Source organism: Platalea leucorodia (assembly GCF_965183815.1).
Source record: "Platalea leucorodia genome assembly, chromosome: 1".
NCBI classification, from domain to species: domain Eukaryota; kingdom Metazoa; phylum Chordata; class Aves; order Pelecaniformes; family Threskiornithidae; genus Platalea; species Platalea leucorodia.
Window position 1 is genome coordinate 162,567,739 of NC_138823.1, and position 128,693 is coordinate 162,696,431.

General features: G+C 38.0%; 2 protein-coding genes across 2 annotated transcripts; both read right to left on the reverse strand.

Moving 5' to 3' along the window:
- Positions 1 to 2,956: 2,956 nt before the first annotated feature.
- Positions 2,957 to 38,203, reverse strand: LOC309598807 (sodium channel protein type 5 subunit alpha-like; the record flags this gene model as incomplete). The annotated part of the gene is made up of 26 exons (XM_082329751.1): positions 2,957 to 4,155; positions 5,592 to 5,862; positions 6,283 to 6,383; positions 6,999 to 7,140; positions 10,091 to 10,144; positions 10,773 to 11,051; positions 12,751 to 12,848; positions 13,090 to 13,279; positions 13,941 to 14,095; positions 17,149 to 17,269; positions 19,454 to 19,891; positions 21,569 to 21,922; positions 22,719 to 22,919; positions 23,266 to 23,504; positions 24,708 to 24,837; positions 25,569 to 25,970; positions 26,505 to 26,681; positions 27,655 to 27,852; positions 28,361 to 28,502; positions 29,176 to 29,233; positions 31,528 to 31,737; positions 32,594 to 32,685; positions 33,436 to 33,564; positions 35,114 to 35,221; positions 36,814 to 36,932; positions 37,949 to 38,203. The coding sequence occupies 26 exons, from the start codon at positions 38,201 to 38,203 to the stop codon at positions 2,957 to 2,959; spliced, it is 5,862 nt and encodes a 1,953-aa protein (XP_082185877.1).
- A 26,520-nt stretch (positions 38,204 to 64,723) lies between these two features.
- Positions 64,724 to 111,340, reverse strand: LOC309598817 (sodium channel protein type 5 subunit alpha-like; the record flags this gene model as incomplete). Its single annotated transcript, XM_082329762.1, has 25 exons — positions 64,724 to 65,874; positions 67,235 to 67,499; positions 68,289 to 68,389; positions 70,863 to 71,004; positions 71,967 to 72,020; positions 72,933 to 73,187; positions 76,200 to 76,337; positions 77,764 to 77,937; positions 79,982 to 80,136; positions 81,243 to 81,354; positions 85,734 to 86,186; positions 86,962 to 87,315; positions 88,464 to 88,616; positions 88,739 to 88,977; positions 90,686 to 90,788; positions 95,538 to 95,729; positions 97,251 to 97,445; positions 98,779 to 98,923; positions 99,550 to 99,613; positions 100,232 to 100,438; positions 102,163 to 102,254; positions 106,451 to 106,579; positions 107,505 to 107,593; positions 109,505 to 109,624; positions 111,068 to 111,340. 25 exons carry the CDS (start codon positions 111,338 to 111,340, stop codon positions 64,724 to 64,726), a joined length of 5,355 nt encoding a protein of 1,784 aa, XP_082185888.1.
- Between the last annotated feature and the right edge of the window lie 17,353 nt (positions 111,341 to 128,693).

Sequence of the window (128,693 nt, forward strand, 5' to 3'; positions counted from 1 at the left end):
GCGAAATCAAGCCCACTACAGAGAGGTACAGTTGTTCTGGTATTCTCATGTCCTTCATTGCTATATTTGTTGTGCTACATCACTACCAAAGGAATAAACAAAAACATCATGTTATTGAGCTGGTGTTTCTCATGGGCTGTCAAAGACAAGAGCTCTCAGTCCTCATGTTTCTGTTGTGTCTATCAATAACCTCTTTAAAATGCAATAATTTGGGGTAAAATTTGTAAGTGATACATAGATTGTGGAAGAGGTAACTGTTGAAGAGGCCAGGCTGTTAATACAATGCTCTCAGAATAGTGGCTAAAAGGGGGCAAGCACATAAAACATTGTTCAGTATGACTAAAAAGGATGGCAATCCATCTGGAAATAAGACTGTATGCCACACAGCCATCACAAGAAACTAGGATTTTAGCATGGATGTCAGTAGGATCCAAAAATTAACAGGGTTCAGAAGAGAACCAGAAGGATTAAAAAACATGGCAAGGGGCTTGCCTTCCCCAAAACAATATCACACCTTTACTCAGAAGAGTTTCTGCAGAAAGTAAAATTCACCCTAGAGGGTACTTGTCATTTCTTGCACCAATAAACAATTCACTTAGGGCACCAAATGATCTTTGCATCTGATCTCCTACATCACGGGAAGCAGACATCGAACAGGCTGGAGCTGGGAAATACCATCTCGCAAGTGCCGTATAGGCAACTCCTGAACTATGGTGGGTCACAAACTGGGTAAGTGTTTTAAAAATCATTTTAGCCAACTAAAACCATTTCACTTTATTAATTATTTTTAACTGTTAGTTTTATTTCTTAGTTTGAAGGAATGGAGTCCTCTAGGCTCCAGTGGCACAGAGCTGTTGATTTCCTGGTATTAAGCAGATTCACTGTGCACCTATCTTAAAATTTGAGGGAGTATTAGTCAAAACTAATTAAAAATGCTATAAGGTCTAGTAGAAGCTAAGGGAATACCACAGAGGAAATTAAAATTAAAAGCTATTATAAATATTATTTATTTGCAATCAGTGTTCAGACAGTATTAACTGAAAACAGGGTCTCATTATTAGGTATAATTTACCATTCATAGCAAAAGAGAATTTCTGTCCAAAAAGCTCACAATCTGAAGAGGTGAAAAAGACAGGAGAAGAAGAAAGCAACACAAGACAGGACATATAATTGTCACCGTAGAGAAGGGATGTTGAAGACAGTAGGCAACTTGCTGCAGGTTGCAAGCAAAGTGTACAGCAGGTCCCACTCAGTCACAAAACCCGGTTTTCTTGCTGGCTTAAATCAGTGTGGAGAGAAAAGCTCACCCAAGCCTGGCCAGAACCTGCCAAACCCAGTAGTGACCACACAGCTACAACCTTGCAACTAAGAAAAATAAAAAACCTCATACGTTAGCTTGTGTGTAATATGTTTGAAGTTTAAATAAGAAATAAAAATGTCGAGGGTAATTTATGACTATGTCTAGTGCATGACAAAGGTTAACACAACAATCATTAGACAGCAAAGTGCATCAGCTGGAAGTGTCTCCAAAGTATATGTACAAAGGACAAAAGACAGAGTACTGTTTGGGCATGTGTGCTTCTGAAATGCCCAAGCTAGTAAGGACAAGAAGAAAGATGAAGAACTTTATAAGGAAATGCCGTGAGGATCATGAGACACCATGTGCACACGTAGTTTCACAAGAAGTAGAATTTATGATTACATCCTTAGTCTTACATTAACTACAGACCCAAATGCTTCAACCCAGATCTCCTAATTGTCCACATTACTCATACTTTGGTTTCTTCTAATCTTTGCAGGAGAGAGAAAACTGGTCCTCCCATAAAAGAAGCACAGGCAGAAGGGTGAAAGGCTCCTACCACCAACGGGACACATCTACCTTAGGTCAAGGCCTCACTCCATGTCCATGGATGATGCTCACCACCATGACCAAGGGCAGCTCAGATGGAGCCCATGTGGTGCTCCCCAGCCTGGGTTTCTGATGTCATCTGAAGCGATGCTGCCAGTTTCCCCCCAAGTGGAAATGCTTGTTTGTGTCTCTCTTCTCTACCACATTGGCGGGAATTAACTTGAGCATGAAACTTAACCATTCTGTGAAGTCTGAGGAAAGTATGTAGCAAACACAATGTGTTATGGAGTAACTGATAGGCACCCAGCATGCCTGCCTTCTCCTCACTGCCAGAGGAAAGTTGGTTAAAAAAATAATCCTCACAGACAAAATATAAAGCAAGGTTTTACTCAGCTCAGTACAACTTCTGTAATACTGAGAGTTGTATTATTTCATCAAGCTGCAGTAGCACAATTACAATAGCATACATGCCATGACTTATTCTGTAAATCGATCGTATTGGAAGAAGTCCAGTACACTGTGGCATACCTGTGGGTCATGCAGTGGCTGTTTGTGGTACATCAGTCCCCAAACATTAAAAAAAAAAAAAAAAAAAGAAATCAGCAGCCATTTGCTTAACAAGTTTGTTATGGGAGTATCAATTAGGAATGGACTAAGGGTAAATTTTAGCTCCTTTCCCTTCAGCAATTTATCTTAACACTGACATTCTTTTCCTGTTCTCCAGTAGATACGTTGCTGCTCGGGCTTTTCTCTTGCTGACGTTATCAGGGATAATGTCAGCAGATGTTATCTGTCACTGCTGTGAATGCGCCGCAGCACTCAGGTACTGTGGGACCTGCTTTGCAGTGGGGTGCCCTTGGTCAAACATATCCAAAACTTTTCACAGCTTTTGTCTCTGCATATGTAAGTATTGAACAAAGCTGAACATAGCAGAGCCAAAGGCTAGGATTTAGCAGATACCACAGTTAAGTGATCATACCTAACTGGTTAACTGATCATGATCAACAGGCTTTGTTTAATAAGGAGGCTGCCTCAACTGACGTGTATTTACAGTATCAGCTTCTGTGAACATTTTAAAATATTCTTAACAACATTGTCATTGATGAACTATTTAATGTTTGGAGACTGTTGATTACCTATAATTTCTCCATTCTCAACCATGAGATTGCCACTACTGGCTCTCGTGACACTGTCATATGATGGAGGAAAGGATGCTGAGGACAAAGTTTCAGACTTCTCAGGACTCCTACCATAGTTTTCACCCATCATAGATGCAATAAGTCCTTCTTTTTCTGGAGCAGCACCTCCAAGAGCATCACCACTGCAAGTTCTGTGGTGGTACAGGTAAGAAGCCTGCTTTATGGAGCGCAGGAGCAAATGACTCCTGTAAGCACGCTGGATGACAGTGGCAGAAGCTTCTTCTTGTCTGTGTCTGAGAGTAGTGGAAATTGGCTCATAGGATTTTTTGGATGGATTGGCAGCCATGAACTTCTCTTCCATTTGTACTTTAAGAGTATCCAGCACCCCAGAATCTCCTAACACTCTTTTGGTAAAAGCAAACAGGATATCTAAGCAGTGGATCCTATCTCCACTGACCATAGGCAGGTCCATTGCTATGAGTTCAACTTTGTTTGGTTTTGGTACACGTAAAGGTTCAGCCAGAGCATCTGCAAAGTCTGAAAGTGCAGAGAAAGTTATAAACTGAGTTGCCTCAGGATCAAACTTCTCCCAGATTTCATAAAAGATGTCAAAGTCATCTTCCCCTAAAGGCTCTGTACTTTCCTCCGTAGCAGCATTGAAGTTCTCCAGAATAACAGCTATATACATGTTTACAACAATGAGAAATGATATAATGATGTAACTTACAAAATAAATAATACCTATGGCAGGTTTACCGCATTCACCTATAGTACCATTTATGTTTGGATCACAGTATGGTGGCCCAGTGTTTAAAATAGGACTGAGAAGACCATCCCAGCCAGCTGATGTGGTGATTTGGAAGAGACAGAGCATGCTGTTAGCAAAGGTTTGGAAGTTGAATATATCGTCAATGCCATCTTCCATCTTCACATAGGCAAAGTTAGCCATGCCAAAAATAGCATAAATGAACATGACCAGAAAAAGCAAGAGGCCAATGTTAAATAGAGCAGGTAAGGACATCATTAATGCAAAAAGCAGTGTTCGAATTCCTTTGGCAGCACGGATGAGTCTCAGTATTCGTCCAATCCGAGCCAAGCGAATGACCCTGAAGAGTGTAGGTGGTAAGAACTGTTCAAATGCTTTACCAATGCCAGAAAGCAGTGAGGCTAAAATAGAAAAGATAACAACTGGTTAGAATATCACATTTCTGCTTAACCAATAAGTAGGATGAAATGATAATACCTGTACAGTTGAAAAATATCTGATGTGTGCGTGCCAAGACCCTATCAGAACAACCTTTAACAGAAGTTAGAGTTGAAAAAATAGCTGTAGAAATCAGCAATAATGAACTACATTCTTCAGCCACCAGAAGATAGTACCTGTTGCACTAAGGATGGCAAGAACCTTTCTATGCACAACTTCAAATACCCGTATCAGTCGACACTTGTTGACTGATGGTTTTCTTTGACACTGGTTGCATGAATACTTCATCAGGTGCAGGTTATGTATTTACCTTCTAAATTTGACTTCAAATACTGACACTACAAAGCTAAAGTAAGAAAACAAGATATAATAACAATGTCATAGTCATCATTTAGATCATATAGTCAAGATACGTACAAGCAAACCCAGCGATGAACATAGAAGTTGTGGTCTACAATGACTTTTAGTTAATTCAGGGGCATAGCTACACATGGGTGTTATTTTATCTTTAGTTTGCATGAAAAAATGACAGTTCTCGTAGCACTAGAAAAGGTTTGGCTTTTCTAGGTTTAGATGTTTTGGATACATTTTTCTGAATTTCCACTCCAGGAACCTAATTTCTCAAGGAAGATCCATATTCTTACTGGAATCTTACTTACCCAAAACATAAGTCATACTAAAGAAACAAAGTATTTTTCTTCCCCTGAAAGCCTTCTGCTATTTTGGCAGTACTGGCCCTAGGAATAGTTAAATTGACAGAAAGCTCAAATTGGCAGAAGAGCTCTTTACCCCATTCTTCCATTGCAATTCCTTCAAATAAAAGCTAAATATATTTGTGTTGTTCTTTTCTATCCTGTTACACAGTGTGAACTCTTATTCTCGTTCGGCTATGCCCGAGTTTCCAGAAACTGAATTCTACAATCTGTAATCTAATTCCAGTATTCATATTCTTTATATATTTCAATTCTCTGTTACAAACTCAGATGACAAAACCCAGCAATTTTTATCTGATTGAAGATTTCTTAGTTGGCATTAAATCTGTAACAATGGAAATTTTCACATCATCACATAATGTGGTACTGGTATGATGGGTTATTCATTCTGTCTTTCAGACTAGGAAAAAAACAATCTAATCATTATGAAAGATTTTACATAACACAGCCACCTTTTTTTTAATACTTGTATTAAAAGAAAGTAGCAGAAATTTTTAAAAAATCTTATTTCATATTATTTTAATAAAATCATGGTGGGTTTTTTTTAGTTCTTTTTCCCCAAGACCTAACAGTATTATGATTTCCGTTTCAACATCCATTTTCAGTTGAGAAATTTTAACTATTTTTTTTTCTGAAAAGAATAATAATTGATTTAGTAAAGAATTTGCCAAACCAATTTTACTTACCAGTAAGTGACATGATCACAACAACTAAATCAAATATGTTCCAGGCATTTGAGAAATAGTACTGCCTCAGAGCCACCAATTTCAGTGCACATTCTGCAGTAAAGATGGCAACAAAGAGTATATTGATTTTGTTAAGGATGTTAGTCTTCGTGTTACTTTGCTCATAGGTTTCCACCATCATGGTGATCATGTTAAGGCAGATGAGAATCATGATTACAATGTCAAAGGCCTGGCATGTTACAATGTCAAAAAGGAACCCTTGGTATCTGTTCTAGAAGAAAAAAAATACATTTGGCATCAGTTATGAAAGTAGGGAGTACTTATCCATACACATTTCCAACAGCTCCAATTTTTATGTTGCAGTCAGTCAACTATAGTGAAGTCAGAGAAACTTGAGAAAGGCAGAATGTAAAAATGACATTAGAAATCCCTTCCAATCCTGAAGTTTAATCAATTCCAAGGTGAATGTAAAACCCAACAATATTTATGCAGAGAACTTAATAAATATTTAACCTGTAAAATCTTTCAGTGCAACTTTTTGGTATGGAATTGACTTTAGAGCACTGTTTGAGTATCAATGTAAAAACAGTATAAATAATTTATATGCAATATATAAACATATGCACTTTTCAGTGAATTAAATTGCACTTTTGCAATGCATTTTCCTTTTGAAGAATTCAGACAATCTTACCAGTGGTCTTGGAATGGGTTTTTGAGGTTTCTTGGATCCCAACTTTTTCATTGCATTGTAATATTTTTTCTGTTCTTCTGTCATAAAGATATCTTCCCCGCCTAAGTATATAAAGAAATGTCACTGTTATTTGGTGAGAAAGGAGCACTACTGTAGTTACAAAGTCTAAAATGCTGGAAACTAACATTCCTTCCTTTTTCACATGTTGCTGGTACTAGCCCTTTTCATAATGCATAACCGTGTCCAAAAAACCAGAGTTGCACAAACCATACATTCACAGAGCAGAAACCCAGTCAGCTCAGAAAGCATGAAAACAAAGGACCTACTGAAAATCTGGACAAGAACAAATCTTTCCCAGGCTTCCCACATTCTGGTCTTGTTGAATATCCAAAATACTTCTCAGAGCGTCTGTACCAGACGACTTTCTAAATAATGAGTCTCCCGTCATGCTCAGTTCCCAAAAAGGAGAAGATTTTAAGGGGCTGCAGAGAAGATGTCATTTTCTTCAGCATGTGGGGAAAGAGCTGGGTGTTCAGGTTACAGGGGAAAAGAAAGGAGGAAGAAACTCACCCTGGGTGTTAATTCTGCTAACTTAATTACTAATGGTCTTGTAAATGCCAATAGAAGTTTTAAATTCTATGTATAGCAAGACCCTTGATCTCTAAAAATAACATTGCTCGAGTTAGAGTAGGTGCCTGGGAGCACAACCAATATACTTATCTTTTTCTTTTGTTGGTTGAAGTTGTCAATAATAACACCAACAAAGAGATTCAGGGTAAAGAAAGATCCAAAGATGATGAAATTCACAAAGTAGAGATACATAAATAGACTGTGCTCCATTTGCGGCTGCTCATTTTTCTGCAAGAATGAGAAGCAACATGAAAAATGGCCAATAACAACATGGGCTCAATTCAGAATAATCTTCATATTGCAGATCCTCTCACAAATTGATTCCAGGAGGAACTAAGATTTACAGCCCTACAGCTAATTCTGAAGAAAAATTGGTATAGTTTAAAACTACCAATAGTGCATAACACAAAATATTATATACATACACGACATTTTTGGAAGGGGAACAAAATGCTGCAAGAAAGTAACATTCATACTGTGACCACTAGATGCATCAGAATTCTAGGACCTTGTAGCGATGTTATTGCTCAGATGCTGACTACTATCTAACTATTACTATTTTAAATTAAAACAAGAACCTTATGAAATGATACACCAAGCACAACGCCTGAGAGATAACTAACCAGAAAATATAGCTCAAAATAATAGTACCGCAAGGTGTTTATACCATGAAAACTTGTTAATTTGATGTCTTTTTTTACAATGTTTGTTTATGTAGTTTATGGCTAAATCATTGCAGAACAGGATAATTTAATTCATACTGATATTGAATATATTTGCACTGAAAAACTGGTAGAGCTAAACTTAGTCTTTGGCTAATGGTGAATGAGGTTTACTTTTATTTTAATTTCTTTTTTTCACAAAACCTGATTGTTGTGGGGGTTTTTTCTTTTCAAATCTGACTTAAAATCCTACCATAGACTCATAGAATGTCCTGAGTTGGAAGGGACCCACGAGGATCATCGAGTCCAACTCCTGTCCCTGCATAGCACGACCCCCAAATTCACATCATATGTCTGAGGGCGTTGTCCAAATGCTTCTTGAATATTGTCAGGCTTGGTGCCATGACTGCCTCCCTGGGGAGCCTGTTCCAGTCTCCACCACCTTCTGGGTGAAGAACTTTTTCCTAATGTCCAACATAAACCTCCCCCGGCATAGCTTCCTGCCGTTCCCTCGGGTCTTATCATTGGGCGTCAGGGAGAAGAGATCAGTGCCTGCCCGTCCTCTTCCCCTGTTGAGGAAGCTGTAGACCGTGATGAGGTCTCCCCTCAGTCTCCTCTTCTCCAGGCTGAACGGACCAAGCGACTTCATCCACTCCTCGTACGGCTTCCCCTCTAAACCCTTCACCATCTTTGTGGCTCTCCTCTGGACACTCTCTAGTAGCTTTGTATCCTTTTTGCACTGCGGTGCCCAAAACTGCACACAGTGCTCAAGGTGAGGCCGCACCAGTGCAGAGTAGAGCGGGACAATCACCTCCCTTGACTGGCTAGCAATACAGTGCTTGATGCACCCCAGGACACGGTTGGCCCTCTTGGCTGCCAGGGCACACTGTTGGCTCATGTTCAAGTTGCCATCAACCAGAACCCCCAGATCCCTCTCCGCGGGGCTGCTCTCCAGCCTCTTGTTCCCCACTCCGTATGTACATCCAGGGCTGCCATGTCCCAGGTGCAAAATCTGGCACTTGCCCTTGTTAAACTTCATACAGTTGGTGATTGCCCAGCTCTCTAATTTGTCTAGATCTCTCTGCAGGGCCTCTCTGCCCTCGAGAGTGTCAACAGCTCCTCCCAATTTTGTGTCATTGGCAAACTTAAATAGTAATCCTTCAAGTCCTGCATCCAAGTCATTTATGAAGACATTAAAGAGCACGGGCCCTAAGATGGATCCCTGCGGAACCCTGCTAGTGACTGGTTGCCAGCCCGATGTAACCCCATTTACTATAACCCTTTGAGCTTGACCCATCAGCCAATTGCTCACCCATCGCATTACGTGTTTATCCAGCTGTATGCTGGACATTTTGTCCAGGAGGATACTGTGAGACCATTTGCAATTCGCAATACAGACCATTTGCAATTGATTGAGGCTCTACTAAAGTCAACAGAAACAGAAACAGTTACTGAATTGGACACTCTTGACATGATTTTCACAAGCGTTTCAGAAGCATCAGTTCAGCTTTTTCCAATAAGAACAGGAGCTGTAAATTGCTCAGTACTTGAAAAATCAAGCCAACTATTTAGAAGTCTAATTCCAAGCTCTTGCCATTAAAAATCTTGCTAGAAGTAAAAAACTTCTTCTATGGCTATTATGGATAAAAACAAAACCAGAACAAGAAAAAAAGTTTTTCAAATTGAAACACACAAAAAACCATTGAAACACCAAAAAAAAAAACCAAAACCATTTTCATATATGCTTACTTTTAAAATTATTTAATTCCTTTGAACTCATGATCGAATTCAGATAGCCTCTTCATTTCAAATTCTTTGCCTCCAAAGACATACCACTTTGTTCTGTATAACATTGATTGGATGATACTTCCGATACGAGAGCAAACGTGACTGGCAATATAAACAGTAGGCAAAATAGTACAAGGGATGCCTGACAATGTATTTTAAATGGTTGCTTAGCTACAATAGCTCGATTCTTGATGAAGTTTGGTTTTATGTTTTGAAGTGGACCTTAAACTATGTTGCTGTAAAACATTCAGGTTTACTCCAGGCTTGATTTTATAAAAGAAGATATGTGAAGGTAGGTGCCTCCATGTGAGTGGGAACTCTCAACTTCCCTGCTAGCTGATGGACAACCAGTTATTAGTGGAGTCAATGTAGTATAAAGAGGTGCTCTGGTGAACAATATAGATACCCAGGGTGAGCTGAAATGCTCCCTAGATCCCTCTGAGCATATTGACTAGGTCTCCATTAACCATAGAGGGCACTTGGAGGTGAACTCACATGGAGACCTCATACTGTAGGAAACTGCATTTAGGTGGGTGAATGTGGAGTTGAATCCCACTCCCCATTACAATGGATTAGCTTTAGGATACTATGAGTCATTCACAGATGAAATGTTTGCATCAGCTGATAAAAATAATTACTGGAAAGATTTAGCACAGTGCAAAAATCATAACGCTTTTGCAGAAAGCGGTAGCATTAACAAAAAATATAGTTTGAATATAGTGACTGACCTCTCGTGAATCTACTGCCGCATACATGATGTCCATCCAACCTTTAAATGTTGCCTAGAATGAGAGATTATGGAAAACTTGTTGAACGTTCAGGGTAAAAGTCTTCACATCATTTACAATATCCAAATCACACTGAGTGGAGCAAGAGCCTTTGGTATGGTCACACACACAAAGCACCAAGCTCTGACTTAAGGGAAACTTGCCCCTGCTGTATGTGTGGCATTCTCAGCCTTATCAGGATGTGACAGCTTGCTAGGGTGGGACAGAACATGTTGTCCTAGGATGCTGACAGAGCAAACCTTCATTAGCATGGTCTACTAAAGGCCTTACAACCCTCATGGCTGAATGAATCTGTATTTTGGCAGATTAGGTCAGTATTTGCCCCAGATTTCCTTCTGAGATTGACTCCAGCTCTCAGACTCAGGAACCTGCTGGAGGCTGAAACAGCACTTGTCCACCAGGTCCTTACTTTATCACCTGGAAAATCACAGCAGAGTCTAATTTGTTCCCCTTTTTCCATTTGTGTGGATGAACAGCACGGGTGTTTGAACCGCCAGCTACAAGGGAAGAGCAGGCTGTATGGTACCACTCTTATCCATCACCCACAGAAATGAGTTAGGAGTTGACAGGAGGCCAAGCCCATCTGACACAATGCTGGCTAGTAAAGGCAAGAAGCACTTACCACCTGAAGAAGAGCCAGGTAGCCAGAGCCAACATTATCAAAATTGACTTTAACATTGACCCAGAATATTTTTCCTGTGTTATTATACATTCTACAGTCTGTTATGTCATTGATTGATTTATTTAACTCTGCATCTTCTTCTGTCAGATTGACACATTTCCCAAACTTCCCAGCAAAGAGGTTCACTCCCATGATACTAAAGATGAGCCAGAAGATGAGGCAGACGAGCAGAACATTCATGATGGAAGGGATGGCTCCCACAAGGGCATTGACAACCACCTTGGATGAAATGGGAGAGGAAAAATACACTTAAACAAAGATGGTCTCCAGTATTTGCTCAGTGCAATAAGCAGTCACTTAGTCATCTCAGCAAGCAGAAACCTAATGTTTTCCATGTAGATACTAGTCACAGCTGGCATGGGTACCTTGAACAAAGATTCAAAGGTCCATAGTGTCTCCTAGGCTTTCAAAGGAATAGTTGATATTTTTGGGGCTGCTGTGAGCCACTACCACATAAGTATACTACAATGTAAATCCATCCTCTTTTGATGACTTTCCCTTGGCTTTGGAGTGGGGGATGTTTTGTTTGTTTTAAACTTTTATAACGTAAAATTTCTGAAGTATTCTTCCATAAGCACTAGTGGAGAGGACTGTGTTATTAAGACTGTAGAAAGCAATTTTTAAAAGGACCAATAATAACTCTCCACTAGTATTTTGCTAGATTTTTAGTGGATTATGATTGTGTTTGGGGTCTACAACCATGAGCTAGGTAGTATTTTTGTGCTAGGCGCTGTATAACCACAGAAAATGTCCAAGTAGGTTTTAAGTGCATGCTAAGACATAATAGATTGCTTCATAAAATGGGGCAGTGTAAGGAAACAATGACAACATATCTTTGAGTTTCACAGTGAAGGCAATGAACTCAGCAGTCAGGTAGCAAAGAAGAACTTGATGGACCAGCAGAAAAATGAAAAAGCTTTGTGAAGGTTTTTGGAAACTATGTCACACACATTCTGCATAGCAAGACAGAAAGTATGATGGTACCCGTTCCAAAATTGACTCCAGACATGAAAATTTTGATACATTCTGTTAATTAATTTAATTCAATTTCTCTCTGCCTTCACAGTGACACAATTGCAATCAGAGAGCTTTCAGTCTCACTTCCAGAAGATATCCAAAAGCAATCTGTATCTCTGCATTGAGGCTGCATTCCCCTGTAAAGATGCGGCAGTGATGCGATACGTATTTCTATCATTCGTTTTCACAGGCCAGAGCATATTCCATAGACCAGACTTTTGCCCAAATACCACTGTGGTTATCATGTTGTTTCACATTGCAGTATACGGATGTGTTTTGCTTATGGCTGAGGAAATATTTCTCTGCATTTGCAGAATGGTAGATTTGTAATTAAATGTAATTAATGTCCAGCAGCTTCACATTGTTCCAGGTGCTCCTTTGATGGAAAAAAGCAGCAAATATTCTAGAGACAAACACTCCTGCTTTTTGAAAGAATAAGTCTATTTGGAACAATAATTTGAGCAAAGTACCTCTTAACAGTCTAAAGTTTTTTTAAATCAATCCAGTAAAAACTTGCAGAACAGACGTGATTCTTTCCTCTGAATTAGCTTGCCATCAGACTTCAAAAAATGAGAATGGTGCTCGTAGTTCTAATTCTCTATTTTATTTTTGGCTATCTCAGTAAGACAGGGACACAAGAATGACTGAGCAGCAATGGAACAAAGTTCTGCCTAGTCTAGTTTTATTTTCAACGGCACTTAGGATTAATCACTCAAGGAAAGTCCCTAAGGAGCAGCCAAGTACAGAGGAGGGCAGCAAAGGTGCCTTTTAAAAACTCATTTAATAGCTCCTTAACTGAACTTAGGGTAGATATGTGAACTTCATAAAGACACAGTCATGAGCCACAAACCTATTATGTGGTAATTAGTACTGACAGGGTTTAATTCGTATTCAGTCTTACCCTCATCCCCTCAAATCGTGACAATGCTCTTAAGGGTCTCAGAGCTCGGAGAGTCCGAAGAGATTTCATGGGGCCAAATGAACTGCCTAAGAGGTTTACTAAAGAGACCTGAATGGGAAGACAAAAGAAAGTATTAGCAATGTGCTGGAATCTGTTTCCTTTATTCCTGTTTAAAAAAAAATAAAACAAAACAACAAATCTCCCCATATTTTCAGTGCCCAGAGTGCAGTATCCTGAAACCGTCATTAAAGGAGGTAAGATTACTGTCTTAGCTTCTCATCCAGAAAAGAGTCAGTGATTCTGCTACAGCATCCTGCGTCAGGACGCACGTAGAAATACCAAAGGCAGAACTTACGTCTACAATAAGGAAGTCCAGCCAGCACCAGGCATTGGTGAAATACCTCTTGAAGCCGTAAGCCACCCATTTCAGGAGCATCTCCAGAACAAAGATGAAAGTGAACATTTTGTCAAGAAACGCCAACATAATTTTAATGCTTTGTCTCTCATGTATATGGATGTCTTCAAACGCCTGAAATCATAATATATAGGTAAATGGCAAAAGTCAGAGATGAGTTTATAATATGAAAGTCTGGAATCGTTAAGACCCCTTCGTCATTCAATATGTGTTTTACATGGATCTAAACCCCATCTTTTACTGAAATCTATGTCAACTGATAAACTTGTAATTCTCCCTATCCCTTCTCTTTCTTTTTCTCTAAATAGTACACCTTGTGGACACACACATCATGCACACTGGGATCCTAGGAGGAAAGTCTAAACTTCTTGAAATGAATTTCTAAAAATATACTTTCAAGAGAACCAAGTACTATTTTTTTTCAAATATTAAGAGTAATTTATTTGTTTTAATGACATAAAAAAGTATTTCGTAACTGTGAAATAACTTCCAGAGAAAGCTAGAAAAATCCAGTATACAGCCAGAATAGAAACAGCTTCTGAGAGCTATATATTTTTAGCATTGCTCACTCTATCTCATAATTTTTAATAATATAAATAATAAATTTGCAGTAATTGCAATAGTGAATAAATGGCTGCTATGTGAAGCCTCTTCTTTTTTTCTCCTGATGAGTTCAAAGGTATTAGCTGTGTTTTCTGTTAAAAACAACTTCTCTGGGTGCAAAGTAGAACTAAAAATGCTTCTAAATAAATACATGAAATTGTGCTACACTAACCAGGGCTCCACTGCTCAGAAGAATCATGAATATGATAAAGGATTCAAACCAGGAGTGTTCAACAATCTGGTAGCAAGTTTTTCTCAGGTTCCACCATGTTTCTCCTCCAAACTTTATGGCACTACCCATATAACAACGAAAGTACCGAACACAACCTGAAAGCGAGAGACAGCAATGAATGTATGTAATGAATGTACATGCATGCGCAGGGTTGCTCAAGAAACTTCTGGTAGCAGGGGAAAATCCATGGTCACATTAACTGCATCGTTATTGGGGTTTTTTCATGTTTTGCTGTGAGGGGGGAAAAAAAAATGGAAATATCTAATTTAGTGTGCCTTTTAACTCCTCTTTATATACGCATAAAGAAGGTGGAGTGCCTTTGGACAATTTTCCATTGTTTCAAGATATTTCTGAGATGCTGGCAACGCTGTTTGGGCACACAAAACTTCAGGGCCATGGGAAGAGTCTTTATGTTACAAAAGCCTTTCTCAGTTTCTGCGCACTGTTTGGAAATCAGAGATGAGATACCCTGGAACAGAAAGGCTGGGAGACAGAGAAGGTAAGCAGTTGTCTTCAATATTGCAGCATTATACTCTGCCTTGCAAGGTCAATTGATTTATTTATTTGCTTCTGAATGTATAGAGTGACTAATTTTATATCATATAACCTGCAAGAATATGTCATATTCTAGCTGACATATAGGCTCCCTAGAAGGAGACATCTCCTTTCAAGCTCACCAGATTACATCTTATAACAGACGATGATGTCAGGGCCACCTAATGTTTCCTGACCACCATTACAAAATCCTGAATTTGATTACTTATTAATTTTGCTAAGAATTAACTGACTTAGGCTAACATTTTCTTTGTTGTGGATTCTAAGCTAATTCATGTTTTCATTATTGTGAAAAATGTCAGTCAGAAGGCTTTTGTCAATTCCAAGCATAAAAACCCTCCAACTTATATATGTCATATATATATATGATATTTTATACACATATAGTATCATACATAGCACTCATATATATAATAGGATATAATATACGCAAAAATTTCTGATCATCTTTCTTTCAATAATCCAAGTTTCACCGGTAATGTGGATCTGGGATTTGAGATGAAGCAGGGAATGGCACTTGCACAAGATAGAGACTTTTTTTTATTCAGAGACCTGTGTTAGGTACAGATTTGCTGTACCTTCAGTTGAGTTCTCTGATGGTTTGGCCACAGCAGGCACACTCCAGTCTGGGACTACAGAGCACGAAAAAAGACATTTCACATTTCTTCTTTAGAGCAGGGAAAGAAAATCCTTTATTTCTTTTGTTCTAACTGGCAAAGAATGCCATTGATAAAGTAGTTTTGAAAAAAAAAAAAAAAAACAAACATAGCTCAAAAATCTGACATATGTATTATTAATGCAGTATTTGTGTTTTTTTTCTGGAGAAAGCAAACTGCAATGTAGGTACAGTGGATCTCTCTCAGGATTTGTGATGTATAACATAATAGTAAAATATATATATTTATTATTACTACACAAAGAATACTTTGCATTCAGGTACAACACATCTGTAGCTTCGAATAATTTCTACATGCTTCAATGTTACTGATTCAATCCTAAAACTGTGCATTAGAAGTTTCATTGGCCCAAAAAGGATACAGAAAAAAAAAAAAAGGCCAGCTCTGCAGAACAGGGCAATGAGGGGATGGGAGTAATTACAGCCAGATTTGATTTATCTGTGCTCTCATCAGATAAAATATCATAGAATCATAGAATCATTAAGGTTGGAAAAGACCCTTAAGATCATCGAGTCCAACCGTTAACCCAGCACTGCCAAGCTCACCACTAAACCATGGCCCTAAGCACCACGTCTGTCCGTTCTTTAAATACCTCCAGGGGTGGGGACTCAACCACTCCCCTGGGCAGCCTCTTCCAGGGCCTGACAGCCCTTTCCGTGAAGAAGTTTTTCCTAATATCCAACCTAAACCTGCCCTGGCGCAGCTTGGGGCCGTTTCCTCTCATCCTATCACTTGTTACTGGGGAGAAGAGACCGACCCCCACCTGGCTACAGCCTCCTTTCAGGCAGTTGTAGAGAGCGATGAGGGCTCCCCTCAGCCTCCTCTTCTCCAAACTAAACAAGGAAGCGGTGCTTGAATGGGAAGGTGGTGATGAGAGAAAGGCTCTGCCTTTGGAAGCAGAGGAGGAAAGCAATCTCACAAAGCTGTGGGACCTGCTGCTGGGCTCCGCGTATGCAAGGCTGGAGAAGTCCCTCCTGATCATTTTGTGGTGCAGGGAAGCTTCAATGGGCAGAAAACAGCAGCATCAAAGAAAATTCAAGGAATGGGTGGGAATGGTGGTGGTCGAGCAGGCTGACTGGGTGAGCAAAGAGCAAGTTGGAGCACCAGGAAGAATTTTGCCACAGTTATAATTCGTTTAATATAACACACTCGAGCCTATAAACTGACTTGATGTAGTTTGTTCTCTCACAACTAACACTGAAAGCACAGTGATTACCCCTGGCTGTCAGTAGTGACACTTATTTGAGAAAAATCTCAAGAGCTCTTTCTTTGCATCTTATGAAAAGCACATGTTGTTACACATGTTAGGGTAGGAAGAATTCATAAAAGTACTCAACACATCCCATAACAACCTGAAAAGCTAGATGTTGTATGATGATTTGAGAAGGAATTCCCAGATTATCACCCTATAGAAACTCAACTTCATCCTAGCAGCTTCTCTTTGCTTATTTCCCTCCTCTGTTTGTTACAAAGATTGTTCATGAAATGTTATTCAAGGAACAAACATTTATGCTGTTGCAAAATATTAACAAATCTGATGTACCAAGTGCCTTGTTCCAGTGATCATTGTCAGGTGAGATCTGATCACATACACTTCCCTTACGTTAAACTCCAATGGACTTTGATGTTGTCCAACAGACTGAAATTCATCTCACTTCACTATAATCATCTCATTTTTTGGGACTGGGTCTATATCATTGCCCAGGTCCCAGTTAGGAGCAATTGGCTTTAATGGAGAGGGGGTTTATTTCTCAGGTGTTGACTAGACAGAGACAATGATTTGGACTATTTATCTGATTTCCAGATAACTAAAATTAACTGAAAATAATCTCATCCTATTGGCTCAGCATCACTAGAAAAACAAGTCTGGTTTTGACTCTTTTCACTTCCCAGTAGTGAAACCCTGAGAGCCTTACCTTCTGGAAAACATTTTTCTGGAGTCTTGAAGTCTTCAGCAAACTCTGGAATTTGCCTCAAAAGATCTTCAGGATTTGTCAGATCCACTGTGCTGCCTTCAGAAGAGCTGACACTGTCAAACTGCCAAGCAAAATAAGATCAGGTATTGATTCTTTCTACATTCAGATCCAAATGAAGAAGTTCATCCATGAACAAGTAATATTCAAAATTAAAACTTGGCTATGTACTAATATTTCAAGTACTGTGTTAATGGAACAAACTTTGTGATTTTAAAAGTATATGAGTTTAGAAGTACCAATAGGTGCATTCAAATAGGGACCAAAGCTATATAATTACAATATCTATCTACATGAACCAGACTTAACTGCTTAATAAGCTGGGAAATTGAAGAGCTTTTAAATTGCTTATCAGTATAGGTAGTCCTCAAAGCAGGATAAACTATTTGTGTTAAAACCATGAAATCATAGGAAAATGTATTAAAGCAAGAGAACCAGATAAATATATCTGGTATTGTAGCAGGAACTGAAACACCCATGACAGTACTTATGAAGTAGAAATTGGAATCGTATCATATATTCTCCAGTCACAAAGATTTCACTATCCCATCACACCATATATAATGTATGATGAGTCAGCAGTTTATTACAAATTACTTTATGTTTTTGTTCTTTTATGTTTGCGCAGTGCTTTGTTACTTTTTTAGTGTATTCTTTATTCAAAATCATTCTAAAAATATTTTTATGAATAACTACTGTCTTTAACGTCATAGTGAGAAACTCATTTAAATTATTATGTTTCTTGAAACTGAGATACTTAGGACACGGGCAGACTTGCTGGAATTTCCCACTTGGAAACATCTCTCTCTTTTAATGACTTTTTTTTCCTCCTCTCCTTTTTTTGTGGACTCAGATTTCAATAAATGGAAAGTAGCAGAGAGAATTTTATAAATTATGTATTTGAATCAAATTATTTTGTAGTTTTTCCATTTCTAAACACTCTCTTTCCTTTACATACATTTTTCTTAAAAATCAATACCTAGAAAGCATGACTTCAATTTCATTCACATAATTCTGGCTCCGTTATTAACCAGCCAGACTGGCTACTGCAAGCTCAGAGCTGCTGCTGCCACTAAATTCCACTCCAGCAAATCCTTGAACAGAAATGTACCCGTGCTTGACTAGTATTGGAAAGTCAATGCCACAGAAAAAAAATCATTACCTCTTTTTGTTCTGGTGATGATGGTTCAAGCTTCCTATCCTTTCCTAGGTTTAGCACACTGAATTCTTCAGAGGAAAATCCCGATCCTTTACTCCAGCTGCCTGAATTTTTCCCTCTTTCTCCCCTTTGCCTCAGGTGATTTTCATCCTGAAAATAATCTGTGGATTAGAGGGTGTTTCTTTTCCCTTTTAGGGGGTGGACAAGTTGGAAGGGAAAGAAAGATATGATATGCATTTCATTTAAAGTGGGACTCTCCAGAGAAAAGTCATAAGATGTGATCATTTTCAGTCTCTGATTTTACCTAAGGATACAGAAAGGGAAATTTTCCCCAGCGGATATGCAGCAAACTAAGGAATTAGTATTTCAGTGAACTAGGCAAAAGTTAAGTGAGAATATTTCCATAGGAATTAAGACAGAAACTTAAGGTGGGAAATCTTGAGACCAAAACAGCAGTCTTCTATGGTCAAAATAAAACTGAAAAATTCGGAGAAAACAATAAAATAGGATAATATATGTTATCATAGAAGAAACATGACCTTAATAGAGCTACTCTTATCTTGTTCTAATAATTAGTCTACACAACACACAACAAGGGCAAATATAAAGAATGGACTAGAGCTATAAATTCATATTATGAGTCCATGATAATGTTCTTTAGGCAGAACATATATTTTTTTTCTCTCTCATGTAAATAATGCCAAAATAGTTGGCATTATTTACATAAATTTTCACATAATAAATTGAAGTTCACAAAGGACTGCCACAATTATCTATGGACAATCTATGGGCTATGTAATTAGCTGTGTATAACACAATGTGTCAGCTAGGAATTCCTTAACAAACCCAACAATTTATGGTCTTTCTTTTAAGACCATGAAAGACTCCTGATTTTTAAAAGGCTCCAAGTGATAATTTAACTTCATTCCAAACATTCATACTTTTGTTTCTAGTTCAAAATTTGGTAACTCTCTGGAAATGGATCAACATATGCCACCCTGTTCTGTTAGAGAGAGTCTTCTACCATATATGCATCCCTCAATATATATATGATTCTCGTCTTCCAACAAAAATAAAGAAATTTATTACCTGTTTGCTGTATTCTACGTCTGTATATGTGCTCAGCTTATCATCATCTTCAAAACCCTCACTTGTATTCTCTGCCTCAGCAATAGGGACACAAACAAATACATTGGGATTGGTAATAAAATCTTCAAGACCTGAGCATTTGTCCCCATTTTTCTCAGCCCATTCATTATTGTAATTCTCTTTACAATTTTTTATTTCTTCACGCTTGAACCTGAGTGAGTTCTGTGCAGTCAGTTTGATTTTCTTCCTGTCTGCTTTCTTTATATGCCTGAGCTTTCCACAACAGGTATCCCATGTAACACTCTTCACAAAGTGAAATCCCTTACGAATCCGAGCAAAGGCAATCCGAAGATTGTTCATCTCTCCATCATCCTCTGCTGTCTGGAGACAGTCGGTACTGAAGGAATTCAGCAGTAGTGCAATGAAAAGGTTGAGAACCTGGAAGTCATTGAAATAATAATAAAATTAAAAGTCAGGAGAGTAACATTCAGAAATCTAAATTCTAACTTTGAAGAACATAGATACTACCAAAGTTCAGTCTTACTGAGCAAACCAAAACAAGGTAATAATGAAATGACTATGACTGATCACATTATGATTGATAAACTTCTCTCTCAGAAAGTCCAATGTTCCCATGACCTTCTTCCCCCAACAAGTTATTTAAAATAGTAGCTAAAACAGATCTGTGCATGCCAAATGCATTATTTAGCCCAAAACCACTTTTCAAAGGCTATAGTAGTAGCAAAGGCTATGGTTATGGTTTGTCAGTTTAATAATGCCTCTTCCTTCTTCAAACTAGAATTAAATCAGGCCTCTGTGGTGCTACATCCAAAATCCTGTGAGAATCAGATTCAGGCCCAGCAATTCCATCAAATCTGCAACACTGTCACAAAAATCAAAATCAAGTGAAGCTCAAAGTGAGGTTTCCTCCCTGCTTTTGAGTACATTTAAATAGAAGAATTTATAAACCCCACCTTTTTTTTAAGGGAATGGGAGAATTTTTTTTTTTTTTCATGATGTTTTCAGTTTGGGATAGAATCTATGTATCTTGATTTTTATCGTGTCAGAACTGGGCAGATAGTACCCCTGAGTCATCCAGGGACCACAGTCAGTGGAGAACCTTAGCCCTGCAGAGACCAATTCATCCTGTCTTAGTTACTGACCTGAGGTTGGAACAAATCTCACTCTCGGATACCTGTCTGTTTCCTTTGATAATAAGAAAGCCTAAACAAGGAGTGCAGGCTAAGTGCTTAATTGTTTGATACTTAACATTATGTGATATGAATACCACTCACAGCATTTCATCACTGAAAACAATCACTGTGGTGTAGAACAGGCGGGACTTTAAACCCAGGGATTTGGGATTCAGCCACAGAACAGATATTTCCCATGAAAGACTGCCTAAACTTAATTCTTTTCAGCAGTTTCTTAAATTAAGGGAAGATTGGTATATGAATGATACTAAGAATAACATGAGAAAAGAAGCTACTAAAAAAAGATTTTTGAGATTTGGGGAGAAATGATGGAACAGGACCAGCAAGGCAGCCTGCCCCCTTACACCCCAGCATGGGTGTGTCAGGCTGTGTAGGGTGTGCAATAGCAGGATCTAGGTCTTGGGTATAAACGTACTTAGACACGATTAAAGAAAATCCTGATTTCAGTGAGAAGAGTGTAGATTCTGCCATTCGCTGATAAAGAATTCAATACTTGCATGAGAACTTGAAAAAAAAAAATTAAAAAGAAATTGATTTACAGAGGGACTTAAGCACTCAGCTCCATTAATTCAAGCAGGTAAACCATAAGCCTTACTGATTATTTACATCCAAATCCCAAGGCGTGAAGAAACATAGTTGCCTATATTATATTTACTGTAAAGATATTCCTTGTCACATTGCCACATGAAAAGGTCAAGTGATGCTGCGTGCAAAGGACACGAAATGTGAAAATATGGATAGCGGCTCAAAGGTGAAAGGCAAAAGAGGCTTTTGCAGACTCTAACACACACAGGTAACTCTTCCACCTGTGTTTAGGGAAACGACCATTTGTTGGCAAAATGGCAATTAAGTAGATTCTACCATTCACAGGATAAAGAGAAGAAAATATTGGAAAACTCACCACTAGATTTCCTATCACCATGACCAGCAGAAAGACAAGAAGGCACAGTGGTTGTTCAGCGACCACCATGCAGTCCCACATGGTCTCAATCCACTCTCCACACAGAATTCGGAAAACAACAAGGAACGAATGGAAAAAGTCCATCATGTGCCAGCGTGGGTTGCCATTTTTATTTATTTTATGGCTGTTCTCCGCATAGCTTCTCCCAAAAAGTTGCACCCCTACTATAGCAAAAATGAAAACGATGATTGCCAGGACGAGGGTCAGATTACTCAGTGCACCCAGTGAGTTACCAATTATTTTAATTAGAGTGTTTAAGGTTGGCCAGGACTTTGCCAGTTTGAAGACCCTCAGCTGTGTAGAAACATAAAACTTAGCGTTAGACATCAATAGAGAGAACCCATCTTTGCGTCATTCAAATCCTGCAAAAAACATTTTACAGATCTTCTAAACTATTCCAGCAATGTAATATTTGCAGTGCTGTGACAATAATACTTTTAATAAAACATTTATAGATTTTTTTTTTTTTTAACTGGGCAATATTGCAAACATAAACTAACTGCCTTGTAGAGGACCAGGCTAACGAGTCCCTGGTAAGCATTTGGCCGACACAGGGAGGTATCCATACAATGCACTTGATGTAGATTACGGGGCCTAACTTACATGTAACACAAAGGACCAAAGTTGGGAGACTGGTTGCTATATTACTATAAAAACAGTCTATCTTTTGGTAAAGCAACTTAAATCATTCCATAGTATATGATATGAATACCTTAACATCATTTTGTGTCTGTTTTTAAATATTGTTTTTTCTGTATTTGTACTCTGACACTTTTTTCCTAAGTTTCCTGTGCTAGCTTTTCATTTTTGACACCAGTTTCATAACATGTCTACTCTGGAATATTTTTTCCTCTGAATATTTTTTACTATATTCAAAAGAAATATATATGTTATTAAACCCTGACTCTAACATCACAAGGGGTTTAAGGGTGTGTTTCTTAGTCTTAGTGACAAGAGGAGGAAAAAAATTAAAAACAAAAAACAAAAAACCAAAAAACTTTTCCTGCATCCTAACTGCAGACAACAGAAGTATTCGCTCTTATATTCACAACATAATGTTTTATACAACTGAGTAAATGTGAGGCATTACCAGTCTGAAGGATCGTAAAACTGACAGGGTTCCTCCTTTTCGCCTTTCTTTCTTGCTTTTGTGTTTGGGTAAACTCAGTTCAATTAAACTCAATGTTACAATTATACTGTCAAAAATATTCCAGTGTTGCTGAAAATAATAATAGGGATCTAGAGCGATGATTTTTAAGATCATTTCTGCAGTGAAGATTCCTGTAAAAACCTGTGACAAAGAAACAGTAGCATCAGCCTAAAAGTAGACATGATTTATCTTATCTTTAGATCATGTTCCCACAAATAACATTCATGGACAGGTCAACAAAACCCAATTTTATGAACTTCTAATGCACTTTCAATCAAAATGGGAAGATTGTTTTCTGCATTCTCAGGAGTGTGTTAGAAGTGAGTGTATCAATAAAATATGGGAATTGTCTATATTAGAAATTTAGAGTTTATAAATGCCGAGTTTGCTAATCTTTAATTTTTACAGTCACTCTTTATGTCTCAAGTGCAAACACTCATCAATCAATCCTTGGCATAAAATGTCACATAGATGAGAATTTGCTTACCAAGTTGCCTACATTAAGCATCAATTTAAAATTATCTGACATATTATTGTGCTCCAGTGCCATGAACAAAGTGTTCATCACAATGCAAACAGTGATGGTGAGATCAATAAAAGGATCCTTTATGAAAGCAGCCACTTTTTTCTTGATTCTCAACCAAAGCGGACAACAGTCCCAAATTAGATACTTTAAAGCAAAATCATTCAGGCACGGCGGGCATCTCCGCTGAGATTCTTCCAGTTCTAAATGCAAAAGAAAACCCCACTATAATTAAATAGTTATCACTGAGCAAGATGGTGAAATAACAACTTCAAGCATTCAAAAGACCAGAGAAGAAAAAGGAAACCTCACATCTCATACGGAGCCCAAAAGCTTTCCTGCACTTTCTACCATTGATGTAGGGTCTATATCAGCTAACAAACATGACAATAAAATTTAGAGGAAATTGGATTCAAAATTCATTCATGTGAATTTACTTCAAAAGCCTTTGGATCAGGTTCTATTTGTTTTAGAACCAGACTTGTACTACAATCATTTGACTAAATACGGATGTTTATGACGCAGAGGCCACAACACAGCCTCTCATGCTAGAAGCTCATGGGATAGAAGGTGTTCTGGCTTTGTCATTTACATCCTGCTGGTCAAATATAATTCTCATAGCCTTTCTTTCTTCACCATCAATATTAATGAGTCCTCAAAAATACTTCTGACCCTGCTGAAGTCCTGTGCAAATTCGTTGACAAACTGGAGCTTACTTTAAGCTGAATAAAAGCACACTAAGAATTATTAATAATCTAGTTTTCAGGGACCTGAAAAATTTGCAAAGATCAGATGACCTGATGAAAAAAAAAAAAAGAAAACAAAATTCTTCCTCATCCTGGTCTCCTGGTCCAGAAAACAACTAAACAATTTGGGCTGAAATTTTTCAGAAATTGCAACAAAGCTATCAGTCAGCATAATAACAGTCAGTGATAAACCCACTAAAAAATTCACATGGAAAGGTAAGTTAAAGGAATAAAATAGCGAGGTTAAGTATTCAAAACCCAGAAATTGCCACAACTGATCTTGCTTGCATAATCTTACTGTTAGATTGTGCATGCCTATGTCTCTGCCAGTGACACATCACCGATCACAGGGTCAGGACGAGGACACAGTATCCCAGTCCTGCACCTCAGATGTTAGAAAACTCCTTCCACCCACCCTCACTCCAATCGCTTTCCTTGTCTGTCCTACAAAACAAGATCTTACAATAGGCAAAGGATGCATTCCAGTACACAAAGACTGTGTGATAATATTTTTTTTTTAAAAAAGAGCCAAATTAACAATGAAATTCCTAACTACACACATACAAATCTCTGTTAACCTTTAAGAAATGTATTGACGATTTGATCTTTCATGCTAGTATTACCTTAGGATTGAAATAAGCATAATGAGGAACCACTTACCCTCCAAGACACTGGTAATTATGCTGACTACACTTGCTGCCCTTTGTCTCTGAAGTGCCTCGTTAAAGTACTCCACTGACAGATGAGGAGGCAAATGCATCATGCTGCTCTCATCATTTACAGCTAGCTGCTTAAAGAAGTAAACACAATTAGGGAGATACCACAGGAATAAAATGAAGTAGGGTGTGATGATGGGTAACTACAAAAGTTAATAGGAACAATGACACACAGCCAAATAAATGTACCTTTTTACAAGATATAATAGATGTTGAGAACAAAGGTCCTACTTTTCAGTAATAATGCTGCAGTAAATGGATCCTGCAAGCATGTAATAGCAACAGGGCAAGGACAAACCTTGGAAATAAGTATATTAGGGGAAACAGACCTAGGAAATATTCCAGAGACTAATGGAAAACGAGCGAGATGAGGGATAAACTGGTAGAAAAGCATCTCTACCCACTTGGGAAACGTACAGACAAAGCTTCTGCATGATGCTAAAGGTGCTGTGAAGGAGAAAGAAGTTACAGGTACTGCTCAAAATTACCCCCCTGGACAGGGCATGGGATAAAAAGACTCTTTGGTGACTTGTAACTAGGAACCTTCAAAAGTATGTTAGTACAAGTTATGCGTAGCAGAAAAATAGGGTTTATAAGATAAATGCTGAAGCAGTGAACTCTAGTTCTTGGGAACTCATCAGAGTATTAAAAACCACTTTGTACTGACAACTTGAGAACTCCCCACCTTAGTAGACTTCATTTCACATCACTGTTTGCCATTTCACTGAAACGCTTAAGACAAGAAAAACCTGCCACTTATAGAGAAACCATAATATGAATTATATACTTAATATCTTTTACTTACCAGGTCATCCTTTCCCGGGTTTTCCATTACCGGTGGAAGCATTACTCCTTCAGAAGACACTGGATCTAGACTGTGCACCCTGCTGCTTCCTCCTCCCATCACCGAAATCACCCCGTTGCAGTCATCCGCATTAGCCCACTTGCTGCTCTGAATGCAGTTTGGGGTAGCGGGGCGAGAGCTGTGGCTCATTTGACTTTGCACACTGGAGCGTCTTCCCATCTGCGTAACCAACAGCGACCGATACTGGTTTTCGTGTTCCCCAGCACTGCGGGTCTCCTCATCACCAAAATCCGTTCTGGAATCAACTTCCAAAGCAGGTATTTGGAAATTGAACACGCTCCCATGGCTAAGTCTGCGTTTCATCTGATTTGCATTGGGACCGTACACCAGGCCAAGGAAAGACTAAAAGCCCAGGAAAAGGAATAAAGAGAGAATGGCATAATATCACAGAGAAGATTTTGGGAAGCCATAAATGTTTAGAGTTTCATAACATTTCCCATCAACCATACCAAGTCCAAAACTCTTATTTAATTTAGATTTTTCAGGAAGGATTTTGCTCAGAGTTTAAAAGGCAGATAATAAAATCCTCGCAACTGTAGCAGCTCTGTTTGTGATAAGCTTTATATTTATATTTTAAGTAAGATTTTTTTTTAACAGAGAATGATGGCACAAAAGTTAAATTCTGATAGTCATTTACTTTTTTTCTATTCCTCAGTGTTACAGAAAATGTGTTTTAATTGTTATTATAACTTCCCTTCCATCCTTTGTTTATATTTCCTTTTCAAATGAAATTTTACATATAATTCTTCCTCATCCCAAAAGGATTTTAAAATAAAGACTTAAGAGTGATCAGTGCTTGTAATAGGATTTGGTTCGTGCTTTCAGTTATTAAAATCAGAAAAGCTGTAAGGATCTCAGATTCAGACAATAGATTACCAACTTTCGTTGACTGTCTGTGGACTGTGACTTGGGGAATTGTTCTTCATTATCTTCTATCCCCAAGGACTTATTTCTCTTTTTCCTGTTGCTTCTTTCTTTGATTTCTTTGGTAGACAGAGAAGAGGCTTCAAAGGAGCTAATTGACAGGATATCAATTCCTTTAAGAGCCAATGACTGAAATTAAAACAGAAACATGGATGATACTTTTGCTGGGTACTTTGAATATAAGCAGGAAAAAAAAAACCAAACAACAAACAATAACCTTCTGTGCTCTGTATTATTTCCTCTTAACAATTTGCGTTTTACAAAACTCATTAAAAATCTTCCAATATGTGATAACACTAAAAGAAAGAGGAGAGAATTTCCCCAACATATGGAGCACTGAACAATTTGCTATTTGCAGTATGTTACATGATCGCATGTATTGGGCCTGCCAGGGGCAAAATAATCACATTATAGCTCCTATTCCTCCATATGGCAGATTTGCTGACAATAAAAATACTCAGTTTGAAACTAATGCTGTAGAATATATCCATTTCCCCAAATAAATGCTCAAATAGGATTAAAATTCTGTCTTTTCATTGGGGATCCTTGGGACTGTATTCACACTGTGGCTGACTTTCCTTCCCATTCTGAATTTAGGACAACGTTTTCAAAACACAGGAGTATTTTGTTCCAGAAGCTTCTAAGCCATTTAAGTTACCAAGAGACTTTTCATTCAACTACAACAGGTTTTGGCTCAGTTGTTAATGCAGTTGATCAATGAAACTACTGTATATTTCTCTGCTCAGCAGTCCACAATGATAAAATAGAAGAAAAATTAAAAAACAACTACATTTTCTTTGGAAACTGCTAGTTGATCGAACTTTACATTTTCCAGATTTTAAAATACTATTTTTCTTACAGTAACAACAGCATTTAATGCTCATTATCCACAACAAAATTCATTGTTTCACAGGAGAAATACACAGCTGAACAAGGAATTGCTCCTGTAGCTCTAGGAATCACTACTTTCAATAAGTTATCACTTGCTCCTGTTCCCATGAGTGACTATTACATACAGCTGTATACAAGGAGTGATGCTTTTTCTTGTGTGACTGACAATAGAGCAATGAGACTAATGTTTGCAAGGGAAAAATTTATGTACCTCCTGCTCCTTCTGTAATAATTCCATGGCTTCTCGAAATTTCCTTTCCTTTGCCTCTGTTTCAGCAATGGTGGCCTTGTTCTGGTCTTCGTATGCCATTGTAACTACAGCCAGAATCAAGTTGACTAGATAAAATGAGCCCAGAAAGATGACCAGCATGAAGAAGAGTATGTACACCTTCCCAGAAGCTCTGAGGGTCTGTAAGCAACACACCCCAGAGATAAAAATTACCATAAAAAACATCAAATAGGCATTCAATGTCTCTCTGAAATCTTTAGAAGCATTCAGCTTCCTAGACACAATGCTTTAGGAAGCTTGAATGAAAAGATATCCTCCTTGGCCCTTCTTCCCCCTCTTTCTCCCTCTTCCTATACCATTGCCTATGAACCACTGATCATACACCCCATGAGGACAATGGAGGAGGCATTTTTGTATTTTTGAAGGACAATACAGGTCCCTTTTAGCACTTTTATTTTTTTTTTTTTTAAGTCCATAAACCAGTAGAGTAATAGGGATATTGCTAGGAAGTGCTTCATCGTCCCTTTTCAAGGAGTCACAGCTTGCTGGAAGGGAGAAGGGAGGATCTGGGCTCAATGACTTGCAGCTATTGCTTTTAGTTGAGGTTTCTTTTCCTCTCTACGCATTTTCTGCTTCAGCTACTGCTCTCCCTGGAAGATCAGTTCTGAACTATGAACAGAGCTGGTACCTGCTGGTACAGACGCTCCCAGTAGTCCTGGGTCATCAGGCGGAATAAGGAAAGAAAAGCCCAGCCAAACGTATCAAAACTAGTGAAACCGTAATCAGGATTTGGCCCAATTTTCAAGCACGTATAGTCTGGAGGACAGATCCTAGAAGTAATAATAAAAAGTGGAGCTCTTTTAACTGTGCAGATTTCAAGGAAAACTTCAGCTTATGTGACAGTTCTGATTATTATTCAGCTCTGTGTTTTATTACATTGCAAGCCAATTTTCTACTCCATGTAGTATTGGCTGGAAAGTGGGATGGAAAAAGCAACACCCACAACATAGCAACAAAGGAAGAAGACAGGCTGGAGTAGACCACCAGCCCAGGGCAACTCCCACATCACCAATCCTCATCCCCTATCCATCAGTGCAAAGCAGCCACATCTCCCTCCTTACCCAAACCTGCCCTCCAAAATCCATGTTTTGTTTTCCAGATTAACACTCATCAACCTTTACAGAGAGGAGTGTGTCTGTCCTGTGCTACATCTGAGATCCTTCATGTTTTCAGTTCTCTCATACATCCATGGGGAAGAGAAAGACGGCACTTCTGGAAAGGCTCAAAGGAATTTAGACCTGAATAAGCCAGCTGCAGGTTCATGCTTCATTCCCTACAAGTATTAAATTATCTGACTGTTTACTATATTTTGTTGTCTGTGTTCCTGTTTCTGCATTCAAGGGAAGCCTGGAATTTCTGCTTTTGTCTCATATGACTGAGCGAATACAGAAGCGCTGAGGCAGAGAAAGCTTCCAAAGAAGAAATATTCTTAAGTGCACTTACCCAGCACCAGGACCACACAGCAAAATATCTGAGGTGCCTCTTTTCTTAGCAAAGTATGCTATAAAAAAAGGGGAAGAAAATTCAAAAACAACGCACTTTTTAGCCCAAATTCTCTATCCTTTAATATAAGTCGTGATGAGTAATCGGTGACCTGTAAGTGTATGTAGACACACAGACAGGTTTCCCACACTCACAATAACTGCACCAGATTGCAAGATGTCCTGTCCTCATTTATAAACATGCATGTGCGTATACACAAATTTCAGACTGAAGGCAGTCCTTAAAACAGAATTTTTAAAAATATTATCACTTCGGCCACATCTGCATAAAGGAAATAAGGAATTGGAGGGCACAGGCTCACGCACAGTCCCTGGTTTGGTAATCATTAGCACAAACTCTGGCACAGTTTTGGCCCGTAGCAATTAGACCTCTCCAGGACAGTGTACAAACATCATTTGGGGTAGCATAGACCAGTTCTGTTTCCAATAAGCAATAAAAACAGAATCTTATTGAGGAGGAAGAAAAAGTATTTGGCAGCGTGGATATACACCACGCCATGTCACTACTCTGCTGAGCCAGACAGCAGGTCCTAACCCTGCTTCATTGAGAAATACAGATTTTTTCCATTAGGATGCTGGAGCTGTGGCCTTTTTGACCTCTTCCCCTATTTCTCTTAGCACGAGTTACTCTGATGCCTGAGCTAGCAGCAGACTGAAAGTAATAGCTTTAGTGCTAATAGCTAATTAGCCCTATTAAGATGTGGGTTTATTATCTCAGATGCAAGGGAGTTCTCATGGTTTCCTGGTGCTTCTCAAACCTCAGCTCTGCTCATCAGGTAAGTCAGCATGATTCAGAGCTAGCAGGAGTCTTTAGTGTCAGCTCTACTGTACCATGTAAAGACACCACAAAGGAAAGAGTCACTATCTTTCCACCCAAATTTTTTTAAGAAGATTCAGCGATTGAGCTTCAGAGAATCATAACAACATGTAGTTCTCCATGTTGGGGATGGGAATGTCACACAAAGTCAGGACCATAAAAAATATACAAAGCAGCCCATAAAAAATATACCAAAAAATCATGTAATAGAAAACTGGGCTTACAGTGCTATAAGTTCTAAATCCTGTAGGAAAGTCATCTAGCTTTCACTGAACCTGTCTGTGATGTGAACAAGACAAAGCTTGTGAAGAAACACAGATTTTTAATTTCTTGAGCCTTACTTTCTCTAGACTATTGCCTTTATGCAGCTGCAATGTTCTGCATAAAAAAAAAAAAAAAAAAATGTTCCTTTCCTGTTTCTTCAGCACAGAAAATTAGTATTTTTAGCCAAAGTTTATCACATCCATAGTCTCTTCTGTGCTACTCTAGTCATTACCTGGTTTCTTTTGAAGTTTGGTTACAATTATGATTTTTATAACATTCTGTATCTGTAATGACTTTTTTCTTTTGTGCGGTTTTTTTAGTAGGAACAAGAGTTTCTTGCAAAAAGTTTTTCTCAAAAATCTTTTATATAAAAGACTTTCTCCCCCTGGACTATGAAGTTATTAAAGAAATCCTGTCTGAACAAATCTCCCACACAGACTGCATACAAACAGCAATCCTTTGTGGCTTTTTTATGTATTTCAACATTTCCCTTGGGAGAATGCTTTTCTCCCTATATAACTGCTGCTATGTTTGAACTTGCTGGTGAAGATTTTCTTCAATGATGAAGATTTCTTCTTATTTCTGGCATAGATATTGTTTATTTTGAGTGTATTTTTTTCATGCACATTGAGGCTTTTCCTTTCTGAATTGCATCTTACAGTTGCTGTTCCTCGGAGAATGCTTTGGTGTGTTTTCAGATCTCTGCTCTATGCTTCCATCACCAGCCTCAGTCAAGACGTATACACGAAAGATGTATATTATATACATCTCTTATATAAGACAAAATATATATCACAGAGATGCACACGATGCGAAGAAGAAAGTAACTCTGACTTTTAAACCAAAATTCCTCTGTTTCACGCTGAAGAGTACTTCACTGGGCAGCAAAATGAAGATGTATGGACTCTTCAGCACGTAGTAAAAGGTGAACTTTGGGGAATTAGGAGCAGAGAATGAGCTAATGCATGTTTCAGTTATTGTCATACCATTCTGGGAAACAGAGCTGGACATTACTGGAAAATTTGGGAGTGCTGTTTGTTATAATGAATGGAAGGGGTGCATTCCTGGATGCCTGCAAGCTGCTCCGGCAATCTGAAGGCCATTATCAGGTAGTTGCTCATCAAAACATCAATATCATTTACAGCAGTGATTCTACATGCATGCGTAGGTGTCTATATTATCCTCTAAAAAGGAATTAAGGAGAAAAATTACCTGTATCATTAGCAAACATTTCATAGGATTCCCATGTTTTGTTAAGTAAATAAGACTCTGTAGAGTTCCTGACGCACTTATGTCTCAGATTGCCCTTAAAAAGCTGGAGGCCTATGAGGGCAAAGACGCTCAGGCAGAAAACGGTCAGGATCATCACATTAGCAAGTTTCTTAACAGACTGGATAAGTGCCCCTACAATGATCTTGAGTCCTAGGAAGACAATATACAAAGGAAAAACAGGATGAAAAACTGAGATTCATATGTCATACTTGATTAGAGTTAAAACAATGTGTAACAACCAAAGTACTAAAATTACTTGATAATATGTGGCAAACATATTTGCAATCAAGTATAGTTTGGATGAGAGAGTAATTAATATGAGATCATTTTTTTTTCCTCATTTGATTGACACTACAATTTCCAGATGTTCCTTTAATCCCTGTAAAATATTTAGGCAAGGATGAAGAACCAGAGATAGTCTAGTCTTTCTTATCCAGAAAGAATAATATGCATAATTCAAATGAAATTTCCAACACTGGTAATCTGTGAAGAAACAGGGAACACTGGAAACAATAGTGACTATGATCAAAAAGACCAGAATGAGAAGATAGAGCCAACCTACTGGTTCTTAATTTGTATTTTGTCATAAGAAAGAACCCACTGGCTTTATAACTAAGAAAAAAGTGAAAAGGAAACTGTGTTCCCAGGGGTGATGCAAGATGATTAATAGCAAACTCCGTTCATTCACCAGAGGGGTTTTGATTGAACCCATAACACATAGACCAGCTAGAAGAACATTCTGTAAAACTGACATTATAAAGTGTTAACAAAATCTTTAAAAGCATGATGAAAATAAATTAAATACAAGATTGTTTCTAATGCTTTATTTACTCTGGTTGGGCCAGGTGAACTGAGGCACTATTTGTGTCCACAAATTCCGCTGTATCTGCAATCAACAAAAGATACAGAAAAAGGAGAAAAAAAAAAAAGGCAAAAGCCAACATTTTGATTGGAGCAAGAATCAGTTGTAAGTAGCAGAAAATATTCAGCAAATAGGGTTTCTTACCTGGGACTACTGAAATGGTTTTTAAAGCTCTCAGAACCCTGAAAGTCCGAAGGACTGACACGCTCCCCAAGTTACTAAATGATCCCACATACCTGTAAAGTCAGGACGTGATATGTCAAGTAGTTGAACGGAGTAAACAGGGCAGTTATTTTACAGTGGTCATTCTTAACTGTCAATCTTTCCAAGCATATTTTAAGTATTAATAAACTACATATCAAAGATTTGTCTGAAGACTTATAAAATAGAAACCGATTTCTTGATTATTAGAGTTTCCTTATGAGGTAGCTCTTGGTTTGTGCACAGCTGCTTTTGTGTCAGCATCTTAAAATATCATGCATTTAAAATATAAACAAAGACAACACTCAAAATTATTAATTTCAGGCTGAAACACTGGCAGAACTGGTTTGATCTCCCTTCCGTAGCTGCACCTCAAACTATGATTTTTGGAAATACAGAGCTCAAATGTAATCCACTGTCCTGGTGTCTATACACATCACTCTTTTTTTCAAACTTACACTATGATTCACAGGATCAGTATGTCTGTATTTGACAGCCCAGCTATTACATTTCAGTGATTGAAATGCATCCGTTCACGTATACTCACCACAGGGTATATCTTGCTCTGCACAGCTCTATTCCCTTCTTGAAAGACTCATACATTGTTGTTATACAATGAGCAATAAAACAAGGGGAAGAGTCAATGTCCTAGATAATTTCAGATGCAGTTAGGACCCACAGGGGTTTTTTTTTGTATTGCAGACAGCCTTTTGCACCACAGCAACAAGAACTTCAAATACAGAGAGCGAGCACAGGTAATCCATATTTTATATGTTCCCACTTACGCCATAACGATAACACTGAAGTCCAACCAGTTCCAGGGATCTCGAAGGAAAGTGAATTCGTTTAGACAGAATCCTCTTGCCAATATTTTTATTAATGATTCAAAAGTGTAAATGCCAGTGAAAGTAAATCTAAGGAAAGGAGAAAAGCGCCAAAGGAAAACAGCAATATTAGCAATTAACAGAAGAGACACGGTCAGACTATTTACTGTCTAGGCCAACAAACCAAGGCAATGCTGCAGAGAAGCAATGGAAAGACTGCTGTTGATTTCAGTGTATTTCTATCGGTATGACTCTACTGACTCGTGGAGTTTGAGACAGTAGTTGACTGCAATCTGGACATGGCTGTTAACATGCACGCCTGTAACATGTTTTTTTGGCATTCAACAATTTTTTTCAAACACTTTCATGTGTGTCCCCATAATTTTGGAAACGCAAAACTCCTAGCTACTTGCTAAAATAAAGATCAAAATTTGTATCTTCCTCTGGTTTCAATGACCAAGTGAATGTGCGATATGCTGTATATTATTTACTTTGGGCACGCAGCATTTGTTTCTGTGCAGAATGTTTAAAACACTTAGAAAAATACAAGAGTACGGGATTTTCAGTTTAAGATGGCAATTATTCTTATTAATGGAAAATTATCAGTAAAAGCTCTTCTGGACTTCTTGAGTGCACTTATCATTTCAACAAGAGAGTGATCTCCCTATGGAATTCAAAAGGCATTCATTTGGTAGTCAGCAAATGCACTAAGAAATTATGTGGATGCAGTGCTTCCCTTTTCATTTGGAAAGAAGTATTCTGAAATTATTACTGAAATGCATTTGAACAGTAGTTTTGACGCCAACAGCAGATACAACTCTTATCTAACCTTTATGCTTTCATAAGTAGGGAAGTATCCCAGCATCTGCTGCAGAAATGTATATTAATAACAGGCAGAGTCTTGTTCCTGCTTGCATGAGGATTTGCCATTCCCAGCTGTTTCAGTGTCGTGTAACATGAGATAGTCAGAAACAATTTTAGAGCTGTTTTTTAAAACTAAGTATTTTGGAATCTTTTCCTTTGCGTTAGGTGCTAGAATTATCAGAGTTTGTATTCTAACATTTTTATGCCAAACTGAAGATGTGAGAGCTGAAATACTCTTTTAAAAAAAATAAAAACATGGGATTATCCAGTTTAAGTGTGACTACAAAGGCATGGATTTATTGTGATTTAACACTGCAAGTGTTGGCAGCACTGAAGATAAGAGCTTTACTTTCTAACAGCATCCTGAAGGCCAAGAGCTTCTGACAGAACATTTTATTAGAGCAAAAATCAGCATTTCAATATTATTAGAAAGAATTTTAAAAGACAGCAGCTCTTGGTGTGCTGCATCAGCATAAGCAACAATGGGAAATGCATCTGGATAAAGAGCAAATAATTACTTCAGAAATTGGGATAATAAACTGCGGAACTTAATCTATACTCACTCTGCCTTATAACACCACAGTTTTTGTAGATATTGAGTTTAAAGACAAAAATACTCCCTCAAAGCAAAAAAAAAAAAAAAAGACAAAGTCCTAACACAAGCAACTTTCCTTCTAAATCCCCCATAAACTATCTTGAATGAAGGTGGCAAGATATGTGTCAATAATTCAATATAACTACAGAATTAAAAATATACATACCCACAGATACTTACTCAACATACTTATTCCATGAAGGAGATGCAGAAGCCTTAAAGGACTCAGTGAGAGCCATGAATACACAATTAGTTATAATAGTGCACATGATAAACAAAGTGAATAAAGTAAGTCACGGGAGTGAAGGCAAAGAATATGACATTGATTCAGAAATGTAACTAGATATTCTATCAGTCATAGATGTAGTATCTGGTTTTGAGTTTAAAGCACATGTAAGAACAGCACGCACATGTATTTGCTGATTTTGAGTCACGTTAGGCAACAACACGCTACCGTTGTTATTCATGGCATCTGGACTTCTGTATGGGCTAGTGATCTGCTGCTCTAAGCATTGCAAACTTGGTAAATGGACCTTCAACCGCTCAACGAGTGGGAGGAGGGATGCATTTTTAGCTTCAATTTATAGCATAAAAGTTAAAAACTCACCCAAGGTCACAGACATGAAGCCAAAAACTGACTAAATTGGCAGAGCTGCACTCTTCTGAAGGGACAGCATGAAGTCTGCCAGGATACTTGCAGATGTCTCAAAGGACTCTAGATGCCCATGTTTAGCCAACTCTTAGGGCTGCCCAGCTGCTCTCTGGGACCTGCTGACTGTAGGGGATGTATGGGACCTTGGGCATCTAGCTCACGTGTAGACACCTAAGCTTAAGCACTTGGCTCTGGAGCTGAATCTCATGCCTTGTGTCACACCACACGTTTTGGCAATGCAGGAGGTAGATGTCCATGGGAAAGACATCTAGCCTTTCCATCATCCATCCTCTCCATCCCCACAAAAGATCTCCTGGCTTTACCTCTAGGCACGATCAAACTGTCACAAACTCAGGAGCTGGACCAGTAGTGTTGAAATGCCAATATCAGCCAACTTGCTGCCTGGGAAAAGCCTCAGATAAGAGGCATCACTCCTCCAGGGATGTCTATACCCAGCTACGATGACAACTTTGGACCCATTGCAGCTAACTCAGCACCACACAGCCAGGAAACGGCTGGAAACCTAAAATCCACACATGGATACCACAGACTCTTCACTGGGCCTGATTCAGCCCCAAGCAATAGCGTTATTGCTCTGGTCTCATTCCCCAGTGCCAAACTGGAGCAATATACTAGTGATTCCTGTCCCCTAAATTTGATGTATGAGGTGGGATCTATAGTACCTTTATATTCCTGTAACAGCATCCCTGGAAATTTTTGCTTTCATATACCAAAGATACATTTTTTAATCTGATTTCCTAAAGAAACTAAGTTTGCATAATCTTTCTTTCTATGAGTTTTCATATGTGTGCCTATCTCAGCCTTGTTTTCTTAAAATTGGCCAATGGTTGATCAGCTTTGGCACATGAGTTGAATTTAATTCTTATAGTTTGGGTAAACAGAAGATGAGAAAGGGACAGAGATCTTATTAGCCTTCTCACTGAGAAAGGCTTCAGCATGAGATACTTGTTTATGAGACATCAGGAAATCAACATCAGAGACCATTCTCAAAACACAAATCTGTAGAAAATCAGGCTTCATTTTCCCCAGTACTCACAAAACTATTTATTTCTAAGTAGCACAAGAGCACCAAAACAGTAATAATTCCTAAGATAATTCATAATCAGAATCTGGAGTGAGGAAAAGACTACATTCATTCAATGCTCTAAAATACATAAGCACAGGGTTTCATAATCAAAAAAAGCAAATAAAGCCAACAAAAGGATATAAATGTACTAAAATTTTAATTGCTGTTCTTCGAATTGGATGGAAAGGACTGAGAATCCATAAGGCACGTGTAGCCGTAAATCTGAAGATTGTTTTCTGTTTGTTTAGCACTATGAAAACCTTCAAAAAAAAAAAAAAAAGAAACATGAAGTAAAGTTTTCAGGAGGTTGAACGGAGAACATATTTTTGTACTATATCCTGTTGTATCAGTGATGAGCAAGAGCTTGATTTTAACTTCAGTTTGTTTGTTTAAATGGGAAGACTCTTTATAATATTTTGCTATCCTTTCATCATAAACTGATGAAAGAGTTAATACCCATTAACTGTCAAGCTGCAAAAAAATCCTCAGCATGAACTTCTTTTTTAAACCTTAGGACTTGCGAAGAGTTGTACACAGAACAAATCTTGTTTATAACTATTCTTTTAAAATAAATTGAACCTCTCATTGAGTCAAGATATACAGAGGTAGAAGGAAGAATTGCAGCCTCTGTCATTATTTGCTATTGTTGATAGTGATCCTCTAGCTCTAAGGCCACAGAAATCAGTTCAAAGCATTAACCATTTCTCAAGCAATAAGTATAATTTCCAATGGATTAGTTCCCATTTCTCTGTTCTTTATTGAATATCATATTCTTCAATACTTCATGACTAAGATATGGAGCTTGAATAAGTAGGTTTTAAGGATTCATCAGCAAATGTCTTAAAATAATTTTTATACTTAGGTGATCATTTATTGTACATGTAAGTGGAGCATAAGCATTGAGATAAAGAGGAACATGTTATTTCAAATCATAGGATTTAAGAAAATTTATAAAATTATTATCATTTCTTGTAGATCTGACTCAAAACCCCATTTTCTTCCTTTATCTGTTCTATTTTTTCTGCTTCCATTCTGATTCAAATGTTAATTAAGATCATATTACTTAATTCCTATAATTCAAAATGAAGATTTTTTTAAAGAAGATTACAACATGTCATTCAGCTGTGCCGACTGCCTGCATTATTATAACCTAGAAAGGGATGATATTTTTTTCCAAAGGGATGTAAGCAAAACTGTTTGATAGATCATTCACATAAACACTTCTTAGCAACACAATAAAACAAATTAAAATCCAAGCATCTTGGTTGACTCTAACCTTACGATCTTTGTAGTATGGGTCGAGATCCTCCAGCGGTTCCCCAATAAGCTCTGGAGGAGGATTTCCATAGAGAGCTGGTAACTTCTGGAAAGCTTGTAGGTCAAGTTGAGGACGTGGTTTCTCCTCAGGTTTCTGGTCTATAGTATTTCTTCGACAATTCTTCTTGGCAGCAATTCTCTTTTCAATAGCAGCCAAGGATTCGTAAGTGAACTTACGGAAGTTATTGGTACCAGGTAGTAAGAACTCAGCCATTTTTCATTCTTCTCTTCCTGTCACTAATTCTGTCCAAATAATAGAAACAAGTAGAAAGGAAGTCAAGTAATTCCAAAACAGGCAAATTATGAAAATTAAACAACTGGTTGCCCATGCGTGGCTAAGCTGAGCCATCAGCTTCTAAAAAGAAAAAAAAAAATAATCAATACCTTTTTCGGTGAGATGTCTGTTCAGTATTTTTTTTTAAATTATGTGTATCTGATGAGATGTGAGCAGACCTCTATAAACTTAAGAGTCCATTATTTGGAGCACCTCATTTAAGACACCCGTTATCCTAAATGCTCTTGAGCTGCCGTTCAGAAAAAAACTAAGGCGCTGGTTTAACCCAGTATTTGGAAACGGGGGAGTAAAACCCATCAAACTGCAACAACATCAAATATGTGGAAGCTATGTCTGCAACAGAAGGACCAAGTATTAAATTAACTAGTGCAGATGTAAATACTCAGATGGATAACCCATCCTGGTGGTGTCAGCGCAGGAACGAGCAGCGTCCAAGCACCAGAAGATTTAAATGACCCATAGAGTCAGTACTGACTGATACGGTGGACAAAAATGCTTGATCTGACAAGTATGAAGCACAAAGTTTATATTTTATGCCTGCTTGTCAGAACAACAAAAGTGAGATTATACTAGAAAAATACTTTGCATTATTTAATGGAGATTTTTGGTCAGGTATTGGATAGAATCCATTCAACTAAATGCTACCTGAGTCCATACTTTGGCAGCACAGTGAATCCACCCTTCTACCTTAACACTGTGAAAAGCTTCCAAGCAAGGCCATGAACTGCACATATATTGACAGTGGAAAAACTGAAAACGGTATACAGAGTAAGATGATCCAGGCTTGCATCCTTGTACTAAACTCACTCAAAAGCTCTATAAGGAGATTTCCCTAAAATATTTTCTTTGATTATGACCTCTAGGAAGACACTGCTGATTCACTACAGAGTCATGGAACTACTGAGCCAGTGCAGTCCCATCTGCAGACGGTGAAATGATCCCATCTGGTTGAGGACTTTACTCAGGATGGATCACTGCTGAGTCTGCATGGAAGAAGATCACATTAGAGGCACACAGCCAGGTGTTTCCATCCAGAAGCTGCCACCACCATTTCAATGTGTCCTTCAAAGCTGACTCCACAACTAGCAGTCAGAGCTTATCTTGGAAAGTTTAAGCTGTCCTCGCAGGACAGCTGCCAGATGACCTGCTCTTGCACCTTTCCTTTCCAGGCACTATATGTGACATCCCAGGAAAACACAACGTCTGAATCAAGAGGCTTTGTTTTACTGAAAACAGATAATTTTACCACCTGTGTGCTGACTCCCTGTATCTTCCCCTGCCATGCAACGCCATTTCAGTTCTCCCCAGATAGATACAACATGATTTCAGTTGTCCTCACATTGCTGAACTGTAGGAAACCGTTGCTGTGAGAACAGCTGGAGGCCAGTGACAAACTAGCTGCAGTGAAATCTCTTCATTTTTGCAGTCAGCCTGCCTCTCCCGTTAAATAAACACACAAAATTATAAATATGAAAAGTAACCCGTGCTTCCAGCATAAAATAGCGATGTTTCTGGAAGAGAAATAGGACATTTAGGCAAGAATACTCATGATTTTACGCTTTTCAAGATCAAGCTAATAGTCTGGAAGCTGTGCATAGTATTATAGCAAAAATGAAAATGATAACATCCAATCCCAAGTTTTTAAGTCTTCAGCTAGCCAAAGTGGTATTTGTTTTGTTGATGCTCAGAGTAATTTAGATGTTGTGGTACCAGTAATGAGAGCTGTGAATGATGCATGAAATAACACAATTTCTGTGCAATGCACGGAGGGAATACGATAATTACTTTATTCTGCTTTGTGCCAAATCATCCAAGCATACCCATCCCTCCACACAGCACTTCCATAAAAGGCTACCTGATCTCAGAAGTTCACCATTAAAATTCCGGGTTTGTCGCAGATTTCTTTGCAGTGTTCTCTCCTCTCTTCCACGAAACCATCTTTCAAATCCCAGAAAAGAAACTGATTGTCACACAGTTCCCTCTCAAGACTATTAGAAGGCAGAGCAATCTGGGAAGATAAGATGTTGCTGGCTAAAGCCAAGGGTGGGCAAGTAGGAGGAAGCATGAGGGCACATAGAATCTGCAGGTCCTTGGCCAGAGCTGGAAACCAGGCAGGGGAGCCTTTCCTGTTACAGGTGGTTTTATAAATTGCTCCACAGGTGAACAAACATTAAGGAAAGGAAATAAAGTCTTGTGCTTGCTGTCTCACATGTCAGCAGCAACATTTCTATTGATAACAGCTGCAAGCCATGGAGTAGAAGGCTAAACTACTCTTTTCATTCATGGGCAATTGTGAGATACTCAGCCTAGTTCTGAATAAAATCTAATGTTATTAAAAATTGAGTAATCCAGAAAAAAAGTTCCTGATTTGTTCAAGCATCTTTAAAAATATCTTCAAAATAATTTCTTTACTCATAGTCTCAGGGAGGATAGCATACAAAGTACAGCTGAGTTGTATTTAGTTTTTTTATGTGACTAGGGCTAGATTTAGCAATTTGGTCAAAAGAAGTGAAAAGTGTTAATGCAAAACCATTTTTGCCCTTGATGTCACAGAAGCAACAAAGTACCATTTTGGCCTTTTCTCAAGACTTGAAATACCTACAAAACAGTGTGACGTTTAGTATCTTTTTAAAATGAAAAGTTTTCTTATCCTTTGACTGACTGAAGACCAGAAAATGCTGAATGAAATCAACATGATTGAAGAATAATAATAAGAAAACAAAACAAAGCATTTCTGATTTGTTCTTTTAGCTGGCAAATGTATTTTCTATGAATTATTTCTCAAATACCAAAATGTGTAGCTAGATAGTTTTCTGAAGTAGGGCTGCTTTCTTCCAAATGTGTTTTCCTCTTTAGGAATATTCATTGAGACAGACTAGGAAACAAGGCTCTTGTCAAAGATGTTTTCTCTCACTTTCTTGCTATTACAATCACCCCAATTCAATCCTCAGTTAATGAAAGAAGGTTGTTCTCAATTATTTGATTTCCTGGCTTCATGATCTATTATGGAAAGAGGTGAAAACATGTTGACAATTACTGTGATCAGCATGACCAAGATAATTAGTATGATGAGAGTGGACAGGATTACCTTATTACATTTTTTTTTTTTTGCAATTCTTGCCTGTTAAAACTGTGCCTTTGGTTTAAAAGGGCTTTCATAGTATGCACAGAAATTATCTTTTAAGTAACTGAAATAACAGTTGTTTGAAGACTGTACGTGAAAAGCCTTGTCCTAGTGGAACAACTGAAATGTTATTATTGTCTTCAGTATAGTTGATTTTTGTATACTTTTGCATCTTATTCAGTGATAATATCCAACACCTGCAGGAGAAAAGAGGGACTCTAGACTTATCCAGCTGTTTTTATCTCCAGTAATTATTTAGGGAGCCAAGAACATCAATATGGACCTTGGAAAGACATGTCAACTGCACCACCCGAAGTTACTATGGTAGACTTGGGCTGTGTTGCATCTTTCTACACCTGAATTTCCAGCAGATAAGACAAACCTTTCTAGAACTGAGTAAGGAAAGATTTAGTTAACAGTAATTCAAAGCTTCCATAGAACTGTTCTATTCTTTCCTCAAAACCTGCTCTATATTTCGAGGCAGATGATTTAATCAAACCAAACTGTCATTGTCTTAATGATCTTTAAAACATGTATGAAAATAAATTTTGTGTATTAACACATGCAATTTTTTATAGTAGAATAATTCAGCTTGGAAGAGAACTCAGGAGGTCTCTAGTTTAACCTGCTCCTCAAAATGGGTCAGTCATGAGGTCAGGGCTTTATCCAGGCAAATCTCCAAGGACAGAGACTGCACAACCTCTTTGACCCACCTATTCCAATACTTGGCCCTCTCAATCCATTTGGCCCCCTTGTTGTTTCAGTTTATGCCCATTGTCTCTTATCTTCCCACCACGCACCACTGTAATAATAAAAAAGAAATAAAATATTGCATTAAGTTGAAAGGTAAAAGGCACCCTCACACAAAATGCCTCTATATAAGGAAAACAAGTAGTATACCTACTTCAGCCCATTTAGTCTACCTATTTAGAGCAGCCTACAAGAAACATCTCACAGGTCTGAATAACACCACCCAGCATAGCTCCTCTGAGATTGCCAAGGGAGAGAATGATCAGCATATTTGTTCATTAGTTTCCCGCCATTAGAACACCACACCTTACCTGAACTGAGCTGTGGCACTATCCTTTGAATATTCCAGGTTCAATCCTGAAATTTGTTTACCTTCCCTAGATAACCTGGACAAGAGCTCCAGTCCTCTGAGTCTCCCAGCATGGCACCTGAATGAAAGGAGATGGAACAGCTGATCTGGCTACCCTATACCCTCTTTGCAGTCAACAAAACTGAGGACACAGACCAGCTAATGATAAGTAGACATATAGATTAAGACACGTGAAGGGTGCTGAAAAATGCGACTGATTTTTTTCATTGCCTGTAAAAGAAAACTTGGCATGAGATAAATTCCACTCTTTCAATCTGGGATTTACACCTTACACTTCCCAGCACTGGGGAATGAAGGTAGTAGACAGTGTGGAGATTCACAAAGCAATTTACAAAGACCTGATAAAGTCTTTTAGCGTTCATCCAGAAAGCTCCTTTGGGTGGGATTGCTCTCACCTCACTTCAGACATCTCAGAGTTAGACACCTTTTCACATTTCTTTCAGGATGAAATGAATCACATCTCAGAGTGCCAGTTGACTACAATTGATGACCTGAGATGTCTCAAGTGCGATGAGACAAATTCCCCTTTTGCATCCATTAGGCCTACTCTTCTTACCGCCTCAACTAATGGACAACGACTAAACTTCCAAAAATTAGTAATTCTACAGTCAGTGATAGGACTGGACAAACATCATTAGTCATCAGCAGACCGTGAACACATAAAAATTCTAGGATTGCCTTATATTACATTGCTTCCTTAATGACTACTTACAGGACAAGCTTTCTTAGGAATTAGTGAAGCGTTAAGTCCCATTTTCTTTTGCATGGTAAGAGTGGACTAATTTTCACCTACTTTGCTATCATAAATAATTTAAATCTTTGCAGACATCAGTTTTTGTAAGTGCTTGAGCAGTCAATTGACAAGTTGTCAAACAGCCAGTTGCAAGCACTGAGGAAGATAAGAAACTCTGTGGCAGCACAGGGATCTGAGAGAGAAGAGCTGAAAAGCTTTTAATGACCATAGACTAGTCCATTGCTGTAGGAGTCAGGATGAGTTAGATACAACCAGCAGAATTATTAGCATCAGCCCATGAACTTTAACTGGTAGCTTTGGTGTGCCCAGGGAAATAGCCAAACCATGGAAACAACCTGTTGGTCATCAAGAAGTGCAAAAGTGTTCAGAAGTGGCCAGAACAAGATTGTGAGCATCGACAGCAAAACCGACAATGACAGTGCAGTTTGAACTAAGTAATCATCAACAAGGGATTCCCTACTCAGCCCTGTAACTGAGGATAGTGGGGGTAACCAGAGGACAAAGAAAGACTCTGGTGGGAAACTCCATGACCCAACACCGGAATTCAGAACCATCTCTCCAACCTATGAGGAATCCAGGGAGTGCAGAAGACCCCAGGGGACCCCAGGGCCCAGGACTATGCATGGCATGACTGGAGCTATGGCACAGGAAAGTCATGTAACTGATAAATTTGCATGTATCTGTGATTAAAGTGTGTTGGTATCCAAGTCTGTTGACATTCCACATTATGGTCTTACATGGTGACAATTGCATAGAGACCTGAGATAAAAATTTCCTTCCTGTGCTTTTACCAAGAAGATTGACCAGTTGCTGGACACAGATGACAGGGCAATAAAGCTTAGGTGGGGAGTTTTAAAAAACAAAAAGAAGAGACAGATTAGGACTCAGCCCTCTCCTAACTTGAATACTGTGTGTGCTTGGAAACTCTGAGTGAAATGGAATATATTTTGATTTAGAAGTGCCATACCAAGAAATTTCAGCCGCTCTGGGGGCAGATTTAAGAAGCATGGCAAGAGAGTGTAAGTTTCTCATTTTTCAGCCCCATGAAGTGGGGAAGAGGAGGAGGAAAAGGAGGAAGGGAAATTCATTAATGTCACCAAGCTTGGCAGGCTGGGTCCTGCCAAAGGGACAACAGTGGAAGGAAGGAGCATGTGCTGCAGGTTACATTTAGCAGCCAGGAGAGGGCCAATTTGTGATTTTTAACCACATATTTTCTATAGTGCTGGACAGAAACATCTGCAGATTCTATGGATATTCAAGCTGTGCAGCAAACAGATGGACTTTGAATTCTCTTCACCCTTAAGGAATGAGAACTAAGCTCTCACTACCTCAAATTTGCAAGAGGCTAAGGACACCTATGTAAGAGTTGCTGCAATTGTATTTAGATGGCATTACTAAATGGTAACCTGGGTTTTTGCATTTGAAATTTCAGGCTGTGAAGGCCAGACTGCCAATATGCCAGATGTTTTTCTGGCCACATGTAAGCAGTGTTTGAAATGCAGTTAACGTGATTAATGGTTCTGTAAACTTTTATCTCCTATTAATATGACTTGATTACAATGAACAAAAGCTATATAAACTTGGTGAAATACATGGATTGGATTTTGGACTGTTACCATTAACAGAAAGTACTAAATGCACTAAAAGTATCATAGATTTACCATTTTGTAGTTCTGAAAATTGGTTTTATCATGTAAATTATGATACAGAAGCATCTCTTAGCAGCTGAATATATGCTTTGGAGGACAAAACATAACATAGATACAACATAGGAGAAATATTTTTCCCCAAGATCATAACAGAAGTCAAATAGTCCATTGAATAAGATATGAAAAAAACCCCGTTGTTAATAAAATACAGTGAGAAAACATTTAACATGTAAGTTTTTTAAAAAAAAACTTATCTCAAGTATACAATCTAAATTTTAACTTTGATTGCCAGAAGTCTGTTGATTCCACAGTTGTATGAAATTTTCAAATTGCATGGTCTTTTGTCTGCCACAGTTTTCTTCCCAGAGATATTTTTCTAAATACATTAAAATGTATCTAACCAGGTCAGTTCTGAATGACCCATTTGCATTAGGTATGTCATTTAATAATGTTCTTTAATAATGACATAGCTAATGTCAGTATTAGGTTCCTTCTCACTTTTCGTGATTAACTTCAACATTAGCCCTTTTCATCCTAGAGAAAGAAATCCAAATTTCAAAGAACTTCTCTCCAGTGATAAGGAAAATCGCCTCTGGTCAAGTCAGTTACAAAGAAAATCAAAATGTAGTACAACAGAAAATCAAAACCTATGAAAAATGGTAAAGGAACTGTACCAGTACCATGGCAAGAACCTCCTGAGCAACTGGTTCTGTTAGGTCTCTGTACTGGTTAGCTCCACAGTTCATCATCCTTATCATCCTAATAAAACAACTTTGTATAATGTACAGCTCTATTCCACTTAAAATCATTTCTCTAGAGGTTTACCTGTTGTCTCTGTGGTGCACTGAACACACATATGCCACTCCTAGCAGATAAAAGCTATTGCAGCTGCTTCAAATGCAAACCTGAAATGTTTAATCTCTTCTGCTTTATCAAAACAAAGAGATCAGTTTCTCTGAGTTTCAAAGGATTGTCGTCTTTTCTATTGCCAATTCACCACCAAACACCCAAATTTATGTTCTCCTCTTGATTGCATCATTCATTAATTTACTTCCCCACCAATATTCACTTATTAGTTTATCTGCCCCACAGTTTATCTTGATAAAAACATTCACCAAACACAGTTCAACATATTCCACAAATAAAACAGATTTAATTAAGCCTTCGTTTACAAAAATAAAAAAGCATTTAAAATAAGATCCGTTCTTCTTAAGTCTTAAAAAAAAAATGTTAGAACAGTATTGTTAAGCATAAACTTATGTAAGAGAGTAATGTTATAAACCTTAAGGTTATTGAAATTTTTCTCTCTTTGAAATAAAAATTATAACTAAATAATCTGAACTTTGTATATAAAATATATATCTCTGCCACTTTTATGCACAGAACAAAAACTTCCTTATATACCTATTCACTCTTCTATGTGTTATTTTTGACCCTAGTAAACTCACTTCAGCAAAATAACAAGTCAAAAACATAGGGGAAACTCCTGTGCAAACACATTGCACTGGAGGGAATAAATATTCACTCCTCCTTCCCGCTGTCATTTTCTTCTACATGCCACTCACCTAGAAAAAAAGTTTCTGCTCAGGTTCTTTAATGTTTTTAGGTAAATAAAAGGTTGCTGAATCCTATAGAAGACCCTACCACAAACTACCTTTTTTCTAAGATGAGAAAGTGCAATAAACCACAGGACTTACATGATTTTCCATCTCGTCTGAGTGAAGGTTCAAGGAGTCACTTATTTCTATGCAAGAGAAGCGTATCTCAGCCCAGTTATCATCTCCCAAGAAATAGTTGGAAAAACCTCCTCACTGCCTTTATCGTCTCTATTTCCCCTTTCAGCAATCCCTCACCACTCTGGCAATACTCTTCCTTCAGGGACTGTGTTATTTGTACATGGAGGGTGTTGAGGGAGGCGTCTATTTAGCCATCAAAGTAACCGATGTGATTATACAAGGTCTCCTGGGAAAGGCTGTAACCTCAGCAAGCAAAGCTGGGGAGGCTCCAAGCTGTGCATTTCTTTAAGATATTGTTCCATCCCTGGATATCTGAGTGTCTTTCACAGCACAAGAAAGTGGAGGGAAAACATGGGGGCAAATGTTTGTCAGCCTCACAGTGAGAGCTGTCTGTACTATAACAGTTTTTTATAAAAGGCATTGGCCTTTATATTTTATTTGAATATTTCAGTTTCAGTTCTCTGCTTTAGTAAAATCAGAAAATGTATGATGCTGAAGCTATAAATTATACTGAAAGACTATGACTGAAGCTGGGTAGAAGGCAGGAAAACTGATGACTGTTACCTCTCTGTGTCTCTGTGCGTATACATGTATATATATGTGTATGTATATGCACATGTATATAAATAAAATGCCAGTGCATATATGTGATTCAGATTAATTATATATATATGATGATATATGCAAGGAGTAGATGAGGAGCCTGGAAGAGTTCACTCACTCCTGAAACCTGCAGCTCCTTCATGGCTGAAGCCACTGTTGGACAGGATGGGAGAGAGACTCCATCTTTGCAGCTATGTCTGCACTACTAGAGAAATGGGACAGGGCTCATTCCCTGGCCCTGAAGCTAAACGCATGGTAAATTTCTGTCCATAAAACTAAATTTTCTTATACTTCAAAAGCAGGGAGAGAAAACAGGAGTCCTCCTCTCCAAGGAGGGACCCGTGCAATTTTAGAGGATCCTGCCTCTCCTGCCGGAGAACCAAGATTTCTCTTACTGAGTGTACTCATTTCTCCATGTGGTCTTGCTTAGGGACAGAGAGTGTGATCTCATTTATAATCAGTCTGATCCAAAGTATTCTGAGTGTTATATTTCTGAATTAGCCAGGCTGCTGAACTTAAAAATAAGTCTTCCTTGCATTAAGTATTGCCTGTATAAGAAAAAAATTTCATCATCAGACACTAAAGAGAGAAGTTAAGGCTGATATACATTCGTTTCAGATTATATTTCACTTTCAGGACATCTAATATTTCACCTAGTTAAAATGGGATGAATCAAAGGAAGGAAAGCCAGCTGACCCCTGGATGGAGTATGAGATGGTACCTCCGCAGCATGAGAGTGCATTAAAAATGTGAGCACTGTTTTGACCCAGAAGATCTGGGTGCCGGATCCTTCCCTATACTAAATACAATCAGGATCAATAAAACAATTTTTTACCCCATCTGTATGTTGCCCTTGCCAGCTTTGGTTGAAGTGGAAGAGAAACTTTCAAGGAAAGTAGTCTTGCAATATACTGAGACAAATGCTATTTTATTTTCTGTTGAATTTGAATTGGTTGCCAATTTCCTTCCGTCTTTAAAGTTATTTTCTTTCAAAGTATGTAGGACTCCGAGAAATGGGGGAAAGAAGTCATGATGGTACACCAGGTCCCTAATTTGGATGTGTTGGTGGAACATTGCTGTCTTTTGGCAAAAGCTTTGGTTGGTTAGGCTCAAATTTAATGAGAGCGTTGCCTGTTAAACTCTGTCTTGGATGCTTTGGACAGAGCACTGCACAGAAGGTTTAATTTCATGGGAAGAAGCACACCTGTAATGATCAAGATGACTATCCGCAAATGAAATTAGGAAATGTCACGGCAGCTTAAAACAGATAAAAGATTTATTAATCCAGCTGGCTTCACAATTGGCACCACTGTCACACTTTAAAGTAACATCGCTTACAGACAGTAGCATGGTCCGATCAGTCACATGAATCTTAGACTTCATGACACAAATTCAATTCATATTATCTCTTCTTCCCTGTAAGCTATCTGTCTGTCATAGGCTTTATATAGCTTTAAAATCATCTGATAGTTTTATGAAGTTGAGCTGTTTGAAGCTTCACTTAGGTATCCATGAAGATGGGTAAAGTTCATCTCCTTTGTATAAATATCTGCAACTTGCATTCATATGGAAGGAATAGAAAAATAATAAGGGTAGATTTTAAAAGATATTTATGCCCCCCAAAGAAACATATGGATGCCCAATAGCATCTCTAGTGTCTGAATGACATGGCAATCAATGTGACTCAATCTTCTAAGCACTTTTAAGAATGCCCCTATAAAGTATCTCTAACATCAGTTACGTACACAGCTTTCATATCCATCTCCCGTGCTAATTTACTTGCATTTCACCCAAAGCTATAGATGAAAAGCAGCCTTGAAACAACAGCTAGGCTTGGCTTCCTGCCTATCGGCTATTCTCTTCTGCTTTGGGGGAAAGATAACCTGCAGTTTCTAGAGGCAAGAAGGAATTATTGTCATCTGTGGGTGAAGAAAGCAGGAATAGCATCTCATGTTTATCTCAGACTTTCACGGGTCCTTGTGCTAACGTTGAGATGCGCAAGTTACTTGTCAGCTCTGGCCCAGACTGAATCAGAAATAAGCTTAGCTCTCAGTAATTAAAAATATTGCAGGGTGTTTTCACAGGGCACTTTCTTTCACGGGTTGCATTCAAGGTATATTCCTTGTGTGTACTGAGTTATCCAAGCCCACTGACTGCTCATGGCAAAGAGATAATTAAATCAGTTCTAGCAGTCAACCAGTTTTACCCCAATGACTGAGAAATCATTCTCATCTCAATGATGAGAAAGCAGATGTCTCGCATCATCTGTGCTGCGAAATGGCTTTCGGTCACAGCTCCCCGTGCAGCCTGCAAAGGGCAGCAAAGCCATGAAAAAATGCAGAAATGTTGAATTGCAGTAGCCAAACAAAATGCACGTTTAGTTGAAGGTGAGAGAAGCAGCTGTCTAGGCTCCATTGACTGGGCTGATAAAATATCCCCTGAGTGTAAACATGAATTTAGACATGTCCCACCTCCTTTTAAATGCATGGGGAGAAAACAGGGATTCCTTGCTGGACAGGGAAGGCTGAGGCACCTTTGGCAGTGCCAAAACTAAATCCTCATTTCGCCCATTGTACTCACAGCAAGGCTGTTTGAGTCCCCTCTCCTCCATCAGCAGGAAAAGTGTAGAACCTCCAACCTCAGCAAATTCAAGTCAATAAAAGCAGCTGGAGGGAAAAAAACCTCAAGCTAAAAGAAATTTGAAAAAGTAGAAATGTAAATGCTGCCGTGACAAAATCTCAACCTTGCTAAATAAAGAAGAGCCAAAAAGCATTCCCCATTTGTAAAGAAAACATATGGAAACAGTCTATAAAGGATCTAGGTGTTTAGAGGGAAAATGTATAGAACTATTTAAAAAGCTGAGCAATATCTGCTTTTGCAAATGATACAGAAATAGCTTAATGCAAGTGGGCAAATATTTGATGTTAATGGATCTTTGAAGTTAAGAAAAATTAATACTATAAGACAAGTGTAACATATTCATGTGATGTATGTTTGCTATTAGAAAAGAATATTCATTAAATGTAAATTACTTTAATCTACAATAAAGCTGAACAGTCAGCTTAAAGTGAGATTCAAATTGCCTTTCCGTTTTACCCTCACAGTGTAGCAATAACTTTGGGGTAGGGAATGGTTACTTAAAAATAGTACAAAATAGTTTCATTTCTTAGTTCTTTTAATAGCCACCAACTTATTTCTGCATGTTTCCTGACGATGCTGTAATTGGTATGTGTGTACATACCTACCTGTTACGATAAATTATGTTATTTTATAGCAATTCAAGAAATAATGAATGGAAGGTAGATTGTGAAAAATTATATATCAGGTGCAGCAAACAGTCGGTATCTATCCAGGTTTTTACACCGATTTCATTGCTATAGTAACAGGGACACAATAGCGAATAAAATGGCAGCTTTAATTGGGAGAAAGCAGATAAGTTGCACAAGTGCAACGGTTTTTGCATATATTTCTGGAATCTCACAACATCAACAGATTTAATAAAGATTAATTTCTGGTCCTTTCTGAGAAGTTAGATATGATTTGGAAATCTTAACTGTAAATTCCTTTTGCATTTCACTATCATCTTCTTTTAAGGATACAGGGCGGCTTTTCATTTTGCAACCGATCCTAGTTTTTCATTTCATAAAGATGTGCCAGTCAGACCCACTTCAACTGCAGAATGTGGGATGGAGGAGATGAAAACTGCATAGAAATTGTTAATATCCGATGTGTAAAATAGACCTGAATTCTTCATCTGGGAAGGGAAAAATGTCAGTGTTGTGATACCTTTTCTTCACTGTTCCTAACAATATTTCATGTTAAAATTCTTTGACAGATTTCAGATATTCAGTGCAGAATTATATAGCCATTCATCGAAAGAAACCCTACATACTCTGAGCAGCATACCTAAAACTAAAATAATAAATGTTAGCCTTTCAACTGCAAGTATTGTGGTTTCTAATGCCAACCAACACAGACTGGAAAAAATTAATTTTGCAACTGCTGTGTATGTACTATTTCAGTATAACAGTTCCAGTTAATTTAGAATTGCTTAACTGATAGGGCTTTAAACAGATAAATTAAGAACCATATCAGCCATCTTTCTCTTTCCTATAAAGAAATCACCATGATGAGATTTATATCATAAAATTTCCATTTTTTGGGGGTGTGTTGTTGGTTTTATTCTGTCAGTGAAATTATGGTATGGAAACACCTCCAAAACGCATAACTGTTAGCTCAGGAGCTGTGTTCATCTGTACAATGTTTCTGTGACTTTACAAAACTAGAACCTTTTAAGTATTTTTTTTAATAACACTTTTATAATACAGTGGAGACTGAGAGCTTCTGGTCAAGAGGGGAAACCCTCATAAATTGCTGTTTATGGGACGAGTATTAACATACGTGGGATTCGTAGCCCAGTCTGCAACTGAGGAAATGATGCTGCAGAGAGCTTTTAGTGATTTATGAAGGCCTTTTACTGCACAGAGATTAGAATAGCTTTTATAATATATTACATTGCTGCTTTATTTTAAAAGAATAGCTGAAGCCATTTTCTGATCCACATAATAGTGAAGTCTAAATGGTATAAAGTAGTTAATTGGCATCTTTGTCAAAATAAAGACCTAGTATAAAGGAATCTCATTTCCTTTTATCAGAGAATGAAATTATAAAAAAAAAAAATCATGATGATGTAAAATTCAGACTCTTTTGAATGGATAATTGGTATTACAGAGTAACAGGAAATTGCTTTCTTTGTAAGTGTGTATTAAAATCATTCTGTTACATACAGTAATCTTCGGCTTTCTAAATGGTCCAATGCACATTTCAATCAGGAAAATTTGCTTATCATCCACTCAAATGGAAAAATATGGATTGCTCTTTTCTCTCTCCTCAGTGGTCTATCAAAATAATACTAAGAGAATTAGGGTAGTGGAGTAAATCAAGTTAGAAAATTAATATTCCTAATACTACTTCATCAAGCAGCATTAAGTATATCCAGAGATTTCCCTAGCTGTATCAGACACTGGACATTTACTCCTTGAGAAACGTTTTTTATCCATTATATTTCTATTTTTTATGAAGAAGCAAAACACAAAAACCTGATTGTCTGATGTGAATCAGAGGCAACTTTAGTTAGTTGAAGATATTATGCCCTGGAAAGAAGGTCCAGGCTGGTAAGAATAAACTATAGCTTTCCGGAGCAGCCAGTTTTAAGGACCTACACGCAGAGTACAAGTGGATAAGCTATTTAATACATAATAAGATGATTGACTAAAGCATCTGTTTGGCAGAGGATGGCGATTTAGAGACTGTATTATTCATCAGATTGCAATAGCTGAAAAAAATGAGTGTCAAATACTCCTTAGAAAATGAGGTCCTCTTCTGTGTGCAAAATAGTTGAAAGATCTAAGCCGAACGATCCCTAACAGCTCGTTAGGCCAGCTCTGCACTTCGAATTACATCCTTTACTCTTTCCACTTATCTGGAACAGGGGAATTTGTCAATGCCTACTAGCTTCAACAGTTTTCTGCAGGAATTTTCACTTTTTCCTTTGTAATCTTGATAACGTAATTCTGCATTTATTACATGTTTCTGTGAGGTCTTTCTTCAGCATCTCCGCCTCTTATTTTGCGGTTTGCTGTCTGATGATGCTCTCGCTGGCTCTTGTAATGTGTGGTAGAAAAGAACTGAGCATACAGTATGGTTTTTCCAATTTTTAGACACTTTCACTCGATCTTTAAACTTCTTTTACACAACAGGAGGAGTGTGAGAAGAGGCAAACTTCATAGCCAAGGCACCAGTTCACTACCACAAGGCTTTTCAACCTGGTATCTCAAGACAGTTGAAGAGCCCTAATTCTGCTGATTTGAACTGAGCATGTTCGTTTCAGGTGAGATGTCTAAATCCTCAGATTGCCAGCCCAAATACCCGCTCTTTTGCACTGTCTACTATTAAATCTGGGAACAGCAGCAGAAATGATTTGGGGAAGGAAGAGAAGTTTTGTATACAAGGAGCCACATTAATCATAGGATAACTGTGTGGGTATTTGCAAATGGAGAAATTGCTGTGTTCTTTGAGCCAAAAAGTAATTTAATTTGATGATATTAAAAAACAATTAATTACCTTTTTAAATGTATGGGAATGCTTACTTTCATTAATTTTTTTTTTTTTTAAGTTATGCTCATGTGGAAATTAAGATCTTTTAAATATCAGGTATCAAGAACTTTCTTTCAAGAACAACAGGAAATGACTAATGCAAATATACAGTGAAACCATTTGGTCATTTACACAAAGGAATCTTCCTCCAGCTCTTTAATGGACTAATGCATGCTGAATTGTAATGGGGCTAATTTGCTCAACACCTACTTAAGGAGAAGACGCTGGGGTGCCTGATTTTTTCCCCTCTCTTGGGTCTGAAAAAGCAATATATTGCCTACATGAAAGCATCTGTGACACTTTGATAGATACAGTGAGCTGCAGCCAATGCATAATTGGACGATGCTAAGAGAAGTGTCTAAATTGCCTCTCAGAAGACATGCCTTAAAAGTCTATCAAATTCAACAAACAGAATGGGAAAAAATCTAGGATTTCTTTCATCGCTCATCTCACCCTCATCTTTTAAAGCTCAAACTAAAGCTTTGAATTTGTGGAAAAAGGAACATGCGATTGGAAGGTCAAAGGGATCTTCTCCTGCTATTGAAATGTGTTGCATTCTAAGCATCTGCGCTTTGTCAGCCACAAGTATTTTTGTGTCAAATTAATATAAAGGCCAGAGGAAGTAATAATCTGAAATAACATCAATGTCTCACCTGTGTTAGTCATCCAAATATTTCTTGCAACACATGAGCTTCATTATCCTCCAACAGAGAAAATTCAAGCAATCTCTGCTGCGGCTGGCACTCGTTGTAACATATCATAAACACACAGGCGTGTTTGCACATATAAATGCATAAATCGGGTTGTTTTTTTTTCCAAGTAAATCAAATGTCCTGTAACTGGGGCCACACTTTTATGTTATTTTATAAGCACTTTCATTCTTATTTACTTACAAGAATACAAATATTTTCTGGGTACCAGACATACATAAAACACATACAGCACAAGATATTCAGAGGCTGGTTTGATTCTCATATCTTAACCATAACATTTTTGTCATGCAGTTTCTTGCAACACATAAATGAAAAAAGGTGGGAAAAGAAAAGGCAAGAGGGAAAGGGAAGAAAGTGCTTGTATTTATCTACAAGTTTCATACAGCATCTTATTCAGTTACTGAAACTGGATTCAATTTCCTTTTTCAGTAAGGGAGGTTGACTTTTCACATAAAGGATCTTTTCCTTTGCAAACAGAATCATCAGTTCATAATACCAGAACCGGTGCATCGAGTAGAGATTGCTTTTTAAGGTAGCAAAATCCAACTTTTTTCACACACAAAAAAGGCTTTATAGCAACCATTACTTTAGTATGTTAAGAGCTTTTATTTGTGGGGTGTTTGGCCCATAAACACTCTTTGGCCTAAAATTCAAGAAAAAACTAAAGGGATAGCGTTAATAGCTGGATTTGGTTACATCCAAAAATCTTAAAACTAATGGAATTTATGGAAACATGCGAGCATGCTTCCACTCTTCACTTACAACACTGGGCAACCGTAAGACTGTCTTTGTTTATTAATTGGGGTACATATACCACGTATCATCTAGTTGCTAAGTGTTTGGGAAGGGCAGATCTTATAAGATTTCTGAAGATCTACTTCTCTTCCTGATGTCTGAGGCCAGCCAGAGACTTTTCTCTCTACTGCGGTAAAGGACTTGGGAATTCAACTTTGCATTTAGTAGGACTGGCACCAGCGAAAGGACAGCAGCATTATAAACCCAGTAAATGTCTTTATGCTCTTCAACACCATAGAAAGATGGAATAAGACAAAAGCCTTATAAGAAGGACAGAATGGGGTTGTTTAGCCTGGAGAAGAGGAGGCTGAGGGAAGACCTTATTGCTCTCTACAACTGCCTGAAAGGAGGCTGGAGCCAGGTGGGGGTCGGTCTCTTCTCCCCAGTAACAAGTGATAGGACGAGAGGAAACGGCCTCAAGCTGCGCCAGGGCAGGTTTAGGTTGGATATTAGGAAAAACTTCTTCACTGAAAGGGCAGTCAGGCACTGGCCCAGGCTGCCCAGGGAAGTGGTTGAGTCCCCATCCCTGGAGGTATTTAAAGAACGGATAGATGTGGTGCTTGAGGACATGGTTTAGTGGTGGACCTGGCATTGCTAGGTTAACGGTTGGACTTGATGATCTTAAGGGTCTTTTCCAACCTTAACGATTCTGATTCTATGGTTGTATGACATTTGGTAATGTAGAGAAGCAGGTTTACTGACTCACCTTCAGAAAGCCAGAAAGTGCCTTGTGAGGAAATGGCTTATTACTCCACAGACATTTACAGCGATCCATTTTGCTTTAATCTATGAAATATGGGCACTGTTTAAGCAGTGGCCACAAAGCCAGATTTAAACCATTGCATTTTCCAGTGAGAAATGGCTCGTTGGACAGCGTGCACTGTTATGACATGAGTGGGGCGATGATGTGGCACTTGGAAATGAAAACCTCTGCCAATCAAGGCCATTGTTTTCTCTACGACAGCTGGATGTAGTATTCAAATCCACTAATCAGCATCATCAAACCAGGAAATATGGAGATAGATTTCACTTTACTTCTTATATATTATTCATGGCATGCTATGAAACATTATGAAGTTAATTTAATTGCACTGCAATTAAAATACCTGCTTCTGTATACATAGATAAACATACAAAATTTATAACCTTAAATGAAGATGGCTGTTGTCACTGTCTCTATAATCATTAAGGTGAGTGAATAGGTTCTAAAATCATAATTTTTTCCTTTACCATTGCCCCGTCTTTAACAAATAGAAAAGCCTTTCTCTAAATGTTTGCTCATTTGTATTCTTGACTCTGGATAATTGCAGAAAGAACAGCCATGCTTGGTTGGCAGAGTCCAATACTCTCTGTCCAGATTCTTTTAGATATTCCATGTGTAGAGGGTGTGATGTTTAATATCAAGTTTACTTATTTGAAGATATTTGATGTTATGTGGGATTTTTGATTTAGCAGAGTGATAAATAATATGCTGAAATCACAATGCAGATGTAAGGTTACACTTAGCAAAATATAGCAATTGCAATTTACAGTTTAATGTCAATACCAGTGTGATCTCCATTACCCTCTCTATAATATGTTCACCGTCATGATGCTGGGCGTCCCCAGTCACTGGGAAGAAGTACGTGGGTTGAAGCAGTTCAAGCCCATTGCTCTTTTTGAAAGTCTTTTTTTAGTTGTTCAGTTTTACACTCTCTGTTGGGCTGAACCACGTATACGCTCCTCCCATGCTGTTCTCACTAACTTGGAGACATTCCCTTTTAATGAACTCAGAGAGAAACATTTACACCACCAGCTGATCCACTCCGCTGTTAATAGGAATGTTGTTTAGGACGAGAGGAAACGGCCTCAAGCTGCGCCAGGGCAGGTTTACATTGGATATTGGGACAAATTTCTTCACCGAAAGGGTTGTCAAGCATTGGAACAGGCTGCCCAGGGAAGCAGTTGAGTCCCCATCCCTGGAGGTATTTAAAAGATGGGCAGATGTGCTGCTTAGGGACATGGTTTAGTGATGGACTTGGCAGTGATAGGTTAATGGTTGGACTTGATGATCTTAAGGGTCTTTTCCAACCTTAACGATTCTATGATTCTATATAGTCCGTTTATACACTTAACTGTTGATAGCTGTTTATCTAAAACAAATGCCACGCTCCAGTCCCCTTTGTGTTGCGATAAAGTCAGCTTTCTTTGCAACAGTTTGTGGTCAGTCACACCCTACGTTATTCCCTGAGCTTCTTGGGCACATTACCCTTGCACATCTCCTCTGAGCCTTTCTCCATTGTAGGGTGTTATTGGGCAGTCATATAGGAAGAAAATACCTTTGCCCCAGACTCAAAATGGGGCAACTGTAGAAAACTGAGTTGGGCGATACCAGTTTAACAAACAAGAAGATTCTCTTTTGGCAGCCAGGTATATCTATGCATGTCACCATGCACATAATGAAACAGTACGACATAATGAAACAAAACAACACTGAGATAAATTTTTATTTTAAAAAACAACTTCTATTTTATTTGAGATGGTATTCAGCTGAAGTAGAATATCCATTTAAGCATTTTAAGCATTTATCAGTTTAAGCATGTTTCAGGCTGAAAGTCCAGGCTGTAAACTGATCAGAACATATAATGCAAACATACTTCTAGATATAGTATTCTCAAAGAAATACCAGCTAGTCACATGAGCAGCAGAATTAACAAAACCCTAGTTTTTCCTATGACTTTGTATTTTGTTGGTGGATTCCCAGGTGTGTAAAAAAGTGCAGCTTGCACTGACTTTGTCCATGCTTGTACATTAATACGCTCTCTTTCCTATCTGGATTTTTTTGGGTGTTTGCCATCTGGATTATTGGCTGTTTGTTAAGGGATGAGCCCCTACTCAAGGGGAAGTAGGAGACCTTAACTGTTACCCATTATATTTGATGTTCTCGCAGCCATCAGATATTCTGCCTTTTGCGCAGCTGGCAGACAAAACAATTTATAGGATGACACTGAAGAGGAGTAAGGTGGACGTAATGGACGTAAGCACAAGTTTTATATTGAATGGGATGTCAGAGAGCCTGAGAAATGAGTGATGGGCACCACCTATGTGTGGGGAGGAACTGAGTGCTATTCTCCAAAGGTGCTGTGGTGGGGTCTTGTTGGTCATATTTGGATTAAAACTTTCTGTTGTTTCATTGAAAAGGGGAAGAAATTTTCTACAGATGTTGTTCAGAAGGGTGGGGGAGGAAGCGGCAGCTGGAAGTATTTTGGTGAATTTCTGTATACAGATATTGAAGAATCTGTCTTCTTACACAAACATGGATTTCTGGCTGCAGCATTACAAGCTTCACTAGTAGCAGCAGCAAACAACATATCAAGTAAAGAACAAAAGGATGACTTTCTATTTGCCTCATTATGTCTGTGCTATTGCTCCAGCCATAGCCACACAAAAAAAATAGATAATTGAAGTAGTGGTATGAAATATTTGCTGATAAATTCTTTAGAGAATGCATAGTAGGACCACTATTAAAATACTATCTCCAGTTCTACTCTCTTCATTTCAAGAAAGGTATGACTATATCAAAGAAAATTTACATAAGAGTTGATGTTTCCTGTGACTACTTTAATTTATCTTTGGGGACAAATTCTACCCAATGTTTGGGCAGCAAGGCAGGGTGGCTGGTGTCTTAAGTCTAACCTATGAATTGCTAACCTTTGACTGCTCCTGCATAAGCCCATCTTCCCTGGAACCTGGAGAGAAGAGGAAACTGCATTGCCCTCAATCTGCCCAGAACTCTAGCAGCTCCGCATTAAGGTAATGACTAATATTAAAATCAGCTTGGCCTGTCTTGTCTTAGCTCCATAGAACCATGAAGCGGATAACTGCAACAGATTTGCCTAAACAGCTATATTTTCCTGAGGGGTTGCCAAAACATCTCTATTGCTCTTTCAAAAGTCTCTGTAGATCAATAAAACCACTTACTAAGTTGGTGCCTTCACTTATTTTCTCTGGAATTGGCAGGGCAAAGAGCCTGAACTTGTGCCGCCACATTCGGCTCTGAAACCACTCAATATCTTTATCCAAATATTTATAATGGATGGGGGTACTGAAGAAACTCTCAGAAAGAAATCTGACATGATGTTGTAGAAGTTACAGAGGACTCATTATTTGGTTTCCGGGGTGGACAGATAAGAAATCTCTTGTTAATTTGCACTAATTTATCACCGTATCGTATAGGGAGACTAGAATGGCATAGCTGAAATAATACTGATAGGTGTAGACTCAGACTCCCTGTTGATTAATGTGGGTAAGTCCTGTTTAGCCATAATATTATGTTTGAAAAGTGTATGGCTACTGTCATGTAATCATAGAGTAATTTAGATTGGAAGGGACCTCTGAAGTCCAACTAACCCAACTCAAGGCAGATCCACCTTCAAAGGCAGATTCAAGTTTGGAGCTAGATCAGGCTGGTCAGTGTCTTGTCCAGTCAAGTTCTGAATTTCTCCAAGGACGGAGACACCACAACATCTCTTGGTGATTTGTTCCAAAGTTTATCCACTCTCACTGTGTATTTTTTTCCTAATGTCTAATCAGAATTTCCCTTGTTGGAACTTGTGCCTGTTGACTCCTATCCGTATCACTGTGTATATCTGAGTTTGGATCTCAATTCTCTACAACCACCCGTTGCAAAGTTGAAGTCAAAAGTAAGATCCACACTTCCACCTTTTCTTCTTAAGACTGAACAAACCAATCTTTCAGCTTTTCCTCATATGTCACGTGCTCCAGCATCTTGATGGCTCTCCACTGGCCTTCCTCCAATATGTCTCTTGTTTTGAGGAGCCCAAAACCAGACAATACTCCCATTGCCTTAATTTGCAACAGACATGGAATTTGATTCTTAATCATTTTCGACTGCCACTTGGTAGTAGAGCACTGGAAAGCTGTGGTTTAGTTAGTAAAACCTGAGAGAAACTGGGACAGTATGTGCCTGTTTAAAGCAAAACTGAGACTATTTTGTTGCCATATTGAGGATGAAGTAGCAATTTTCCTTCTGTTCAAAGTATCAGAAATATTGGACATTTCACCTTCCAGTGTAGATCAAATCAAACAATTTTCTGGGAACTGCCTATGTATTTCTTAGGAATATAGACCTCTCAGATACTGGTGGAGTCTTTTTTTGTGACATAGTTTTCACTTCTGGAACTAAAAATCTTGTTTGTTATGTGGGTAGGGAAAGCATAATGGATGCTCTTTTCAACCTTCCAAGATTTAGCAGGCAATATGTGATTGCCAGTGATTCCTGAAGTGTCTGTTCAACATACCAGATAGTCCTTTCTCATCCAAAGCTCATCTCTTCTCTTCCTCCGTTTCCATTCTCTTTTCCTGAACTACTGTCTCCTGTTAAAGGTTTCTTTTGTACCAGCTGCTTCCAATCAATCAGTCTTACCTTTTAATTCTTTCATTTCTTGTTCTTCTAATCTCTCATTTCAGGCTATCCTTCTCTTGCTAGAAATTGATGACACTTAGGGATACCAAAGGGGAAGGATCGTTATGCTGTTATTTGGTTAGTCACCACAATCCGTGGCGTTTTCTTACCTTTATCTTGCATCTGTGATGAGATACTGTGATAAGTGAATTGGCTAACGGGATTACTGATACTCCATTCTTAATTTCCTGTTGTGTTTTTGTATCATTCTTGGTGTTGATGAAATGCAAGCTGGGCAATGACTTTTTTATAGTGCTACTAAAAATATTAATAACTATGAATTTGTGAACTCAGCACCTGTTAAGCTACTAAAACTTCTGAAAAGAGTTATCCAGACCTAGGAATAACTGAAGAAACCATCTGATTCATTCAGATATGAGAAGAAAGGAGAAGGGAGAGATGGCAGAAAGTCAAATAGTTCTTCCTTCCACACTATTATCTACATGTGAGAGCCAAGTTAGTTAAGATGCACATAAGTTTTGGCTTGCAAAGGCAGCTGTTACATGGGCTTCCACCACACCGACTTAGCAGACAGTACATTAAGCTAATGTTAAACGGTAAAAAGGAAGAAGGCTGGGAAACTACAGAGGAGGCTCACTGGAGTGAGACCTGCCCAAAACACGTTGATCCTACCTGCCAGGACATATGCTTGCCGAATTAGGTCTCAGTAACTACAATATATCTGTTCAGTTCTCCAAGGTATCTCCAAGGTAACTCCAAAGCAGAAGGGGACTGATAGCTGGAATCTGATCAGCAGATACTCTGGGATTGGGTCTAGGGTGTTCATACTGAAGGCAGTCCATGTTCTGAGGAGCAGAAGAGATGGACAGCTCTGCATGTGCCAGGCCCATTTTATTGTTCATCTCTGTGAAGCAATCGGCAGAACCTTTCCTTGGCAGGTGAGACAGAGAGACTTCAGAAAGTAAGCCTGTAAAGTCTGCTGAAGCAAGTCTAACTCAGACTTGCTATTAGCTGGCGGTAGTTAACAATAGTATTTAAATACGATTCGTCCATCTTCGTAACTTTTTTCATAAATATTGAAAAATTTCTTCTACTAGGTTTCAGCATAATATGATAGATCTCTTCTCTTCTGCACTACTAGTAATAATCCTGACCTCTGCCTAAAGCTGCCACTGTTGTTGGGCTGGCTGTTCTTAGGGGAACATTCACTCTAAATATGAGTTAGAAAAGCTTATTTTGGCACGTCTTCTTGCATAACGTAAATTGCAGGGATTTTTCAAGTTGAGACAGAACATTTACCTCACTGATGGCTTTGGAAAGTGACATTGCAGAGGACACACCTGTCAAGCACAATAACTGCTGGTAGGTTCAGGGAAAAGATGCCAGGATGAGATGTTCTTTCTGGTACATTTCTTTTCGAATAACTTCACTACATACGGGGCCTCTTTGAGTCCTAAAGAAACACTATGGATAGTGCAAACATTGCAAGGTTAGCAGGAACTGAAGAGCTCCAGAAAGTAAAAGGACAGTTTCCACAAAACCTTTATGGAGCCTGTTCTCAGGGATACAGGGCTATCACAAAAGTAGGAGAAAACTCTTAATTACCAGTGGTCAGTTGCTAACTATTTCTACACAGGAAAGTGATAATGGAAATGTAATAACGGAGTTCTGTACCACCACTAAGGAGGCAACGTCGCTGTGCATTATATAGCTGGTCCTCAGGAATTCACCGGTAGCTTTACATGTGCAGTGTTTCCTAACTGGAGGGATCCAATATTCCTTTGGTTTTGCTGTTCTCTGATTTAAGTATCAAACTTCATAAACAGAAAGGAATATTCTTTCACTGTGTTCCAAGAGTGCCTCACCACCTCTCATGACATTCACATATGTCCAGGCAGTTTCAGTGAAACTCTACGTTGTCTCAGCAGCTGAACTGGCTTTTGGGCAATTCTAGCATGAAGAAGCTGCAACTGCTGGATATCACCATTCTCTTTTCAACCCTGCAATAGTGTGCCAAGGGTACTTTAATGCTTAAGTAATACTAAAAAATTGGCTAGACGTTTAAATTTGCACTGTGGTGAATTCAGGTGGTTTTGTATATTTCTGAGGTAAAGTAATCACTAAGGACGTGTTTATGCCAGGTGTGATTCTGTCCAAAATTGCTGCCCCTGCAATGGAAATAGTGTTCGTCTTTGAAGTATATCTAATTCTGGACCAGGGCACAGCAACTGCTGTTGCACTCAAACAACATAATTTTAAATTGTAAAGATCAGACTAATTTAAAAAAATATTGGCATTTTGTTACATACTATTAGTACTTAAAATTCTTTCATACGGCTTTTGCAGTCTTTCCTTCTTTTCCAATATGCAAGAACAAAGCACTCCTGCCTCTTTCCTAACAAACATTTCTTGCTACAGTGCTATAGAGTTATGCTTGAAACTGCCCTACTGGAAGATCCAAGCACACAGGAGAATGGTTTTTTCCAGGAGGCAGTACTTCACAATCATTAAGGTCCGTCAGTCTGTCATATGTAAAAACCAGAATAGTCAGCAAACGAGCACCTACTGAGAACTGTGGCTAGCTTGAGAGCCCAGGACAGAAAAAAGAGAGTTCTGACATTATTTTCTATAGTTATTTACAATTAATTTAATACCTCCATGTAGAAGTCTAGGAGTTCGACATTTGTTTCACTTAAGACTGGTTATATTCTAAGACGTAGTAAATGCTGCCATCTAATGGTACCTGATCGTTGAACAAAAGCTGTCGGCTCATTCCAGCTCGCACCAAACAGACTAAATAGTTTCACCTCAAAAGCATCACTGCACCGCAAGCAACCCAAGCTGGACAGGAGCAGGTCTCAAGCAGACCCACCAAGTCTCTCATCCCGCTGCCCAGTGCTGCTGACACTCAGTGCAAACTTCTGAGTTACACCAAGAGGTCTGCAGACCTTCTTTGTCAACTTTTTTCCGAACAGAAGCTGGTTCTAGAAGTAATAAAGCTAATTCAAACCGTACCGTATCTGAACTGTTTAACTCTCAGCTTTCATGGGCCTTTATTTGTCATACAAAGAGCTTAGATTTGACTATATCTGTCATATTTTAGTAGTATTTAACAAGGCAAATGACAGTAAAAATTAAGTAATTACCTTATTGTTCCTGATATTCCTGGCCTGAAAATGCTGAATCTTTTCTGATTCCCTGTAAAAAGCAAAACGTTTTCAGTTTTCTTGTGCTAATAGGTAGCTATTTTTGGAAAATTATATCACTGTGGTTCCACCCCTCTAATAACAGATTATGTCTTGTAATAAACTGAAATTGAAGATACCTCTTACAAAACAGACAAAAATGTATTAAGCATCTGAACTCTTTATTGAAGAATCTAAAATAGTCTTCTTTCATTAGTAGTTCTGAGGCCACCACAACACTTCACCTGACCAACCTAAACTGCAATAAACCAGTAATTTTAATACACATTGTTCATAATGTTTTTTTTTCAGAACCGATGAAATAAATACTTCCTCTAACTTTAATAAATGTTGTCTCATAGGATATACCATGAACTCCTTTTCAGATTAGTAAGTAATACTTTCTATGACATTGGGATGAAGTATAATAATGAAATTTTATGTACAACAGCTCTTAAGATTTTCTGGAAACAATACCTCTTGCATAACATCCTTTGATTTTGGTAACTATTATATCACAATTTTCATACACTGAATGATACAAAGAACAAATTATAAACAATTTTCAAGAACAGACACCTGCGGATGATATGTTAAATCCATTTAGGTGCACGTGTAAAGACACCTTAAAAATTCTTTAGCATAAGCAAATCCATCCAAAGGCACTAGGAGGAAGATGGTCCCAAACAACATAGAAATTAGTGGCTGATTATACTCAAGTGTCTTGAGTGAGTTCTTTTACAGAAAATGCAGTAATTATTTAATTTCACTACAATAACCAATTTTTCAAACCAGGCTTTATCTCTAAAGAGATATACATTGTTCTATAGCCTTATGCGCTTATAAATCATATTACAGTTACAACTGATCTGTTACAGATTTCTTCTATACACACAGAAATATGAAGTAATACAAAAAATGACAGGTGTAAAAATTAACTCACCTACTCCAGTAGCTGAGGAAAAAAAATTCCATGGTTTGATTTTCCTAATGTTTATGACATAGTTGTTCAAATCTTAATTGTTTTAAGAAGCATTTGCAAAATTGAACAATCACAATACTTGAGGGCTGCCATTATTATTCTAAATTTATAGTATTATGCTCTGGGATAAAAATATTTTCTCCATCTGAAAATAACTGATACCAGTTTAATCAAAAATGCTGCAGCCTGGGGCAACCTTATGTGTCCACGTTATCACTATCTGTTTCAGCAATACCATCATAAAATAAAGGGAGAGATATGGAAGATGTAGTCCGTGATTTATCTAGCTTCCTACCACTACTTTCATTAAGCATTGATGGAATAAGACTTTCCTTCTCATGTATTTTTTCTTCAAAGACAGCACTGTTATAACGTTTATGACGGTATAAGAAAGATTTATTTTTAAAAGAACGCTGCATCAAATACCTCCTGAAGGCCCTTTGAATAATAAGAGCCGATACCTCCTCTTGTTTTCTTTTAAGGGTAGTAGTAATTGGCTTGTAAGGAACTTTAGATGGATTAGCAGCCATAAATTTTTCTTCCATGTGTACTTCAAGACCACCCAATTCCCCAGATTCTCCCAAGACCCTTTTAGTGAAAGCAAGCAAGATATCCAAGCAGTGGATCTTATCTCCACTCACTATAGGGAGGTCCATGGATATGAGCTGAATTTTATTAGGCTTTGGAATGCGTAAGGGTTCTGCCAGAGCATCTGCGAAGTCTGAAAGAGCAGAATATTCAATAAACTGCGTTGCCTGAGGATCAAATTTTCCCCAGGTCTCATAAAACATATCAAAGTCATCCTCACAAAGAGGATCTGTGCTTTCTTCAGTGGCAACACTGAAGTTCTCTAAAATGACAGCTATGTACATATTTACAACAATGAGAAATGATATAATGACATAGCTTACAAAAAATAAAATACCAACCTCCTTACTTGTGCAATTTTTTTTCTGTTCAGCTGTTAAATTTAAGTTGGGAGCACATGAATCAGATCCCTTTAAGAGAGGGACCAAAAGACTATCCCAGCCAGCTGATGTTGTAATTTGGAAGAGACAGAGAATGCTACTATCAAAGGTTTGAAAGTTGAAAAGGTTATCAATCCCACCTTCCCAGCCAACACAGGCAAAGTTTGTCATGCCCACAATGGCATAAATGAACATAACCAGAAAAAGCAAAAGACCGATGTTGAACAGTGCAGGAAGAGACATCAGTAATGCAAAAAGAAGAGTTCGAATTCCTCTGGCTTTTCGAATTAATCTCAGGATTCGGCCAATTCGTGCCAAACGAAAAATTCTCAAAAGTGTAGGAGAGAACAAAGTTCGAAATCCTTCAGAAAGTCCAATACCTTTGAAATGAAAAAGAAAACAAAATGTTCTCAAGCCATGTCAGTGAAATTCCCTATTTATGTCCATTTTTTTATATTCTATGCTTCAGGTGTTGAAAGTAAGGTTGATCATATGACATCACTTTCAACAAAAACATTATCATCAATACTGCAATTGCTTACAAACGAGCTTACGAAAAAAAGACAAATTTTAATACCTTTAAATATTAAAGAGGTATCAAGATTACGTATAGTTTGGAAACTGTGTTCTCCCAGATTTCTCTAATTCAGGGGATGAAATTACGCATTGCTCAAGTACTTAAAAAATCCTTTTAATCCATTCAGCTCCTGTGCTGGAAGCTATGGGGCTTGTCTCCTAGCTGCTGTCTGATTGCTGCTTCTTCTGCAGGTCTAAACCACATGGTAAGTGTGAGATTTTCATTAATGCTTGGTACTTGAATGAGATCAGAGAAGAGTGAAAATAACGGAAAACTGTCTTTCAGTATTTGTCCTCCCTCACACCTCATTCTATGATCCTGCTACCAGAGTAATGAGTACCTTCAGCAATACTGTAGTAATGTAAATGATTGCAAATAGAAGTCTTAAGAATAGCATTTTTTGGGTTGCAAAGCAAAGGGTTACTGTGCTTAGGGACGAAGCAGAGAATTCAGATCAGTTTTTCTTTCCCGTCCTCTGTTCTATGATATGACCTGAGCCTGAGTAGGAAGCACAGACCAAATAAACTGTACAAGAAACTAAAGCTATATATGACCCTTTGTAGAGGAAATTATAAGCATCTAGTCTTATTTGAAAAGCAAAACAAAACCAAGACAATTTTAATAAGACTTTTCACAGTCACAAATAGTGGCCCAGATTTAGAATGGTGCCAAGCAATTAAATTTCCTTGAGCTTTCTAAATCAGCCCTCAGGATCCACCTTCTTAAAAGAAAGTCCTGGAAAATGAAATAAATCTTTCCCGTTTTTCATAAAAATATATTTTTAACCTGAATTTACTTTAACTGAAAACAACAGTTAATGTGATTACATGTAAATTGAAAGCATAAAAACATTAAGACAACAGTTTAAGTACAATAACTTAGAAAAGATGTTATTGCCTTAAATTCCTATTCTGTTAATTACTCAATAAAACTCATACTTTAAAAAAAATTTAAAACTATCCATTTACGTTTTAGTAGTCTGCAAAAATGTAAGAGAAAACAAAAATATATCCTTTTAGAAGGAATCACGTAGCATATGGTTTGAAAACATACAATGGATCTGGAGTTTGTGCACCAGATACCTGTAAATGATTACTTCATACTGAAATTTGGTTTAGTATTGGTAAGACACGTTATCCGATCTAATAACGATTGATACTTACTAACTAGTGAAAGGACCACGACAGCTAAATCAAATATGTTCCAGCCACTGGTGAAGAAGTAATGTCTTAGGGCTAGTATTTTTATGACACATTCCCCAGTAAATACTGCCACAAAAAAGAAGTTGATTTTATTAAGAACATCCTTGATGCCGTTCTCGCTATTTTCTGCCATCATAATGACCATATTTAGACAGATGAAAGTCACAACGGTAATGTCAAATGCTTTGTGCGATACTATATCAAACAGTAATCCTTGGAACACATTCTGTGGAGAGAACGAGAACAACTGCTTAATGCTACTTCTAAGACCCAGGTTACATTCAAATATTAATCAGTAATTCGAGCTTAGAAAGAGAATTTAAGAGAATGTAAATTTAACAATAAGCTACTAGAAGCATTTTTAGACCTTCAAAGAAAACACTCAGTACTTGGCTAAGTATTTTCAGGTATCATGCAACTGCATTTCCTTAGAAAAAAATTATACGGCAGGAAAACATTCAGAGTACATTGTGATTGCTCTTTTAATAGAAATACTTATTGAAGCAGACATTTTCGGATAAGCAATTCTAATTAAAATGCCATCAGCAAGGAAAACTCTGAATAGTTACTATGTGAAGCCAGGCCGGGAATTTAATTTAAGAAACTATAAGAAATAAAGCATAAGATTACTTAAAAGTAAATAACAGCCATGGGGCATGTACTACTCACTATTCATTCTCACCTGCAACAATCCAATCTAGTTGCAGAAGCAATATCATGCAACTTAAGTAACTAAGATCATGTTATGAATATCAAATACTTAATATGAACCTTTATAAATAGGTTGTACATTTGAATAGGTGATAAACAGGCTGTAAATTTCCTTAATTAACACCCACAAAGAAAGACTGTATTAGATGGAATTAAGAAAAAGAGAGTAAAATGTAAATACTATATTGAATGAGGAAGATGATGGGCTCTAATGTGAAGTTTATTTCCAGATGCCTGGATACTGAATTTAAATATGGTCATCATCTTTATATCTTCTATCGTATTCTGCTTAAGATGGTCTCACCAATGGTCTTGGGATGGGTTTTTGAGGTTTCTTGGATCCAAGTTTTTTTAGGGCATTATAGTACTTTTTCTGTTCCTCAGTCAAAAATAGATCTTTTCCACCTAAGTAAAGGGAAAGAATACTGTTGTTCAGCCGAAGTTTAAGCAGTCAACTAAATAAACACCAGAAAGTTTGTGTAAAAAAAAGTAAGTTACAGCTGTCATGAGTGTGATCTAAGGCACAAAGACAAAATGTGTCTTCACCGTTCCTCCTTCTCCCTTTGTTCTTTGAAAGATGTACTGCAAAAAGCTGATCAGGGTTTGATCGGGAAAGTCTAGTCTAGGCAGTGTTCCCGAGTCCGTTTCCTCAACTGTGAGAGTCCTTCTGAAGTTTTACAAATCTATTTCATATTTTAAAAATTACATAAGACTCATCAACAAGTAAAATACTTTCCTTTTATATTTTTGGAAGAGGTAGGAACAGAAGTACATTGCTGGGCTAGCAAGTAAATGGAAGATTATGAATAAGTGCTTTGGGACCAAGTTCTACAGTGGGTTCCTGATAATGAATTTCTGGTGCTCATCTTATTGCCATCTACGCCACCTGTATTACCTAACAATCACATTGAACTGAGTATTCAGGAGAAGCCACTTGTCATAAAAGCATTGAATGATAAGCATTTTGTAAAACAAACATATAACAATGTTCAGAAGGGCACCTGCAGTTTGAATCACTCTGGCAAGACCTCTGAAAATTCAGTTTAACTTCACTGTATGGAATCTCAGTGAAAATCCCCAAGAAGCACCAAAGAAATGAAAAAGAAAAAATGCTAACTTACAGCACGTACTGAGAAAAGAAAAAAGTGTTCCATCCACATCAACTTCTAGTCACTTTTCAGGCTCATAAGCTACTTAACCAGTGTTGCTTCTGTCTGTTGGGATTATTATAACTGGGCCTTCGTTATAAAAGGAAATTATAGGGAAGTTGGACTGTTGTTCCTTAACCCCTACATATCGTTTCTCTGTTCAAATGCAGCGAGCAGAAGAATTTCCTGTGGGCCTTATGGCTACCTTTCTCTACCAAGGGCAGTAATTCTTTGACATGTGGTGTGTAAGTCAGCCTATGGAAATAATAAATGGCTCCTGTAGAGATTCTGTCTTCCAAATGCAAACGCTGAAATTGTAAACCTTCTGCTGGGGTCTGCTTTTGTGCAAGATAAGCAAGATGCTCATTTGTTTCAAGACTTCCAAGTGGATTAATTGACTCAATTTCCCTTGATATTCTGGATACTTTAATCCACTAAATGAATCAGGGAGAGAACTCAATTGACAAATAAGCTTGGCACAAAGAAGCTGAAGTCTACCAGGGAAGGCTGACTGTTGCTTTTCTTTGGTTGTTGCATTTTCCATTCTAAGATTTTGCCTTCCATTTCTTAGTGAATAAAAAGAACAGGGAATCTAACAACTATGAGGGGAAAAGTGGAAGCAGTCAGTGCTTCCTGGGATTTAAGAAGCCTTTAGATTTCTAGACGGCCTCTTCCTGGGGCCACGGCTTGGATGTCAATGCAGAAATTTTTAAAAACCTCAGTAAATTAATCTGTAGGGTTACTTTATTGATGACAGGAATTTTTAAATGTAGCCAGTTTCAGAACAAGCTTGATTACCAAGATCTTTTCAAGTTTCTTTACCAGGAAAGCAGTGGTTACTTGTCCCATGAGCTGTAGTGTTTCTTAATTATCCTTATCACTTTTGTTAGGTGTTTACTGTCAGCAAAAAGGGTTATTCTGTTCTCCAAAGTAAATGTTCAAAGCAGAAGAAAAGAATTCCACTCTCCTGTAGCAAAGTCTATATAACTTCTTTTGGCTTCTCTTTTTTAAAACTAACCACTCCTTCCTCCTCGTCCTCCAACTTAGAACAAATTAAGGACTTGGCATGAAAATAGAATTTACAGGTAAATTATAAAAGCTTTGAGGAAAAGAGAACTCCTATTTTCAAAACTTGGTATCTAAATATTATTTTTAAATTTCTCCAGTCAAATAGTTATCTGAAAATGTTAGACATCTAGATCATAGAATCATAGAATCATTTAGGTTGGAAAAGACCCTTAAGATCATCGAGTCCAACCGTTAACCTATCACTGCCAAGCCCACCACTAAACCATGTCCCTCAGCACCACATCCACACATCTTTTAAATACCTCCAGGATGGGGACGTATTTAAAACCACTTCCCTGGGCAGCGTGTTCCAGTACCTGACTACCCTTTCGGTGAAGAAGTTTTTCCTAGTATCCAACCTAAACCTCCCCTGGCGCAGCTTGAGGCCGTTTCCTCTCATCCTATCGCTTGTTACTGGGGAGAAGAGACCGACCCCCACCTGGCTACAGCCTCCTTTCAGGCAGTTGTAGAGAGCAATAAGGGCTCCCCTCAGCCTCCTCTTCTCCAGGCTGAACAACCCCATTCCCTCAGCCGCTCCTCAGAAGACTTGTGCTCTAGACCCTTCACCAGCTTCTTTGGACGTGCTCCAGCAATGATGTCAAACTAGCATTCACTTAATCAAATTGGGATTACAGGAGACCCTGAATTAACTCATGTAGTACTTATCTTTTTCCTTTGTTGGTTAAAATTGCTGATAACCACTCCAATGAAAAGGTTCAGCATGAAGAAAGATCCAAAAATAATGAAAATCACAAAATACATATACATGGCTAAGAATGCTTCAAACTTTGGCTGTTCATCTATCTGTCAAAAAAATCAAAACAGAAAAATAATATTGGTAAAAATCAGATAATCACAGCTTTTTCATTTCCAATTTATAACAACAAATCTTTTTATTGTCAGGAGGAATAAATTATTTCTACACATTTAAACATTTATTTAGATGTACAAGTAGAACAACTGTCTTGTTCTATCTTGTTACTCTTTGTAAAGATAATTACAAACAAAGATATGTAGCCAAATCCAGCTCTAGCAAATTCTTAAGTAATAGATAAGCAGTTCCAATCAGAAGTGATACTGTGAATGCCTAGATTAGAAAAACAGCTCAGATTAAATATAATGGTAAACTGCCATTGAATGCTATCCCAGACAAGATGCAGTTTTAAAAAGCCAGCTCACTATGATCAGCCCTGCAAGGAATGATCTTTTTAATTAGCAGATATTTCACTACATTCAAGAGTACAGCTCTTGAATGAATAAGGAAAATGCACATTAAACATAGAAAAGTTAAAACACACCGTACTAGTGAGAGACTGAGAAACAACACATGGAAATGAGGAAGAAATAGTAAGGGTGTCAAACATAGGGAAGAAAACCTCCAGAAATAATTGCTAAACATGCGTGTCATTTTAATGCTACCGTACACATTTAAAAAAGGAGGAAATTTGCTTCAGAGGTACAGTCCCTCCAAGACCTTCTGAACTCTGTTCCCAAAACAGATTTGTCCAAAACTCGCAACATCTTGCCTTCTGCATTCTTGATATAGTAGGTTTTTGTGTGGTGTCACTTTATTTTGACCAGTTTTCTTTTGTCTAAGTTCCCGATATTTGGTACTCCAAGGATTATTGTTTCACTGCGTAGTGTGAAGCATTCATCCGCTTGTATTTCTGACTTGATATTGCAAACAGAGCTGAAAAAATAATTGTATGGATAGAAAAGGAAAGAAGCAAAAGGAAAAGAACTAAAATTCCATTTTAGTGACGTACCTTACGTGAATCCACTGCTGCATACATAATATCCATCCAACCTTTAAAAGTTGCCTGAAAAAAATGAAAAAATAAAATAAAAATAAATCAAAAAATTACATAGAGCTAATATAAATGTGTTAAGAGTTGTGGAAAAGTGAGCAGTGAGCTATAAAAAATGTGCATCCCTTCCAAAGACCTGCTTGGAAGTATGATTCACTGGAGTTTAGTAAAGCGAAAAAGAAAATATTATTTCCTGAAAAGAAAAAGAAATTGCCATGAATTCTGTAAAATGCATTTTAATGTTAACTCTTATTAAATTTAAATTTTTCTAATTTCCCTGATTTTTGAAAAAGCAATAAAAGTTTCACCTTAACTAGCAAATATATCCTAAAAAGATAAAAACAATTTCTAAGAAAACAGTGGATGATTCCTTCCTGCATGTTTTAGCAACTCTGCAGAATCATAGAAAGCTTTGGAGGATACAGGGCAAAGAACTTCATCTAGAAAAGATACAGGGATAACAGCCACGTTTAAAAATGCCTTTCTCTCCTTTGTTGTGGTATTAGGGAAATCAATAAATTTCCATCATAATACTTCATGACTTACATAATAAAAGAAAATATAGAAATATAAATAAACTGCATCATGCTTTTTCTTTCTCATCCACTCTGAACGAACTTTTACTAAAGAAAATAACTTTAAATCCAGTAACACGCAGACTATTTCAGGCTTAGTATGTTAATCAAAATTAAAACAAAATTGAAAAGCCATGAAACGCAGTGCTTGATTTTAACACAAGGTTGCATATGCTAAAGTGTTCTTTAGGAGGAACTGAGCAGCTTATAGATAAGAAAAATATTTATGGAAGCTAAAAAAATCCCCAATTTCAGTGAGATAAACAGAAGAGTAGTGATGTCCCATGGTTGTCTGCTCAACACATTTCCCCGAAGAAAACAAAACTGAGCATGTTTTTATAGAACTTACCACTTGGAGAAGAGCCAAGTACCCCATCGCAACATTATCAAAGTTTACATCACTATTTGTCCATGTTCCACCAGAGGCAATACAATTATTTCTGTTATCAATTAGATTGATATTTCCTTTCTTGAGTGTGCATTTCGAAAATTTTTTGCCAAGTAATTTTACTCCTGCAATGTTAAATAGGAGCCAGAAGACAACACAGACGAGCAAAACGTTCAGGATTGAGGGGATAGCTCCCAAGAGTGCATTCACAACAACCTTAAATAAACAAAACGAATGAAAAGAATGAATTATTCACATTGAATAGAACACCTTCCCAGAAAACCACTTATTTTTTCTTCTATTGCAGATTCTCACCCATATAAAAACTAGTAGCTGAAAAATTTAAAGCCAGCCTTCAGCCCAACTTCAAGCTTGTCTTAACATGTAATTCTGTGGTATCTATCTTGCCTTTTTGAGGAAGTAAAACAGATGGCAACCAGAATTATCCTTGGCTAAAAGAAATACATAAAATAAGATTATGAATCTGTAGTAGCTATGGGATCTAAAAATCAGGTATAGGGGAATGGGTTGTATGATCTGCATTTACTACAGTATCATAAATAACCCTCTCTTTTATCATGGAGGGGTTTTGTAAGGGAACAACAGCTTGCCCTCCATAACAAAATGAACCTCACCCAATAACCACTGGCAACTGACTGCACTCAGTACATAAAGTAAAGAAGTTTGGCTTCCAGAAGACTGAGTTGGTTTGGTCAGCACCCATCCTTCATTTAGGCTTGCTTGAGGACAAGGTGAATGCAAACCCATGATGAGCAATAAGCCTCTTCCAGATACGGTACCAGTGAAAATGGTATTCCAGCTTTTGGTGTCTGTGCTGGTGACAGCAAGGGACCTGACACAAGCAGTGATAAGAACTCATATTCACGAATCCAGCACATTGATGCTGACAGGCAGGACCACGCTTGTTGCCAGTGGGAATTTGAGGACTATTATCTATTTCTTTTCACCATTTTTCACCACTCTGTCATGGGGCATAGTGAAAATCCCTCTGGAAATGTTTCATTGCTATCATTATGAGAAAATTCTGAGCCTTTTGTCCTGGCCTTGGTTAGTATTCGTATACTAGAAACACACAGAATGAAGCACATTGGAAGGGACCTCTGAAGATCAGCTGTTCCAACATAGACCAAGTTGCTTGGTGTCTTGTCCAGTCAAGTTCTGAATTTTTCCAAGAGTGGAGATTCAACAGCCTCTCTGGACAATCTATTGCAATGCTATACACCCACACTATCATCTTTTTTCCAAGGTAGCTAATGGGAATATCCCTCACAGCCAACTCATTCTCTCTCATTTTCTCACTGGGGGCCTACCAGGAAACATTAGTTCGATTTCTTGCATAACCTCCCATTATGTAGTTAAAGACAACAATTAAATCTCTCATCTAATTAGATCCCAATCAGATCCTCACTTTAACCTTCTCCAGACAGAATAAGCTCCTTTCTCTCAGCCTCTCCCTCCCAGTCCCCTGACCATCTTGGTGGAACTTTGCTGGACACTCTCTAGTATGTTAATATCTTTCTTAAACTGGGGAGCCCCAAACTAGACACAATACTCCAGATTCAGCCTCACAGGTACCAAAACCAGAAGAGTGAATTGCCTCAATGTGCTGGCCAGACTCGTGCTAAAACAGCTCAATATGTGGTTGATCTTTGTTGCTTTGCTGACGCATGTTAAACATGCTGTCCACCTCAGGTCCTTTTCTGCAAAGCTGCTCATTTCTCAGTGTGCCACAGTTACGTGTGGTTATTCTGGCTCAGGTGCAAGACTTTGCATTTCCTTTTGCTGAACTTCCTGAGGTTTCTGCAGCCCATATTTCCAGTTTGTCAAGCTCTTATTGCAGAGCAGCCTTGCCCCCAGTGTATTAACTGCTCACCCCCAATTTGGTATCATCTGTGAACTTGCTGAGAACAATTTCTACCACATTCTTCAGGTTGTTAAGTCATTAAGCACTATTCTTCAGGTTGTTAATTAAGTCATTAAGCAGTATAGGTCCCAGGACTGACCTCTGAGCCAGTAGTAACCAGCTGCCAGTTGAACTTCATCCTGATGATCTCTGCACATTGAACCCGGCAGTTCTGCCTAGCTTATAGTTCACTTCCTCAGACCAGATATAACCAATATCTGAGAGCACAGATGGCTCTTCCCTCCCTTAGCCATCTCATCATAGAAGACAATCAGGTTTAAGAGGCAAAAATTGCCCTTCCTAAATTCATGTTGGCTGTTTCTAACTGATTTCTTCTTGTCCTTCATGGCTCCCAGGAGGATTTGCTCCATATCCATCCTGGGGCCTGAAGTTGCATCTCATCACATTCTGTGATCTAACACAGGTCAGATGATTTGCATTATACAATTTTTTACTTCTCCCCATTGTCTTTAAAGATTCCAGATAGTTCACTCAGAGCAGCTTTTAAAATTGAGTTAGAAAAATCCCCTCTCTTATTCAGAAAATCCCGCCCTATTTAAGTTTGAAAGGATTCTTATCTTTCAGATCCACCTGGAGAATCTGAAATGTGGCACGTGAGCCTGTCTAGATGACTGCCAAGATGAGCTGATATAAGCACAGCAGTCTAAAGAAGCAGAATTATGAAAAGAAGTTACAAAAGTGAATAGTTTCCACTGAAGCAATGAATTAATGAATCCATTTTTGCCATGAAGACTGATAAACTACAACTTTCACAGTACAGGTTTCTTCCTCACATTACAGTTTGTATTCGGTAATAACTATATATATATATTGTTTCTTTTCTAGCGACAAGTAATTAAAAATAGTTCCTATTTTTTTCAAGCATATCCATCTTTTTCAGCAGAATTTGCCAAATACACCGGATTAAATTTTTTCTTGTCTAAGATAAACCAAAGAATAGGTTTCAGAAAAGTACAAGTCTAAAAAAATTCTTGATTAGTTTGTTCTGCAAATTGCACTGACACTGGAAACATAGAAAAATGTTCCAGTATTCACTTTACTATATGTCATAATATCTTGTGGTAGCACATTATAATTCAATTTCCTTATTTCATTTGTATTCATAAATTTCTGTAAAAGTGTTAGGTATTATTTCAAAATAAAGACCATAAGATGTAACTAGGCAATCTGAACCATCTTAATGCCATCAAGTCCCAAAATAATAGAGATTCAAGTTGTAATTTTCACAAAAACTTCAAATGTAGCTGTTACAAAATATGCACATCCCCCCCCAATATCCTTACCTTTATCCCTTCAAATCTTGACAAAGCTCGTAGAGGCCTCAATGCCCTAAGGGTCCTGAGAGATTTCAGGGCACTCCCAGAGGAACAAGGTGATGTGTCTTTGGAAACATTATTTAGTCCCCAGGAAACAAATGACAGCTGTGTTCATTGAATTGAAACAGAGATTATGAAATGGTATACAAAAGTTTATTTTATTTGTGTCAGTAGACAATCATAGGCTGAATGTTACAGTACCTTTGACCAGTAAGTCAAATGAAGAAAATACACAAAGTTATCGTAATATAATTTTACTTGATTCTTTCCTAATATTTTAAAAATAATGGAATTATTCCATTCTAGTTTGAAAGACTTTTTTTTTTCTTTTTTCCTTTTTTTTTTTTTCTTTTTTTTTTTTTCAAAAACAGTTCATATAATTTTTTTGGAATGCTAGTATAACAACCAAATTGGTAACTATGGTAGTTTCATACACTACAAGACCAGAAAGGATTGTTCAAATAAAATATTTCCATTTTCTGCATAGTTATTCTCAGGTGTGTATACAGTAACTCCTTATCATAACTTAAGATGCTGATGTGGAAATAAAAATTATTTTTAAAAAGATATCCAGTCTTCATTTTAAATTTTCATAAGAGAGAAAATGAACTGAAAACATTAGAAAATTGTTTCAATAATTAGTTTTCGACAGCACTGCTATTAATATTACAGAACTGTAATTGCTAAAGTCATTTTATATACTCTTTGTAAATAGTCATAATATTAGATTTTTCTATTGAAATTTCCTAGCACGTCACAACTTTCAATGCTAACTCTTCAGAGGCTACCAAACAGCTACTTTGACGTTACCGGAAGTCAGCTGTTGAGATGTCCTTATTTTAAAATATTTAACTTCAGTATCTTCCCAGTGTATTGTTGACAAGCAAAAATATTTCATTTTTATATGGAAAGATTATATTATTTAACTTTGTCTGAGTTCAGAATAAATATGTATATATTGAACACTGCACTTCCTCCATCTCACTATTGATGATTTCAGCATTTCTCTTTATAGCTATATAAAGGATTGCTAGGATTTCTTTGGTTGCAAAGCAAAACATACTTTCCTATGTCTTTAACTCCCTGGTAAATGATTTTTCCAACAATAATTTTCAACTCCTTTTACCATCTAAATTTCTTCTCCTTTAAGGAAGCAATTCTACTTTTTTCTGTTTCTAAATGCCAGAGCTGCCAGCAGCTTCACATTTTTCTATCTATCTTCTTAATTAATTTATTTTACTTTTATTTCTGATTGCTAATTGCACTCTCTCTCTACACTCGAAAAGGCTTTGTTAAGCAACATGGTCCTCAATGACAGTGACACCTAATAAAATTTTCTTAAGCAGCTTCTGATATTTACTTACAATTTCCATTTAAATTTGTCTTAAAGTCTCTTTTGATTGCAATTTTTTTCAGCTTTTAGAAGGTGTCTTTTACACTTGTGTTTATTCAGAATCAGATTTTACATGTAGTTCTCTATATAGAAAATATCAAGATTCAAAATGTGAGACAAGCTGAATATAAGACTTACACATACAATGATGAAGTCAAGCCAACACCAGGCATTTGTGAAATAACTGTGCAAACCATAAGCTACCCATTTCAGAAGCATCTCCATAAAAAAGATGTAGGTAAATATTTTATCTGCATACTCTAGGAGCATTTTCACTTTTTTTCTCTCTTGTAGGTGAATATCTTCAAATACCTGGAATTTCAGAATTCAGTTTTAAAACAGTTCAGCAGTTTTATGGAAAATTATTTTAAAGTTGCACAAGAATACACAGTTTGGCTTATTATAACCATTTTATATTAAATTATGGGCAACCACCACTTGGTTTTATACTTTGAAGTAAAAACCTAAATTGTAAAATAAGTACAAACTCATTTTCAGGTTGGTTGAAAAATCAAATACTTTCAGTTGTTTACGCTCAACACTTCTTCAAAAAATATCTGATTACGGTCAATTGTGGCTAACAAAAATCTTGGCTTCCCAAGTTAGTAGAAAATTTTGAAGGCATTGGTCTAAAATTCTTCATAATAAAACTTAAATTAAACACATTAACACTGTCTTTCAGACCTAGACCTTTCAAAGGGGTCATTAGTCAGCCTGCAGAGTTGTAATACAGATATGAAAAAATATGACAAACACCTTATCTGGAACTGTTCATTCCTGGAGTTTCACATTTTTTCACCTAAACCTTGACATGACTTTGATGTTAGTAAGGGTTTAGGAAAATATTTTATTGATTGCTGTAGTTTACATCATTGTTTGCTTCTGTTTAACATATTTACTGCCTTGCTAATTTATTTTAAGTTTTTAATATTGCTAATTTATTTTAAGTTTTTGATATTGCCAATGTATTCCCAATTCCTTTTAACACATTGCATTATTTCCTCACAAGCCGCTGGCAATGTCTTTATTCTTCCTTTCATCCATTTCTCCCCTACCTTATAGCTCCATCTCCACTTCATTTCTATTTTGCTGCCAACATTTCTAATGATCTATCCCTCCATTTTCACCACCACTATTTCCCCCTTACAAATCCATGTCTGTCATTACTTTTACTTAAAATTTTTCTTACTTATGTAGATACATCAGACCTGTACCACACCCTATGATTCCTAGATATAAATTACTCAATCTCCTCTTGTCTCCTTCTCTTTCACACTGTCTCAAGAGCTCAACGTGTCTCTAGAGCACATCAGGGCATTTAATAACTTCCCTTTCTCTTATCCTCATTCAAATCTGTGTCCCCTTCTCCGACATTGCCTCTGCAGCTGCTAACTTTCTGTCTTATTTCTTGCCATGAGACGAGTAAAAAAGTTGAAATGAGAAGTTTAAGAGTCTGTCCTCTCAAGAGGACTACACCACCTCACATCCTTGGGACGTCAGAACACAACATCTTCATTTTATAGAAAAACAAATAAAGTGTAGAGAGATCAATTCATTCGCCCAAACTCACATGGCTGTAGACTGTGACAAAGGTCAGGAACCAAACAGAGGGTGTCAAAACTTTAATCCATATCCAGTTTCAATCTACATCAGCTCTTCACTTAACAGCTCCTTACCTGACTGTGAAATCTCTTATTCTGCTAGTATTGTTTAATAAGTTAATTAACAGTCAACACCCTCTAAGGAAATAGCAGGCTGAGTTACATGGGAGACTAGATCACTTTCACACTAGTTGGTTATGTTCCTTCTGCACTACATAATGTTTTATTTAAAAAATTACTTTTGGTAGACCTAGTGAATATGTTTTCAAATCAAATAAAACTTCCCTTATTCTTCAGTAGAAATGGATATAATCAGAGTAGCAATGAAACATTAAGTCACCTACCAGTTTACAGCCATCTTCGCTTTTAGATTCTGATCATCTTAATGTTTGAATGACTTTAAATCTAATTTTTTATTGAGCAGTTAGTCTGCTTTACAAATTTAGAAGTAGTTTTATTTTTTTAAGCTTGCCTAAGTAATTTCAGACCCTGGTTTAGCCTCCTAATTAAGCACACAAGTGTGTAAAGAACTATGTTCCATGAAGAGCTATGAAGACTATGATTCCATATATTTAAATATCTTATCCAAGAGGGAGAGAGCCTTATAACTTCTAAGGGATACATTTATTATACTCTTGTCTCTCCCTGGGGAAAGTAATGTGAGAGTAGAAGAAATAAATTAAATATAATAATGTGATTCTTTTCCTTTACTGACAACAACCAATTCAAAATTTGAGAAATTAAATTAAATTTACCAGTGCCGCGCTGCTCAATATTATCATAAAAATGATAAAATTTTCAAACCAGCTATGTTTAACAATTCTGTAGCAGGTTTTTCTAAATTTCCACCAAGTGCTGCCTGGAAACTTAGTGATATCCACTACACAACATGGGAAACATTCAACACAACCTGAAAAGAGAAAGAACAGCATATTGGTTCCATGGATAATGTGGAGACATGGAATCTAAAAAGTGTAAGACATCTTAAAATGAGCCTCTACAGACTATACAAAGAATGTGCTGTTTTACCTATGGGGTGATGCTGTGGCTGAAATGATCTAAAGCTAAACAAAAGATGACATTTGTAGGCCAAAATAATCTCTTTTAATAGAGCAACTCATACATGGAAAAAGCAGAGAAGCTTTTGCACAGCCCTTCTGCAGAAGGGCTTGCGGGCACAAAAAAGCCATTACTTCTATCTAAAAACTTGCTTATTTTATTTTCTGCATTTATTCTTTTTGTTTTGAAAAGAGGTATTACCTTACTAGTAGTTTAGTAAATTATTATTTTTACTGATTATTTCACTTGATTGCACTGCAGAGACATTACAACTAGATTCTCCGTTCGCTGTTTTGCACCAGAAACACACTTCTTCGTTAATCTGTAAAGGCAGCAGGATTGAACCATGAGAGTCAACGGAGTCTAAGGAGCCGTTCAGGCAATCAAAGGTAGGTGTCCACATTGGGATGAGCTGTACAGTCTTCTGAATTCTATTAGCTGTATTGACCAGATATTCATCCACTGTACTGGGAGCTCAGACAAATCAGTTGAAGTGCCATTTAAGATACCAGGTACCGACATACATATCCTAACTGACCTCCAGCTGCCCTTTCAGAAGGGCTTTGAGTGCCTTTTCTCATATTACAGATACCTACAGCCTGATGCCTCAATATAAGACTGAATCACACTCCAAAGATGGCATTTTGCTACCTAAACACAGGTGTTTAGAACCATTTTGGGCCTCTTCAGATATTCTACAGCTTCTGTGACAGTTCTGCCAGCTTCATGCAGTTGTCTTGCATACTCTCAGGCATCTCATATGGTACTAAATGCCTGTGTTCAGCCATCCCAACCCTGCTCCAGTTCTGTGCTGGCTTCAGGCATATTTATTTGAGTTTTTATGTTTACAAACAAGTGTCTAAGGCAAAGAGTTTCTGTCAATTTAGAAATGTTCAAAACAGATAACTTTGAATACTGGTTCATTTGGTGTCACCACAATACATAAAAGATTCTTACTTGCTGCACAACAGTCCTTAGGTAGGTATGACTTTTTAGGCTGGGAATACATCTCCAGAAGAATAACTGGATCCACAGTGCTGGCTTCAGAATAGCTACTAGCATCATATTTCTGCACAGGAGAAGGGCAAAGAAGAGAATTTATTTGCTTTTCATTAATAAGGTTATCAGATTTAAAATAAATGAAACATCACCTCCTCCTGCCCCCCCAAAAATCTGCAGCATATAAATTATCTTAATGTTCCTGAACCACCAAAATGAAAATACAAATAATAGGACAGAAAAGGCTAATCCCTACTCTTTGTTTCCATGGCTTTAATTTAATAAGTTTCTTGGTGTCTTTTAGTCACCTACATTGGACTTGCAGGAAAGAAAATGTTTAGAAGAAATTACATTATGCTACAACTTTACTTTAGAGAAAACTCTGATTTCTTCACGCCAATCCAATTCTCTTTTCATTTTCAGAGGTACAAACCATGTCTCAAAAGGCTTGATGACCTAGCAGGAAAGAAATGTACGTATGGTCTACACAGCTCAAAGAATGTAGTTATTGCTAGGTAACATACACACCTATAAAACTAAAGACAATAAGGAAAACAAGTATAAAGAAAAAGGAATAAAGCAATCTATCAGCCGTAAAGTAAGTGCCCTGTATGACATGGAAAGGGAAGGCATGAGGATAGGTATAAGAATGAGAAGCCAGAAGAGGAAGAACTGCGTTTGTTGACAGCCATGCTGATCTACACTAACTTAAGATCCTAGGGAATCTTGAACATATACAAAAATGCAATTATTTAAATTCATGGGCATTTTAATATTTTTAATATTGATTTTTTTATATAAATATAATTCAATAATGTATAACAAATAAAACTTTTGGTAACTTTATCTAAAACCATAAAATGCTAAAATGGTTTGACTTTTGGAGGTAGTAATCCAGAAAGCTGCTGAACTTTCATTTAATTTTCTGGGTCATTGCAGGCAAGCCATGATTCTTCACCTTTTTAGATGTGGAACTGTACTGTATTAGAATAAGCTAATTTTCTAGACCAGAAAAAGTATGGTTGTTTTGGGAACCGTTTCTAGGGAGCAAATTTTTGCATCCAAGGATGACAGCAAACAGAATTATCTATAAAAATGAATAGTATGTATCAGATATGTTTAAAGTAAGTGTGTTTCTTGATTAATTTCTGTTTACTTATATTGTACAAAATAATGTATTAACTTACACTGTTAGCCATAGCTGAGAGACAAACCTCCATGCTTTAAACTATTATTACCTCTAGAGAGGTGTACCATCTTCACAGGGATTATACTTGCTACTCTTTGGAAAACCCCGGCTTGTCCTGTCATTGCTGAATGAGAGAACCGCTGTGATAATTTTCATCTCTAGCATATTCCACAAGATGATAAAAGTTATAATTACCTCTTTTTGCTCTTTCTTTTGGTGTGTTTCTGAAAAATGACTTGAAGTTTCAGAAGTCCCAGAAATCTGACTGAAGCCACTTGAACTCCGGCACTGCTCTCTATGTCTTAATCTGTCTCCCTGCATGAAAGAACGCAAAGCAGTTGATTTTCCACATTTTTCTTCCTGACAGTCATTATTAAAAGTCAAAAGTCTTTAACAGAATCTAAAGCATCCACAAAATTTAGCATGTTTGTCTTTTTACAGGTAATTAAATGATGTCTCTGACAGGCATGGAAAAGAATGGTTTCTTCCTTAATTTCAAATACTGTGGTCCTGTGCTTATACTGTGGAAATGTATCATTCCTCAAGATCTACATTTAGCCCACTGATGAATTCCTACATCCAAGTCACCAAGTTCTGATGAACTGGCTCAGTAGCAACCTTTGCAGCTGGACCCCAACAGTCTCATGTTTCTAGTCACAGGCAGAAGAGATAAGTGATCCCAATCAGCTCAGTCCTTTTGCCCCTACAAATTCCAAGCAATACCAGATTTCACTGCAGTGGAGAAGGAATTTCTGTCATCAAATGTTTATGGACAACATATTTCAAATAGCCACAGATGATTATAAGGTGATCGGCAACTTCTGCTTCTTTGAGAATTTGTCCAAAGATATTCCACTGACGATGCCTCCTCTTATGACCAAAACCATAGAAAATGGATTCTACCAGTCCACCTAGACACTGACCATATGACAGTCCATCCAAAAATAGCACCTGCTTTTGACATTTCTGCCATGGCATAATACTAGGTAACTGCACTTTTGATACCTGTTCATTTAAAATATGGTGATATCACAGTCATAACACAACTGACACTCATAAAATACAACCTTTAACAAGCTAATCTAGGTACAGTATAGTCATCAAAGCCTGGTGTTCCACCTGAGCCTGCCACTCACACATCTGGATGTGTTTTTTGGATGAGCTAAACCCCATATTGCCACACGCTTACACCATCACTTTTACCTATGAAGAAAAAAAAGCAGTTGCAGCATCTTAGAAAAGCTCGTTCCTACTTGAATGTGGTAGCTGGAGAAATAAGCAGAAATGAATAAAAAGACTTAAATGAAAATCATAAGCTACTGTCTGTAAGAGGCTTCCTATCTTGCTTTATGTGAAGAACCTGCAAAATGGCTCATTCTTCTGTTGTACAAGCCAGCTTCTATTGGTACTGCCTTTAGTACAGGTCTGAGAAGCGTTAATATTTTTTTTGTTCACCTTCTGACAAAAGATTGTAGGGAAGGTATATTGGAGTCTGCTGCTTCTTATTACTACTGCCTGTGAATAAGGCAAGCTTCTAAAAGAAATTCACTTGAGGTTCTTGTGTGCTGAGCTGAGCTGAAACTACTACTGGATGTTTCACACACAGCCGCAGTACAGTCAGTGGGGTAAAAGGTATCACCCTTACCTTCTATAGGCAAAAATATTTATATGGTGTCCTGGTTTTGGCTGGGATAGAGTTATTTTTCTTCCTAGTAGCTGGTATAGTGCTGTGTTTTGGATTTAGGATGAGAATAATGTTGATAACGCACGGATGTTTTAGTTGTTGCTAAGTAGGGCTTACACTAGGCAAGGACATTTCAGCTTCCCCTGCTCTGCCCGGTGCACAAGAAGCTGGGAGGGAGCACAGCCAGGGCAGCTGGCCCAGACTGGCCAAAGGGCTGGTCCATACCGTATGGCGTCATGGCCAGTATGGAAACTGGGGGGAGCTGGCCGGGGGGCAGCGATTGCTGCTCGGGGATGGGCTGGGCATCGGTCAGCCAGTGGTGAGTAATTGCATTGTGCATCACTTGTTTTGTGTATTATTTTTTTTTCTCTTCCTCTGCTGTGCTATTAAACTGTCTTTATCTCAACCCCCGTGTTTCACCTTTTTTTTTCCCTATTCTTTCCCCCATCCCACTGCAGGGAGGAGGGTGAGCAAGTGGCTGTATGGTGCTTAGTTGCTGACTGGGTTTAAACCGCAACATACAGGAATAAGAATCTCAGAGGATGACCCAATGATTCTGAACTGGAATGCATTCATGCAGGTAGATCATTGTACTCAAACCAGCATTCATATCTTTTCTAAGCAATCACATCACATATAATAAAAGTAATGATGCCATCACAAACAGAATTTCATTAAGAAACATCACCCTCCTGAAAGGAATCAGGTAAAATTCCATTTTATTAAAAGTATAACACATCATTAGAGAGAAGAAAAGAAAGCAAAAATAAGGAAAAAAAAAAAAAAAACAAGAAAGCAAAATGAGAGAAAATATGAAATGCAAAAGTGGGCAACATACAAGTAATATGGACATGCAGCAAGGGACACTATTAATGCAGTGAGGACACAAAGGGTTTAATACAGTTGCTTGCCCTAAACTGCTTAGTGTCCTTTAAGATACCTAGGGGTGCCTAAGACATACACCTGAAGTATCTCAAATATCCCTAAATGCCTATGTACAGGCAAATGAATTGCACCGTTATTGACTACCATGGCAGTATAAATGCCTCACATGCAGAAAGACTTTGGTTTAATCCTGCCCAACACAACAAAATCAAGAGATATAAAGGGGAGTCCAGAGTATCATAGAGGTGAATAGGGGATTAAAAAAACATTAAGAAACTATTTTTTTATTTGCATTCCCTTTGGATTTCATGTAACTGAGAAGGAACACATAAGCAACACAAGAGGCCCGCCTTCCAAAATTTCCAGGTGCCATCTGTAAGGCAAAGGAGACAAAAAGAAAGAATGGCTATCTCGATCAAACTTCATTTAACAATTGACAGCCATAAATGGAAACAAACCAGACAGAAACAGAATTATGGCTATCAACAAGGAGAATAATGAAAAAGTGGATATTCAACAACTTATTGAATAGCTAAGACTATTTGGTAGCTCTTGCATTTTGAAGCTACTAGAAGAACAAAGAAAGTAAAATGGCAGAAATGACAGAAGGGATAACATTTACTGTTGAGTCTTTGAGATTATATTTACAGATGCAAGTTACAATAATTTTTCAAATATTAATATTCCTTACCTGTTTTCTGTATTCTATTTCTGTGCATACACTGTGCTCATCACCACCTTCATCGGTGTAAGTCTCTGCTACTGCAATGGGAACACAGGTACTACGACTGGTTAAAAATTCTTCATATTTCTGTGTTATTGAGGAACTCCCTTCAGTATTGTAATACCAAATGTCAAAGCAACTGTTGTCTATCTCCTTTCTGACATCTGTCATGGCATAGTTATTTTCCTCTATGTCTTTGGCAGAAATTTTCACTGAAGTCTTATTTTTGGCTGTCGTTTTGAGGCTTCGTTTCATTATTTTGCCACAATGATCCAAAATTCTGTCTTTCACAGCCTGCAGGCCCTTGTGAATCCGTGCAATGGCAATCTGACATTTAGTCATTTGTCCAGTTTCCTCTTGTCCCACTGAGGAGTCAGTACTGAACGAGCTCAGCAGCAAGGCGATGAATAGGTTGAGCACCTTGAAATAGTTAAAGTTGGAGACACCATTGCTAACAGAAAAGACATTTCAGAAAACCCTCCTTAGATAAAAAAATCTCAAACTCCCTTTCATCAACCACTGCAATGAAATTATTTACTATTGTAGTGGAATATTAATATAGTACGATATGGCCCCTTCTGGAAGGAAAGGCAGAATAAAAAGGAAGGAAGTGAGGGTTTGGGTATATCAAATATATTTTCACATGCTCTGATGTTTATCATGTATGAGGAGGTAGCTATGTTGAAAAACAGCAGGCAAAGATAAATTTTAGTAACATCACCATCAAAAAGGATCTGGTATAGACCAAGAAACCAAGCAGATGAAAAAGATTTCGTCTTCCAGTATATATAGATTAGATCTGGTATATATCACACAAACCAGAAAATCTGGGTACTGTAAACTTTTGATAATATAAGGATAAGTTGGTAAGCATTAAAAGTACTGAACAGTTTGGTTACTTGATCCTAGCAACACAAAAGATGAAGAAATCAGACACCAAATTATCAAAAGCACTGCATTTCTATACTCTGGGTAGAAGGAATAATTTGGTTTATTTTGCTTAGCTGCTACCTCTTATGTGAGAAAAAGAAAGACAGGAAAAGGGAAAAAAGACAGAAGAAAAATATATATTAAGTAATAGCCAGAAAAAAGAACAGTGTGAATACTGTTCAAGTGATAAAGTTTCCCTTGGGAAAAGAGATGCCAGTGTAAGTGGATGCATTCAGTAGGGATTGAAAAATAGCTTGAAACTCACCACCAGGTTTCCTATCACCAGGACTAGCAAGAAAATGGGAAGACATAGCTCTTTTCCAGCCACTTCCATACATTCCCACATGGTTTCGATCCATTCTCCACATAATATTCTGAATATAATCAGGAATGAATGACAAAAATCCTTCATATGCCAGCGTAAATCCATACTGGTGCTTATTCTAGAGAAATTAGTCACATAATAATTGCCTAAAACCTGCTTTCCGACTACAGCAAAAATAAATACAGTGATAATCAAAACCAGAGTGAGGTTACCCAGAGCACCAACTGAGTTTAGGATTATTTTCATAAGAGTATTTAAGGCTGGCCAGGACTTTGCCAATTTGAAGATCCTGAGCTGTAAATAAAACACAAGAGAACAATGTGAGTGGTGAACACTCCGTAGATAGCACAGCACACATAAAAACCAGACCCTGCATTTATCATATAAGACCATCATAATTTTTCTCCCAAAGAAAGGTTTTTAGTTGTTCTGATCCAAAAGCGTTGTGCTTAAGCTCAGATAGTTAATGTTACTAAGAACAGAGAACTGCCAAAAGATGGTTTCAAATTGTTTGTGCTAAGTTAGATATGAGCACGTGTAAGTCTATTAGTATTAATAGCAATAATAGTAATAATAATCAAGTGGCTTATAGGTACTTGGATGAGGCTTATGAAATGACTGCATTTTGGACTAAATCAAATGTAATCAGGCAAAAATTGAAAAAAAGAATTTTTTCTACCCTCACCCAACAGACTTAACATAGGATCTGAAAAGCCAGATGGGATCTATTCTATGCATTCTCATGAGTAAAAAGGATGTTTTTAGTCAAATTAGTGTTCAGAGCTGTTAAAACCTCCCAGTCATGATACACAAGATGAAACAGAATTCAGCTGAATTTCTAGGTGTGATGACTCTGAAAAGCTATGAAGAATGTTGGAAGTAATTAGTAAATTTAGCATTCTAAATACACAGTAAGGACGTAAGCAAAAAAGTAACATTATACATAGCCATCTGAGAGCTACTCCTCCTTTTCCCTAAGATGGAAGAAAGCCTTGAGGAGACCTCAAGGCCAAGTCTAAGCCTTGAGGAAAGCTATGTTATTTTACAAATCTCAACTCAAAAGGAAAAGTTGTGAAGGAACCTTTGCTATCCTTAAGCTCATGAAAACACTCAGATAATATCTTTTCCTAATTGAAGATCTGAAATGTAGTTGAGCAGTGCCACTGTACAGACCTAACAGGGAACCAGTGAACTCTCTGCTAGGTCAAATCTCCAAGGGGAGATTGTAGTATCCAATATACACAGTAAAAGAAACATATTGAATGTATTCTTTAATATTAATTTAGTATTCACTCTAATTAAACATTCATGTTGGCTTATTATATACAAAGACAACTGATTTAAAAGATCCATCGGTAAAATAATTCGAGGGTGTTTCACTGTAATCTTCTACAAATCTATACAACACATGTACTTTTTGAAAAGAATAAAGAAATAATTACCAGCCTGAAAGATGACAGATTTTCTTTAAAGCTTATTAGGCCAACCATAACAACTATGCTATCAAAAATATTCCATTTTTGCTGAAAATAGTTGTAAGGATCTAGAGCGATGATTTTCAAGATCATTTCTGCTGTAAAAATCAGGGTGAAGACCTGGAAAGAGGAAGAAGAAATTCGGCAAAAAGTCATTGAAAAAGTATGTCTCCTTATGGGACTGTCCCAGTACAAATATGGGGTTATCACTCCATATTCACTCTAACATAGACCTAACTTACCTTGTCACTTATACAAATCATGCGTTGATAATGGGCCGGCATGCAAGGGTACTCCAGAGCCATAAATAAGGTATTCCCGATAATGCAGACCATGATTAAGAGATCAACAAATGGATCCAAAATCACCAATTTCACCTTCTCTTTGACCGCTCTCCAGAATGGACAGCAATTCCAAATCAGATATGTTCGAGCAAAACGTTTCAATAACGAAGGGCATTTCAGTTTTGACTCTTGCAGTTCTAAATGACAAAGAGGGAAAGTGACATACAAATAATCTCATACAGAAGTTCATAGTATGAAGAAAAAGACAGTCATAGAAAAAGATTGAAAAGAAAAATCAATCATCTCACGTGAGCAGAATGGCATAACTGAAAAACATTGTTTCACTCATTCTACACAAACTAATCACAAACTATTTAAAGGTCACCATCAACAAACCTCATAGTTACAGAAACAGGTGATATTACCCACCTCTTCATGTGTTTATTATACTATTGAAGGATGATAAAGGATCTGCATTAAGGAGAAATAACTGTCTCTGGGAAGACTGACAATTTGTTTTCTGTGAGTTGCATTTGCGCAGTCACAGATGCAGCATGGGTTGAAAAAAAGTCCAGGATAAAATGAAGAAGGATGTCCCCCATATCTTGGTGTCCAGAGTTGAGGATAGGGTTATAAGATAAGTCAAGTTGAAAGGGACCTCAGGAGATCTCTAGTGCAACACCCTTCTCAAAGCAGGGTCAGCTGTGAGGTCAGAGACTGCATAACCTGTTCCTTTGACTGTCCCCACGGTGAAAGCTTCTCCTTACACATAGTTTGAAGCTCTCTTCTTTCAATTTATGTCTGTTGCCTCATCTTCCCACTGTGCACCACTGCGAAGAACCTGGCTCCACCTTCTTGATAATGTCTTCCTACACACTGGAAGGTTGATATTAACTTCCCCTCAAAACCTTTTCTCCAGGCTGAACCAGCCCAGCACTGGGCAAGTGCTCCATCCCTTGACTTGGTGGCCCTCTACTGAACTCAATGTATTTCTTGTATTGGGGGGCCAGGGGCAAACTGGGCATAGTATGTGATCTAGCAAGTGCTTAATAAAGGGTGATAATCACTTTTCTCCTGGCTATGCTCTTTTTCATATAGTCCAGGATACTGCTAGCCATTGCTGTTGCAAAGGCATGTTGCTGGCTCATACTCAGCTCACTGCTCGCAAGGACCCACAGGGCCTTTCCTGCAGAGCTGCTTCCCAGCCCGCCAGCTCCCAGCCTGTATTGTTGCAAGAGGTTCTTGCAGATATGCAGCTTACGTTTGTTCTGGTTGAATTTTCATAACGTTCCTGTTGGCCCATTCCCCCAGCCTAAGTCCTTCTAGATGTCAGCCCTTACCTCCAGTGTATCAAGTGGTTCCCCCCCAATTTAGTGTCATCTGCAAAATTGAAGAGCAAGCCCTCTGTTGCCTCCTCTAGGTCACTTAGGACAAGATGTGTCCTAGGATACACCCTGTGGTACTTGTTACCTGCCTCCAGGTAGAACACAGCCTGTTCACCAGACACTTGAAGCCCAAACATTCATCCGTTTTTTTGTGCAGCTGATTGTCCACGCATGCCGACCCTAACACCCTAACTTGGATGAAAAAATACTGTGGGAGAGAGTGTTGAAAGCCTTGCTAAAGTTGAGGTAAATGAAAACATTGCTCTCCCCTCATCCACAAACCCAGTCATTTGATTGTACAAGGCAATCAAGTTGGTCAGGCATGATTTACCCTTGGTAATTGCAAGTTACGGTTGCAGTTAAATGAGATACGAGAATATTTATTTTACTGAAATTTACATTTGATTGCAGCATAATTTCCCCTAGTGACTTTTAAAATAATGCTGACTGTTTGTGACATTTTGATCTCTTAGGTCAAATTACACAATCACCATAGGAAAAACACTAAAGAATGACTTACGCAAGTTATCTGTAATAACAGTGGCTGCACTCATTAACCTCTGTCTTCGAAAAGGATCATTAATAGAGTCCACTGACAATTCATAGGACAGCAGTATCTGCCTCTTTGGTTAGAAAGACAACAGAAGATAATATAACAAGGGAATATGAAGAAATGGAAATATAAAAATTATGTCCAGCATAAGATAAATATGCCTTTTTTAAATACACACTGTGATGAAGCCTTACCTTGCTGAAAGAATGTAAAACAGAACAATACAACAATATCATGTGTTTGCCTTTGAAGTCAAAGAACATTTAATGAAAACCAGTAATATTGTTCAAGAAGTTGTTTCCTTCTGATAATATTTAACAATAATAATGCCATTATTTAAGAAGTATAGAATCATTAACAGGGGAGAAAAGGAAAAAAATCATTCCATCTTTCCGGTGACTGATAAAAAGAACATACAAAAAGAAGACTGATGATAAGTTTGAATAATTTATTGGCTATTTAACCATGAATTGCTGATTATTGATAAAACAAAAATTATTTATTAAAATTAAGAACAGTTATTTAGTGAATCAAAATTATTGGTTTTCCCAGCCCTATTAAGCCTATCAAGATCTATACTAATGAACTGGCTAAAACTAGGAATGCGACTACTTTTGTTTTCATTAGAAGTTACAGAATGATAAACTCAGTGTTCCTGATGTGCACTGAAGAACAGACAGGTCAACACCTCTGTCTTGTGGGACACACCGAATTATTATCAAAGATTCAGTTCATGACACATTAATACTGCCCCCCCTCCCCTCCCCTTGTAAAGAGTAAGTAGACAATTGTAAAACATGCACTGCAAAGAATAGATGAGACTCTGAGGTAGAGAAAAACAGAAAGAATGAAAACTCCAGTATCAGGGAGGACATAATTAGAACTACCAGCTGACAGGGAGCTGCTGACTGACCACATCGTAATGCACAGTACCTTAGTATCCCCTTTCAGCACAACTTGATTTGTTTCATTTTCTTTTTGTGGGGAGGGTATATAAGTAAAGATATAGAATCATAGAATGCTTTGGGTTGGAAGGGACCATTAAAGGCCATCTAGTCCATCCCCCTGCAATGGCAGGGACATCTTCCACTAGATCAGGTGGCTCAGAGCCCCATCCAGCCTGGCCTTGAATGTTTCCAGGGATGGGGCATCTACCACCTCTCTGGGCAACCCATTCCAGTGTTTCACCACCCTCATTGTGAAAAATTTCTTCCTTATATCTAGTCTGAATCTACCCTCTTTTAGTTTAAAGCCATGACGTCTTTCCTATTGATATGTCGCATCATTACTTCAAACTTTTACAATAATATGATTTTTATGAACATATTCTATAAAACTGTTATTCAGGGAATGAAACTGATATCCTTGGCCTCAGGGGTTTAATAAGAATTATTTCTTTTTGTCTCTCCGGTATTTTAATGACTTGAAAAGCTAAGCAAAACTTAGCTGATAGAACTGTCACAGAACAGACATGTAAAATGAATTTATAATACAGTGCTAAAACGTTCATTTTTCTATCTGTATTTTTTCAAAATCTAAAAGACTCAATTAGACTATTCTAATCACATCCAAGTTACCAGTGCAACTTGTCCTTTCATTCCTTTCTATGTTTGGTGTCTCAGAGGAGAGAAACCGAGAAAAATATGTGCGCCAGCCCGACTAAATTCCTCAGTCGTCTTGTTGAAATTCACGTCTGTTCAGAAGCATTCAGAGCTAAGAACATTCATCAACACTGAACCAGTTACTGCTGCTCATCTATCTTTAGCTGAAGTAAATAACTGGTGATGAAAAGTCCTCTGACAAATTGGGATTTAAAATCGGGATATGCACTAGCGAAATAGTCCATTCAAGTTTTTATAGAACGGATTATGTCCTACCAAAAAGTTCCTACATCTCATACGCTTTTTTTCTCTTTGACTTAGCATCTTTAGCCTCTTTTTGTGATTAGAGAGTACATTGCTTGCAGAGTCCTCAGTTGCAGCAGAGCTAGTACTACCAGTAGTTGCCATAACATGAAACAAACTGCCATGTTTGTTGTCGATTATATTTATTTGACTAAGGTAGAACTCTACACCAGAGAAGCTCACACTACTTGGATCATGCTCTGGGCCTTTTTTTTTTTTTTTTTTTTTTAAATATGAAATATCAACATTTGTAGGACGAAGTGAGAACTGTGACGTAGGGGAGTGAGAGGGAGCGTACTATGCATCTTGAAGAACCCTCATGATTGATAAATAGCTGCTTCTGCTGTCAAATGATCGTCTGTAAGTATGTGTGAGACAGCATAAGACTATAACCAGGATCTCACACAATCACAATTACCTGGAGCTGGGTCTTGGAATTCTTTACGCAGATGATAGTGTAGAGTCATCCGTTAGCAAGCAAAGCAATGTAGTTTAAACTCTGCAGAATATACTCCCGAAAAGTGGGTTCCACTTCACATTTCTCGTACCAGGTTCTAATGCAATTATCTCTTTCCAAAAGAGATGTGGTGGTGAATGGAGTCAAATCCAGTTGGCAGCCAGTCACAAGTGGTGTTCCCCAGGGCTCAGTATTGGGGCCTGTCCTGTTCAATATCTTTATCGATGAGGCTACAGGCTTGGGGAGGAGGGGCTGGAGAGCGGCCTGGCGGAAAAGGACCTGGGGGTGTTGGTCGACAGCCGCCTGATCATGAGCCAGCAGTGTTCCCAGGTGGCCAAGAAGGCCAATGGCATCCTGGCTTGTATCAGGAATAGTGTGGCCAGCAGGACCAGGGAGGTGACAGTGCCCCTGTACTGGGCACTGGTGAGGCCGCACCTCGAGTGCTGTGTTCAGTGTTGGGCCCCTCACTACAAGAAGGACATCGAGGTGCTGGAGCGTGGCCAGAGAAGGGCAACGAAGCTGGTGAAGGGTCTGGAGCACAAGGCTGATGGGGAGCGGCTGAGGGAGCTGGGGTTGTTTAGTCTGGAGAAGGGGAGGCTGAGGGGAGACCTTATTGCTCTCTACAACTGCCTGAAAGGAGGCTGTAGCGAGGTGGGGGTCGGTCTCTTCTCCCCAGTAACAAGTGATAGGATGAGAGGAAACGGCCTCAAGCTGCGCCAGGGCAGGTTTAGGTTGGATATTAGGAAAAACTTCTTCACTGAAAGGGCAGTCAGGCACTGGCACAGGCTGCCCAGGGAAGTGGTTGAGTCCCCATCCCTGAAGGTATATAAAAGACGGGTAGACGTGGTGCTTAGGGACATGGTTTAGTGGGGGGCTTGGCAGTGCTGGGTTAACGGTTGGACTTGATGATCTTAAGGGTCTTTTCCAACCTTAACAATTCTGTGATTCTATGATTCTATGAAAAGTTCCTATACAGGGATATTCATAACTTTGCCATTCTCTGCACACAGAGAGGGGAAGGGACCTTGGGAAGGATCTGAAAATGTTATTTCTGAAATGTAAAAATACAGATTTCTTTTGGCATCCAACCTGTGCAGATTTTGCAGCCTTGGAGGTCTAGGAACTAAACCAAATTTATCTCCTGGCTCAGTCATCTCCTGCAACACAGTCACACACTTAGACGAAAAAAATTAAATAGCGATAATCAGCCATAAGAGGTGATTTTTATACTTATAGAAGATATGGCACCTGCTATGGAAAGACTTTTTTTTCCTCAGTAGGTATAATAATAGACTACCATGGACTGTGATAGTGTTCCCTTTAAGCACAGCAGAACCAAATTAGGTCACAAAATGGCATTATATTCTTAACACGGCAGGGGAAACGTTAATGGCACTCTCTAAGAAGAAAATACTGTACTAAAGGAGATGACAGATGGCAGTTGCTGCCAAGTGGATGATTTTGACTCCTTCAGCTCAGACACATAATTTAATATAGCTAGGATCACAGAATTTAGGAGAAATTCTGACCATGCTGACTGCCAGAATGAAAAAATAATCCATTTTAGCTAGGATGACATGTGTGACATAAACTCCCCTACAAGGGCACTTTTCAAAAGGAAGGAAGTTGGGCCATTACTCCTTTAGCTCTGCTACTGGAAAGTTTCCATTTTCTATGAGATGGGTGGGAACAATTCTGATGTTCTCCCAGAAGCAAGAGAGAATCTGCCACGAAATGGAACGGACTATCATGGGGGGGGTCATAGAAAACATCTTGGGAGACAGAGGGGTGAGAGATAATATAAAAATGAACAGTGTATGTTTTGGTGATGATTTCCAGCTCTCCACATCTAGCGACCCTTCTCAGTCATGGTAAATGATCACCAAAGAAATGGAAGGAAGAAACATATCTGAGAAGGTGAATGAAGACTGGTTTGAAATTCCAGCCTGAATTATCAAAGGTGTGGCTGGGAACCAGGGTTTCAGTCAAGGTGTTATTTGGACACAAACATCTAATTTTGCACCACCTGATTTTCTAGTGGACCCTGTTTGGTCTAAGTCACAAGCCCGTACTGGAGAATGGCTGCTGCTGAACCAGTATAAGGGCATTAAAGGCTTTTTTTTTAGATATTGTTGAAAATAACTCAGTAATATGGATAATTGAGAATTATTTCAGAAGATTCAGCTCAAGATTAAAATACTTAAATATAGGCATCTAAATGAGGGTGTCTACATAGAGCCAGAGAAAAACTCAAGTTGGGAAGGTCCTCTGGACTCCTCCCACTCCATCGCTCAAAGCAGGGCAAAACTCAACTCTAGGGCTTTTAATCCAATGCATGCAAGAAAGGGAAAAGAAAAAAAAAAGAGGGAAAAAAATTGCAAATAAAGAAAGCTTTTCTGCTCATTAGATTGTCACATCACATGCAAGTCTAATGAATATATCTATTTCGAATACTTACAAGCTTCTTGTGGCAGTGACCAGGCTGTGAATGAAATATCTGCTCCTCTTTGCCGTGATCACCTAAAATTAAGCTTTGTCTTAAAATAGGTTTTTCTTTCTCCATCTCTTTTTCTTTTGAATTTTTCAAGTCAGCAACTGACATTTCAGATCCGCCATGTAAGGCCTTATTACCCTCTCCAGCAGCCAACATCTGTAAAAGAAACAGCAAAAAGTCGGTCTATTAATACAAGGCAAATGGACTAGGATCGTATGCGGTTAAATTATTATGTTATCTGAATGCTTTGCACTAATAATTCTTACCTTTCAAATATTAAACTACTATAAAAAGATAGGAGTACAAAATGCTATTCACAATACTGAAAGATAAAGCAGGGCTCCTTATCGGCTTCTACAATTAAAGTTTGTCCTTGCCACTTTAGATATTGTATTTTGTATCTGAATTACAGAATATTAAGGTGTATCCTTTTACTCTCCTTTTCTTGCTTTGGAAAGGACCTTGAGCCCAAAGACAACAGAAGACTAAGGGCTCACACTAAATCCTAAAATGTTAAACCTTTCTTAACTACTAATCCCGTTGAAAGAAAAATAGAAGGAAGAAAAGCCTAAGTAAAGCTTGGCAAGCTGGAATTTCAGACAGAGAAACATTACAGGCCTGTCAACAGCTGTAGAGGAGGAATTTGGTAAACCAGTGATGCCTTTCATTTAACGATGAAATTGGACAACTGCTAGAGAATATTTGCATGTCCTCTTACAAATCTGACTTTTCTGACTGTTAGCAGTAAATCAGAGGCATCTTTTATAAAAAGTTAGAAGACAAAGTATGTCTCACAATAATTTTCAATCATCTGTCTTGTTGCCTCAGCTCAGAGCTTCACTTCTCAGGAATAAAATAAAAACAACAAGGTGATCCCTGGTCCTCTATAGGCGAAGGAATGAATGAATCTAGGCAACACTGCGCCAAGAGGAACCACTGTAGAAATCTGATGTGTGTCTATTAGCTCTCCAACAGCAACGAAACGAACGCAGTCTCTGGATGTCCTTCTACATTAATACGGAACTAATGGCATTAGCCTGGCCAAAACCTAGTCCTGCTCTTGTCAACTGGTAGACCTTCTGCGTGCAATCACTCAAAAAGAGGCATGACACCCCTTAAATAGCTGAGCACAGTGGCTCTCAGAAAGCTTGCCTTTTTGATCAATCCTGAAACCTATCAGCATTAGAACCTCCAATCTCAGGGAACTGTAGAAATGACAACTTTTCTTATGGATGCAAATTTATCCACTCATACTTCCTTCATCAGACTACACAGTAATAGCAAGAAGGAATATTCAGAGAAAGGAATTTTTGTACACAGCAATAGTGGTAGCGTACAAGAATGGGGCACGCCACAGAGCACAGGCCCTTATGCCATACCATAAAAGCTATATACTTCCCAGCAAGCCATTCCTATACAATGCCAGGTCTGCAAATCCTAAAACTTAATATGATTTAACTTGGACTCATGCTGTTTGTTTGTATCACAGAAATGTTTATATATATCTAAATATATATATATACACACACACGTATTTATAAAGAGACAAAGAGAAATGAGGTGTGAGAAAGTATTGTAAGAAGCACATGTTTAATTAAAACCTTATTTCTCTAATTCACCAACAGAAGAAAACAAAAGGAACCACATATTATGTATTACATATAATAATTTACAAACCCGTTCTTTCTCTAGAATTTGTTGGGCATCCTGAAGTAATTTTTCCTTTGCCTCTGTGTCAGCAAGAGTAGCTCTATTTTGCTCTTCATATGCCATAGTTACTACAGCCAAGATCAGATTGAAGAGATAAAATGAGCATAAAAAGATGACCCCCAGAAAAAATAAAATGTAGTTCTTTCCAGATGTACGGATAGTCTGTAAGGAAAAGGTAAAGGTTTTAATAAATTCTTAACAAACTAACATTTACACTAGAATTTCAAACTAACTTTAAACAATTTATTTTCCTATACAATACAAAAGGTCAACATACTGCACTGTTTTCTTTGAACAAGAGTAGGATCTACCTCTGGTCTAAGTTATAGAGAAGGTCTAGAAATACATCTAGTCAGGAGTTCCCCTGGCCTTCAAGTAAATAAATTTCAGCTCTTAAAAATTTCTCTGTAAACATACAATGTTTTCTCTTTATGTAACAGACCATCAAACATTCATAATGATGTCCTGTACTGCAAAGAAGAATTAACAAAATCCTTTCTTAAAATTAAATGAAATATCTTCCAGCAAACCAGGCAAATGATCATCAGAGTCTAAGTTGTGAGAAGACAACTTCAGCTGTAAAGAGATATACAGCTGGCTACAGAAGAAATTAATAAAACTCAGTAATAAGGATGAAAGCTAGGATTATCTAAACAATCAATCATGAAAGATGCTATAATTAGTGAATCAGAGGGAATATTTAGACTGATTGCTTATTCTTACTTTTTATAAATGGCAGCAGAGGAGATGGCTCAAAATTAAGCTCTGAGACATTAAAAACTATAAACCACATGACCTCTAAATGGCACAAGAAGATTTATCAATTTTAAAAAAATCTCAGTTAATAAAGGTTGCTTGAAAAAAGTTAAAGTGGACCATATGAAAGCTATAGAACAAGGCAGAGGATAATTCCCTTCTAAGAAAGGCGCTGCATAGATGTAAGGGATCCAAAAAGTTCTCTACACGCAATTTTTGTATCAGTTTTGTCAAAACCCAGAATTTAAAAGTTACATTCAACTCTCTGAATCAAAACATAAAGGCTGCAATTTTTTTAATACCAGTTGTCCAAAATGATCTGAAATGTAAGTGTATATGTTGAGCCAAAAGGTTTGGTGAGGAGTCAGGACTTAAAAGGAAGAGAAACAGAGTATGTAACAGGTCCTCGTATCCCCTGCAGCAGCAGTGTGCTCGCTAGCAGGATCTACTATACACCCCAATCCTTTGGTAGTTACATATTAACATGTAACTATTAATCACTGACCCAAGTGTGTTCTCCAACAAAACTATGAGCATTCACAGCAGGATTGCTCCCATCCAATGCTACTTGCAGAAGGTGTTACAACTTAGTCACTTGAGGCTACTTCCTTAATATTTATGTTGATTTTAAAAGAAATTTGGTATCAGTAATTTTAAAACAGGTGCAGATTTTTCTAGTGGACATAAAGCTCTAAACTGCATATCTAAAGTCATTCTAGCAGGTAATAAAAGTACTTACTTGTCTGTAGAGACGCTCCCAGTAATCCTGTGTCATCAGACGGAACAAAGAAAGGAAGGCCCAGCCAAAATGATCAAAACTTGTATAACCAAAGTCAGGATTCTTCCCAACCTTCTTGCAGCTATAGTTTTCTGGGCACTCTTTGCTAACCACAAAAGAAATGTTAAACAATACTTACTTGCAGTATTAGATTGTACCTGAAAGCATCTAGTACACAACATCAAATATTTTGTTCAGTTTATTGAAAGTCTGTTTCATTATTCCCCAATATAATTCTGCCAGAAGAACTGATTTATATCAGACAATTCTAGAAAGCCATTTGTCTAGTTGAAGAAACTAGACAGAAACTCTAGTTCTGTCTAGTTTCTGACTAGACAGAAACTCTCCACTGATGTAGGATGCATTCAAACAAATACATAGGAGAAAAAATGGAAATATGTTTACTTTTAAATAATTCACCGAGGAGAGGAGAGTTTACTAATGCCTCACAACTCTTTACTGATGTGTTCCCCTCCTCCTATCACTCTACATTATCATTATATTACCAGTGGTTAGCAACAAAACACAAATATAATTGCTTGCATCCTAGTACTTTACTTCATTGTTTTTCTGATGTGAAATATCTGGTTTTTAATTTAATACCCACACCCACACACACACACACACTCCACCCTCCTGAAAAATCACCACCATTCCTTTAGGCCAAAAATAAAACCACAGTATATTTGAAGAAAAAAATAAGAAAGTACTAAAACTGTTCTGTTCACTTACTCAGGATCTGAACTGAACCCACAGAGCAATATTTCAGAAGATTTATTCATTCTGTAGCAGATATCTAATACAAAAAACATCAAGGTATCATAAAATCAGAAGGTGTCAGTTCCTACAGCACTCTGACAGTAAATCATACATTGCTGCACTTTAAAAAACAGCCCGACGAACTAAGTCTCTCTGAAAGACTCCTTTCACCACCAAGGGCGCATAGGGCTGTTTCTCAGCAGATCTGTCCCTATGGCAATTTCAAAAAAAAAAAAAAAAATTAAGTGCCTAACTCACAATGTAAGATTCTATTTGATCTTTGGTAAAAATAAGAACCTCTGCAAGAAGCAGGCAAAATTTCTGAACGATATAGTTTAAGTGATGGAAAAAATCATTCTCTGTGCAGTACCCCTAAAATTAGGATCCCCATGCAATGTGCATAGGTAAAGAAGCAAATGTTTATAGAAAACTCAGTCCTTTCTGCCCCACAGACTGCTAACCTTTCTCCAAATCCCACATTCACTAATCTCTCATTCAGTTGTCCCATAGGCTTCATCTTACTATTCATGCAAATGGAAGGACATACCTTCTTGTGAGAAATACATGCAACTATATTTTAACATCTCTGTGAAAAAACAAGACATACATAGGAAGATACACAGATTATGTAAAGGGAGAAAAGAATAAAATTTACCTGTATCATTTGGTAAGTATATCTTGGCATCCTTACATAATGTGTCATTGTATATGGTATTATTGAGGACACATTTGGATGTTAAATTGCCCATAAAAAGCTGGAGGCCTATTAGAGCAAATATACTCAAGCAAAAAACAGTCAAGATCAACACATCCGTAAGTTTCTTAACAGATTCAATAAGTGAATTTACGATGACTTTCAGACCTAGAAAAATAAGATTCGATAATATGCAAAATAAGAAGAGGAATGCAATAGCGTTCCCACATGACAATACACAACAGTTGCATGTATGTTAAAAACAATCAGTGTAAGTGGTTTTGTAATTTCAGAGTATTAAAAGAGGTAAAATAAAGCATAGGAATGAGTAAAGTATTTTTACTTAAATTTCCTAATCATAACTTATTTGGCTTTTCTAACACTAATTTTGCTAACTTGAAAATTCTAAATTAAGATGGCATCTAAGCAAACTCTTAGGACCTTTAATGAATATGGACAGATTTCTGTGCTTTATTAACATTAACCTAGTACTTCACATTGTGCTAAATACACATTACAATAAAGGATAGCTTCTGCTGACCTCAGGGAATTGTGTCTTAGAAGATAATGCTTTACGGATGTCACCAGTTTAAAAGCAAAAGAACATTTATGAAACTGGGAAGGGAACAAATACATGTTGGGGACCACCCAGCTGGAAAGCAGTGTGGCAGAAGAGGACCTGGGGGTTCTGGAGGACACCAAGTTGAACATGAGCCAGCAGCGTGCCCTTGTGGGAAAGGCGGCAAATGGTATCCTGGGCTGCATTAGGCAAAGCATGGCCAGCAGGTCGAGGGAGGTGATCGTACCCCTCTACTCAGCACTGGTGGGGCCACATCTGGAGTACTGGGTCCAGTTCTGGGCTCCCCAGTACAAGAGAGACATGGACATACTGGAGAGAATCCAGAAGAGGGCCACAAAGATGATGAAGGGGCTGGAGCCCCTCTCCCATCAGGAAAGGCTGAGAGAGCCAGGACTGTTTGGCCTGGAGGAGAGAAGGCTCAGGGGGATCTCATCAATGTATATAAATACCTGAAGGGAGGGTGCAAAGAGGATGGAGCCAGGCTCGTACCAGTGGTGCCCAGTGACAGGACCAGAGGCCATGGGCACAAGGTGAAACACAGGAGGTTCCCTCTGAACAGCAGGGAACACTTTTCTACTGCGAAGGTGCCTGAGCACTGGCACAGGCTGCCCAGGGAGGGAGCAAAATCAAAAATATATTTGTAGTTACATAGAAATGGTAAAGTTAATATATATTATGAAAATGGGATATATAGTCGTTTATAGATTTTCAAATGATTTTTTGTAGTTAGATTCTGAAATCCATACTTTGGTATCCTAATCAGTGGCACAGCTTACAAAAAGATCAAATATCTGGACAGCATATGCAAAATACTGTTGATGAAAGTATTATGCTCAATCCAGACAGTGGCTGTGGCCAGTAAACAAACAAATGAAAAACTCTGAAATATTGTGAAGTCAGCATTCAGGGAAATAAACCATAGAAGATTAAGCTAATGAAGTATAACATGAAACCAGAAATATGGTGGTATAGCCATCGTTATATTAAGACAACGTATTGAATAGCGTGCGCTGCTCAGGAAAGACAAAAGTAAAAAGACAAAGGCACTGGGCTAAGTAAAATTGAACATTAGTGATGGGATAGAAAAAGCAGAAAATACAAAAATTTGCCTGTGTCAAAATCATTTTGAGGAAAGATGATAAAAAATATTCTGTTAGGATGCTGCTGAGAGTTACTACAGGCTGTCACACCTTGGGATCCCGTTGACCATCACAAAAAGTGACCAGAAAACTGAAGACAAGAACAGGACAGGAATTAGAAATAACATACTGCTGAAGAGGAGAGAAAACTAGTAAGACATGTTGTTCCTTACCTGGTATTACTGAAACAGCTTTCAAAGTCCTCAGTACTCTGAAAGTTCGAAGAGCTGAAACCTTCCTCATACTTTTACACATAGTAACATACCTATAAAATTAAACCACCATATAACTGAATAACAAAGATCTAGCTTTTCGGAGCATATGCATATTGAGCACACAGCAATGAATAAGTTACAGAAAATAAATAGGTCAAATACGTCCTAAGGTAAATGTCTAAACTTAGCAATCTAAGTCCATTTCTAGGTATTGATACAAGATAATGAGACTTTTGAATAGTGCCTCTGAAAGGAAACCCAGCAAGTTTTTACTTAGTGTGGATTTGGATGCTTAACTTTTGAAGTGTTTATTCATCAAAATGTCAAATAAATATAAAACCCTTTCATACTGAGTCTAATCTGATTTAGATCACATGAAAGTATACGTTGCAGCTATCTCAAAACTACACAATATATACTTTAGGAGAAGGGAGCTGAGCAAAACTACATTTACAATATGTTAATTCTGTACCACATGGCTGTCTTCCTAACTGTTATTTAACAGTCAGCTAAGAACTTGAGTATTGAAACTAGTTTCAATTTAATTGCTTCAACAACTTGGACATTTCAGAAAATGAGGATTTTAAGAGTTGCATGTTCTATACAGCACTTTATCTTTAACAGGTAACCCCATATTTCATAAGACTTCTTTCATGTCAGAATGGACATGAATTGTGACTCATCTTATGACAAGGTCATAACTGGTAACAGAATTCCTTAAAATAAAAAGTCTCAATAACAGAATCTGAGAAACACTGGTTGGAAAGGACCTCTGGAGGTCATCTAGGCAACCTTCCACTCAAAGCATGACTTTTGTCAGCAATAGATCAGAACACTATGGCTTTGCCTAGTCTGTAAGATTAAATAATTCTCAAGCACCTTAAGAAATAACTGCACTTGAATTAACTGTTGTGTTAATTTCCAAATACTTTTATTTGTTGCATGATAGGACCCAAAAAACCAGGAGATACTATATTGCAAAGTGCTTATATCTGCTTGAACACAAATGAATTAGGAGTATGGGTAGGGAAGTAGGACCATAAAATGAAATTGTTCATACAGCTGTTGGACTACTTGATAGTTACTGATGATTAACAATGTGTAAGCTCCTTAGTGGTTTATAGATTACCCATAAGAATACTTTATTCATATACATATATGTGTGTGATGACATCTGAGTACATAACCTATTCTTTACAAATAAGGAAAAACCAGTCAGGGATATGACAGTTGATGGCAGCCTTTGCTACAGAGCCCATGAGATGGTGGAGTTTAAGACCTCGAGAGAAGTAAGCAAGATGAACAGCAGAATAAAAATCTTGGACTTTAGGACAGCTGATTTCAGCGTGTTCAGGAATCTGAAACTGCCCCAAAGGAAAAAGTGGCCCCCAGAACAGCTGGTGGATCTTCAAAGGTATTCTTCAAAGCACAGGAATGACACAGTCTACTCTAGAAAGTCAAGTGAACGTGGCAGAAAACCAGCTTGTCTGAACAGGGAGCTCCTGACTAATGTCATATTCGAAATGGAAGTGTGCAGAAGGTTGAAGCAGAGATAGTTCTGGGAAGGGACACTAAGACGTTGCCAAGCATGCAGGGATGAAGCAAGGAAAGACAAAGTTCAGCTGAAGTTGAAGCTAGCAAGGGATGTGAAGGGCAACAAGAAGGGCTATTTCTCATACATCAGCAGTGAAAAGATGACTAAGGAAACTGTGGGCCTGTTGTTCAAGGAGGCAGGGAACGTGGTGACAAAGGACATGCAAAAGCTGAAACTGCTCAACGCTGCCTTGATTTGGTCTTTACCAGTGAGGTCTGCTCTCAAAATCTGTCAAAATGAAATATTATCCATGCATCTATGTGCTGTGATCAAAGGGACAAAGTTCAGCTGGTTACTAGTGGCATCCCTCATGGGTCAGTTCTGGGGTCGATATTGTTTAACAATTTTATTAACATCCTGAAGAATGGAATGGAGTTTGCCTTCAGGAAGTTCACAAATACTAAACTGGGGGGGAGCGGTCAATACACTGGGTGGCAAGGCTGCTCTGCAGAGTGAGCTTGACAGACTGGAGTTATGGGCTGTAGAAGCCTCATGAAGTTCAGTAAAAGCAAAGGCAAAGCCTTGCACCTGAGGCAGCATGAGCACAAGTAGGAGCTGAGGGCAGATTGGATAATGAGCAGCTTTGCAGAAAAGGACCTGGGGTCAGGGCAGACAAATTGAACGGGAATGAGCAGAGCACCCTTGTGACATGGAATGGCTATCACATATTGGGCTAGATTAGCGTTAGTCTAGCTCACATGTTGAGGAGTCTAGCTCATACGTTGAAGGAAGTGATTTCTGAGACTGAATCTGGAGTACTGTGTCCAGCTTTGGGCTCTCCAGGGCAAGAAAGACATTTTACATACTGGAGCAGGTCCAACCAGCGCTCTAAGAGGGGCAGTACGACAATTAGATGGTTAAATTGTTAGGCTGGATTGGATTTGTTGAGTCTGAAGAAGTGCAGGCTAATGGAGTGATGGCCCAGGAATCTTATTGCTGTCTTCAGCTGCCCAATGTAAGGGCTTAGAGAAGATGGAGACAGGCTGTTCTTGGAAGCTCACCATGAAAGGATGAGAGGCAGCAGACATAGGTTGCTACACAAGACATTTCAATTAGAAATTTGGGAGGGAAAAAAAACCAGATGTGGTTGGAATGGGTTGCTCAGAGAGGCTGTTGAATCTCCATGCTTAGAGAAACTCAGAACTTGACTGGACAAGGTCCTGAGCAACCTAATCTAAATTAGTCCTGTTTTTAGCATGGAGCTGGACCACATGATCTCCAGAGGTCCCTTCCAATCTAAATTACTCTACACCTCTAATAAATGAGAACAAGACAACTGGAAACTATTCAGAAATGCTAAATGAGAGAGATTTGCTTTGAAAGCTCTGAGATTGGGCATGAGCGAATCTGTTCATGGCTGCACGTAAGACTGTTTTGCTTTTGAGATTAACATTCTGTATTTGAGATGCAAATTCTGACTTGGTTTCTTCCTCATTTTTTGTCCACCTACTTAGTTGGTTTTGATATGAATTTAAAATTGACCACAGCAGTGATCCATCTGGCCTATTACCCTGTCTTCAAGAACAACCCACAACAGATGCTTACAGGGGAATTTAGAATCAAGGCAGTGATGCTTCCCAGACTTAATTCTTCCAGCAAATTTATAGCTCGGGGACTTCCTGAACAAGACATAGTATCTTTGTGTCAAAAATAACCCTTAACATGTTTTCATCCAGGATTTTGTCCAGAAGTCTTCTCAATGCAACGAAGTTTTTTGCATCCTCAACCTCCTATGGGAATATGCCTACAAGTAGTGTGAAAAACTACTCCCTTCTTTTTTATTCTGCCATCTGACAAATTCATTTGGTGTCTTTAGCTCTCGTTGTAGGAGAAAAAAATAAATTATTTATTCTCTTTTTGGCTCTGTGCCACAGACTTCAACCATGTTCCTGCTCTGAATTTTTTTCATGACAGTTCTATTCTATTTAGTTTCTTATTATGTGGAATACAAGATATACAACTTCTCTGTATCATTTTTAACTCTGTCATCTTTTGAGGTGTCAGGAGCAAAACTACATATAGACCTGAAGAAAAATACAGGCCACACAGTGAAATAACTATGTGTTCTGCTTCTTTCTTTATTTCTTACCCATAATGTCCCCATTTTCTATTTCCTTCTCTGACCATGATTGCATACTGGAGTGGTGTTTTCACAAGATTGCCTATTTTAACTCCAACATTGTCTTCCAAACAAGTGAAAGCTATTTCAGAGCCCATAACTGTCTATGTAAAGCTAGGTCTGTTTTTCCTTGAGCATTCTTGCAATTTCATCTGTTATTTATCACCATGTCGTTCGACACCTTGTGACCCACTTTGGACCCTTCTCAAATGAGTTTCATCTGATCCAGAGTACAACTAAGACAATGCAAAGAGGCATGCTTGCTTTCGGCTGTCTACACAATCGCCTCTTAAAATTTAAATATGTACTAAATTGAGAACAATCAAACACTTCTGAGATGAGCTTTGCATTTAGGTCTTGCTTTAAGGTCTATGACTATTTTTCTCTTTGCAGATATGCAAAGGGTGATTCAACCACAGTAACTCTTAAGCAGGTAGGATGCCAACCACTCTAAAGAAATTCAGCAATATCGAATAGCATTTTATCTGTGTGTTTGTCCCTTGAATATAAAAGAAAAACTGAGTTTTACTTACATTATGACAGTAACGACAAGATCCAAGCAGTTCCATGGATCTCGAAGAAAGGTAAATTCATCCCAAACAAATCCTCTTGCTAATATTTTTATCAATATTTCCCCAGTATATATGCCAGTAAAAAGATGTCTGAGAAGGAAAGTATATATTAAAGTTATAGAAATAAAAATATTAATGTGATTGAGACACATTCAGGCACGTTTCTACCTTTTCTATGATTTAGTCACTGGATGGAGAAGAAAGTAGAAAATGTGAAGTAAAAAAGGACAGATTACATTACTTTCAGAAACTTCATAGGTATAAGAAGATGACTTCCTGAATTTTAGTAAGATTTCCATGTAAGCAAAGACTTATTTTAGCCTGTAAAGTTTGCATATTTTATAGATTTATTCTGACAAATACTCTATAACTGAAAGAAATCCCACATAAAATTCAGCTATCATTATCACCATGCTTACTCCAAAATAAGAGGAATTAAAATTATAGAACCTCTGAGGCTCCAGGCACATTTTCAAGATTTAATTCTAGAACGTTAACTCAAGTTACACTGGATACAGCGCACAATTACAAAAGGTAACAAGACATTATAAATAGATGGCTTCCTAATGTGAACAACTGAAGTAGGGGTATCCCCAGGAAACAGCAAGAAAGAATGGAATGAATATTTATCCCTCGATACCTTTTGCATGAGCTGGCCATATCAGACATTCAGGTAATTGCCTTAGAATGAGAGATATTAAGTTAGAATCCTGCTGCACAGTCTCTCTAAAAAGCTTAATCCTTAAAAGGAAAAATGGGGCATGTTACACCAGATGGCAAAATTAGTCAACATAGAGAAAAGGGCATATGGTGTAAGACTCTAGGAAAAGGCACTGAAGCTCCACAGAAGACTGTGTGATATAATAATAATAATAATCCTAAATCTTCCTCAGAGGTCTCTCTGACAATTTTCATGCCCCAGAATTAGATCACCACATTATTTATTTTTTTCAGTCCAGCATGTTAGTATCCTTAGAAAAAGAGTGAACAAATGGCAACTGAGATAGATACTTACTCAGTCCAGTTGAGTGCTTCTGGAAGCTTAGTTACAGCCATGGAAGCGCAATTGAGTACCACAGTACATGTAATAAAGCCAACAAATAATGTGAATAATACGTTAAGGAAAAAGTGCTATATTATAAAACACTGAAGTTCAGAAGAGTTGCTGATAAGTAATTACTTTGGTTTTGAATATGCTCAGGACTTTTCATGTGTTTTCCAAAGAAACTGATGTCAGATCAAACTTCTGCTCAGCTGAGCAAACTTCATGGTTTAAAAATAACAATGAATTATCTGCACGTGGAAAGAGTTTTGGAAGTTAGGACGTTAGTGGGTATCTTTGTTTCGGCTGGGATAGTGTTAATTTTCTTCCTAGTAGCTGGCATAATGCTGTTTTGGATTTAGTATGAGAACAATGTTGATACCACGCTGATGTTTTAGTTGTTGCTAAGTAGGGCTTACACTAGGCAAGGACTTTTCAGCTTCCCATGCTCTGCCCAGTGCACAAGAAGCTGGGAGGGGGCACAGCCAGGATGGCTGACCCAGACTGGCCAAAGGGCTGGTCCATACTGTATAATGTCATGCCCAGTATAGAAGCTGGGGGGAGCTGGCTGGGGGGCAGCGATTGCTCCTCGAGGATGAGATGGGCATCGGTCAGACAGTGGTGAGCGGTTGCATCACTTGTTTTTCCTGGTTTTTGTTTCTCTCTCTCTCTCTCTCTGTTGTCATTTTCCTATTATTACTATTACTACTACTATTATTATATTTCAATTATTAAACTATTATTACCTCAACCCACAAGTTTTCCTACTTTTGCTCTTCCGATTCTCTCCCCTATCCCACCGGGGGCGGGGAGGGTGAGCGAGCGGCCGTGTGGCGCTTGGTTGCTGGCTGGGGTTAAACCACGACAGTGGGACATAACATGTTCGACAGAAGAGATGAGGAACATAAATAAATAAAAAAACCTGAGTCCTCTGCTGTCTACTGTTATTTGAAACTTTAGAAACCTCCATTTCTTCCCAGCAGGAGCACGGAATAAAGAGAAATGGGTCCCAACGCCATAATAACTACAGTTTTTAAGCCTAGGAAAACCAGATGAAAAAGCTTAATTATCAATAACCAGTATTCTTTGAAACTGGGACTCCATATATACATTCTTACAAGAGACACCTATGCTCTGCCACGAGTTCAGAAAACTTTCTCATTTTATGTGGTAGGCAATGAAAACATATATAAGAAAAAACATCCTTTCATGTAAGTTCATTTGCCACCTAACAAAAGTGTTCATTTTTTTTCTTTAAACAAACATTGGCCTTAAATTTAGGGTTTATTTGAAACTGAACAGCAAATTTAGAAATTTCTAATAGCATGAATATGCACTCAAAGTCAGCCATAAGTTCCCATAAAAGGACCTATTTCTACAAATTAATAATTCCAAATGAAAACAGATGTGTGGCAGAAAGAGCAGAAACTACCCAGCCTAGGGTTTTGCACCTGCGATCCTTCATTTTTACACTCTTCAAACTATATTTTTGCAAAATTATAAAAAATGGGCACTCTGCAGAACTTTCTAAACTTGAGTGTGACATACATTTCTTAGGATAACATCAGACTCTTTCAGCAACGCATTGCCGTAAATGACACCATTCATGTTTTAATAACTAGGGAGTCACTCTTTTGTTTGTTTGGTTTTTTTTTTAAATTTAAGTTTGTCACCACAGTAGAGATTTAGAAAAAGTTCTGGAAAAGGGCTAAAATATCATACAGTAGCCTCTAAATGTTTCATAACAATATCTGCAAATCTGACTTTAAATACAAGCTTTTTGACATTTTTACTTGTACCAACACCATGTAAATATCCTAGCTGTTGTAAAACAAGATTCAGTACAACTTTTTAAAACTCTCTGTCACAGCCACATGAGCTTACATTTACATTAATATGAACAGAGGAACAGAACGACAGAAAATGGTAGAGTATATTTTAAACCTGAAATAAGGGAAACCAACAAAAGGATATGAATGGATCAGAATTTTAATTGCTGCTTTTCTGACTGGATTAAAAGGACCAAATATACACAAGGCAGGCATGGCACTAAACCGGAAAATAGTCCTCCTTTTATTTATCACCATAAAAGTCTATAACAAAAAAAAAAAAAAGAGATTCATAGTATATGAAATATTTTAATGAAACAAAATTTTCCCCCAAAATTAAACGTTCAGGTTTTCAAATCTGCATCTAGAACTATACCTAACTGCAATTATGAGTAAAGCTTTCCTGTATTCTTACGTGGAGCTGTGACCTGATGATACTACATTTTGAAAGAAAGACACCAGCTATATAAAAGTCCATTATTGCCTGTGAGGAAAAAGTAGTAATGGGAATGAATTTGAAGAGCAAGTGGTCATATTCACCTGGTCAGAGTAATTAAAGGATACTGCTCTGGGACTGCAACAATGGTGTTAATCATACTCAAAAGCACCTTACTCTTGGATAGTCTTATAGGCTACAAAAAATTATTTACAAAATATATATTGTGTAGGACTGCCAGAATCCAGTCTGCTCAAAGCAAAAATTTTAATTTTGAAATATCTCTAAATTATCAAGTAATACTGTAAATTCCCTCTAAGCTACCTTAAGGTCCATGCAGCTCAGTACTTTTGCCACATGAAGAAAAAATTAAATCTCAAATCAAAAACAGTTCACTAACTTCTACCTAATTTTCTTCAATTGAATAAGCCTTAGTCTCTCTTCATCAAGAATATCACTGATTACTTTGAGGAAAAAAAATCTCTGGAAGAACAAAGCTTTCTGCGTGTTCTCTGATTAAATTCTTATCTTCCAGTGACTCGCTGGTATACATGAAAGACAGCAACATAGGACTGGATGGAACCTTCTGCTCTACAGGTCAAGTCCCTCTCAACAATAAGCAATCATACAAGAGACATTTCATTCAGAAGGGCTTCCTAGAGCATCTACTTTACATGCTCCTACAGGCAACAACACAAAACACTTTGCAATAGCATGGAATATATCCAATACAAATACGGTACAATAAACAAAGCTGATGAGACATAAAATAACAGAAAATTAATTGACTATAATGAAAACATATGTTTTTGCTACACAGAGTACTGAAAATACCTCAAATACGTCTCCCCTAATTTGTATAATATTTGTAATTCAGCAAAAACTCTGCAGTAAGTCAGCAATTCCAGCGTGAGCTACTGTTTGACAGGCACTGTTTATACAACAGTGAGTTCAGCCCCACAGACATCACAGAAACTGCTCTGGAAAATAAAGCATCAGTTATCCCAGAATATATTTCCTATCAAAGTGTATCTATCAAGCGTATCATGTTTTCATAATTAATTCTGATTGCTGGCTGGAACTTAAAATGCCTTTTCATTAGACAATGTGGAGCATACCTTAGCACTCCTGCCCCAAAAAACGCTAGTAATGTTCCAAGATCTGTCTACAGAACAATAAAAAACCAGCATCGCCTGAATAGAGCTTTTAATATGTCTTAAGGGTTCAGCAGACAAAAAATTAAATAAAAAAATGCTTTTGAAAGTTTTAACCTTGTGATCACTGTAGTATGGATCAAAATCTTCCAGGGGTTCCCCAATAAGCTCCACAGGAAGATCCCCATAGAGAGATGGCAGTTTTTTGCAGGTTTTCAGATCAAGCTGAGGAGTAAGTTTATCTTCTTCAACTCCTTGGTCTTTATTCTCCCCGTTAACTTTGGCTTGCTGCTTTTTTTTCTTAGCAATTCTTTCGTCGATTGCTGCCAAGGACTCAGGGGTGAAACGTCGAAAGCCATTAGTTTCTGATGGCCAGAACAAGGGATCCATTTTTCCTTCTATATGTTTGTTTCCAGTGCTAGCGGTAACTTAAAAGAGAAAGCTATTGACAATTAGAAAACAACAGAAATAATACACAACTTAAAACTAATACCCATTAGATAAACTATTTCTTCCTTCTGTGAAACCCCATATGAAAATAAATAGAGTAGAGTAGAGTAGAGTAGAGTAGAGTAGAGTAGAGTAGAATAGAATAGAATAGAATAGAATAGAATAGAATAGAATAGAATAGAATAGAATAGAATAGACTATTTCAGTTGGAAGGGACCTACAACGATGATCTAGTCCCACTGCCTGACCAATGCAGGGCTGACCAAGTTAAAGCATGTTGATAAGGGCACTGTCCAAACGCCTCTTAAACACTGACAGGCTTGGGGCATCGACCACCTCTCCAGGAAGCCTGTTCCAGTGTTTGACCACCCTCTCGGTAAAAAAACACCTCCTAATGTCCAGGCTGAACCTCCCCGCACAGCTTTGAACCATTCCCATGCATCCTATCTCTGGATCCCAGGGAGAAGAGCTCAGCACCTCCCTCTCCACGTCCCCTCCTCAGGAAGCTGCAGGGAGCGATGAGGCCCCCCCTCAGCCTCCTTTTCTCCAAACCAGACAAGCCCACAGTCCTCAGCCGCTCCTCACGGGACATTCCTTCCAGCCCTTTCACCAGCTTTGTTGCCCTCATTCAAGGACCTCCACATCCTTAAGTGGTGGGGCCCAGAACTGGACACAGCACGCCAGGGGAGGCCGCACCAGCGCTGAGTACGGCGGGATAATCCGGCGGGATAATCCCCTCTTTTGACCGGCTGGCTACGCTGTGTTTGCTGCACCCCAAGATATAAAGCAAAACCAACTAGAAGCACATTCATTTAGAAGAAAGGGTAATGTAAAACAAATCTCACAGAGATCAACAGTTGATTCTGGATCTGCCCTGTATAATTCATGTTGCAGATGAGATACTTTTTTCCTTTGCCTTTTCAGCTAGGAAGCGACAAAATCACAACTCTATCCGAACTCTGACGATCACCTAATTGTTTCCATCTGTAGCAACTTATAGTATCAGCAGCCTTGCACCTTAGTTACTGTTCCCCTGTTCTTCTTACAAACAGAAGTCACTTCCATATCTACCACCCCTGCTGCTTACATAGGATCACAAAATGGTCTAATTGGAAAGGACCCTGAGGCTCATCAGATCCATTCCCTGCTCAAGGCAAGGCCAACATTGAATTTGGCTCAAGGCTTTGTCCAGTTGCGTTTTGAGTACACCCAAGGAGACTGTAGTAAAAACAACACAAGAAACGGCAGGTTTTACCTCACAGGTCTTGAGCTTTGCTCTCCTCTGATTCTGCCCATTTGTTAGTCATGTTTGTGCTTTGCTCTTCCTGCTCTTCAGACTCTTAACTCTTGCCCTCGTGCCATTTAGTTATGGCTGAAAAGGCCATATGGCTCATGAGGCTTTTTTCTAATCTTGTTGAGCAGCAAACTGAGAATGTGGCCACAACTAAGGCTTTACCATATGTGTTTTGATGAAAGAACATTTGCATTGACATTAAATAACAAACTATATTACATTAAATAACAAACTGTATTACAAACTTTTATAAACCTAGGCCAAAACCAAGATGCAGTGCCTGGGAAACACCTGAGTTTCAAATATACCTCCAGATTTCCTCAAGTTTTTATAAGACATCTGTTGAAATTAATTTACCTTGACATGACTTATCACAAGCATACAAACGTATGATGTGTCACACTACAAAGCATGATATTATTTCACTGACTTTGCTGACAATGAGTCCTGCATACTTTCACACCAAGACTTGGTAATTAAGAATCATTTAGTACACAGTTCTCAAAAAACTACGGTAACACCAGTGACAGAACTGGGATAGGTGCTATGCTTAATTCTGCTCGTGATCACCCCTGTTCTATGTGCTTAGAGAAGCCAGGGACCTGCACTTCCTCAAAACAAACTTCACTAGGAGGTGATTTGACCCCTGATCAACCCTCATGAAGCTCCAGACCCACTGACTGTTATGCAGAATTTAAACAATCTAAAGACACCATAAAGGACTGCTACAAACCAAATAATCAAGTAAATCTGGCATTGCCCTCCTCACAACTGCATGTCAATAGGAAGATCAGTCTCTCCTAGAATTTTGCAGGTGCCTTAACGCTTTGTGGCGCTGCACTGGAGCGTCTGCTCTTTCTGGACATCTTGGTTATGTCTGTTTGTTTAATAACTACTCTTTGCCACACATCAGAGGAAACAAATTTAATTATTAGTAACCACTCGATTTTGATTCAAGTCATTGACTTGTTTATTCATGCTGACAGGTATGGGTCAGTTCTGCCTCCCATACCAGCCTGGGAAAAAGTAAATATGGTGAAGCAACTTCACCTTCTGGTCTGTTCACAAATACTGAAATCCTTCTGGGGATTAGCAGCGTACCTTCAAGAATTTGTTTTCAGTTATACTGCTTGAGTTTAAATTACTGACAAAGGGGAAGGGTGGCAAGGTAATGAGAAGCACAGAAGTGACTTAAGGCAAATCACCCTAAGTATTCAGTTACTAATGACTTCTGGCCCAAATTTACCACATTACTTGCAGATGACAGCAATTTACATGTCTGCACTTCTCATCCACAGAAGATGAAGAAAATTTTGACCCATTACAGGATGACTTGCCCTTTGTGACTCATGTCTAAACCAACTTCTCCCATCTAATAAACACTTTTGGTCACCAACAAGCCTTTTAAACACTCTGCATTTTTGATTGCCTGAAGTCCAGCTGTGCTACTTCAGTTTTGTGAGCTCACATGTGGACCATGAGAGAGAATCAATATTCTCTGGTAATTATAGCTCTCTTCTTTAAATGCATAGATATATTTCTTTAAAAAGAATACACAGCTGTCTGCAGCCAGAATGATTGTGCAATGATTTTGTTTTGGTTTAGGGGATTTTGGTTGTTTTTTTTTTTTTCCTCCTCTGGGACTTTACAAGTAAATTCAGATCTGATCAGGGACCACAACTCAGAGATCAAAATATACCATGGTAACAAATTGAAAGTATATAATCAAAGAACTGTTACTTTGCAAAACCCCACAGACCCATTTCCAATCGAAAGCTCAAAAGATAAAGTGAAAATCAACATGCTCTTTTTTTTTTTCAATTTTTAATAATTCTAAGAAGATTAATTGTATCTTCAAAACAGTTTTAAGGACAACAGAGAGACTGAGCTTTTAGGTAACTACATTGACTGTAATAAATGAAGCAAAGAAAATCGCTTTCTTTAATACAAACATTGTTTTAATATTAAGGATTTGGGAGCTGAATTTTCAAAAAAACGAAGGCTGAATCTGTCCAAAGCAGTGATCAAGAGCAAAAAAACCCTACACATCCCCTTCAGCAGCAGTGACTACAAATCATAATTGGACAAGCATCCAGGGACAAGGTGAGAGGATTTCTTCAGAAGAAAGTACTTGTGCTCAGATGGAACAACGGGCTTTTTGGCCCTCCATCAACTGCCAAGCATTTATAGACTGTGACTCAGGTTAGGAAAAAGGACGCTAAGAAGATGTGACTGAAAAAATTCTTGCGATGCAGATGACTAAAAAATTTTTAAAAGATGGAGTGACTACTCGAAATTCCTGAAGCTCAGCTAAATTCAGCCACCTCATCATATGCTGCTGAACTAGCTGAATTTTTATGTCAAGACACTGAGGTAAAGTGTTACCCTTAGAAATAATTTCAGTCTTTGCACTGGATAGAAAAGTCTTCCTAGTAAATGATCCTGGGAGGGAAGCTACAGAACAAGTGTCCTCAGAAGTAAGCTAAAGCACTAGTGAATGGAATTTCTTCTAGAACCTGGGAGAACAAACTTGGGTGTGTAAACACAAGTAAGTCTGGGGAAATCAATACACTTCAGTATGCTGCTGAAGGCAAATACAAGGCTAGAGACCAGATCTGTTAATTTCCAATACAGAATATGTAAGAAATTTCCATTTAAATTAAATTAAGAATTGCAAATCCTGTGACAGGTTTTGATCTCTCTGGTCCTATAGTAGAAAGTGGTCCATCAGTAACAGATACAAATGCACTGGTGGGACCTTCAATTACTAAATGACCGCTCTCTACAGGATCAGGGATACAAAAATACGTCTTCAAATTCACCTTTTTTTTTAAATTAAAATAGAAACTACTTATTTTTCTTATTTTGAGATTAACTGAATTCAGTGTATACAGCTAGCCATGGTTTTAGGTTAGTCTAACTGGCTTAAGGCTGACTTTGGGTACTGTGGAAATGACACAGGATCTTTTTATGTCAAAACCCAAGGAATTCCAGATATGCTGCTACAATTTACTGAACAAATAATCTGCAAAGTATTAGAAAGAGATGAACAACAAGTCATTAAATGGAATGGACACATGGGCACTACTATAGCATAATTATCTATAAAAAATTCTTAAGATAAAAGCTGCCCTTTAGGATAATTTTCTCTAGAATAGCAAAGTACTGCCAAAAAAAGGAGTCTATTAATACAAAGTTTCACAGACAGAAATTACAAAATGCTCTCTGGGGTAATGACTAATCGCTAGAGTTGATAACGAACAGAGTTAGACTTTTAAAATTAAAAACAAAATACAAATTCAACCCCTATACACTTATTACTCCCTAATTTTGTTCCATTTATGTGAATTTCAGAATTCCTTTCAGCTCCTTAAAAGCGTGTAGAGTTCCTTTTATATGCAGCAAGGTAGCAGCAATCAAATTATTGACCATAAGATATTCAACAGTCCATAAGAAGAATTTAAGCTAATAGAACTGCCCAGTAAAACACTATCAACGTCAGTAAGGCAGTTTTTTGAGGAGGAGTTTCCCAAGTATAAGATAGGAAAACTAGTAAGAACACAAAGAGAAAAATGTCCTTATTTGTGTTTCAATCTAGTTCTAGCATGTATTATAACCGATTCTGAGTCTCAAATTATTTCTATTCACTCCCTTGTCAATAGCTACCCACTGAATATTTCCTGTGAGCACCTGGATCTGAAAAAATAAAGGGTAAACTATCATCTGTTTAGTTTGTTTTTAGTATGCATTTAGTAGATTCTTTCACATGGGAATAAAGAATAAAAATGTGTCCCTGTGGTAGCATTTTGTTTGAAAGCACAAAATCTAATAACTATCCGCTTTACATAGATCAAGAAGTATCTTAAATGAATAAATAAAAGAATAAAACATGTAGCAATACTTACCATGAGATTCACCACCATAGGACTGGAATTATTAAAATCTATGCTCTAGTCAGAGTCCTGTTCCTTTTTCAGTACTTATCCACAGTATTTCCAAAAAGCTTGTTTTGACCAATCTGTATATTTGTCAAAACTCATTTTAAGTGGGCCTTTGCAAAATCAAATTTTAATAAATCTTATACACAGTTCAGACAATGATAATAACAAAACATCCAGAACCAGATAATTCCTAGTAGTTCATGAAGGAGTACTTAACCACACTTAAGTGCATGCATCACATTCAATTTTGGTTCACAGAACGAGATGGCCTTTTCAGCTATATCAACAAAATCAGTAGCCTTTTTAGTACCTTAAAAATATACAAATTTGTATTAACACATAGGCCAGATATACAGAAACACAAAGATGTTATGGATAGATACAATCTGTAGATAAAGCCATCTTCGTTGAGGTCCTGCATGTGAACAAGGCATCCTAACTGCCATTACAGTCAGTGGATATCCAGTTGTACGTATCATCAACCAAGACTGTAGAGATATTTAAATGATCAAAGGGAGACAGCTACTTCAAAATCATCTAAAACTCCAGTGACAACATTAACTACATCTCCACTGACTGTAATGGGAGATTAAACACCTAGATCACAGCCAGCCAGCCGCATTTAGACACCTAAATATAGGTATCAGTCCTGCACTGAATCATTCCATAGCTGCCAAAACTTTCCTTGCTGTTAAGCAGACCCCTAACACTCTGGAGTCACCTTCCTATACGACCCACAGGAGCAGAACCAGGTGCCAGCAAAACCAATGGTCTGCATTAGCTATCTCAGATTTCAAACTTTTCATTCAATCAGTTCACTGTATACAACAGGAAACACTGATCTGAAAACTCTATATTATAAGCATCTCCAAGTTCATCAGCACCAGGGATGCACTAGACATGTAACGAATGCCCATTATTAAAAATAATAACTTCTATTCCACAAAAAAGATGATTAAAAAAGGAATCATAACAGTATCTTTTATGTGTAGCTTAAATATTTTTGAAACAGATAAACCACTGTTCATCTGTTCATCTGGAAAAAGATGTTCATCTGGGAAAAAAAATGAGAAAGCAGCTCACAGCAAGACCTTATGAAATAGGCTAGGAATTCCCTCTTTTCTGTGTTGTACAATACCTTGCAAAAAGCTATTGCTATCACCTACTCAGTTTCAATAAAAAGAAAATACTTTTGCTCTCTGATCACCATTTTCTTCTATTTAACTATCAATAATAACCAACAGATTTAAGAGATTTATTATTTTAGTCCTTTCTAAAATCAAACTTGGAAATTTTATTGGACTACTCCTGTTTATAAAATACATGGCCATTTCTTCCACCTAGCACTTTGTTCCCCACTCCCTGCCACCCCTGCCAAAAAACCCCGTTGTGTTTGGATAAATATCTACCAGTGTTTTGGTTTTTATTTTAAAATCAGATGTAATATAAAAAGCTATTAACAATATCAATATAATATAATACAATTTATTTACTCACTGCCTCCAAAATCACAAATGTATGCAACAGGCTAGATTGTGCATTACTTAAACATCCTGAAAAAATCACTCACAAGCATTTTTGTGAGAAAAACATTCCAGATTTGTGTAGGTAAGGGAATTCCACTATCTCAAGGAAAGAACAGCTCAGATTGGATAGTACTAAAGCTAATTCGAGGACTACTGTGCATAAGCCAATATAACAAACCAACAAGACAAAAAGTAGTCAGTAATTAATATGAGAAATACATTAATATTTAGCAAATTGTTATACTGCCACATGTAAACTAAAGGAAGAGCTGCATGTTTACAGCAATATAGTAATTCTACATTAAAGGGACATTTTTTTATGTACATGCTACCTGTACCTAGAATAAAACCACATCTAAGACTCAAAAGCATGTGTGCACATATTTTTTACATATATATATATACACACATGTATACATATATCCCTGAATATTTTGATCAAACATACATAGATTTAAATTAAGAAAATTAGCAATTGAAATTTCTCATAGTATACAAATATTTAGCAAAACCAAAATACTTAAAACATCCCTTTCAGAATAAAAAACCTTCACACTGATTCCTTAAGCTAATTTCGGCTAGCTTGTACCTTCAAAGAGACAGAAAGTCTTCATTTTCTCACCTTCCCCGTTCCGTTCAAAAGAACATCCTAGCCAGCTCCCTTGAAGAAAGTTTTCTTTTGTATTGGTATGCCTGGGGGAGGGATGGCGGGAGGAGCTTCGTTGCTCTTCTGACAGCAATAAATGAAATTTCGTGACCTCGCTGCAAACACAGTAAAAAAGGAAAAAGTGTGTGGGTGATACCACTGAAGAATAATCACCTAAATATTAATCAATTATTTTCTTTCTGCTGAAATCATAGTTACATTTATTAAAAGCAAAGAGGTTTTTTTTGTTCAATCGGAAATATAATATGTAAAAACCTGTGAAAGTAAAAGCTGTCCTGCTTTACATTTCATTCTGAGGTTTTAACCAGATGAATTTCCAGGATACAGTAAATATTGGCACAAATTTTGCCCTCCATTAAAAGCCTTTGGTTTGAATATACTATCTCATATATACAAGATCAGACCCCAAAATACATTCAATATCACGTTATGCCATAACTTCTGTTAAAACATACAAACCTTGTTTGAACAAAATAAAACCCACAACTATTATCGTCATATCTGAAATCGCTTTTATTTATTTAAATAAGAGTTATGTATAAAGCCTCCTAGCAACAGGTATTGGATAGTAACAGGTATAAATTAATGGTAAGCCCTATCGCTACGTAGAGTTATTGCTCTTACAGTTACATCAACAGAGCCCATTACTGTCCAAAAATTTTTTTACTCTTTATTGGGTAGATTCTAAATCTTTCTTATCATATTTCCTGACGATAAGAGTTACACTATGGGTTTTGCTGGAAGAATTCTACTGAAGGAACTAAGCTGTCCTTAAAAGCCAGGCAGCCCTAATGCATGCAAACAGAAAAACAGTTGTGATCAAACACTTCCCTTGATAGGTATCATCAGCAAAGGAAATAACTAAAGGTGGTTTTAAAGAAATAAAGACACTAAGTGTTCTGTGATGCAAACAACAATAAGTCATTTTAAGTTCCAGTGTAAATTATTCTTCCAGAAAGCAACAGTATGTTCTTGAGACAAGTTCAATTAAGAGAGCAGAATTTTAAAGACCAGTAAAGCATCATTCTATAATGGCACTACATCTGCTCCAGTCCAAAGCAGCCACATCTGTAATGCTGTACCAGCTAGTAGCACTAAACACAAAAAAGATCCTTACCTGGACGTATTTTTTCGGCTGTATCTTCTTCATCAATCTGTCCCTGTGAAAAATGGGGCAGAGGGAGTAAAGACAGAACTCAAAGGAGCGAAAAGAGTTGCACTCCCTCTGCCCTTTTTGCACGGTGTAATACCTACAATTGGAAAAGAGGAAGGCATGGAAAACAACGAGATTTTTATCTGTAGCTGTTAAAAGAAAGCCTTAGGACTTGCAGCTAAGAGCAAAACATTTAAACAAGTAACTTTTCGTGTGTTACTGTGTGAAATTTACTTTCTCCTATTAAGAAGGCAGTGTCTTAAAGCCGGGAGGAGGGGGCAGAAAACTAGCTTCATAGTAAGAACACTGTTTTCTTCCCTGTTTCATTCTTTATCCTCAGTATAATGAAAAAAAGAATAAAAAAGCTGAAGCTTAACCACAAAAAGATAATGTTCATTACAGAAATGACTCACTCTGGTAATTTAGTCACCATGTTCTTGACATGGATCTGCCTCTTCCATTAACTGCAAAGTCTAGCACTCTTCTTTTTCCTTTTTATTGCCAGAGCACAAGAAAAATATTTTTTCCTTGGTAGCATTAGTACACCACCATTAGTCTAATGACTAAGAATGTGCAGATGTCAAGACCTGAAAAAACAGATTTTTGCATAATTAAATGCCTCTTATGACTGTGCCGTAACTCTGAACACTAGATGCTGCTTTAAATGACTGATCAGATAAATATGGCCATTAAAGACATCAAGGCACTTGACAGTTTGTGCACACTGCATGACCCTCTTATCCTCAAATTCTATCTAGTCGCCTCATCTGCTAGCTTCTATCTACTGAGAAATACTCTGAGGTATAATCCTAGAAATCTGGGTCTCCTGTATTCAGTGGGATAATAGACATGCAGTGCGTGTCTCTGTCTTAGAGGGAGAAGGGTTCGTACAAGGCTTCTCTTCCTATTTTTCCCATTTATAGGGATGAGCCTGCTATTTAAGTTCCTAACAAATTCGGCACAATTTCCCTCCTTCTCCTATCTGATGGGGTCCTTCCGCCAATAGCTCACTGACCAGGGACCCCCTACTATACGTGAGAAGTCTGAAATTCAGATCATATTGAAAACCTGATCCTTCTCACTACATCCCCCTTTAAGATACATCTGTATCTTTAAGGTACTATGTCTATAATTGGCTAAAACTACAAGACGGATACAAGATACCAGACGGATACAAGAGGGAATCAAACTTAAATTTCAAACAAATCAATCACTATCGTCAGCTGATGTATCTGTAAATCTATATATTCTTATTTTCAAGAAATGGATCCTGCAAAACAAAGTCATACAATACGTAACTAGATTGTGGCATCCACTGATGAAGAACTCTATTGAATTTGATATAAAGTACCTTTTGATTGTTTTAATTTAGGTTAAGATTCTCACAGAGACAAATCACAGCTGCTAATTATGGAGCTTACTGCACCTTCTGGTTATGGTTCATTGCCCATTAGTCAACACTGACCACAAGTGCTTCTGAGACAAATACAGTGATGCCGATGATCCTCCATTAGCATCAGCAAATGCAAACCACTGTGGCACACAGAAAACCCCGCAAAACACAGAAAATTCACCTGTGCACATAACAGCAAATAGGTATGAACACAGACATCAAAATACTCTCCTGAAGACAAAATCTCAATCTCTGGGGAGCAGGGAATGGAAATCATGTCAGATGGAGCACAGGTATGGCACATTTTTAGTTTCTTTAAAGTCAGCGACACCACAGGAATGCAGTATGTCTCTTCTGGGCATAATAAAAATAAACACAAATCATAATCATAGCAAAAAGCTGATATTAACAGGGATCAGCTGTTATTTTTGCCCCCCTACCACATGCAATGAAAAAAGTTTTCCAATTAACTTTAGAGTTAAAAATAAACAGTTCCTCCTCATTAATGCAACCTTGTGAAATTTGGTAAACCTACAGAAGTCATATCATGACAGATAGAAATTCCCAACAGAAAATCCTAGTTTTTCTACGTTCAGAATCTGATTTACTCTTAAGCCCTCAAATTTGCACACTGCCCTGGAGCAACAGGGCTATATACAAATTTTCAGAGTGCGCACAAATGTGATACAGGATAAAACAGTCAGCAAATTCAGCGATGGTTTCCATCGTACTCAATCATTCAAATAAGAAGCAGAGACCTCACTTGATCACATCATAAGGACTTAGATGAATCAGAGCTTTAATCATGGATGGCTCTTCAATCCGGCAAAAGCTGAAACTAGTCAAATGTGGACCAAAAAAAGGGCACATGTATTTAACAGGATGGACAATTAAGTACTGAAACAACTTGTGAACACTTGTGGCCTTCTCAAGTACTCTGTTCCCCTGGGCTCAGTACTGGGGCCGGTTCTGTTTAACATCTTTATCAATGATTGGGGTGAGGAGATCGAGTGCACCCTCAGTAAGTTTGCAGACAACACCAAGTTGGGTGGCAGTGTCGATCTGCTGGAGGGCAGGAAGGCTCTGCAGAGGGACCTGGACAGGCTGGGTCGTTGGGCCAGGGCCAACTGTGTGAGATTCAACAAGGCTCAGTGCTGGGTCCTGCACTTGGGTCACAACAACCCCATGCAACGCTGCAGGCTGGGGGAGGAGTGGCTGGAGAGCGGCCTGGCAGAAAAGGACCTGGGGGTGTTGGTCAACAGCCGCCTGAACATGAGCCAGCAGTGTGCCCAGGTGGCCAAGAGGGCCAATGGCATCCTGGCTTGGATCAGGGATAGTGTGGCCAGCAGGACCAGGGAGGTGACAGTGCCCCTGTACTGGGCACTGGTGAGGCCGCCCCTTGAGTGCTGTGTTCAGTGTTGGGCCCCTCACTACAAGAAGGACATCGAGGTGCTGGAGCGTGGCCAGAGAAGGGCAACGAAGCTGGGGAAGGGTCTGGAGCACAAGTCTGATGGGGAGCGGCTGGGGGAGCTGGGGGTGTTTAGCCTGGAGAAGAGGAGGCTGAGGGGAGACCTTATCGCTCTCTACAACTGCCTGAAAGGAGGCTGTAGCCAGGTGGGGGTCGGTCTCTTCTCCCCAGTAACAAGGGATAGGACAAGAGGAAACGGCCTCAAGCTGCGCCAGGGCAGGTTTAGATTAGATATTAGGAAAAATTTCTTCACAGAGAGAGTGGTCAGGCACTGGCACGGGCTGCCCAGGGCAGTGGTGCAATCACAGTCCCTGGAAGTATTCAAAAAACGTGTGGATGTGGTGCTTAGGGACATGGTTTAGAGGTGGACCAGGCAGTTAGCTTAACAGGTTGGACTCGATGATCTCAGAGGTCCTTTCCAACCTTAACGATTCTATGATTCTATGAGTCTATGACATCAGACCTTCGTTTTCTAATCCCCACCTAGCTCTATATACATGCGTACACAGTTTGAGAATTGACAGCAGATTTTCATAGGACAGTATTTCTTTGTAACACATATTTGGAGCAATGTAACAGTTATTAACCCTGATGCTTACAGCTCATAAATGATATTTCTTACAAGTTTATGTAACAGAGGCAGTTCACTGCTCAGCAACAGAATTTCATACTCCCTGGTAATTCAAGCATTTGCATCAGATACACTTGTCATGAAAATTATCTGCAGAGATTTCTGTTTACTACAGCTGCAAATTCAGAGAATTTGTGATCCTCCCTCCTGTCTGTAACCTAAACTGGCAGACAGGGAGAGAGGCATGGTCACCACTTGGGAAATACTATAACCTCTGACATACCACATTAAGAGCTACGTCTAAATAATGCACACACATTTATTACGATGCGAACACAAATGCATCCATCACGGGCTGAATTAATTCAGCTGCTGGCCAGAAGCTTCAGGATTCTCCTTAATTTCAAGACCTAGATGAGATTCCAGGAATGTCTCTTACAAAGTATTATATCCCCGGAACACGAGTAATATGGGACAGCAGGCAAAAAGAAAAGTAGTGGGGAAATACATCTTCTTCGCTTTGTTTACTTGGAATGCAGAATAAGTAAACATCATGTATACAATAAAGCCAATCCACACACAGAGAAACTATTGTATTATACAAGATATCTAAAGGCATGAGTCTTTCACAGAAAAAATGAGGGGTCTGGCTAATAAATATCTTGAGACAAACGAGGCGTGCCCCAATCGCTCTTAGAAAAGAAGCTAATAGTGTAAAAAGACAGCAATTTATATGATTGCCATTTCCCTTTTTTCATGCTGCACGATGAAAGAAGGAAATCACATGGACATGAAATTTAGTATTTGGTAAATAGCTAATTGGTTTTACAGAATAACAGGAAATAGCTTTTATGGTAAGTACACATTAAACACATTGTTACACAAAGTAGCTTTCTGCCTAATGACCTAATGTACACTGAATAAGTCTGAAAATTCGCTCAGTGCCCAAAGTTCAAGTTATTCCATCTGTTTCTTCTTAGTATTCTGAAAAACAGTATCAGTATTTTTGAAGTATTTTATATTTCTCAAAAGCAAGATGCTAAGAGCATGCAAAATATTGCTACTACAATCTCTGAAAGATTTCCAGCATTTCTGATGCAATCTTGCTAACAGTTTATTCTTGAGATCCCACCTGTTTTTGCATGGCTCCAAACACAACCATGAAATGACAAGTGGGAGAGCACTAGCCAAGATTGAGCCATTTGGTTTCAAACCTATTTCTTACTGTAGCTCCCTGTAAGATTAAAGTCTAAACTTCATGTCAAGAACACAACTTGTAAAAATTACGTAATACCAAACAAAGAGCTTTACAAATTAAAAACAAACCATATATGCTAGTGAACTAGAATACAGTATTTAGAATCATAGAATCGTTAAGGTTGGAAAAGACCCTTAAGATCATCAAGTCCAACCGTTAACCCAGCACTGCCAAGCCCACCACTAACCCATGGCCCTAAGCACCACGTCTGTCCGTTCTTTAAATACCTCCAGGGATGGGGACTCAACCACTGCCCTGGGCAGCCTGGGCCAGGGCCTGACTGCCCTTTCAGTGAAGAAGTTTTTCCTAATATCCAACCTAAACCTGCCCTGGCGCAGCTTGAGGCTGTTTCCTCTCATCCTATCCCTTGTTACTGGGGAGAAGAGACCGACCCCCACCTCGCTACAGCCTCCTTTCAGGCAGTTGTAGGGAGCGATAAGGTCTCCCCTCAGCCTCCTCTTCTCCAGGCTAAACACCCCCAGCTCCCCCAGCCGCTCCCCATCAGACTTGTGCTCCAGACCCTTCCCCAGCTTCGTTGCCCTTCTCTGGCCACGCTCCAGCACCTCGATGTCCTTCTTGGAGTGAGGGGCCCAACACTGAACACAGCACTCGAGGTGCGGCCTCACCAGTGCCCAGTACAGGGGCACTGTCACCTCCCTGCTCCTGCTGGCCACACTATCCCTGATACAAGCCAGGATGCCATTGGCCTTTAGTTCTTAGATTAATGCGAGAAAGCAAATTTAAAACAAAGTTAATGCTGAAGCAAGAATTTATCTATCTCCTTTCTCCAAAGCCTCCTTGATTTCAGCTCTGTCTGTTCCTCCTCTCTAGCTAGCTGGGGTATCTGATTTATCAAAACGGCTTGAAAATTTTAGTTTCTTCCTTTGTTCCCAGTTGCCATCACACCGGTTCCATATCTCCTACTTACAATAATTGGCAGTCATTAAAAACGTGTACGCAGTCACTGTTTTGCTGCCCTATCTGCAGAGCGCTTTGCTCATATGTGGCCCAGCTGCAACAGACGCTCAGACACGCCAACTGCCCTAGTGGCTCAAGGAACTCTCTCTCTCACTCCTCTGTGCCTGTGGAGAAACTAACTCCTCATCCAGCAGCCAAAAACACAGCGACTGTAAACTCATTTGCAGTATTTTTCATTAGATTTCTACAAATATTCCCTCATCGTAAACAGTGCAAGAAAAATAACACAGAAAGTCTGGGGATCTGCCTGACTGTCATCAAAAATCACAACTTTATTCCAGATGATATTCTGCAACTTTTCAGGGCTTAATCCAGCAGCACGAGGCAGTTACACACGCACCAATTCCAGAGATCCACAGCAAAGACTGTGCTCATTGTCCACTCTTACGTGCATGTATTTTTGTGGGTTTTACAGCAGATTTTGGACATGAAGGGGTCTAAAACAGTGGGTTGTATTACTTGAATGTCTTGCTTATGCAGACACATAGAATATGGTATCCCAGGAAAATTTAGTCACACAACAGAATTAAATAGGATTTAAGATCACCAAGTTTCACATCCCATAAAATACAGACTAAATACAGTCATTTCAAACAGTTGCATCCAAGTCATGCCCATAAACTATAGACAGGCTACAGTACTTAGGGTTTCAAGCTATGTAGCTTGTACCATGTCCTTTGGGGAATTTTTCAGTGATTAGCTGGTCTTAAAGTGCATGTCCTCTTCATATCTTGAATTTACGTAGCTCTTATCCCAACTACAGAACTTATTACAGCTTTTCCTGGAGGATTAAAGAGGCCTTTGTTTATGAAAAACATTTTCTACTGGTAGTTGTATAACTATATTTTAAAAAATGGGGTTGGAAGTGATGTTCTAAAGCCAACTAGTTCATGCTTTAGCCCAAAACTGCATCAGCTCTACTGATGTAACTCCTGGAGATATTTATTTAGTCTCTTGTTACAACAGATTCCAAAACCTTCATACGCAACGTATTCTAGTGCTTCATTATTCTCTCAGCCTGTTACTTCTTCTTTCACTCATCATGGACATGAAAATGAGTTTATTCCACATTTCTTCTTAATTATTTGAAAACTGCTAGCATGTCTCCTTTCATCTTTTCTTCTGTAGACAAAATCCATCTGAACTTTACGTTTTAACTCATACTTCTCAGGCTCCAAATCATTCTTACAGCCTATTTCTAAATCCTTCTAACATTTACTTTGAATGCTGTGACTGTCAAACCTCACAGAGAGGGAATGGAGCTGCAGACAGAAGAAGCTGGGAAATTCTATAGCATTCTTGAACCTACTACTACTAAGGAAATGTCACCTTTATACTCTTACTTATTACATGATTATTCACCCAACAAACACACACATTCCGAGCATTTCCATCCTTACTTCTCCCCTTACCTCAACATCCTGGCTTCACTCCTGAGACCTGTTCGGTTCTCCACCACTTCCTTTTTGGCTCAACAGCTGTTTGCTCAGTCTAGTGTTCTCAGAAATTCACCATTTAGCCAAAGATGATCAGATTTTGAAAAATAATCCCTGGACTCATGCATATACCATGTTCTTTCTCTTCCAAAACCAAACAACTAACATTATAAACTAGATGATGATCTCACCACTTTCCTAAAATGACACAAACATGATGAAAGGCTGAAAGATTTACTGCATAACAAAGAAAATCTTACCTACAGTATTTTTTTGCGTAATATTGTCTTTAATTCAGGCTTGATAAACATACACAGAGAAAACAGAAAATCACTATATTATATATTATATATATTTATTATAATACTCAGATTTTTAGCAGCCCTCAGTAAATATGATCTTTGTTGGACTAGGTGATCTCCAGAGATCCCTTCGAACTGCAATGATTCTGTGATACAAAGGGATCACTGTACTTTTTTTCTCCTTCAAGTAATGAATTGTTGATCTGAAAGGTTGAAGAAACACTGTATTATATACACTAATAGCAGCAACTATCCACAAAAAGTTCTTTGATGCACAAAAAAAGAGGAAAAGCAATTTTTAAATTGCACATTAACGTAAAAAACAAAGGTTCTCTGTCCATAAAAAAATCCATTTTAAATCAAATGTAGAAAAGATGAGGACTGCCCTTAAAGACACAACATTAACTTTACTAAATGAATAATCCATTGGTGATTATGCTTGATGAAATGATGATTAGAGTTTATGAATGAAATTAATATTTCATTTTATCAGAGAATAACATAAAAATAATACCAGAATTCCAATATCTTTAAGAGAAAACAAGAAATGACTTTAAAGTATGCATGAAAATTACTGTGTTATGAAAAGAAGTCGTCAGCCCCTTAATGGACTAATGCATACTGAAATGTAGTAAGGCACTTTGCTCAGTATTTACTTACAGAGAAAACTTCACGCTGCCTCATTCTTCTCCAGTCCAGAATCCAATAAAATTACATACTTTATGCTTGACAGCATCTGAAACACTTTGACAATTACCATTAGCCTGAGGCCAGTACACAACCAAACTCTGAACAAAAAAAGCCTTAATTTTATCTTTGAAAAAAATGACATTTAATAAACAATAGATGCATTTCACAGTTCTTAGCAGATGCCTTAAATTATATGCTTACCACTGCTGTAACAAGATAAAATACTAGAAATACTGCAGTTAAGGAAGGACTTTGGTCAAGGCAGACCTCTTTTAAGAATCATACCCTCCATTTGCAATTGTGATGAGGACACTGCGCGCTCAGCAATGCTAGAAAATGTGATCTGTTTCGAAATAAGCAAAGTTTAAATTAGCAGAAGTAAATGGCCATTATGTCTCCTACTTACGGTTGCAACCAGCATTGAACAAGAATGTGAATACCTGAATGTATCTTTTTTTCCTTATCTTTACACATTTATTTATCTCACAGTAATTTTTCTTCAGCAATTAACTATTAGCACCTTTACTGTTCTATCGTAATGAAGTAACGAGTATAACAAAAAGCTGTCCCAAGAAGACAGTCCTGTACACAACTTCACACAGATCCTCACCCAGAA